Below are 120,387 nucleotides of genomic sequence, written 5' to 3'. Positions count from 1 at the left end.
ACCTATGTAGATATTGCATTAAAAACCAGACGTTTGCAGCTAGAATAGTCATTTACCACATTAACAATGTATAGAGTGGATTTCTGATTAGTTTAATGTTATCTTCATTGAAAAAAACTGCTTTTCTGTCAAAAATAAGGAAATTTCTAAGTGACCCTAAACTTTTGAACGGTAGTGTATATTGAAAATACAAAATACAACGGTATCTGGCAGAGGATTGGGGCCTGGGGTAGAGCTCGAATAGTTCGGCCATGTTCAAGATTTGATGGATTCCGCTGACATTTCGCATGCGATACAAGTGAATGAAGTGTTTTATACCCCGTTCGCGTACATTGGAAACATCCCGGGTAGAGGAATGATTACACTGCGCATTAATAACACGGATTCCGCATCCGAAAGCCGATGGTCAACGCTATTGAATTACATTAAGGCTGATCCGCAGCAGAATGTCGAGTGGAAGCATCCGGTTTCTGCTGCGGATTCTTAGAAAAATCAATGTCTGATTTGGATGTGGCAACGCCTTCCGCCACTTTCACACACCAGTATTTTTTTGTCTTTTTTTATAACATTTTCAACTTTTTCTGGAAGGGATACAGAAGGAAAAAGGGGAAGGGGGGGGGGGGGGATAAGACAGAAATATTTCGAAATGTCCATTTCTATAATAACATGTTCAGAATTATTATGTGGTACAATCGACTAATGACAGTCAATAAAAAATCTAGTCTGGTAAAACACAACTTGCCATGGACAATATAAATCGGCATATTATCAAAACAAGGGGGAGGGGGGGCAGCGACGGGGCATCCGGGCCCGTTCCTGGTCCAAAAAAAACAAAAACGTTGGGTCAGTACCCCCAAGTATATTGATTCCATCATAACCTAATCGGTGGGGAACCCAAGAGAGTCTGCTCTAAATACCAAGTAGTAGGGCCAAAGCAAGATTGTACTTTAAGCTTCATCCTATCAGGAAGAAGGGTTATAAATTTGTGCCAGACTTTGAAGAAGTGTTTTACTTTCTTCTCTTTAGACAAGGAGGCTTCTATCCAGTCCATACGAAAGAGGTGGGATAACTTCTCAAGAAAGAGTCTAATAGTAGGCGGGGAGGGTGAGATCCGGCAGTGGACGGGGAGGGTGAGATCCGGCAGTGGGCGGGGAGGGTGAGATTCGGCAGTGGGCGGGGAGGGTGAGATTCGGCAGTGGGCGGGGAGGGTGAGATTCGGCAGTGGGCGGGGAGGGTGAGATCCGGCAGTGGGCGGGGAGGGTGAGATCCAGCAGTGAGTATAGTGTCACGTGCTGCTGCTGCTGAAATAAATAGTAAGAGCTTTTTCTCATGTTGTAAGATTATATTATGTTCAGGTGGGACAATACCAAATAAGCTCCACACCTCTGCATCTGGACAAGAGTGTAGCAGGTTATTGGTGACAAAAGAATGAATTTGTGTCCAGAATATTCTTATTTGGGGACACAACCAAAGACAGTGGAGTAAATCTGCGTTGGGCGAGGAGCATTTGGGACAAGAGTGATCTGTGGTGTTGCCTATCCTAAAGCCTCTATGTGGGGAGATGTAAGCTCTGTGAGTTATTTTATATGCCATTTCCCAATACATTGCTGACGGAAGGTATTTATTTGCAGTTTGTAATGCAACTAAAATATCGTCCACCGCAATGTCAGATATTCGAGTGGTCCAACGGATCATTCCCGCTTTGGATTTAGAGTAATCCCATTTATGGGAAAGTAGTTGGTAATATGTGGTTATTAGTTTGGGGGAGTGTTGTCTGGCTGGTGTCAGTGCCAGGAGGGGATCATCCCAGTCGCTATCCGTCATGTGATGTAGTATCTTAGTGATGTAGCTGTCAGCTTGTAGGTAGTAGAACGGGTGCGGACCCACTACATCATATTGCAATCTTAGTTCATTAAAGGTATATATCTGTCTCCTGGACTTATCCACTAGGTTTCCAACGCTACTCAGGCCTCCCAAGTGCCAAAGTTTGAACATTGGGGGCGATTGACCATGTTGAAAAGTAGGATTTTTCAGGAATTGCAGAGACAGGGAGTATCTCGGATTAAGTGACAGTATAGGTCTACTCTTGGTCCAAGATTTCCATGTTGTGAACAACAAAGGGTTTTCAGTAATGCCCTCAGGAAGTTCTGTGTATGGGGTATGTAAGAGGTTAGTCAACGATATATGAGGAAAAAATTTACCCTCTAATATGGTGTTTGTGTATACAGAGGTTTGCTGTAACCAGTCCCCCACAATGCGCAGCTGGGCGGCCATGTTATAACGTTGTATGTCCGGGAAGTTTATACCGGCGTTTGTTTTGTGTTGTTACAGAATATGTAGTCCAATTCGTGGTCGTTTGTTGTTCCAAATGAAACGGCGAAATAACCCATTAATGACCCCTATGTCCCGTGGTTTTGTAAAAACTGGGAGAGATTGGAAAATGTATAATAGCTTGGGAAATATTACCATTTTTAGGAGATTTGCCCTACCCAGGAAGGAGAGTGTGAAGTCTCGCCATGTGGTAAGTTGGGACCCCAGATATGAGATGAAGGCTCCTATATTCTGCTTGTATAGAAGACTAGGGGATCTAGTGATTTGGATACCTAAGTAGGTAATAGCAGTGGTGTTCCAGTGGAAGTCATATCTGGGGGCCCAAGATGGGTTTGCAGGGCTTTTTAGGAGCAGTGCTTCAGACTTAGTTGTATTAATTTTAAAAAATGATATTGAGCCAAATTTTATAACATCAGACAGTAATGTATCGAGAAGTTCGTGGATTGGTGATATATAACAATATATCATCTGCAAAAGCTGAGAGCTTCAAGTCCGTGGGGCCAACATGTATCCCCTCAAACGGTGTCAGCGAGAGTAAGTGTCTAAGAAAGGGGTCTATGGAGAGGTTGAACAAAAGGGGTGATAATGGGCAACCCTGTCGTGTGTCTCTGTGAATCTCAATGGGCATTGTGTTACTTCCATTTATAGTGGAGGTAGTATGTGCCTGGTCTTGTGATCCTATGAGAAAGTTTAGGAAAATATTTCCAAACCCTCTGTATTGAAGATTGGCGTGCAAGAAAGGCCATGAGACAGAGTCAAAGGCCTTCTCCGCATCCAATCCCAGAAGCATTGTGGGTGCAGGGTGTGGGTGCAGGGTGTGGGTGCAGAGTGTGGGTGTAGGGCCTGTATCGTGGCCGCCACTGCCTGTCTAATCCCTTTGGTTGAGTGTCTATTTCTAAGAAAACCTAATTGATGCTGCGTAATTATCTTTCCCAGGATCAGTTGCATCCGATCTGACAAGATCTTCGTTAGCAATTTATAGTCCTGGTTTAACAGGGATATAGGTCTGTAGGAACCTATGTCTGTCGGGTCTTTATGTGGTTTCTGAATTAAAATAGTACGTGAGCTGAAAAATTCACGTGGCCCAGATCCCTTGGTATAGATGTCATTCAGAAATCTAGTTACGGGCGGTATTAAGTGGGGTGAGAGCATTTTGTAATATTCTGAGGATATGCCATCCGGGCCTGGTGCTTTATTATTTGGCAAGGCAGTGATGGCTCTTTGTACCTCCTCTTCTGTGAGTGCCCGGTCTAGGAGTTGCTGATCAGGCAGTGAGACTGTCAGGGATCATTACCATGTATATTGTTTGAAAAATATTATCCTTACATATATATATATATATATATATATATATATATATATATTACACAAAGAGATTGGATTCATGGAGCACAAAGAGCCTGCATAACTGCTTCTATGGAAGACACCGCCCCCTGGAATGCAAAGAGGAGTGTGCAGAAGAATGTACAGGAAAACTTACAGCTGAGGAGCCAATGGGACTTAAGCAAGTCCCACATCTCTAGGGAGGGGCATGTGTTTTCACTGTGTGTTTCTTTGTTCTGAATAAAGTTCAGTTCTCCTCTTTTCTGATTGAGGGAAAGTTGTGTACCAAACATCTCTGACTGGTTTACTTCTTTCCAGGCATGCCTTCAGCTTTCAATTTACAGAGGTGGTTATTCGGTGTGAAATGACAGGGAGAAAGTAGCTTCCCTGATATACGGACCTGACAAGAGTTTAGGCAATGTTAGAGAGGACAGGAAAGACCCTGTCATCTCCGAATCAAATTGTGCGGGTTTGTAAAAGTCCAAGAAAAACTCTCTAATAGCTTGTTGGATTTGGTCTGGGATCAACATGGTTTCTCTCGTGATGGGATGAATTAGTTTCGGTATATCATATGAACATCTACGAGGCTTGTGAATTTTCGCCAACAGCTGGCCTATACGGTTGCCCCAGCGGAAATATTTGTTATTTATAGCATCAATGTGCCATTTCGCTTGACCCTGCAAGTATGTGTCTAGAAGAGATTTAGCTTCTATGAAAAGGGATTTATTCTCCGCTGATCTGTCTGATAAATAGGATTTATGTGCCTCCATCACCCCAAGATTTAATTTATCAAATTGTTTCTGTAGGTTGCTAAGTCTGTGTTTCAGATATGAGATGACATGACCTCTCGTAACTGCTTTTGACGTCATCCAAAATAGGCTGGAATTCTCTATATGTTCCTTATTATCCGTGGCCTAGTGTGACCAGTGCGTGTTTAGATATTGTTTAAAATCCTCTGAGGTAAATAGATAAGAAGGAAATTTCCAATTACGGCTTTTACGTTTTGGTGGTCCTGCATCTATTGTGAGAGTTAGGCTGGGTTAACACGACCTATTTTCAGACGAAAACAAGGCGTATTATGCCTCGTTTTACGTCTGAAAATAGGGCTACAATACGTCGGCAAACATCTGCCCATTCATTTTAATGGGTTTGCCGACGTACTGTGCAGACGACCTGTAATTTACGAGTTGTCGTTTGACAGCTGTCAAACGACGACGTGTAAAAATACAGCCTCGTCAAAAGAAGTGCAGGACACTTCTTTGGACATTTTTGGAGCCGTTTTCTCATAGACTCCAATGAAAACAGCTCCAAAAACGGACGTGAAAAACGCGAGTTGCTTAAAAAACGTCTGAAAATCAGGGGCTGTTTTCCCCTTGAAAACAGCTCCGTATTTTCAGACGTTTTTGGTCACTACGTGTGCACATACCCTTATGGGAGCGTGGTCAGATATGGCCATTGTTAATATTTCCGCCGAGACAATCGCAGGGAAGGCCTGTAGTGACATCATGAAGAGATCAATTCTGGAGTGTGAGTGGTGAGCGTGTGAATAGTGGCTATAGTCTCGTTCAGTCGTATGGAGTAATGACCAGGGGTCACACAAAGATAGTTGAGTCAAGAATAACCGAGGCTGCCGTGTCATCCTGCGTAGACGAGCTGGTACGGTCTATGTCATTATGTAGGGTGGTGTTAAAGTCTCCCCCAATTATCAGGGAATTAAGTGATTGTTGTAGTAGAAAATTTAGCAAGTGGGTGAAAAAATGTGCATTCGGGTAATTCGGAGCGTATACATTGAGGAGGCTGTATCTAGTGTCCTGGATCGTTACGTCTAGATATAAAAATCTCCCTTCTGGATCTGCATAAGATTCATGAATGGCGTATGATAATGATTTGTGTATGATGATCGCTACTCTAGTCTTTGATGTGTGAGACGCCGTCAGGCAATCGCCTATCCAGTTCGCTTTTAGGGTCCCTACTGCCTCTTTGTTCCAGTGCGTTTCTTGCAGGAAAACTATGTCTGGCTTCAATCGTTTTAGGTGAGTTACGATTTTTTTCCGTTTAACAACTGTGTTCAGTCCTGCTACATTCCAGGATACAAAATGTAGTGTTTGGGGTTGTGGATATGTGTGTGTCAATGTGTCTGTGTCAGGAGTACTCATCCTATTCCTGTGCGTGGATGATAGTGTACGTTGGATCTGTCGTTTCGGGAAGACTCCACGTCCAAGCTAGCGTAGAGCCTCCTCCGTTCCCGGAGCCCGGATGTCCAGAAAGGGGGGGGGTAGGGAGACCATGGGTCATAGGAATGAAAAAACAAAGGTTAACATGTAAACCCAAAACTTTTGACATTATGCTAAGGTAAAAGGGAAAGAAAAGCATAACATTGAAGTTATTAAACATTTAGAAATGGAGAAGATGGGAAGTCTCCTCCCTGGGATTATATTAGTATAGATCAGTCCGGTGCCTCTCTGATCAGGCGTCGTCTAGCTTCGGCCGGATCTTCATAGAACGTCGGTCTGCCGTCCTCCAGAACCTTCAGGCGGGCAAGAAACAGCAGTTGAAATCGGATCTTCTGTTTGAAGAGATATTTGCAGATCGGAGTAAAGGCCTTTCGCTTCAGTGCCACTGCAGCCAAAAAGTCCTGGAATATCAGGATGTTATGACCTTGTATTTGGATAGGAGATTGCTTCCGATACACTCGAAGAATCGTCTCCTTGACAGTCCAGTTTAGAAATTTGGCGATAACCAGTCTTGGTCTGTTCTCTCTCTCTCCCCTCGGTGGCCCAATTCGGTGAGCCCTTTCGATGGTCAAGGGATCAAATGGTGGGTTAAGGTTGAGAACCAGCGGAACTTCTTTGGTGAGATAGGGAATAATCGTAAATCGTAAATTATTTCTCCTATCCCTATTCTCCAAGTCCTCTATTTTGTCACGGAATATAATTTCAGCATTTTGTCGTTGCGACATAGCTTGGTCCAAATTTGACATGGTGTCCTCGTACAACAATAATTTTGTTTCAAGATCAATTATCTTTTGAGAGTTGGTTGTTATTTGAGTCAAGGCTGAGTTTATAGAGGCGTGCAAAATGTCAAAGCGTTTATCCAGTATTGGGAGGAGCTGTCGTGTGACTTCTTGCGCCATATCAAAGGCTGGCCCCTGCATAGAAACGGGGGAAAATTCAGGAGAGTGTGCTGGAGAAAGATTGGGAGGAGTGATAACCCCTTCTGAGAGTAGATCCTGTGATGGCGAGGGTGTCTCTTCCACCAGTGGAGCACAAGATTTTTGTTGTGCTTTTGTATTGTCTTTCGGTTGTTTCCCTTTAGACATCGTCAGTGTAGGTGGTCGTGACGATTGAGATTGTCTAGTCTGTCGTAGGTTCGTGGCCGAGGAGGACTTGTGAAGGTATTTGTCCATCTCTATATGGGTAGAGTGGGAGAGAGAGATCAGTTTCCCCAGGGAGGGTATCCAATTAATCTAGTTCATGTGGAGGCCCGGTGGACCCAGATAGGTCATCAGTACGAAAAAAGTCAGGGCCAAGTGTTCGGGGAAATATGGACCCGTAGCTTAGGGCGTCCCTAGGAATTATTTGTGCCGGCCGTGTTCCCCTGCCAAGCAAATATTAACTTTCAAAGCAACGTCTCTAGAATATCCGTAGAGAGGTTAAAACCTCAGGGCCAAATAGGTCGTATTGTCCGAGAATAAACAGTTTGTGAACCAGATGGATTGCCACACGAGGTCCTATTATGTATTATAAGAGCACTTTCAAAATGCCAGGCCCGTAGACAGGTTCAGGTCCAAACACCCCCTCTCAAGAACTCCAGGGAGCGTGGGGCAGGGATTGTACACCTGCAGCAGTGTGTATGTATCTGTGCAGCCTGGGATAACAGTCAAGAAGTCAGGCAGGCAGGGGGGCTCAGGCCTAAACCAAGGGCCACACACCAGGGTCTCAAGGGAGCAAAGATCACTTCCCTGTGGCAGTTTATATCTATGCTGTCTGGGGTGGCAATTTAGAAGCCCACAGAATCCCCTCCCATGGGAGCCCTCTGTCGTCTGTAGTTATTCAGGCAGGTAGGGAGGGAGGTGCAGGCCTAGACTCAGGGTCAGGCACCCCTTCCTAGGTACACCAGGGAGTGTGGGGCCAGGAGTGCTCACCTGTGGCAACTGGAGTTTGTGCTGTCCGGGAAGGCAGGTCCGCGATAGCGCTGGATCCCCTCTCTGCACACCAGCGCTCCCAGAGCAAAGTCCGTGATGGCGGTCGGACGCGATCCAAGATGGCGGGCCATGTAATGCGGTGCCGTGCACCAGGCAGTATTGCCCGACTTTCGGGCCAGTTCCGGCAGAACTTTTGGGGCTCCGAGATCCGCGTCCCCTGCAGGGTGCTACCAGATACCCGCCAGTGCCAGATGAGGTGCGGATGGCGCCGATATCCCCCAGCTAGCACCCGGTCTCCCGGAGTCTCTGTAAAATGCGGCCACTCGCGATGCCCCGCCCACCGGAAGTCCCACACACCAGTATTTTGTGACCGTGCTTGTAAGCCAAATCACGAAAGAGGTGCGAATCTATTCAACTTTTTTCTCTCTGTTTTAAATTACAAATACTGAAGCAAAATCCTGACCAAAATGCTGCCGTATGAATGAGGCCTTAGCGTGCCGAGCGCTGTCCGCAAATACTGTTTCCCATGATCCACGTGAATGTAGGTGACCAAGTTGGAAATGTCCTTATGTGGATATATATATATATATATATACACAACTGATTAAATAAAAGCAATGCAACCACAGAATTAGTGCAAGATTATTATTGCTGTGGTATTAAACAGAACAAAAGTGACATGAAACGTGGTGGGGAGGGGGGAGGGGGGGTCCCAGGAGAAAAAACCTCACCATGTTTGGTGCAAAACTACAGACATGGGTCGTGCCAGTCACTGAGGAGATGGAAGGTCGGCTGTATAAACAGATGGAGCACAGGCGGGTACTGTAGTGATGATGGGAGTTATAATCCTCCAGACAATAATTGGTGTCATGGTTCGGCTTCTACTGCAAAGGGGAGACATTGCCTCAATCTGTTGCAGGAAAACACTTCATTTTAAGAAAGCCAATTTCCCCAGGATGAGGGCGGCAATTCAGGATATGGACTGGGAAGAACTAATGTCATATAATGGGACAAATGATAAATGGGAGATTTTCAAATCTACTTTGGGTAATTATAGTGCAAAATGTATTCCTACAGGTAACAAGTATAAACGACTCAAATTAAACCCCACATGGCTTACACCTTCTGTGAAAGGGGCAATACATGACAAAAAAAGCGCATCTGAAAAATACAAATCTGAGGGTACAGCTGTAGCCTCTGTAAAATATAAAGAGCTTAATAAAACCTGTAAAAAGATAATAAAATCAGCAATGGTACATGTAGGACCCTTAACGAGTAGCTACATAGAGACATCAAAAGTTTGGATCGGTAGGGGTTCGGGTGCGGAGACCCCCACAGTTGCTGAAATAAAGGTGCAGAAGCGCCCTCGCTGAATGCCCTGCCCCCGTAGCTGTGATCGGCGCTCCCTGATGTACGTAGATGTGACCCGTCTTCAGCCTGACGAGGCGCGATGATCAACGCTGTCCTGTTTCCACATCTGTAGGGCCTAACTGTTGCCTGGTCAATGATATCTACAATATATTAGGCAGGGGTACACTTAATTTCCTACAACTACTGGCGTGTCATAGTACCAAGTACTGATGGGTGGGGGATTAAGGAGATGAGACCCACAACAAGTCTGTAAGACCAATGTCCAGAAGTTTTCAGCTACGCGCTTTGCCCTTTCAGTTGGTTCTCCTTGTAGAGTAGGTTTAGTGGTGACAGGAATTATAAAGCTTCTTCGCACGTGCACCAGTACACCCACCTCCCCGAAGAGAGCCAATCACAGATTAGCACATAGATATATATATATATATATATATATATATATATACTTACAAAATTACATTAGAATGGAAGCACGGATTAGTTTCAACGGTTCTGCTGCATGGGGACGTGGATATGAGGAACTGTAAGCTCATTGGACAATGGCAAACATGTGATCCCGAGGAAGCCACACTACACTGTGGGAGGTAAGGACACTCCACCGGGGAAAAGTGAGGACAAGCATCGGGAAAGAGCAGAAATGTTGCAGCGGATGATGGACAGGACTGAAGTTTTAAAACGCAAAACAACGGAAAAAATCGATACAATCCGTGTTTCCCTGTATAAATATGAACACTTCGACCGGGTGGGGAAAGGCGCAACAGTCCACAAGTACAATAATGATTGTCCCTCCGATAACAATTGTGCTGAACTTCAGGGATCGGGGGTGGTGGGGCAGAGTTTAAAACCCATGGCTTAGGCACCCACAGAGTGTGACCCGACTCTCGGACTCCAACTTGATGTTTTGGCAAAGACTCCAAAAAAAAAAAAGGATGGTAACTAGTCTGAAAAGGTCTTTATACGGACCTGAATGGGCTGACAGATCCACAAAAACTGACAGGAATAGGACCTGCCCTGAACTTTGCGGATCGGGAACTGCTAGAAAAACGGATGTATGCGTGGCCCTATAGAAATGAATGGCCCAGTGAACTATCCGCTACATAAATGGATTGCACCCCGAAGAAATGGACTGGTGTGTGCGTGAGATTTTACTCTGTCTCTAAATCCAAAATGTATGGCGCAAGATGTTAAATCGTAACAGAAATGATACCACCGACGGAGGTCGTCCGTCACCCACAGCCCGCAATGTTAGAAGGGTGTAGGGTTGTGAGCAAAGACCGTTCATAGCTCAAAAGAACAAATCCTGGAGACAAACGGACTCGACCAGGATGCCAGAATGTGAGGACATTATTTAGGTACATCCACACTGAGCAGATAGGACAGGGAACGGGTCAATATGACACATCTTGGGATCAGGGAGCCGAAACCATTCAAACAGTGCGACTACATGTAGAATTAGGAAGGGGGCACATTTTTTATTAAACCAACCAGTAAAAATTTGTTAGGGAGTTTTTTTTCTTCTCCTTAATATCTTGCTCTCGTTTTGCTTTTATCCTATTCTGATTCATATTGCAAACCCTCAATGTGTCCCAAGAGAACAGCCGCCGCTCCTCACAATCCTGTAGTTGGTTGCAGGACAACTTGCAATGGTGGCAGACGGCGGCCTACCCTTACCTGCTGACAGCCGCAACCGCAGACCTCTCTCCTGTGGCAGACATCTCCTTCCCCGGATCCGGCTGCTCTTCCCTGTAGTGTACGCTAGGGGGCATGCGCGTGCTCGTTCCCGGCCTTAAAAGGCTAGTGTGCGCATATCTAATCAATTATTCCCATATCACCCTGGATTTGAAAAATTGCCCTGCCCTTTCATTCCTTGCCTGAGCGTTCTTGTTGTTTTCCCATGTTCGTATTGCAAATAGTCCCCTAGTTGTATCCTGCTCCCAGTGTTCCCGTGCCCTGCTACCTGTATCCCGTGCCCTGCTACCTGTATCCCGTGCCCTGCTACCTGTATCCCGTGCTCTGCTACCTGTATCCCGTGCCCTGCTCCCAGTGTTCCCGTGCCCTGCTACCTGTATCCCGTCCCCTGCTACCTGTATCTCTTGCCCTGCTACCTGTATCCCGTGCCCTGCTCCCAGTGTTCCTGTGCCCTGCTACCTGTATCCTGTGCCCTGCTACCTGTATCCTGTGCTGTTTGTTCCTGACTCTTTCTAGTGTTGGAGTCGTGTTCTGTCATCTGCCACGCCTGCTGTTATACACCACGTCTGGTGTCATCTGCTACTCCTGGTATCATCCGCAACGTCTGGCGCTACCTGCCACGTCAAGTCCCATCCGTGCCAAAGCCTCTGCTACTGTCTGGACTATCTCAGGTAACCTTGTGCTATGAACTTTGTATAGACTTTGCATAGACTGCGACTTGGTCAGCTGCCCCTACGCTTTGGCGGAGCGGCCTAGTGGGTCCACACCCCTAGATTGTGACACAACAGGCTGCGATAGGAACTTCCCCCACTGATGTCTGCAATAGGACACAATGCTATGCCCTACGCCCTCAACCATTTGCCAGGATCAGGTGGAAAGTAAAGGGGCTGTACAGGATCAGACAAAAATGGCAGTTTCCTTCCAGAAACAGTGCCCCACATGCCCATGGTTGTGTCTGGTATTGCAGCTCCGCTCCATTTAAGTAAATAGGGCTGAGATGCCATACCACACGCAACCAATGGACAGGTGTGGCGCTGCTTTTGGAAGACCCCAGCCCCAGATAAAATACTTTACAATGCGATTGCTGGAATCTGTGGCTCATCCGCGGCTCATCTTGTTACCTATGTGTTAGGCAGGTAGTCCACTCGTGATAGCTTTCGGTACCTAATTTGGATCTCCAGAGACAGAGTGAAAGGTCAGAGCTCCTCTAAAAGACGTCCATACGCTCCGGCCGCTCATACACGACTCCTGACAAAAGGAGAACCAACCCGAATAACACAAGTTGGATAAGGAGTACTGGCGGTCCCCTAAGATTTGCCTTCTAGCTTTTACATAAGTGTCAACATCTACCGTACTTTGTCACGCAGAGCCAAACTCATCCCCACATCTGCTCTCCCTATGTGTCAGTTTGTATTGTAATACTTGCATTCTATTGAACAACCAGAAAAAAATGATAAAGTGTTTGAAATTGCTGCATTGCACGGGATTACGGTGGGAGAGACCCCCCAAAAATCTGCCGGACGATTTCACAAATATCAAGCGTGTCGTTTTTATGAATGAGCATAAATAACACACTGGTTTGGGCTGGGCCTCTGACAGAATCGGCTAGGATTTTTATTTATATATTAATATTGTATATGACGTGGCCCCCAAAAGGACAGAAATAACCTTTGGGGGGGGGGGCTGGATTATTTAATTTTACTAGATATTCCCCCTATAACAGGAAATGCTCTAGTATTGTCGTTATTATGGAACACCGAAAAACAAGTCACTCCAGAAGAAGGCCCCATAAAGTGTATTAACTGTCACTTAGACCTTATTCAGACGGCCGTGTTCGGTCCGTGATATATATGTACCGTATGTCGGCCGTATTTCCCAGACCGAGCTCCGTTCAGAGAGCCGGCTCCTAGCATCATCGTCATCTATGATTCCAGGAGTTACTGCTTCCTCGCGGGAATACGGTCCCGTACTGAAAACATGTTCTCAGCTGTCGATCCGGGAAATAAGGCAACGCACGGTCCGTATATATCACAGACCGAACATGGCCGTCTTGATAAGGCCGAATGGGTTTAAATAGATAAAATGTAGCATAAAAGAACAAATAATCCAGAAGCTAAGCGTAATAATGTGGGATCAGGATCAAACCTTTTGCTTGTAAAAATCGCTAAATATTTTCCACTATAGTTTATGAGTCTTCTCATGCCGTCGAAGATTCCGTTTCTGTGCGTAAGATTTTCCACATTCGGAACATGAAAACTGATTTTCACCTGTGTGAAATTTCTGATGCGCGACAAGTTCCGCTTTCCATGTAAAACGTTTTCCACAAATCAAACATGAGAAATGCTTTCCAGACGAATGGATTCTCAGATGCTTTCTAAAGTCAGATTTGTCAGCAAAAGATTTCCCACATTCAATACAGGAAAATATGGTCTCCCCCTTGTGAATTTTGCGATGTTTGAGGAGACCAGAGTTTTCCCTAAACTGTTTCCCGCACTCACAACAAGAATATGGTTTCTCCCCAGTGTGAATTCTCTGGTGTATTACAAGAAGAGACTTGCTGGAAAAACTTTTCCCACATTCATTACACAAAAAAGGCTTCTCCCCCGTGTGAGTTCTTTCATGGCGCACAACTTCAGATTTGGTTGCAAACGGCTTTCCACAGAAGAGACATGAAAATGGCTTCTCCCCCGTGTGAATTCTCTGGTGTTGTACAAGAGCTGACGAGTTGGTAAAACATCTTCCACACTCAGAACAAGAAAACGGCTTCTCCCCCGTGTGAATTCTTTGATGGAGTACAAGATGGGTTTTGCGCGCAAAGCACTTCCCGCAATCTGAGCAAGCATATGGTTTCTCCCCCGTGTGAACCCTCTCATGTTGAACCAATTTCGATTTGTGTGAAAACCCCTTTCCGCACTCAGAGCATGAAAATGGCTTCTCTTTGGTGTGACTTCTCATATGTTCGATGAGGCTAGACCTCATCACAAAATGTTTCCCGCATTCAGAACAAGAAAAGAGATTGACGCCTGTGTGAATCCTCTGATGTAGAACTAGACTAGACTTCTCTGCGTAACATTTTCCACACTCGGAACAAGAAAAAGGCTTCTCTCCCGTGTGATTCCGTTCGTGTCTTACAAGGTGATGTTTGTTTGTGAAGGATTTCCCACATGCAGAACAAGGAAATGGTTTCTCGCCCGTGTGCAGTCTCAGGTGCGTCGCAAGATGACGTTTGTGGGCAAAACATTTTCCACAAACAGAACAGGGGAACGGTTTCTCCCCTGTGTGACTTCTCTCATGTTCTACAAGGTTCGATCGGTATGGAAAACATTTGCCACACTCGGGGCATGAAAATCTCTTTTTGATTGTGTGATTTTTCTCATGTTCATCAAGACTGGCCTTGTCCTCCAAACAAATTTCACACTCCGAACACCGAAACTGCTCCGCCGTCTGAATTCTCTGATCCGTAATATCCTTAATGCTGGGACGACCTGTTGAATCCACACAAAAACAGACAGATTTTTGGTCCATCTCCCACTGACCTCAATGATAAAAAAACAAAATAGCCGATCGAGATGTCACCTACAATTAAAAAGCTATCCACCTGGGATACTTTTCTTAGGCTGGATTTACAGAGGATTTATTCGCCCAAAGACACAGCGACCAGATGTTGCTTTGAAGACTATGTAAACCTTTTTTTAATAAAACAACTTATTATACTATTTTAAGTAACTTTTCACTTTTGGTTTTTATTAAACAAAAATGTTTTACTTTTTGAGATAGAAGCCGTATCTTACGCTCAGAGCCGAATCCGTCAAGTCACTGGGGCTGATGGCTCGGATGACAGGCGGTCCTGCGTGTCTCTGACACCCCGGATCCACCGGTTATCGATCACATCTGAGTTCAGAGACACGCAGGATCCGCTGTCACCGGCAGCTAAACATGGATGAGGGAACTCCCTAACCGCTTAGCAAAAGTTCCCTCCAGACTGCCAGGACAGCAGAGGGAGAATATTTGCAGAAAACCATGTTCTTGCCGCAAAAAAAACATCCCCCGTCAGATGAATGGAACTGATCTTCAGCCACAGAAATTTCTGCAACAACTGCCGTGTGTAAATCCACCCTAAAAATAAGAGACTACTTTCATCCTTCGTACTCACCTGGGCTGACCGCTATAGGAGGTTTCTCCTCCTCATATTGTTGACCACCCCCCACAAACGTCAATTCTTCTTCTTCTGTATCTTCAACTTTAATAATGATCAGGTCTTCATACTAAAATCCGTAAAACACAGTTGATCATGATGCGATTAAATGTAGAACTATATAGATATGGGCGAGTTTCATCTACCTGGTTCTCTGGGGAACTGGAGTCTTCTTCTGGACAGTCCTGGGAACATGGAGGACGGGGACATCTCTCTGGTGGATTTCTACTACTGGATCCATCTGTAGGACGCACAGTGACTGAATACATAGTTATATGAGATGATTGGAGGATCTGGGTGACCCTCAAAACTAATATCTCATTTCTCATCAATGAACCCCTTGGCCACATCTATACAGCACAGCCATCAAGAAATTATTGCATCCCACCGTACATTTACCACATTTAGAAGCTGAGCCCGTGCCGTCACTTGCGTCATAACTGCCAAAACTGGCTGCAGCACCAAGGGATTAAAGTCTCCTCTTACCAGGTGGTGTGCGGTTCTGGTGGTCCTCCATCATTATGTCCTTGTATAGATCCCTCTTATCCGGTGATGTGCTGTTCTGGTGGTCCTCCATCATGGCCTCCTTGTACAGATCCCTCTTACCCGGTGGTGTGCGGTTCTGGGGGTCCTCCATCATGACCTCCTTGTGTTCTTCTATATACTCCCACTCCTCCATGGAGAAATAGACGGCGACATCCTGACATCTTATAGAAACCTGACACACAATGATACAGTCATCACCCAGACACATTATACCGTGTTATTATATAATGTCCCAGCATTCCTGGCAGTGTCACCTCTCCAGTCAGCAGCTCGATGATCTTGTGGGTGAGGTCCAGGATCTTCTCGTTGTTCCTCTCATGGATCAGTGAGTGAGGTGGAGGCTCTGAGGTTTTCTTCACTAAAGTGTAATCCTGTATATGGAGAGGGACCGAGATAAACATCATAATACTGTATATATACTCCCAGTCATGTCCCTGTTATTAATAGAGAAGAGTGATGTCATGTGACATATTCCCCAGAATCCTCACCTCTCTGGTCATGTCGCTGTGCTATTAATAGAGAAGAGTGATGTCATGTGACATATTTCCCAGAATCCTCTCCTCTCCAGTCATGTCCCTGTGTTATTAAGAGAGGAGTGATGTCATGTGACATATTTCCCAGAATCCTCACCTCTCCAGTCATGTCCTGTGTTATTAATAGAGAAGAGTGATGTCATGTGACATCATTCCCAGAATCCTCTCCAGTCATGTCCCTGTGTTATTAATAGAGAAGAGTGATGTCATGTGACGTATTTCCCAGAATCCTCTCCTCCGGTCATGTCCCTGTGTTATTAATAGAGAAGTGATGTCATGTGACATCATTCCCAGAATCCTCTCCGGTCATGTCCCTGTGTTATTACTAGAGAAGAGTGATGTCATGTGACATCATTCCCAGAATCCTCTCCTCTCCAGTCATGTCCCTGTGTTATTAATAGAGAAGAGTGATGTCATGTGACATATTCCCCAGAATCCTCACCTCTCCGGCCATGTCTCTGTGTTATTAATAGAGAAGAGTGATGTCATGTGACATCTTTCCCAGAATCCTCCCCTCTCCGGTCATGTCCTGTGTTATTAATAGAGAAGAGTGATGTCATGTGACATATTTCCCAGAATCCTCACCTCTCCGGTCATGTCCCTGTGTTAGTAATAGAGAAGAGTGATGTCATGTGACATATTCCCCAGAATCCTCACCTCTCCGGCCATGTCTGTGTTATTAATAGAGAAGAGTGATGTCATGTGACATCTTTCCCAGAATCCTCACCTCTCCGGTCATGTCCCTGTGTTAGTAATAGAGAAGAGTGATGTCATGTGACATATTTCCCAGAATCCTCACCTCTCCAGTCATGTCCCTGTGTTATTAATAGAGAAGAGTGATGTCATGTGACATATTTCCCAGAATCCTCACCTCTCCAGTCATGTCCTGTGTTATTAATAGAGAAGAGTGATGTCATGTGACATCATTCCCAGAATCCTCACCTCTCCGGTCATGTCCTGTGATATTAATAGAGAAGAGTGATGTCATGTGACATTATTCCCAGAATCCTCACCCGGTGTTATTAATAGAGAAGAGTGATGTCATGTGACATATTTCCCAGAATCCTCACCTCTCCAGTCATGTCCTGTGTTATTAATAGAGAAGAGTGATGTCATGTGACATCATTCCCAGAATCCTCACCTCTCCGGTCATGTCCTGTGATATTAATAGAGAAGAGTGATGTCATGTGACATCATTCCCAGAATCCTCACCTCTCCAGTCATGTCCTGTGTTATTACTAGAGAAGAGTGATGTCATGTGACATCATTCCCAGAATCCTCTCCTCTCCAGTCATGTCCCTGTGTTATTAATAGAGAAGAGTGATGTCATGTGACATATTCCCCAGAATCCTCACCTCTCCGGCCATGTCTCTGTGTTATTAATAGAGAAGAGTGATGTCATGTGACATCTTTCCCAGAATCCTCCCCTCTCCGGTCATGTCCTGTGTTATTAATAGAGAAGAGTGATGTCATGTGACATATTTCCCAGAATCCTCACCTCTCCGGTCATGTCCCTGTGTTATTAATAGAGAAGAGCGATGTCATGTGACATATTTCCCAGAATCCTCACCTCTCCAGTCATGTCCCTGTGTTATTAATAGAGAAGAGTGATGTCATGTGACATCATTCCCAGAATCCTCACCTCTCCAGTCCTGTCCTGTGTTATTAATAGAGAAGAGTGATGTCATGTGACATATTTCCCAGAATCCTCACCTCTCCAGTCATGTCCTGTGTTATTAATAGAGACGAGTGATGTCATGTGACATATTTCCCAGAATCCTCACCTCTCCAGTCATGTCCCTGTGTTATTAATAGAGAAGAGTGATGTCATGTGACATATTTCCCAGAATCCTCACCTCTCCGGTCATGTCCTGTGTTATTAATAGAGAAGAGTGATGTCATGTGACATATTCCCAGAATCCTCACCTCTCCGGTCATGTCCCTGTGTTATTAATAGGGAAGAGTGATGTCATGTGACATATTTCCCAGAATCCTCTCCTCTCCAGTCATGTCCTGTGTTATTAATAGAGAAGAGTGATGTCATGTGACGTATTTCCCAGAATCCTCCCCTCTCCAGTCATGTCCTGTGTTATTAATAGAGAAGAGTGATGTCATGTGACATATTTCCCAGAATCCTCTCCTCTCCGGTCATGTCCTGTGTTATTAATAGAGAAGAGTGATGTCATGTGACATCATTCCCAGAATCCTCTCCTCTCCAGTCATGTCCCTGTGTTATTAAGAGAAGAGTGATGTCATGTGACATATTTCCCAGAATCCTCCCCTCTCCCGTCATGTCCTGTGTTATTAATAGAGAAGAGTGATGTCATGTGACATATTTCCCAGAATCCTCACCTCTCCGGTCATGTCCTGTGTTATTAATAGAGAAGAGTGATGTCATGTGACATATTTCCCAGAATCCTCACCTCTCCGGTCATGTCCCTGTGTTATTAATAGAGAAGAGTGATGTCATGTGACGTATTTCCCAGAATCCTCCCCTCTCCAGTCATGTCCCTGTGTTATTAATAGAGAAGAGTGATGTCATGTGACGTATTTCCCAGAATCCTCACCTCTCCAGACAGCCGGTTGAGGATCTCCAGGGTCCGGTTTATTATCTTCGCGGTCAGTAGATCCGGTTTGTGTTTTAGTGAATGACTCCAAAATGACGTCTGTAAATAAAGTAGCAGAACAGCTCGTTAGTCCTGATATATTGGGGATTGATCCTGAGACTAAATAACATTCGTTATTGGGGTGTCCAGAGCAGAAACCGCACATTCAATGTCTAAGAATTAAATTATTTATTAACCCCTCAAGGACCGGGCTAATTTCTTGGTTTTTCCTCGTTGCATCCTGGTGCTCATCTTTTTCTATGTAGTTGTATGAGACATTTTTGGTACATTTTACACTAATTTATGATATTCACGGAGATCTCCGCTCCATGTACCTGATGATCCTGAGGGACAGTCTCCTGTGGACAGTCCTGGGAATACGGAGGACGGGGACATCTCTGTGGTGAATTTCTCTCCCTGGATCCATCTGTAGGACACACAGTGACTGAATATATTGTTATATGTGATGATCAGATGATGGGAGGATCTGGGTGACCCTCAAACTGCTCTCCTGAACTCTACTCTTACCCGGTGATATGCGGTCCTGGTGGTCCTTCATCATGACGTCCTTGTTCAGATCCCTGGTACCCGATGGTGTACGGTTCCGGTGGTCCTTCATCATGACGTCCTTGGCTAGATCCCTCTTACCCGGTGGTGTGAGGGGCCGGTGGTCCTCCATCATTACGTCCTTGTTCAGATCCCTCTTACCCGGGGATGTGACGGGCCGGTGGTCCTCCATCATGACCTCCTTGTACAGATCCCTCTTACCCGGTGGTGTGCGGTTCCGTGGGCCTCCATCATGACCTTCTTGTACTGATCCTTCTTACCCGGTGGTGTTCGGTTCCTGTGGTCCTCCATCATGACCTCCTTGTACAGATCCCTCTTACTCGGAGGTGTGCAGTTCCGGTGGTCCTCCATCATAATGTCCTTGTACAGATCCCTCTTATCTGGTGATGTGCGGTCCCGGTGGTCCTCCATCATGATGTCCTTGTATAGATCCCTCTTACCCGGAGGTGTGCGCTTTTTGGTGGTCCTCCATCATGACATCCTTGTACAGATCCCTCTTACTCGGAGGTATGCGGTCCCGGTGGTCCTCCATCATGACGTCCTTGTACAGATCCCTCTTACCCGGTGGTGTGCGGTTCCGGTGGTCCTCCATCATGACGTCCTTGTACAGGTCCCTCTTACCCGGTGATGTGCGGTCCTGGTGATCCTCCATCATGACGTCCTTGTACAGATCCTTCTTACCCGGTGATGTGCGGTTCCAGTGGTCCTCCATCATGACGTTCTTGTACAGATCCCTCTTACCCGATGGTGTGCGGTTCCGGTTGTCCTCCATGACGTCCTTGTAGAGATCCCTCTTAACGGGTGGTGTGAGGCGCCGGTGGTCCTCCATCATGACGTCCTTGTACAGATCCTTCTTACCCGGTGATGTGCTGTTCCTGTGGTCCTCCATCATGACGTCCTTGTACAGGTCCCTCTTACCCGATGGTGTGCGGTTCCGGTGGTCCTCCATCATGGCCTCCTTGTACAGATCCCTCTTACCCGGAGGTGTGCGGTCCCGGTGGTCCTCCATCATGACCTCCTTGTACAGATCCCTCTTACCCGGTGGTGTGTGGTTCTGGTGGTCCTCCATCATGACGTCCTTGTACAGTTCCCTCTTACCCGATGTGCGGTTCCGGTGGTCCTCCATCATGACCTCCTTGTAGAGATCCCTCTTACCCGATGATGTGAGGGGCCGGTGATCCTCCATCATGACCTCCTTGTACAGATCCCTCTTACCCGGAGGTGTGTGGTTCCGGTGGTCCTCCATCATGACCTCCTTGTAGAGATCCTTGTGTTCTTCTATATACTCCCACTCCTCCATGGAGAAATAGACGGCGACATCCTGACATCTTATAGGAACCTGACACACAATGATACAGTCATCACCCAGACACATTATACCGTGTTATTATATAATGTCCCAGCATTCCCGGCAGTGTCACCTCTCCAGTCAGCAGCTCAATGATCTTGTGGGTGAGGTCCAGGATCTTTTGGTTGTTCCTCTCATGGATCAGTGAGTGAGGTGGAGGCTCCGTGGTGGGGCTCTGGGTCCTGCTCCGTCCTTATGGAGACGGCTGCTGGGGGTCACACTCTCTCCAGACGTCGTCTTCTCCTCTATGGTGAAGACCCCGATAACTATGATCTCACCCCTCTCTTCCAGAGACCCTCATGATAATTCCTCAGGTCCCTCACCTGTCCGGTCAGCAGGTACATCATCTCCTGGGTGAGGTTGGATATCCTCTCGGTCATGTCCGTGCTATGAGGAGTTCACACAGAAGATCCAGTTCTGGAGGAACATGAATGGAGATGACATTATGCAGCAGATAGACCTCCGTCCTGGGTCACGTAGTTCAGCTCAGGTAATTGTCTGTACAGGCCACATCAATACTGCAGGACAGGAAGGTTTGTCATGGGATGGACATCTAACTGAATGAGGAGCTCACACAACGCCGGCACGGAGCTATAAGCGTAAAGTGATTGATTCCGGTCTCGTGTCAAACCGAGGAGGAAAAAACTGAAAAAATGACAACGTTCAGGGACGTCCGACCCAAAGGGAACATGAAAAACCCTACAGGATAAGAGCGGACGCTGCAATCCACACAACTGGCGCCAAATCTCGTGCAGTTCTTCTATTTTCACCAGTTGGGATCGTCACGCGCCTAAATTTAGACACAATTCTGAACGTGTGAACAGGACCGCTGCTCCGACCTAGATGTCCGCTCCTCCCTCAAGTGACACGACGCGTTTCAGGTCCTGAGAGTGGGACTATACACCGGTCTACAGCGGGGGTTGTGAACGTTTGGCGTCAATCACTAACGATTATAATTTCACCTGTTCTTGTATAAATCGCCATAAACCGTAGTTTTGACCCGTGCTCGATACCCTCCAGGCATTGTATGGTTGCTCCGGCAACTATCGGCCAGCGCGCAGGAGCGTCTCCATGCCAGTTCGGATGGAGGCTACTATATACAGTATATATATATTTATGGGGTCTCAATATATGTAGCCACGCCCTCTTGTATAAGCCACGCCCACTGCTCAGGTCTCCCTGGTCATTACCTCTAGCAGACACCGGCTCTGAGGAGGAACAGTAGAGGTAAGAATCCCCAAATCACTCCATGGAATGAAGCAGTCTATAATGGCCACAACAAAATGGCCGCCGCAGTTCTGCGCGTTACCTCCGCTATCTAGCAGCTGTTACCAGTCTGCTCATCCCTCTATAATCCAGGACCAGCGAGCGCCTTCTCCAGGTCCCTGCATTTTCTGATAGGTAATATACATGTTATCCATTCCTAGCAGGTGATGTCAGATATTCCGTATATAACGATCCGTATACGTCGCTGCCGCTCCACTGCTGCTCCAGCCGTATTGTTATTTGATAAACATATAGACTACAACTCCCGGTATGCATTGCAGCGCTGGAGCGCCGCGTCCAAAATAGGCCACGGTGATGACGTCAGAGACCTACAGGCAGCTTCTCCATTGGTAGTAAAGACATGGTCATGTGACTATTCGTCCTATCCATAATGGGAGCTAGCCACGCCCCATTGCAGAACTCTTCCCCCTGAATGATCACATGCTCGTGACGTCATCAAGGTCCTGGAGCCGTTGCCCCCATTTCCGGGTTGAGTTCCGGGACTCCCGGTGGAGAGGTGAGTGAGGGCTCGCGGTACGTTATTGTCGTGTTTGTGGCGCTGTTCGGAGCCTGTGGTCTCTCACACTCGTCCCTGGCGCTGTGTGGGGGGCAGGGTGGGTGCATTGCTGTACATTGGGGGTGTATGGGGCAATGTGGAGACATAAAGTGGCGTACATCACCCGTAAGCGCCAGCAGTAAACCGTACACCATGCGCTGCGCCAGTTATGTACCGGAGGCCTCCGTACGCCGTTCTCTCCCGGACGCCGTAACGTCTTGTTTTATTGTCGGTATCGCGGTATGACGGCTCGCTGTGTGCGGGACGCGTTGTGGTTATTGCGGCGCCGTCTATTATACCATATAATGTACGGGGAAAATAACTCGTGGGGTGAAATGGGCAATAAACCGCGGTTCCTCCATTGTGTTTTGGGTTCACCGTGCGGTAATAACATGGCGTTCCCTCGTTCTGCGGTCTCCGGTGACGGACGATCTCTCGCTCTCTTTTATGTTTTGCTTCTTTTACGAAGAAAAAAAATGAATTGTTAAAAACCAAATGAGTTTTGTGTCCGTTTTCTCTCCGGAACGTTCTTCTCTTTCTGAGCGTTCGTGTTTTCCGGATGAGCTGCGCTTCTTATTGGCGCCGTTTTGGGCCACATGAGGCTCTTTTTTTTTTTTAACTTCTTAGTTTTTTTTATTAAATTTGTTTTGTGGGACAGGAATTGTGCCCGTTTTCCTTGTTGCGACGTTGGCCGTGCGGTTTTCTGACCCCGTTAGTTCAGAGTCTTCCGGGCGCGCTGACACCAGCGCTGGTTCATCTTCTACTTCTGAGGAAAATGTCTTTTTCTTTGAATATTCCTGGGTGAATCTCCGGCCGTTTCTCGCTCGCGCTGCCATATTAATCAGAAATAATCGACCCTATAAATAGCCAGAGATCTATAAATCTAACCTGTGACTACCGACCATGCGGTGTTGTGGACGTTACTGGATAGAGAGACTGACCGCAGACCAAATACATTCCAGACCGCAGCCGGTTGTACTCCGATAGACCCCGATATCCCATCCACATCATAGACTAGTAGAGGCCGAGGGGGGTATCAATATCTGGAAACAGCAGAAGAGAAAGCCGTGCGGGCTCCGCCACAAAGACCCGGACACGCGTTTCGCTGTGAGTGCTTCCTCAGGGGTCTGTGCTCAGTCCACGACATGTCCGGTCCTTATGTAGTGCAGTGATAGGTGTATCCAGGTGTACAGCGTCGCCATGATGGAGCGCACATCCGGATCCCTGACGGGAGTTCTGGACATGCGCAGTGCGTGAGGGGGCCGTGCATCGCCGCCAGCGACAAAAACCGGCGGGCACGGCTGGAGACGGGTCTAATAGAGATGGCAGTATCAGATGTTCTAGTGCGGACAGAGCTGTTTTGTCCACCATTCGTAGTAATCATGAGAATAGAAAGAAGGTGGAGTAGAAACAAGTGTGACGTAATATTAGAAAATCTATAAACACGTGAAAGAATAAATGAACATCTATCAAACGCATAAACATGACATCGCGACACAAAGCAGTGGACAAACCAAATCTAAATGTGGGGTTAAAAATAACCCGTACAAAGTGCATTATCCCAAAGAGAATGTATAGAATAAAAAATATAGGGAGAGGGTGTGATAGGAGTGTGATAGGGGTGTGATAGGAGAGTGATAGGGGTGTGATAGGAGAGTGATAGGAGAGTGATAGGAGTGTGATAGGAGTGTGATAGGAGAGTGATAGGAGAGTGATAGGAGAGTGATAGGAGAGTGATAGGGGAGTGATAGGAGAGTGATAGGAGAGTGATAGGAGAGTGATAGGAGAGTGATAGGAGAGTGATAGGGGAGTGATAGGGGTGTGATAGGGGTGTGATAGGAGAGTGATAGGAGAGTGATAGGAGAGTGATAGGAGAGTGATAGGGGTGTGATAGGAGTGTGATATGGGTGTGATAGGAGAGTGATAGGAGAGTGATAGGGGTGTGATAGGAGAGTGATAGGAGAGTGATAGGAGAGTGATAGGAGAGTGATAGGAGAGTGATAGGAGAGTGATAGGAGAGTGATAGGAGAGTGATAGGAGAGTGATAGGGGAGTGATAGGGGTGTGATAGGGGTGTGATAGGAGAGTGATAGGAGAGTGATAGGAGAGTGATAGGAGAGTGATAGGGGTGTGATAGGAGTGTGATATGGGTGTGATAGGAGAGTGATAGGGGTGTGATAGGAGAGTGATAGGAGAGTGATAGGAGAGTGATAGGGGTGTGATAGGAGAGTGATAGGAGAGTGATAGGGGTGTGATAGGAGAGTGATAGGGGTGTGATAGGAGTGTGATAGGAGAGTGATAGGGGTGTGATAGTGGAGTGATAGGGGAGTGATAGGAGTGTGATAGGAGTGTGATAGGGGTGTGATAGGAGAGTGATAGGGGAGTGATAGGAGAGTGATAGGAGAGTGATAGGGGTGTGATAGGAGAGTGATAGGGGTGTGATAGGAGAGTGATAGGGGTGTGATAGTGGAGTGATAGGGGAGTGATAGGAGTGTGATAGGAGTGTGATAGGAGTGTGATAGGAGTGTGATAGGAGAGTGATAGGGGTGTGATAGGAGAGTGATAGGGGTGTGATAGGGGTGTGATAGGAGAGTGATAGGAGAGTGATAGGGGTGTGATAGGAGAGTGATAGGGGTGTGATAGGGGTGTGATAGGAGAGTGATAGGAGAGTGATAGGAGAGTGATAGGGGTGTGATAGGAGAGTGATAGGGGTGTGATAGGGGTGTGATAGGGGAGTGATAGGGGTGTGATAGGAGAGTGATAGGGGTGTGATAGGGGTGTGATAGGGGTGTGATAGGGGTGTGATATGAGTGTGATAGGAGAGTGATAGGGGTGTGATAGGAGAGTGATAGGGGTGTGATAGGAGTGTGATAGGGGTGTGATAGGGGTGTGATAGGAGAGTGATAGGAGTGTGATAGGAGTGTGATAGGAGTGTGATAGGAGTGTGATAGGAGAGTGATAGGGGTGTGATATGAGTGTGATAGGAGAGTGATAGGGGTGTGATAGGAGAGTGATAGGGGTGTGATAGGAGTGTGATAGGGGTGTGATAGGGGTGTGATAGGAGAGTGATAGGAGTGTGATAGGGGTGTGATAGGAGAGTGATAGGAGAGTGATAGGAGAGTGATAGGAGAGTGATAGGGGAGTGATAGGAGAGTGATAGGGGTGTGATAGGAGTGTGATAGGAGTGTGATAGGGGAGTGATAGGAGAGTGATAGGGGAGTGATAGGAGAGTGATAGGAGAGTGATAGGAGAGTGATAGGAGAGTGATAGGGGAGTGATAGGAGAGTGATAGGAGAGTGATAGGAGAGTGATAGGGGTGTGATAGGAGAGTGATAGGGGTGTGATAGGAGTGTGATAGGGGTGTGATAGGGGTGTGATAGGAGAGTGATAGGAGAGTGATAGGAGTGTGATAGGAGTGTGATAGGAGAGTGATAGGAGAGTGATAGGGGTGTGATAGGGGTGTGATAGGAGAGTGATAGGGGAGTGATAGGGGAGTGATAGGGGAGTGATAGGAGTGTGATAGGAGTGTGATAGGAGAGTGATAGGAGAGTGATAGGGGTGTGATAGGGGAGTGATAGGAGAGTGATAGGGGTGTGATAGGAGTGTGATAGGGGTGTGATAGGAGAGTGATAGGAGAGTGATAGGAGAGTGATAGGGGTGTGATAGGAGAGTGATAGGGGTGTGATAGGAGTGTGATAGGGGTGTGATAGGAGAGTGATAGGGGTGTGATAGGAGAGTGATAGGAGAGTGATAGGAGAGTGATAGGAGAGTGATAGGGGAGTGATAGGGGTGTGATAGGGGTGTGATAGGAGAGTGATAGGAGAGTGATAGGAGAGTGATAGGGGTGTGATAGGAGAGTGATAGGGGTGTGATAGGAGTGTGATAGGGGTGTGATAGGAGAGTGATAGGGGTGTGATAGGAGAGTGATAGGAGAGTGATAGGGGTGTGATAGGAGAGTGATAGGGGTGTGATAGGAGTGTGATAGGGGTGTGATAGGAGAGTGATAGGGGTGTGATAGGAGAGTGATAGGAGAGTGATAGGAGAGTGATAGGAGAGTGATAGGGGAGTGATAGGGGTGTGATAGGGGTGTGATAGGAGAGTGATAGGGGTGTGATAGGAGAGTGATAGGGGTGTGATAGGGGTGTGATAGGGGTGTGATAGGAGAGTGATAGGGGTGTGATAGGAGAGTGATATGGGTGTGATAGGAGAGTGATAGGGGTGTGATAGGAGAGTGATAGGAGAGTGATAGGGGTGTGATAGGGGTGTGATAGGAGAGTGATAGGGGTGTGATAGTGGAGTGATAGGGGAGTGATAGGGGAGTGATAGGGGTGTGATAGGGGTGTGATAGGAGAGTGATAGGGGTGTGATAGGGGAGTGATAGGGGAGTGATAGGGGTGTGATAGGAGAGTGATAGGAGAGTGATAGGGGAGTGATAGGGGTGTGATAGGAGTGTGATAGGAGTGTGATAGGAGTGTGATAGGAGAGTGATAGGGGAGTGATAGGGGAGTGATAGGGGAGTGATAGGGGAGTGATAGGAGAGTGATAGGAGAGTGATAGGGGTGTGATAGGAGAGTGATAGGAGAGTGATAGGGGTGTGATAGGGGTGTGATAGGGGTGTGATAGGAGAGTGATAGGGGTGTGATAGGGGAGTGATAGGAGTGTGATAGGGGTGTGATAGGAGTGTGATAGGGGTGTGATAGGAGAGTGATAGGGGTGTGATAGGGGTGTGATAGGGGTGTGATAGGGGTGTGATAGGAGAGTGATAGGGGTGTGATAGGAGAGTGATATGGGTGTGATAGGAGAGTGATAGGGGTGTGATAGGAGAGTGATAGGAGAGTGATAGGGGTGTGATAGGGGTGTGATAGGAGAGTGATAGGGGTGTGATAGTGGAGTGATAGGGGAGTGATAGGGGAGTGATAGGGGTGTGATAGGGGTGTGATAGGAGAGTGATAGGGGTGTGATAGGGGAGTGATAGGGGAGTGATAGGGGTGTGATAGGAGAGTGATAGGAGAGTGATAGGGGAGTGATAGGGGTGTGATAGGAGTGTGATAGGAGTGTGATAGGAGAGTGATAGGGGAGTGATAGGGGAGTGATAGGGGAGTGATAGGGGAGTGATAGGAGAGTGATAGGAGAGTGATAGGGGTGTGATAGGAGAGTGATAGGAGAGTGATAGGGGTGTGATAGGGGTGTGATAGGGGTGTGATAGGGGTGTGATAGGAGAGTGATAGGAGAGTGATAGGGGAGTGATAGGGGTGTGATAGGGGTGTGATAGGAGAGTGATAGGGGTGTGATAGGGGTGTGATAGGGGAGTGATAGGAGAGTGATAGGGGAGTGATAGGGGAGTGATAGGAGAGTGATAGGGGTGTGATAGGGGTGTGATAGGGGTGTGATAGGAGAGTGATAGGAGAGTGATAGGGGTGTGATAGGGGTGTGATAGGGGTGTGATAGGAGAGTGATAGGAGCTTAGTTCAGTTATTTCTGTCCCCCTTTTCATAATATTCAGAGAATCTCTAGTGACTGGTATAGTGCCAAGGGACTGGCGCAGGGCAAATGTGGTGCCTATTTTCAAAAAGGGCTCTAGGTCTTCCCCGGGTAATTATAGACCAGTAAGCTTAACATCCATCGTGGGGAAAATGTTTGAGGGGCTATTGAGGGACTATATACAGGATTATGTGACAATAAATAGCATTATAAGTGACAGCCAGCACGGTTTTACAAAGGACAGAAGCTGTCAAACTAACCTAATCTGTTTTTATGAAGAGGTGAGCAGAAGTCTAGACAGAGGGGCCGCTGTGGATTTAGTGTTTTTAGACTTTGCAAAGGCATTTGACACTGTCCCCCATAGACGCCTAATGGGTAAATTAAGGACTATAGGTTTAGAAAATATAGTTTGTAATTGGATTGAGAATTGGCTCAAGGACCGTATCCAGAGAGTTGTGGTCAATGATTCCTACTCTGAATGGTCCCCGGTTATAAGTGGTGTACCCCAGGGTTCAGTGCTGGGACCACTATTATTCAACTTATTTATTAATGATATAGAGGATGGGATTAATAGCACTATTTCTATTTTTGCAGATGACACCAAGCTATGTAATATAGTTCAGACTATGGAAGATGTTCATGAATTACAGGCAGATTTAAACAAACTAAGTGTTTGGGCGTCCACTTGGCAAATGAAGTTTAATGTAGATAAATGTAAAGTTATGCATCTTGGTACCAACAACCTGCATGCATCATATGTCCTAGGGGGCGCTACACTGGCGGATTCACTTGTTGAGAAGGATCTGGGTGTAATAATCTGCAGCATCATATGTCCTAGGGGGCGCTACACTGGCGGATTCACTTGTTGAGAAGGATCTGGGTGTACTTGTAAATCATAAACTCAATAACAGCATGCAGTGTCAATCAGCTGCTTCAAAGGCCAGCAGGATATTGTCGTGTATTAAAAGAGGCATGGACTCGCGGGACAGGGATGTAATAATGCCACTTTACAAAGCATTAGTGAGGCCTCATCTAGAATATGCAGTTCAGTTCTGGGCTCCAGTTCATAGAAAGGATGCCCTGGAGTTGGAAAAAATACAAAGAAGAGCAACGAAGCTAATAAGGGGCATGGAGAATTTAAGTTATGAGGAAAGATTGAAAGAATTAAACCTATTTAGCCTTGAAAAAAGAAGACTAAGGGGGGACATGATTAACTTATATAAATATATTAATGGCACATACAAAAAATATGGTGAAATCCCGTTCCTTGTAAAACCCCCTCAAAAAACAAGGGGGCACTCCCTCCGTCTGGAGAAAAAAAGGTTCAAGCTGCAGAGGCGACAAGGCTTCTTTACAGTGAGAACTGTGAATTTATGGAATAGCCTACCGCAGGAGCTGGTCACAGCAGGGACAGTAGACACCGCAGGAGCCGTCACAGCAGGGACAGGAGACACCGCAGGAGCCGTCACAGAAGGGACAGGAGACACCGCAGGAGCCGTCACAGCAGGGACAGTAGACACCGCAGGAGCTGGTCACAGCAGGGACAGTAGATGGCTTTAAAAAAGGGTTAGATAATTTCCTAGAACAAAAAAAATATTAGCTCCTATGTGTAGAAATTTTTCCTTCCCTTTTCCCTTCCCTTGGTTGAACTTGATGAACATGTGTCTTTTTTCAGCCGTACTAACTATGTAACTATGTAAGTGATAGGGGTGTGATAGGAGTGTGATAGGGGTGTGATAGGAGAGTGATATGGGTGTGATAGGAGAGTGATATGGGTGTGATAGGAGAGTGATAGGGGTGTGATAAGAGAGTGATAGGGGAGTGATAGGGGTGTGATAGGAGTGTGATAGGAGAGTGATAGGAGAGTGATAGGGGAGTGATAGGGGAGTGATAGGGGAGTGATAGGAGAGTGATAGGGGAGTGATAGGGGTGTGATAGGAGAGTGATAGGGGTGTGATAGGAGAGTGATAGGAGAGTGATAGGAGAGTGATAGGGGTGTGATAGGAGAGTGATAGGGGTGTGATAGGAGAGTGATAGGAGAGTGATAGGGGAGTGATAGGGGTGTGATAGGGGTGTGATAGGGGAGTGATAGGGGTGTGATAGGAGATTGATAGGGGTGTGATAGGAGAGTGATATGGGTGTGATAGGAGAGTGATAGGGGTGTGATAGGAGAGTGATAGGAGAGTGATAGGAGAGTGATAGGGGAGTGATAGGGGAGTGATAGGAGAGTGATAGGAGAGTGATAGGAGAGTGATAGGGGTGTGATAGGGGAGTGATAGGAGAGTGATAGGAGAGTGATAGGGGTGTGATAGGGGTGTGATAGGAGAGTGATAGGAGAGTGATAGGAGAGTGATAGGAGAGTGATAGGAGAGTGATAGGGGTGTGATAGGAGAGTGATATGGGTGTGATAGGAGAGTGATAGGGGTGTGATAAGAGAGTGATAGGGGTGTGATAGGAGAGTGATAGGAGAGTGATAGGGGTGTGATAGGAGAGTGATAGGGGAGTGATAGGGGTGTGATAGGAGAGTGATAGGGGTGTGATAGGAGTGTGATAGGGGTGTGATAGGGGTGTGATAGGGGTGTGATAGGGGTGTGATAGGAGTGTGATAGGGGTGTGATAGGAGAGTGATATGGGTGTGATAGGAGAGTGATAGGGGTGTGATAGGAGAGTGATAGGGGTGTGATAGGAGAGTGATAGGGGTGTGATAGGGGTGTGATAGGGGTGTGATAGGGGTGTGATAAGAGAGTGATAGGGGTGTGATAGGAGAGTGATAGGGGAGTGATAGGAGTGTGATAGGAGAGTGATAGGGGTGTGATAGGAGAGTGATAGGGGTGTGATAGGAGTGTGATAGGAGTGTGATAGGGGTGTGATAGGAGAGTGATATGGGTGTGATAGGAGAGTGATAGGGGTGTGATAGGGGTGTGATAGGAGTGTGATAGGGGTGTGATAGGAGAGTGATATGGGTGTGATAGGAGAGTGATATGGGTGTGATAGGAGAGTGATAGGGGTGTGATAGGAGTGTGATAGGAGTGTGATAGGAGAGTGATAGGAGAGTGATAGGAGAGTGATAGGGGAGTGATAGGAGTGTGATAGGAGAGTGATAGGGGTGTGATAGGAGAGTGATAGGGGTGTGATAGGAGAGTGATAGGAGAGTGATAGGAGAGTGATAGGGGAGTGATAGGAGAGTGATAGGGGAGTGATAGGGGTGTGATAGGAGAGTGATAGGGGTGTGATAGGAGAGTGATAGGGGTGTGATAGGAGAGTGATAGGGGAGTGATAGGGGAGTGATAGGAGAGTGATAGGGGAGTGATAGGAGTGTGATAGGAGAGTGATAGGGGAGTGATAGGAGTGTGATAGGAGTGTGATAGGAGTGTGATAGGAGTGTGATAGGGGTGTGATAGGAGTGTGATAGGAGTGTGATAGGGGTGTGATAGGAGTGTGATAGGAGTGTGATAGGGGTGTGATAGGAGAGTGATAGGGGTGTGATAGGGGTGTGATAGGGGTGTGATAGGGGTGTGATAGGAGTGTGATAGGGGTGTGATAGGAGAGTAATAGGGGTGTGGTAGGGGTGTGACATATTTTCTAAAATAAACAACTTAAAAGTACGATATTAAATAAACAAAAGAAGCCCCCGCACCGTCAAGTAAATAATGGCATAGCAAGGAGATCGGCAGATTTTCACTCCCACGTTCTATCGCTTTACAGAATATGCAAATGACTTGGATCCAATCTCCACTATTGAGGCGATCGGACATGAGGAAAGACTAGACGAAGACCTAAACATGACATTCCAATACAAATAGTACAACAAGCCAGAAAGTGGATCATAAAAAGGGAGCAAAACTCCATGTGTCATGAAGTCCATCCGTTTCATTGATCCCAACAGGACAATCCACGTGCACTCTTTCTGTGCCAAAACCCTCTTCCCATTGCCGCCCCTGATGCCACAATGTATTTTTATCAATCCCCCGTACCGATAAAGTTCTCTCTTCCGGACGCGGCGATACCAGTGGTGTTTAATTATCTACTTATTAGCAAAATGTTTTTTTATTTTAATATATATATTTGCGTGAATCTCCATGCGGGACGTGAACCGCCCATTTCTTGCTCATGCTACGATATTAATGTTTGATTTTTTGACGGCTGAATAGGAGTACAAAGATGGCGGACCTGAGGGCCTTCATCAGGCTAACAATGACCACCATCTGCACCCCCGGGCACTGGGGAGTGATGGGCTATTGGAGGGGGCTGCGCTCTTGGATGCTGTGATCACTATTGACCACGGATCTGAGTGGAGTTCTCTTCGATCCCCGCCATTGGTGAGGTGTATGTGACCCCTCTCTGTACCCCCCTTGGCGGCTGTAACGTACAGTGCCGGATCGTGTCGTCTCACCAGCCACTTACAGAAGGGCTCTCCATTCTGGCTCATGAAGGGGGGGGGTGCCCTCTGACGCCCGTCCGCCCTTTGACGCCTGCCCTCTGCCGCTCGCCCCCGCCCTTTGACGCCTGCCCTCTGCCGCTCGCCCGCCCTTTGACGCCTGCCCTCTGCCGCTCGCCCGCCCTTTGACGCCTGCCCTCTGCCGCTCGCCCACCCTCTGCCGCTCGCCTGCCGCTCGCCCGCCCTCTGCTGCTCGCCCACTCTCTGCCGCTCGCCCGCCCTCTGCTGCTCGCCTGCCGCTCGCCCGCCCTCTGCCGCTCGCTTTCCCTCTGCCGCTCGCCTGCCCTCTGACGCCCCGCCCACCCTCTGACGCCCGCCCACCCTCTGACGCCCGCCCACCCTCTGACGCCCGCCCACCCTCTGACGCCCGCCCTCCCTCTGACGCCCGCCCTCCCTCTGACGTCCGCCCACCCTCTGACGCCCGCCCTCCCTCTGCCGCTCGCCTACCCTTTGCCGCCGGTTCAAGTTATAACGTCTTACGTTGCGAGAAGACGGCGCTCGGCAGCCCCATAGGAATGAATGGAATGAGTGGCCGATCATGCCCAGTACCGCTCCATTCATATCGGGCTCACAGGATCGATAAGCTCGTGTTCGGTGGGGGTCCCAGCGGTCAGGCCCCACTGATTAGATATTAATCACCTGTCATGTGGACAGGTCATAAATATTGATTATGTCCCCTGTTTTGCTGGAGGGCGGGGCCTTGGCGCTGGAGGGCGGGGCCTTGGCGCTGGAGGGCGGGGTCCTTCAGAGGGTGAGTGGATTATTTTACACCTTCTCCTGACCTGCTGCCGATAAATCTCTTGGATAACCATTTTAACCCCTGAAGGTCTGGGCCATTTTTTGATCGTTTTTCACTTCCCGCTTTCCATGAGCGACAACCTTTCCGTCTATAGAGCGGTGCGGGGGATTAGGCCACATGCACACGACGGTATTTTTTATCATTCTGTAAATACGGATCCGTAAATCATCCGCATATACAGAACGGTGTCCGTAGTTCATCCGTATTTACAGATCCACAAAAAAAACGGGGAGGAATCTTGGGTAATCCCCTGGCGTCGCCTAGCAACGCTTCTGTAACTACAGGTGCACATTCGCAGCCGTCCGTAATTACGGAAGCGCCATAGACTATAAATGTTGCATCATTTCTACGGCACGGACACTATAAATATTCTGTAAAGCGATAGAACGTGGGAGTGAAAATCTGCCGATGTTGATTCCGACATTTTTGGGTTTCGTTTTTACGTCTTTTACCGCGTCATAAAAGCAACAACGTCTCTCTCTTCTGCGGCTCGTTACCATTACGGGGTTAATTTATATCCATTTTCATTTTACTTCTTTAAAAACACAAAAACTTTTAGTTAAGAAAAAAATATTTTCGTTTCAGCGCGTCCCGAGAGGCAGAACTTTTTCCGTGCATTGGGCGCAGTGAGGGCGCGTTTTTGCGGGACGAGCTGTGGCTTTTATCCGCCCCACTTGTTGGTACATCCGTTTTTTTTGATCGCTTCTTATTTATATTATTTGTGAGACCTGATGTGACCAAAAAACAGCGATTTTGTCGTTTTGAATCGGAGATCGCCGCAGGACTTCATCTTCAGGGGGTCATTGCTGCCCCGACTCCTGGAGCGGACACGTGGAGAGCGGCCGGCCCCCCGGACTCCCCCTCTGCCCGCTCATCCTGAAGGAAGTTTCACATGGGGATTTTTGTTGTTTCCTGGTCTATATTAACCCCTTCCCGCCGCAGCCCTTTTTCAGATTTTCATTTTCGTTTTTTCCTCCCCACCTTCCAAAGGCCATAACACCTTTATTTTTCCGTCGATATTGTCCTATGAGGGCTTGATTTTTGCGGGACGAGTTGTAGTTTTTCGTAGCCCCATTTATTGTACCGCATAATGTACTTGGAAACGGGAAAAAAATTATTTGTGGCGTAGAAAATGAAAAAAACAGCAATTCCGCCATGGTTTTTTGCGCGCCATTTTTACGCAATTCACTGTACAATTAAAACATGTTAATTTTATTCTATGGGTCAATACGATTACGCTGATACCAAATATGTGTCGTTATTTCTATATTTCTATATCGCCAAATTCCGAGAGCCGTAACTTTTTTATTTTTGCGTCGATGAAGTGGTATAAGGGCTTATTTTTTGCGGGATAAGCTGTCGTTTTTACTAATACCATTTTGGGTTACATGCGACGGTTTGATCACTTTTTACTTCATTTTTTGTGGGAGATGCGGTGACCAAAAAATAGAGATTCTGGCGTTTACATTTTTTTTTTTACGGCGTTCACCGTGCGGGTTAAATAATGATATATTGTGATAGTTCAGACTTTTACGGATGCGGCGATACTAATTATGTTTATTTAATTTTTGAACTTTTAATTTATTTTTATTTATTTTTTACACAAAAAAAACAACTTTATTTAACTCATTAAAGCGCGATCCCACTCGTAACCCGGAAGTGTTGGCTGTAACACACAGCCGACACGCTCGCTCTATGGAGCCCGTGAGCCCGCTCCATATTCCCCTACCCGGCGTGCGCCGTATATATACGGCGGATGTCGGGAAGGGGTTAACCCCTTAATGACAAGCCATTTTTTAAAAATTTATCCATCGTTGCATTCTAAGAGCGATAGCTTTTTATTTTTGCGTGGACATCGCAGTATAAGGTCTTGTGTTTTGCGGGACAATTTGTAATTTTTAAAGAGTCTCTGTCACCACATTATAAGTGGCCTATATTGTACATGATGTGATCGGAGCTGTAATGTAGATAACAGTGGTCCTAGTAATAAAGAGGCTGTCACCACATTATAAGTGGCCTATCTTGTTACATGATGTGATCGGAGCTGTAATGTAGATAACAGTGGTCCTAGTAATAAAGAGGCTGTCACCACATTATAAGTGGCCTATCTTGTACATGATGTGATCGGCGCTGTAATGTAGATAACAGTGGTCCTAGTAATAAAGAGGCTGTCACCACATTATAAGTGGCCTATCTTGTTACATGATGTGATCGGAGCTGTAATGTAGATAACAGTGGTCCTAGTAATAAAGAGGCTGTCACCAGATTATAAGTGTCCTCTATCCTACATAATGTGATCATTGCTGTAATGTAGATAACAGTGGTCCTAGTAATAAAGAGGCTGTCACCAGATTATAAGTGTCCGGTCTCCTACATAATGTGATCAGCGCTGTAATGTAGATAACAGTGGTCCTAGTAATAAAGAGGCTCTGTCACCACATTATAAGTGGCCTATATTGTACATAATGTGACTAGCGCTGTAATGTAGATAACAGTGGTCCTAGTAATAAAGAGGCTGTCACCAGATTATAAGTGTCCTCTCTCCTACATAATGTGATCATTGCTGTAATGTAGATAACAGTGGTCCTAGTAATAAAGAGGCTGTCACCAGATTACAAGTGTCCTGTCTCCTACATAATGTGATCAGCGCTGTAATGTAGATAACAGTGGTCCTAGTAATAAAGAGGCTTTCACCAGATTATAAGTGGCCTGTCTCCTACATAATGTGATCAGCGCTGTAATGTAGATAACAGCAGTGGTTTTTATTTTGAAAAACGATCATTTTTGAGCAAGTTATGAGCTAGTTTAGATTTATGCTAATGAGTATCTCAATGAACAACTGGGCGTGTTTTTACTTTTTACCAACTGGGTGTTGTGGAGAGAAGTGTATGAGGCCGACCAATCAGTGACCAATCAGCGTCCTGCACTTCCCAGTGTGATTGTGCAGTGAAAGAAGTAAACACGCCCAGTTACAAACACAAGACACGCCCAGTTACAAACACAAGACACGCCCAGTTACAAACACAAGACACGCCCAGTTACAAACACAAGACACGCCCAGTTACAAACACAAGACACGCCCAGTTACAAACACAAGACACGCCCAGTTACATACACAAGACACGCCCAGTTACCAACACAAGACACGCCCAGATACCAACGCAAGGCACTCCCAGATACCAACGCAAGACACGCCCAGATACCAACGCAAGACACGCCCAGATACCAACGCAAGACACGCCCAGATACCAACGCAAGACACGCCCAGATACCAACGCAAGACACGCCCAGATACCAACGCAAGACACGCCCAGATACCAACGCAAGACACGCCCAGATACCAACGCAAGACACGCCCAGATACCAACGCAAGACACGCCCAGATACCAACGCAAGGCACGCCCAGATACCAACGCAAGGCACGCCCAGATACCAACGCAAGGCACGCCCAGATACCAACGCAAGGCACGCCCAGATACCAACGCAAGGCACGCCCAGATACCAACGCAAGGCACGCCCAGATACCAACGCAAGGCACGCCCAGATACCAACGCAAGGCACGCCCAGATACCAACGCAAGGCACGCCCAGATACCAACGCAAGGCACGCCCAGATACCAACGCAAGGCACGCCCAGATACCAACGCAAGGCACGCCCAGATAGCAAAGCAAGGCACGCCCTGATACCAACGCAAGGCACGCCCAGATACCAACGCAAGGCACGCCCAGATACCAACGCAAGGCACGCCCAGATACCAACGCAAGGCACGCCCAGATACCAACGCAAGGCACGCCCAGATACCAACGCAAGGCACGCCCAGTTACCAACGCAAGGCACGCCCAGTTACCAACGCAAGGCACGCCCAGTTACCAACGCAAGGCACGCCCAGTTACCAACGCAAGGCACGCCCAGTTACCAACGCAAGGCACGCCCAGTTACCAACGCAAGGCACGCCCAGTTACCAACGCAAGGCACGCCCAGTTACCAACGCAAGGCACGCCCAGTTACCAACGCAAGGCACGCCCAGTTACCAACGCCAGGCACGCCCAGTTACCAACGCAAGGCACGCCCAGTTACCAACGCCAGGCACGCCCAGTTACCAACGCCAGGCACGCCCAGTTACCAACGCCAGGCACGCCCAGTTACCAACGCCAGGCACGCCCAGTTACCAACGCCAGGCACGCCCAGTTACCAACGCCAGGCACGCCCAGTTACCAACGCCAGGCACGCCCAGTTACCAACGCCAGGCACGCCCAGTTACCAACGCCAGGCACGCCCAGTTACCAACGCCAGGCACGCCCAGTTACCAACGCCAGGCACGCCCAGTTACCAACGCCAGGCACGCCCAGTTACCAACGCCAGGCACGCCCAGTTACCAACGCCAGGCACGCCCAGTTACCAACGCCAGGCACGCCCAGTTACCAACGCCAGGCACGCCCAGTTACCAACGCCAGGCACGCCCAGTTACCAACGCCAGGCACGCCCAGTTACCAACGCCAGGCACGCCCAGTTACCAACGCCAGGCACGCCCAGTTACCAACGCCAGGCAGGCCCAGTTACCAACGCCAGGCAGGCCCAGTTACCAACGCCAGGCAGGCCCAGTTACCAACGCCAGGCAGGCCCAGTTACCAACGCCAGGCAGGCCCAGTTACCAACGCCAGGCAGGCCCAGTTACCAACGCCAGGCAGGCCCAGTTACCAACGCCAGGCAGGCCCAGTTACCAACGCCAGGCAGGCCCAGTTACCAACGCCAGGCAGGCCCAGTTACCAACGCCAGGCAGGCCCAGTTACCAACGCCAGGCAGGCCCAGTTACCAACGCCAGGCAGGCCCAGTTACCAACGCCAGGCAGGCCCAGTTACCAACGCCAGGCAGGCCCAGTTACCAACGCCAGGCAGGCCCAGTTACCAACGCCAGGCAGGCCCAGTTACCAACGCCAGGCAGGCCCAGTTACCAACGCCAGGCAGGCCCAGTTACCAACGCCAGGCAGGCCCAGTTACCAACGCCAGGCAGGCCCAGTTACCAACGCCAGGCAGGCCCAGTTACCAACGCCAGGCAGGCCCAGTTACCAACGCCAGGCAGGCCCAGTTACCAACGCCAGACAGGCCCAGTTACCAACGCCAGACAGGCCCAGTTACCAACGCCAGACAGGCCCAGTTACCAACGCCAGACAGGCCCAGTTACCAACGCCAGACAGGCCCAGTTACCAACGCCAGACAGGCCCAGTTACCAACGCCAGACAGGCCCAGTTACCAACGCCAGACAGGCCCAGTTACCAACGCCAGACAGGCCCAGTTACCAACGCCAGACAGGCCCAGTTACCAACGCCAGACAGGCCCAGTTACCAACGCCAGACAGGCCCAGTTACCAACGCCAGACAGGCCCAGTTACCAACGCCAGACAGGCCCAGTTACCAACGCCAGACAGGCCCAGTTACCAACGCCAGACAGGCCCAGTTACCAACGCCTGACAGGCCCAGTCACCAACACCAGACAGGCCCAGTCACCAACACCAGACAGGCCCAGTCACCAACACCAGACAGGCCCAGTCACAAACACCAGACACGCCCAGTTGGAAATAAGAGAAAACACGCCCAGTCGTCCATTAGAAAGGCTCATTTGCATAAATATAAAATTGCTCATAACTTGGCCAAAAATGATCGTTTTAAAAAAAAAAACAAACCCCCGTTCCTGTTCTCCACATTGCAGCGCCGATCACAGGCAGTAGGAGATTGGGGTTTGATCATCTTGTGACGGCCTCTTTAATATTACATTTTGGGGTACATAGAATTTATTGGTTGACTTTTATTAACTTTTTTGGTGGGTGATGGGAAAATAAGCCACACATTTTGCCACCCTTTTTTGTGTCTTATGTTTACGCCGTTTACCGTGTGATATAAATAACAATGACTTTACTCAGCGGGTGCTTGTGATTGATCTAGATTTTCCGCTCATACACAGTAAAAACACTTTTTTTTAAAATGATTTGTTTTTGTGTCTCGTGGTGGTTTTATTGTTCCGCCGATGCCGTCGTATGAGCGCGTGTGTTTTGCGGGACGACGTGTAGTCTTTATTGGTACCAGTATGGAATAGTTGCGACGGTTTGATCACTTTTTATCCAAAAAGTTTGAAGACGGGATGAGCAGAAAACAGCAATTCCAGCGTTGTTTTTTATTTCTTTTTTGACAGCGTTCTCCGTGCGGGTGAAATATCGCTTTATAGTCGGGGTCGTTACGGACGTGGCGATACCAAAGATGTGTAATGTTTTAAATGTTTTTTTTTTTTTTTTTTATTATTAAAGAATTTTCTAAGGGAAAAAGTGGGTTTATCATTTTTTTTTTATTTGGGATTTTTATTTATTATAAACTTTATTAAACTTTTTGATGAGTTTATTTTTAGTCCCACTGGGGGACGTCGCTCTGCGATCTTCTGATCGCTCTTATAATACACTGCAATATTTCTGTGGCAGCGTATTATTGCCTGTCAGTGTAAAACTGCCGGGCAGCATGCAAGGCCTAGCAGGCATCCACTACAGGCAGACCTGGGGGCCTTTGCTAAGCTCCCGGCTGCTGTATAAGTCATCGGCAATTGCAACCCCCTCCCTCCAAACGCACTTGGATACGACGCTCGCTATTGAGCGCCGCATCTAAGGGTCTAAACGGGTTAGTGCAGGTGTCCGGTCGTCTTTAGCTGGGCTTATGTCAGAACGCCGTGAAAAGCCGTATTGGCGGTAGTTAAGGGGTTAAAATGTGGCGTTTGATTTTTTTTAAATGTTTTTTTGGGGGCGGGGCACACGGGGCTTTATTACAATTAAAAATTGGAGACAATATCCATTTATTTTGTAGGGTTTTTTTGTGGAAAACGTGTCCAACTATTTTTCGTGCTGTTTTATTCCCGTAACGCATTCTCACGTACATGATGATCGTTATGGGGAAGTATGGAGCGCGCGGGAAGTATGGGGGGGCTCGTCGGCAACCCCATAACGTGATCAGGGGCGCCGGTGGTGGTCATTGCAGCCCATGTAGGACCGCCTTTACTCTGCTATAAATATGACAATATACTGCGACATTAGTATTGCAGTATATTGTTCTAGCGGGCGCTGGTTCAAGTCCTCTAGAGGGACAAATAAAATGTGTAAAAAAAAAAGGAAAAAACGTTCATCTATATATATTAACCCCTTCCCGCACCTTGACGTGCAGTTACGTCTGTACTTTAAAAGTTGACCGCCGCGCAACGGTTAACTGTGTAGTCTGTCTGCCCTAGTGTCCAGGCAGAGTACAAGGGACCAATCGAAGCGGTCCCTTGTTAGAGAGGCTCCCATTGGTTAGTCTGTACAGACTTATCAATTGGAGCTGAGCAGGTTAGCGTCAGATCCGCCCGTTAGCGTCAGATCACCCGTTGGTCAGCGTCAGTCTCACTCAGTTGGCGTCCGTCCGTGTGTGATAGTCATCGTCTTTTTGCAAGTGTAGTTTAGTGTTAGTCAGTTATAGTGTCATAAAATAAAAATATATTGGTGTACGTTCGTGTTAGTATTTAGCGTTTTATGTAAAAATTTACTGTACACAAAAATATATAATGGCGCTAAACATGAGATGCCGGCATCGGACACTGATACGGCGAGTGATGCTGTGTCCGCTTTTGTGCTGTCGTCCTCCTCAAGTGACTCAGAGGAACCTCCTCGCAGGAGGGTTAGTGCTCAGGTTACACCTGCACCTGAACCTAATTGTTTGCCCCCAACCTCCTCCACCCCCCCAAGCACCGGACTTTGCTGCTTCTGCCGGGGTCCAAGCCCAGACTGCAGGACTGTCCCAAATGGAGTTTTTCCAGCTCTTTTTTTGGACAGCCTTGTGGACAAAATTGTTGAGCAAGCGAATCTTTGTGCTCAACAATTTTTTGCTGTCAACCCCGGTAGTTTTTATGGCCGGCCATACAGGTGGCATCCCACCGACAAAGCAGAAAGGCTGCAGGACTGGGGATTGGGCCTAATGAAGAAGCCATCGCTGAGGGACTATTGGTCCATGGATACTCTTTACCACTGCCCCTTATACCGCACCTCAATGCCCGGGGGCTCGTTTAGGGCAATACAGACGTTTTTGCATTTCAATGATAATTCCCAGTGCCCCCCCAGGATGAGCCCAATTTCGATCGACTCTATAAAATTAGACCCCTTATTTCTCATTTGGCCCAAAAGTTTTCCATGTCATATACCCCTGGAAGAGAAATTGCCATTGACGAGTACCTGGTGCATTTCAAGGGAAGGGTGAAGTTCAGGCAGTTTTTGCCCAACGAACGTGCCCAGTATGGCATCAAGATCTACAAGTTGTCGGAGTCGGGCTACACACTTACTTTTAGAATATACAAGGGAAGAGACAGTCAGATTGAACCCCCAAACTGTTCACCTGTCCTGACCACAACTGGGAGGATTGTCTGGGACCTCCTGCACCCACTGTTTAATCAGGGGCACCACTTGTATATAGACAACTGGTAGACAAGTGTACCCCTGTTCAAATGCCTGGCGGAACAAAAACGGTGGCGTGTGGGACGGTCCGCAAAAACCAGAGGCAGCTCCCAAAAACCCTTCTCAGCCAACCCCTGCAGCGTGGGGAGAGCGGGGCGCTCCAAAGCGAAGGGGTCCTATTTTTGAAATTCAGGGACAAGAAGGATGTCCTAATTCTGACATCCATTCACGACGCTACCTGCTCCCTTGTCCCTGTGCGTGGTGCATCACCCACCACCACATCACGGCCCGTCTGCATCCAGTCCCATAACAAATACATGGGGGGAGTGGACCTTTCTGACCAGGTGCTCAAGCCGTACAATGCCATGCGGAAATCAAAAATGTGGTATAAAAAACTTGCGGTGCACTTTATCCAAATGGCATTGTACAACTCCTTTATAATTTACAGGAGCCCTGGTCAGGAGGGGACAGACCTGGAGTACCAGGAGAAGGTGATCTAATCCCTTCTCTTTGGGAATGTGGCAGAGGTAGGGGAAAGTACTGCCTCTGCAAGTAGTGATGTCCCCAGGATAATTCCTGGTGAAGTGCCGCCCACCGCTAAAAAAATCCACCCCAGAAGAGGTGTCGTGGCTGTGCCCAAAGAGGGAAAAGAAGAGACACGACATACCAGTGTAACGCCCGTTCCACCCACGCTGGACTGTATATGAAGGAGCGCTGCCGGATATACCTCACCTCTCTGGAGTTCTACATTATATTTTCTTCTGTCCCTTTCATTTATAATTTTCGGCCCTTTCATTTACAATTACCGTCCCTCCCATTTACCATAACCATTTAAAATTTGAACATCCCCATAACAAAACTAAAAATTCCCATTATCCCCCTAGATGAATATCTAGGATTTGTAATATCGTGAAGTATCTGCACAATTTTTTAGGCCTTTACAAACACGACATGTGCCCAAAAATCATCCGAATAAAATAAGGCCTCAAAATCCTTGTGATGTTCCAATACTTTCTGGCCCTGCCCTATGTCCAGCAGCAGAGAATTAGGGCCAATTTGGGGGTATTTCTAAGCTCAGAAGAAATATCCTGATAAATGTTGAGGCGCTTTTCTTCACTTGCATTATCTGTGTCTGAAAAATCTGTCCCAGAAATGAGGCATTTGTCATATGTTCTTTTTCACGCCAGATATCCACAAGATTCTGAAAAAAAACTATGGGGTTAAAAAAGTGATCACACCCCTAGAAAAAATTCCTTGAGGGGTGTAGTTTCCAAAATGGGGGTCACTTTTGGGGGGTTTCCACTGTTTTCATCCCCCCCTGTGCATTGCAAACCCAACACCGCACTGAAAACTATTCCAGCAAAATCTGCGCTCCAATATCCAAATGGCGCTCCTTCTATTCTGAGTCCTGCCGTGGGTCCAAACAGCAGTTTATTACCACATATGGGATATTGCTGTAATCGGGAGAAATTGCTTTACAAATGTCGTGGTGCTTTTTCTCCTTGTAAAAATTTAAATTTCTATGTTTTTTCAGAAAAAAAAGTAGATTTTCATCTTCACACACAAATTTCAAATAAATTTCCAAAAACAACTGTGGGGTCAAAATGCTAACTATACCGCTAGAAAGATTCCTTGAGGGCTGCAGTTTCCAAAATGGGGTCACTTTTTCTCTGTTTTTACTGTATCGGCAGCACAAGACCTCTTCAAACCGGACATGGGGCCTAAAATATATTCTAAAAGAAGGAGGCCCCAAAATCCTCTAGGTGCTCCTCCCTGAGGCCGGTGCTTCAGTCCATTATCACACTAGGGCCACATGTGGGATATTTCTAAAATCTGCAGAATCTGGGCAATACATATTGAGTTGTGTTTCTCGGGTAAAACCTTCCGTGTTACAGAAAAAAATGGATTACAAATGAATTTTGGCAAAAAAAAATTCATTAGTAAATTTCACCTCTACTTTGCTTTAATTCCTCTGAAATGACTAAAGGGTTAATACACTTTCTGAATGCTGTTTTGAATACTTTGAGGGGTGCAGTTTTCAAAATGGGGTGATTTATGGGGTCTATCTAGTACATAAGGCCCTCAAAGCCGCTTCAGAACTGAACTGGTCCCTGAAAAAATAGGCTTTTGAAATTTTCTTGAAAATGTGAGAAATTGCTGCTAAAGTTCTAAGTCTTGTGACGTCCTAGAAAAATAAAAGAATGTTCAGAAAACGCTGCAAACATAAAGTAGACGTGTGGGGGATGTTAACTAGGAAGTATTTTGTGTGGTATTACTATCTGTTTTACAATTTACAAATTTTAATTTTTGCTAATTTTCTCAAAATTTTGATGTTTTTCACAAATAAATATTGAATTTATCGACCAAATTTTTTCACTAACATAAAGTACAATGTGTCACGAGAAAACAAATAATAAAAGCATTCCCAAGTTATTAACACATAAAGTGACACGTCAGATTTGAAAAATCCGCTTCGTCCTGAAGGCCAAAACAGGCTCAGTCCTGAAGGGGTTAAAAGTAAAAAAAAAAAAAACTAACACCTTTTCCCATTCTTCCTCTAAAGTAATGTAAAAAAAAAAAAAAAAAGTAAACCACATTTTTTTCTCGCTGCGTCCGTAAACCCCTGAACTATTACAGTACAGCGTTATAACTCGCACGGCGAGCAGCGGAAAAAACATGTAGACGGACGCTCGCTGGGTTTTGGTCTATTTAGCGCTCAAAAAAAATTGAAATAAATCGGGATTAAAAAGTTGTGTGTCCCAAAAAATACCGATGAAAACTACAGGTGAAGAATAAGCCCCCGCACCGCTCAATCCACGGGGAAATAAAGCGATGGCTCCTGGGACGCGGGGAGTGAAAAACGTCTTGGCCTTTAGATTGTTCCATTATTATTTTCTGTTTGGCGTAACGTGCGCAGTTCTGAACCGGAACGTACTGAGGCCCGAGCACCCAAACCTGGTCACGCCACGCACAATGTCCTGGTGGTTCCATTTTACTGTATTTATGTATTTTTTCTACTATAGGGGCACAGGGAGTACATTATCTGGCCCGTTAACCCACGGGATCGGCGGTCCGATAACGACCACGTTCATGTACAATTCTGAATTTGTATTTACAATTCCCTCCAGTGGCCGAACCTCCACGATGAAGACTCCTCATAGTTTCCTTCAGAAGACGGCCGCCCACTCCTGGATGGATAAGGCCAGAAACCTGATGACCGAGCGTATATTTAACCTAACCCTTGAGATTATATACCTGCTGCTCGGAGAGGTGAGGGATCCAGGGAATTGACACTTCATCCCTCTTATTTCTAATCTTGGGGTCGTTCAAGATTAGAAGAACATGGCTTCTTTCTATCCGAAACAGCGCCACAGCTGTCCACTGGTTGTGTGTGGTATTGCAACTCAGCCCCATTCACTACAATAAAGCTAAACTGCAATACCAGACACAACCACTGGATAGTTGTGGCGCTGTTTGTAGGAAAAAAACAAAATACATGTTTTCTAATCCTACACAGGGACGTGACTGGGGAGAGAAGGGGTTCAAGGAATGTATATGGTGATATTTATCAGGGTTTCTCTATATACAGGATTACACAGTAGTGAAGAAGACATCTGATAAGTATGTGACCCCCAGCAAACATCCCTGTGAGTCAGAAGGATATAACCGGACCCAGACCCCCATCACGGAGCCTCCACCTCACTCACTGATCCATGAGAGAAACAACGATGAGAAGATCCTGGACCTCACCCACAAGATCATTGAGCTGCTGACTGGAGAGGTGACACTGCCGGGAATGCTGGGACATTATATAATAACACAAGGTATAATGTGTCTGGGTGATGACTGTATCATTGTGTGTCAGGTTCCTATAAGATGTCAGGATGTCGCCGTCTATTTCTCCATGGAGGAGTGGGAGTATATAGAAGACCACAAGGATCTGTACAAGGACGTCATGATGGAGGACCACCGGCCCCTCACATCACCGGGTAAGAGGGATCCGTACAAGGACGTCATGGAGGACCACCGGCGCCTCACACCACCCGTTAAGAGGGATCTCTACAAGGACGTCATGGAGGACAACCGGAACCGCACATCACCCGGTAATAAGAATCTGTACAAGGACTTCATGATGGAGGACCACCGGACCGTCACATCCCCGGGTAAGAGGAGAGTGTAATTGGTTGTATATATTAGGGTTGTCACGATGCCAGAATTTGGACTTCGATGCCGATACTTCATGTAGTATTGCGATTCTCGATACCAAAACGATACTTTCCAAGAATAAAAACCCACAGAAATATAAATTCCTTCCGTTTTCCGATGTGAGGCACACGGTGTGATGAATTGTGAACCTCCGTGTTGTATGATTATGTAATAAATATGTTGTAAAATAATCATTAATTAAAGAAAATAAAAATACATGAATTCACGTCGTTATTGAGCCATTTGCGGCTGCACAGTATGGAAATAGAATCAATATTTTGAGGCAACCCTAGAGGCAGCAAGTTTAATGGTTACATAGATCCTCCCATCATCCAGTCACTGTCTCCTACAGATGGATCCAGTGATAAAAATCCACCAGAGAGATGTCCCCGTCCTCCGTGTTCCCAGGACGGTCCACAGGAGACTGTCCCTCAGGATCATCAGGTAGATAAGCTCTCCCCAACTATGGAGGTTCTCATGACCTAATCTACCTGTTCATTATTGTAATGTTCTGATCTCTAAAAACCTTTCCCTGAACTTCATTCATCCGTGTAAGAATCCGGGAGAAGGTTTGGTTGAGAAGTCTGAGGCCATAGCGGGAGAAGAGGAGAACCATGTTACCGCTGATCTCCTATGTAGGGAAGAGGAAACTCCTGAAGACATCAGCCCAGGTAAGAGTCCTCTGTTCTCCATGGTCAGTCTATCTCTCCTCCTCGACCAACCAGAAGAGCCCGCAGCCCCTCCTCCTCCGCACATCATGCCATTGTTTGCTATCAGATGATTGGACGTGGGCACAAGTTGTTCTTCTTGCAGTCATATTGCCCATTTTGGGGGCTGTTTTTTATACTGATGACCTATCCACAGGATAAAACATCAGTATATGATGAGTGGGGGTCCGACACCCGGGTTCCGGCTGCCTCCGGGCACTGGATGTTATGCAGGGGTCCGTCCTGGGAGCAGTAAGCTCCGTCCGCCGTATAACGGCCGCGCTGGGTTACTGCGGCTCTGCTCTGATTCACATGAGCACGTTTCCTCTCTCATTTCTAAAGAGGGCTAATAACATGAAGAAGGGTTCAGTATCCCCCTCTCTGGGGTCACTGGAAGGCTGTACAGGTGGAGCAATGACCGTATCAGGATGGGATCTTCCTGCTCTCACTTGCAGCTTCACCTCCCTCTTCCCTTACACAGACACAGCACCAGGAAGTAAAGCGTCGTTCTCCTGCTCCCCGTATATTCTGGGCTGTGGCAAGCATTGAACCTCTGCCCGTTGCAGCCGTTTTCAATGTCTTATTTTATTTTCCATCCTCCCCCACTTTTAAAGAACCATACTTCTTTTTTTTTTTTTTTTTCCGTTGACGTAGCGGTGTATGGGGGGGGGTGTTTAGTTTTTGACGGGAAGAGTTGTAGTTTTTATTGACACAATTTATTGTACCGAGTAATTTGTAAAAATTGTTATGGGGGGGGGGGGGACCGGGAATTCTGCCATAGTTTTTTGGGTATTATTTTTACAGCGTTCACCCTGTGGTAAAAACGTAATTTTAACTTCGGTGGGTCAATACGATTAGGGCGATACCAAATTTATATTTTACCACTTTTATAAAATTAAAACAAGTTGTTAAAATAAAATAAACTAGTTTTGTGTTTCCTTGTTCCGAGAGTAATAACTTTATTATTTTTCCGTTGCTGGGGCGGTGTGAGGGCTTGTTTTTTTGGGGGAGGGGCTGTAGTTTATATTAATACCATTTTGGGGTACTTTATTTATTACCTTCCATTATTTGAGAAGTGATAAAACAATGTAGCTGTGGCTTTTTTCCCCGCTGGGGTTCATTGGGTCTGATCAATAGTTTAGACTTTTACGTTCGTGGCGTCACCGTGCGTCTTATTGTTTACATATCTTTAGGGGGAAATGGAGACGTTTGGGTATTTTATATTTTACATTTTACTTCCACCCGGGGACTTGAACAAGTGACTGGTCGATCATATTAATGGTTAGTTTTTTGTTCTCCGGTTGGCCCGATCTCTGGCAGGACTTAATAGGAGGAGAAAAATGGCAGAACCGGGAGCCTTCATTAGACCCTCCGGCTGCCATGACAACCATCGGCACCTCGCAGGGGTGATGTAACAGAGGGGGCTGTAAAACACCCGGGATCTGAGTGTTCTCTGATCCCAGGGTGTTCCCTGTAATACACGACTGATGCCGTCACCTATAGAGCTCCCTCCATAATGTAGTCTCTTATTCTACAAATAATCATGGTCCATCTCGCCCGGCCTATTCTATCGGCTGCGTCCTCCAGGACTTAGACATTCATCTCCAATCCAAAGACAGACCATTAATGTTTGGTGTGGATCCGGAGGTTGGATTCTCGTCCCATGTCGGAGGTGGGACCTGCACTGGTTAAACATTGATGTGCTGTCTTGAGGGGTAACTAAACTTTTAAAAAACTTTTTACATGTCATAGTGACATTTTAGAAGTTTTTATCATTGGGGGTCCGAGCACGGAGCTAAAACAAAGTGTCATAAACGCGCGGGTGAGCGCTGTGCCGCTTCATTTCTGATGGGCTTTTTAAGAAAAGCTGAGCGAGCGGAGTGCGGGCTCAATAGAAGGTCTATGGGTCCGTACACTGCCTCCAGGAAAGCCGAGCAAAAACAGAGCGGCACTTGCTCAATCGAGCGCTTCTACCTCTTCGTTTTAGTGATCGGTGAGGGTCTCCTTGCTCGGACCCCCACTGATCCAAACTTTTGACATGTCACTATGACATGTCAAAAGGTTTTTAAAAGTTGTGCTACACTTTTAAGGATAGGTCACTAATGTTAAAGTCCTGGAGAGCCCCTTTAACTATGACTTAACATGTATTTTATAATCCCAGTTAGTAGGATCTTCTGCTCTGCGTAATATTTACTCTGCTGTTTTCTGATCAGGTTCCCGGAGTTCCGGATCCTCCCAACTGAAACCTGGACATGGTCTTCTCCATGGGACAATAGACCTTCTGAGAGACCCCCTCAAGAAGGACAAGCACAAGAACATGCCTTCTGAGAGCATCTTACACCTCACCCTGGAGATCATCTACCTCCTTACTGGAGAGGTGAGGATTCTGGGAATGATGTCACATGACATCACTCTTCTCTATTAATAACACAGGACATGACTGGAGAGGAGAGGATTCTGGGAAATATGTCACATGACATCACTCTTCTCTATTAATAACACAGGGACATGACTGGAGAGGAGAGGATTCTGGGAATGATGTCACATGACATCACTCTTCTCTATTAATAACACACGGACATGACTGGAGAGGAGAGGATTCTGGGAATGATGTCACATGACATCACTCTTCTCGATTAATAACACAGGGACATGACTGGAGAGGAGAGGATTCTGGGAAATATGTCACATGACATCACTCTTCTCTATTAATAACACAGGGACATGACTGGAGAGGAGAGGATTCTGGGAATGATGTCACATGACATCACTCTTCTCTATTAATAACACAGGGACATGACTGGAGAGGGGAGGATTCTGGGAAATATGTCACATGACATCACTCCTATTAATAGCACAGGGACATGACTGGAGAGGGGAGGATTCTGGGAATGATGTCACATGACATCACTCTTCTCTATTAATAACACACGGACATGACTGGAGAGGAGAGGATTCTGGGAATGATGTCACATGACATCACTCTTCTCTAATAATAACACGGACATGACTGGAGAGGAGAGGATTCTGGGAATGATGTCACATGACATCACTCTTCTCTATTAATAACACAGGGACATGACCGGAGAGGAGAGGATTCTGGGAATGATGTCACATGACATCACTCTTCTGTATTAATAACACAGGGACATGACAGGAGAGGTGAGGATTCTGGGACATATGTCACATGACATCACTCTTCTCTATTAATAACACAGGGACATGACTGGAGAGGTGAGGATTCTGGGAAATATGTCACATGACATCACTCCTATTAATAGCACAGGGACATGACTGGAGAGGGGAGGATTCTGGGAATGATGTCACATGACATCACTCTTCTCTATTAATAACACACGGACATGACTGGAGAGGAGAGGATTCTGGGAATGATGTCACATGACATCACTCTTCTCTAATAATAACACGGACATGACTGGAGAGGAGAGGATTCTGGGAATGATGTCACATGACATCACTCTTCTCTATTAATAACACAGGGACATGACCGGAGAGGATTCTGGGAATGATGTCACATGACATCACTCTTCTGTATTAATAACACAGGGACATGACTGGAGAGGTGAGGATTCTGGGAATATATATAATGATATTACTAGGGGCTTTCTCCATACACAGGATTACACAGTAGTGAAGAAGACATCTGATAAGAGTGTGACCCCCAGCAATCGTCCCCATGGGTCGGGAGGACGGAGCGAGACCCAGACCTCCATCACGGAGCCTCCACCTCACTCACTGATCCATGAGAGGAACAACGAGAAGATCCTGGACCTCACCCACAAGATCATCGAGCTGCTGACTGGAGAGGTGACACTGCCGGGAATGCTGGGACATTATATAATAACACAAGGTATAATGTGTCTGGGTGATGACTGTATCATTGTGTGTCAGGTTCCTATAAGGTGTCAGGATGTCGCCGTCTATTTCTCCATGGAGGAGTGGGAGTATCTAGAAGACCACAAGGATCTGTACAAGGACGTCATGATGGAGGACCACCGGGACCGCACACCACCGGGTAAGGGGGATCTGTACAAGGACGCCATGATGGAGGACCACCGGAACCGCACATCACTCGGTAAGAGAGTTTCATTGATGGGAACTGAGAGAATAGTTTTGAGGGTCACCCAGATCCTCCCATCATCTGATCATCACATATAACAATGTATTCAGTCACTGTGTGTCCTACAGATGGATCCAGGGAGAGAAATCCACCAGAGAGATGTCCCCGTCCTCCGTGTTCCCAGGACTGTCCACAGGAGACTGTCCCTCAGGATCATCAGGTACATGGAGCTGAGGTCTCATCAAATACTTTTATATATAACCTACGTATGTTGTTTTGCAATATGTATTTTTTTATTTTTATCTTGTCTGTTTAGGTTGAAGATCTTCTTGATATTAAAGTTGAAGTTATAGATGAAGAGGAGGAGGAGATGTATATGATGGCTGATCAGCAGTGTAAGGGGGGGTTCACTGCCTGTAAAGAAGAGATCACACATAAACCATATATTAAGTCACTGTGTCTCCTACAGGCGGATCCAGTAAGAAAAATCCACCAGAGAGATGTCCCAGTCCCCCGTATTCCCAGGATGGTCCTGAAGAAGACCATGTCGTCTCACAAGATCAGGTATTTCATGTTGAGGCCTCTCGAAAACCAAAGTAGATCTTCTCTTCATGACCTGTGTGCTCCTCCAGTTTAAAGGGGTTATGTGGGGACTAAAACTTATCAGTGTAGTCCCTGCTGTATGTGATCCACTCACTAATATACATACCGGTCCCCGTCACGCTGATTGTGAGGTTTTCATAGATTTGTTAGTGCTGCCCGTACAAGCAGGGGCAGTGGTACAGCGATGACATGGAGTACAGCGGGGACGGTCACTTGATGAGGAGTCGTATCCTCATGACCTCCGCTCCCCCGGCAGCGCAATGAAAATCTCACAATCGGGACCGGAACATATATTAGCGAGTGTACCACATACTGCAGGGACTGCACTGATACTCTTTGGTCCCCGGGTAACCCCTTTAAAGTCGTGATGTTTTACATTTTGTGAGGTGGAATGAAAAAAACCCCAACAATTCCTCCATTGGGTTTATACGGCGTTCACTGAGCAGGGTGAACGACGTGGGAACGGGTCGGCGCGATTACTGCGATACCGAATTTCCATAGATATTTTTTATCTTAATACTTTTACGAAGTTTGTGTCGCCGTATTCTGAGATTCACAACTGTTCGGTTTTTCCATCGTGGATCGAGCGGTGCGAGGGTATGAGGCTGTCGTTTACATTGGCGCAGTTCTGGGCTACATACGACTTTTTCATCACTTTGTATTCTATTTTTTTGGGAAGCGACGCGCCCAAATAACAGCAATTCTGACACTGGGCATTCTTTGTTCTTACGGTGTTTACACTGGCGGATAAATAACTTCATATTTTAATCGTTACGACTTTTACGGGTGCGACAATGCCGATTATGTTTGACTTATTGTAAGCAATACATCCGGATACAGTAGTCAGCGACCGTAAACTAGAGGACTACATCTGTGCGGTTCTTTTATTGCTTCCAGCTTAGATGATGATTAGTTACAGATATAATGACCCCTGTGTGTGATCTCCACATCTGTCTACTCAGTCACTCAATCGTCTGGATCGCCAATACTTCTGGTCTCTTCAGTTGCGGTTATTTTGTGCACGTAGACATTGGCGTAAAGGACGTGTACGGACTCTGCGCGCCCTGAACACTTCTTTATAGGAGGTGTTCTGCTTCTCCGGCTCTGCTCAGGCCAAACACGACTTTTTATGCCTTTTTTACACAATTTTACCCTTTGATACAAAGTCGCATGAAGGTGCCGGGAGTATGAAGCGCCGGGTGACGTTTTTTACAGCGTGTACGTTTTCTACTTCATGAAGTATTTGGATGTGGGGTGTCAGATGACCGCGGTGGAAGGTTTCAGGTCTCCCGTCTGTTGCATTAGTCGTTATTTGTTCCACGTGTTGATCCAGGGTGAAGATTTGATTGATATTAAAGTGGAAGTTATAGATGAAGATGAGCTGCACGTGATGGACGGTCAGTGTAAAGAGGAGGAGGTGCCAGTAGATATCAGCCGAGGTGAGTATACAGGTACAGATGTTCTCCTGCTTCATCATTGTCCTACACTGGTAGAACAGGGGAGTCTGGGGCCACTGGGGGGGGGGGGGTACCTGTGGCCCTCCGTTCCAGCACCACTTATATTCATGTTTCTGGATATGATATTTGGGGGATATGTTGGTAAAGAATTGCACTTTGTCCCGTCTTGGAATGTACCGGATAACTGATCACTTATCCACAGGATAGGTCATCAGTATACAAGAGGTGGGAGGTAGGACACCCGGACCCTGCACCGATCAGCTGCTCTGGTGGCCTCGGCACCGCGTGGTTATGACGGAAGCAGGAGGCTCCGGTCACGGAAGAGCAGCCGAGCTTCAGTACTTCAAGTGAATAGGATCAGAGATGCCGTTCTACAGCACGGCTGCCACGCATTGCACGAGGCCACCTGCTTCCAGCTCCAACCTGCATAACATCTGGCAGCCGACCAGTGCGTGGTCCGGGGATGGGATCTCCACCGATCATGTACTGATGACCTATCCTGTGGATTTGTCATCCGTTGTCTGGTCGTGGACAACCCCTTTAAGAGACTACGTCGTTCTGATGGAAAGTATGACCATATGAATGCATCTCAGCCGTGTTCTGGCCACGTAGCTTCACCCATTGAGGGTCGGGAAGGTTTCCGTTCTTTAGCCAGGTATGAACCTGCTCTTACTCAGAGGAGGGTCACACTTATAAGAATCCCCTATAGGAATAAAAAATGGAAAAAGAAACAAGTATTGTTTAAAAATAATAATAATGGAAATCTAAGTTTGATCACATAATATACACATATTTGATGTCCTCCCGATCAGAATAACCCGTACAATGGATTTATGATGTCATTTAGGACGATGGGTTTATGGCGTAATGAATACTGCAGCGGTACTTGCCAAAATGAATACAAATTATACGTTTCTGCATCTGTACCAAAAAAAGGCACCTAGAGTGAAACCCGTCCCACAAATACAAAGCCCTACAGCAAACAAAAACTAAAAGGTGTGACTGTTGTAATACAGAGAGGCCAAATAAAAAAATGTTTATGTACTCGAGGATGAAATTGTGCCGATCCTCAATGCGTTAGAGGACTAGTCAGCTCTCCACCATTGTGCTGTTCCTCTGTTATTCCTCCTGGAAATTTATAAATAACTCGACGTTAGCATTTCCCCTTGTCAAAAAGATGTATCCTTATACAGTCTGACCCGGTTAGCACTGACTGGCAAAAATGAAAGGTTTTCATGGTTGAGGAATATTTAAGAATTCGTAATGGGAATAATGACCTATAAATCCCTTCTAACGTTATAAATTCTGTTTATATGTTTAGGAAACAACAGATAATAAAAATTCCTTCAATTCCCATCAGGTTTCCATAGCGAGAGATTGGGTGAACGTCCTCTTTTACCTCCAGATTCCGAAATGGAAGAGAACATCACGCAACATCGTCCATATGTAGGTCCCTCAATACTGGGCATACACCAAGGACATCACATTTCCCGTCCGTTCTCTGAGGAACCGTCTGAGAAATCACATCATTTTGCACACAATACGGGTCACAGAGCGTATAAAATATTTCCATGCTCTGAATGCGGGAGACATTTTGCAAAGAAGGCAAATCTTTTCAGACATAAGAGAAGTCACACAAGGCCGTTTTTTTGCGCCGATTGTGGTAAATCTTTCACATTTAAATTCCGTCTTGTAGAACATCAGAGATTTCACACGGGGGAGAAGCCATTTTCTTGTTCTGAATGTGGAAAGTGTTTCATGCACAGGGAGAATCTTTTTAAACATCAGAAAATTCACAATAGAGAGAGACCATTTTCATGTGGAGAGTGCAGCAAATCGTTTTCTCAGAAATCCTATCTTGTAGAACATCTAAAATTTCACATGGGGGAGAAACCATACTCGTGTTCCGAATGTGGGAAACCTTTTAGCAAGAAATCTGTTCTAGTTAAACATCTGAGAATCCACACAGAAGAGAAGAAGCCGTTGCTCTGCTTAGAATGTGGCAAATGTTTTACCAAGAAATCAATGCTGGCGAAACATCAGAGACTTCACGCGGGACGAAGTCCGTATATATGTTCAGAATGTGGCAAGTGTTTTAAGAAGAAATCCGTTCTGGTCGACCATCAGAGAACTCACACAGGAGAGAGGCCATTTCCGTGTTTGGAATGTGGGAAAAGTTTTACGAAGAAGTCGGTTCTTGTTGCACACCAGAGAATTCACACCGGGGAGAAACCATATTCGTGTTCGGAATGTGAAAAATGTTTTACCCAGAAATCAGGCCTCCTTGCACATCAGAAAGTTCATGAAGGAAAGAGAAAAAGGTTTTCGTGTCTGGAATGTGGGGAATGTAAATGTACATGTACGGATTATGTTGACCTACAACCGAAAACTGAAAAAGAAGAGAAACCATTTTTATGCGTACAATGTGGCAAATGCTTTACCCAGAAAGCAGGCCTTCTAAAGCATCAGAGGATTCACACCGGGGACCGGCCGTACTCATGTCCTGAATGTGGCAAATGCTTTACTCTTAAGGATCGTCTCGAAAGACATCAGAGAAGTCACTCAGGCGAAAAGCCGTTTTCTTGCCCGGAATGTGGCAAAAGTTTTACGCATAAATCGAGTCTTGTCGACCACCAGAGGACTCACACTGGGGAGAGGCCTTTTCCGTGCTTGGAGTGCGGGAAATGTTTTATCCAGAAGTCCGATCTTGTAAGACATCAGAGAATTCATTCCGGGGAGAAGCCCTTTTCATGTTCCGAATGTGGAAAACGTTTTATCCATAGATCAGATCTGGTCGTACATCAGAGAATCCACACCGGAGAGAAGCTGTATTCCTGCCCAGAATGTGGGAGAGGTTTTACGCGGAAAAGTCAGTATGAGATTCATCAGAGAAGTCACACGGGAGAGCGGCCGTTTACATGTCCAGTGTGCGGGAAATGTTTTAACCAGAAATCGAATCTTGTTCGGCATCAAGGAACGCACTTCATATCGAAAGGCACCAAAGTTCATGAAATGTCACTTCTGGATGGAATCACCATTGATGTCCCACACCCTCAAGTTATTGTTACCTAAAGTCAAAGTGCCTGGAACTATCGGTGATCAAGAAGTACAGGATCAAGTCCAATAGTCCTCTTAAGTATCTGAGAGGAGTTGAATCATATTCACAAAGAATTCCAGTAGTCTGATGAGACCTGTGGCTAAAGCTAACCTATAATTTTGTGGCTGGAGCTACTTGTCCCCCTGCCTGGGCTGAACTGAATATTACTGGTCCATCTGGGTTCTTGGACCCTACAGACTCCATAAATGTACATTTTTTTTAACACTAATGTAAATATACAGAACTTCCTATAAACGGGTGGGTGCTTGAGTGTAACTGCACCCATATATGTTCAGTTTAAACTTTTAGAACATCTATTATTATCTATAAAATAGGTGTTTAAATAAATGGGATGTTTACACCTCGGTACTGATATCACCTGGTTTCTCCCTTTTTATTTCTCACCTATATTACATTGTTTCGATGTATTTTTTTTTTTTATTAGTGTGATTTTTCTGATGTCTGATAATATATTTGTGACGGTGTATATGGTTTTGTTTGCTTTTCTACTATGTATAATAAATTAAGTCTAAACATTTCCATACTGTAAGATTGTCCGGCATTCAATACTGGAATATTTCTGAATGCCTCCTCTTTTTCTAATGTATGAATATATGATGTTAAGATGAGGGTTGGGAGCTACTTAAGCTGGTATTAAACGACTTATTCCAGCTCCCCCTTATTCTCGGGGTGTGGGGGGGTCTCCGCTGCCAGATCAGAAATGACATTGATCGTCATGTTTTATTAATGTTTATAAGGTTTCCTGGGAAAATCTATTTAAAGAGCATCTATTAATAAGTTCCCATTAATGTTGGTTTATAATACGATCACGTGGGGAATTCATCGTAAATGACTATATAGAGTAGAGCGGATTAGTGGGGGTTTTGGCTTCTCGTTCACACTTGATGAATATGAGGTCAGTCAAAATGTAGATAGAGCTGCTAAATTACGCTATATGGCCAAAAGTATTTGGACACCTGACCATCACTCGTTTACGATCTGGTTGGACATCCCCCTCTGAAACCATGAATGTTAATGGGGAGTGTGGCCTGTTTTGCAGCTAGAAGTGTCCACTCTTCTTCGAACGAGATTTTGGAGTGTCTGTTGGAATCTATGCCCATTCAGCACAAAAAGAAAAACCATTGGTTAGGTTAGGTACTGTTGTCGGTCGAGAAGTTTTGGCTTCGAATTCCCAAAGGTGTTGGATAGGGTTGAGGTCAGGGCTCTTACAGTTGTCCTGGGCAGATCAGACGTTTTGCAATCTGACTTGTGGCATAAATGAACAGTAAAGTGAAAATCTGCAGCACAAGCACAATAGTCCATTCAATCGGTGGCTGCGAAGAAGCCAAAGTCCTGGGTAATGGACATTCCCAACAGCAAAAAAGGACTAAAAAGCTGCAGCAGGTCAGAACCTCTAGAAAATGAAGGTTTTATTCTCCGGGGCACATACAATGATGCACATTCCTTGGTTAATCATCTCCTTATTTTCCCTTATCGCGTGGAGCGCTGCAGCTTTCTATTCATTATCCTGTGACCATTCACCGAGCTTCTCATTCATACTCACGTCTTTGGCGGATTCCATAGAGAGGGATCGGGTAGCCTGTTACTGGTGATCACTGCTGGAATCCAAGGCTGAAAGAACGAGCAGAACGTCCTCAGAAGTGCAGCGTGAAGCGGAGATAGAGTAGAAATCCGACCAGGAGTGAGAAGTGTCGACTAGAGATGGTTCTCCGCGGCACAATACACAAGCAGCGATTGGGCCGAATCCAGTCCATGTGGGTTATCCTTCCCATTCCACACAATGACCATCTTGATTAAGGGCAAGTAGAAGGGGAAAAATAGCAGCCCCCGGTGGTAAGTGAAAGTGCAGCACCGTTCCTTAAAGGGTAAAACAGCAGCCACTAGTGGTCAAATTGTAGAAAACCGTAAAGATGTGATGATAAATAGTGGCCATTGTGACATCCCAACTTAGATCATCATACAACACTATGGCTCAGTGAAATTACAACAGATGTATCTCCTCCTCCTCCCTCCCCCCCCCCATAGAATTGCATCATTTCCCATGATGCATTACCTTGAGCTCTCCTTAGGTTAACTCCTTAGTGACTGGCCTATTTTAGACCACCTTGACCGAGCTATTTTTTACGTTTTCCCATCGTCTCATTCCAAGAGCTATAACTTTTTTTAATTTTGCGTCGTATAGCTGTATAAATTAAAGGAAAGAAAATGAATAGAAATCTGCAGCGCTCCATGCAATCTGGTCTTGTTTTTTGCGGGACAAGTTGTATTTTTTTAAGGCACCATTTTGGGGTGCGTATAATTTGATTAACTCTATTGGGGAGGGGGGGGGGTGTAATGGAAAAAAAACATATTTCGCCACTTTTTTTGCGTCTTAGATTTACGCCGATTAATAACATAACTTTATTCAGCGAGTCGTTACGATTGCGGCGATACCAAATCTATATATTTTGTGTGTTTTACCTCTTTTACAGTGAAAACACTTTTTTTTTTTTTTCAAAATGATTTGTTTTGTGTCTCCGTGTGTTAAGAGCCGTAGTTGTTTTATTTTTACTCTCGTGCAGCTGTGTGGTCTTGTTTTTTGCGGGTCGACTTCTTGTTTTTACCATTTGAGTAGATGCAACATTTTGATCACTTTTTATCACATTTTTTTGAAGGCAGGATGAACAGAAAGCAGCAATTTTTCCATTGTTTTTTATTTTAAGGTGTTCACCGTGCACGTTAAATAATGTAATAACTTTATAGTCGAGGTCGTTACAAACGCGGCGATATCAAATATGTGTAATGTCAGAAAATACTTTTTACGTTTTTTTTTTTCATATTAAAGGGGAAAATTGTTTTTTGAGGGGATATTTATTATAAACTTTTTGACAACTTTATTTTTAGTCCCACTGGGGGCTTCACTGTGCGATCTGATCGTTTTTATAATACTCTGCAATATTTCTGTATTGCAGTGTATTATTTCCTGTCCGTGTGAAACTGACAGGCACCTGCTAGGTCAGGCATCCACTACAGGCAGACCTGGGGGCCCTTGTTTAGCCCCTGGCTGCCATAGAAGCCACTGACACCCTGCGATGGCAATTGCAGGGTGCCGGTGGGGTAAGAGAGAGAGGCAGGATCCTCCCTCCGAAACTACTTGGATGCGGCGCTCGATGATGATTGATTGTCAATAAAGCTTTTTCAATCAACATCATACAAACATTACTGCGACGCAGCGCAAGCCAAGAAGCAGTAAATAATAAAGAACAGTCGCCAAACATAACATGACAGTATAATACACAGTACAGGCTAACCTATGCTATACATCACACCACATGCTACGCTAACATTCTTGCTTTCACTAAAGCCAAACAACAAAGCATTACAGACAAGTGATGGGGTGGGGTGAGGGGGATCACATGCCCGAAGCTTTATTGAAAGACAACACACAAGAAGGGAGAGTGGGGGGAAGGGGAGTATCAGTCCTCTTCCTCATCGACGTCCGGGCTGTCCCAGGTGGAATAGTCTCTGAGCAGGCTGTGGATCAGCCTGCGGCAGTCCTGGACGGACACACTCTCTCCGCAAAATTAGACGATTCCTGGCAAACCATATAGCGTCTTTAAAACAGTTCATAAGGCGCCAGGCCTCCTGGATTGCTCCATCCGTGTTACTCCCAGGAAATAGTCCATAAAGTACCGAGCGGTACGACAGTCGGTTCCTGGGAACTGAGTCCTTGAGTTCGTGTTCCAAGGCTTTCAACAGACCCTGTGCAAAGGGGCACTGCCAGAAAGTGTGCAAAGATGTTTCCTCCGTGAAGGGGCACCTGGGGCAGTACCGGGTCTTGCACAGGTTGCGGGCATGCATGAATGACCTAAGAGGCAGTCCTCCCTGGATGGCCATCCATGAAATGTCCTTGTGCCCATTGGTCAACCTGCCAGATGACACGTTAGTCCAAACAGTCTTCAACGTGTCGGCATGAAGCCCTGGAACAGACTCCAGCGAGTCCTTTGCTCTGATGTGCTTGTGGATCATCTTCGGTTTCCACAAGTCAGGCTTAAGACCCTCCAGTTGATGCTCCCTCACAAACCGGATAACATCTCCGTAGAACCAGGGAGCGTGCCAGTTGTAAGGGAAGGAGTTGTCCCAGCCAAAACCTCGCCAGAGGGGAAGGAGGAAGTAGCGGGACATGGCCTTGCCCGCAGAGCCGTTTGTTGTCCTTAGAGTCCTACGAACACAGTCGCATACAAAAGCGATCCGCAGCAGAGTGGGGATGTCGGGTATACCTTTCCCACCTTTGCGGGGCTCCTTGTACATAACAGTTCGCTTTACTCTGTCCATTTTCGAGCCCCAGATGAAGCGAAACACAGTCCTGGTAATGGCCCTCGAGACGGTGGCAAGAGGGGGCCTTGCCTGTGCAGTGTATTGTAGCACAGGCAAGACTTCGTTACGCAGGACCATTGCTTTGCCCTCAATAGTGAGTTGTCTGAGGCTCCACAGTCCGTTCCTTTGGTTGACTTTGGCCAAGCGTTCTTCCCACGACTTTAGGGCTGCGCCTTCCTTACCGAACCAGACTCCCAGAATTTTGATGAAGTTTGGCTTGATAGTAAATGGGAAGGAGGCAGGAGAAGGCAGGTACCATTTTCCAAAGAGCATAGCTTCTGACTTCCCGCAGGTTGACTTTTGCCCCTGAAGCGCGTCCGAACTCCTCGCAGGTCTGGACGAGTGCAGTCACCGAACTCTGGTCAGCACAGAAGACGGTCACATCATCCATGTACAGCGAGCATTTGACCTCGAAGTGTCCTGGACCTGGTGTGGTGATCGCTCTGATCTCTCAATTCTGCCGGATATCCTCTGCGAGGGTGCTATAACACAAACAAAAAGGAGAGGTGAAAGAGGACAGCCTTGTCTAACCCCCGACAATACAGGAAAGGGGTCAGTCTTCCAGCCGTTCACCAGCACCGTGCTGTAAATGTCACAATACATCAGGTTAACATACAAACAGAACAACCTGCCAAGCCGCAGCCTACGCAGATCCTTACCCATGAATTCGTGAGAGACCCGGTCAAAAGCCTTCTCCTGATCAAGACTGACCAGGGCCACGTGTGTGCGGCGGCTTTGCATGTAATGCACCGTGTCCCTCACCAGGGCAAGACTGTCGGCCACCCTGCGGCCAGGAATGCCGCAGGTTTGTTCTGACTAAATGATCCGTCCGATGACAACCTTCAGTCTGTTGGCTAATACTTTGGCGAGAGTCTTGTAGTCCACGTTCAGGAGGGAGATGGGATGCCCATTTTTCAGGTCACATCTCTCCCCCTTCCACAAGATCGTGATCATGCCTTCTCTCAAGGACGGTGGCATTCTGCCCTCCACCACCATCTCCTCATAGAGCTCCAGCGGGTCCGAACAGATCAAGTCCCCGCAGCGCTACATAGAGCTCTGCTGGGAGACCGTCACTGCCCGTGGTCCTGCCGGGTCTGAAGGATTTAGCGGCAGAGAGCAGTTCCTCCACCGTCAGGGGTACATCCATAGCCGCCGTACCTGCAGGATCAAGATGATTAGTGATACCTGATAGGAATTTATCGGCGGCTTCGGGGTCAGTGGTTTTCGGGGAGTAGAGGCTTTGGTAGTAGTCTGTGACGACTCCCATCACCTCCTTCTTCCCAAAATGCATGTTTCCAGTCTCATGTCGGAGTTCCTTCAGGGGCGTGTGGCCGGCATGGAGTTTCCTGAAAAAGAACGAGTTACATTTCTCACCCTTCTCCAGGTTCTTCACCTTGGAACGAAAGCCAATTCGCTTGGATTCCTCCACAAAGTGCCTTTTCAGGCCCTTTTTGGCTTCCTCCAGCTCCTTCCTGACGTCCCAGCCACATTGAAGGAGGTCTTGCAGGGATCGCAGCTGACGCTGCATCTCTCTGAAGTCTCTCTTCCTCTCACACGCCTGTTGACGACTTTTTGCCTGAAAGAATCAACGAAATTCAACTTTGACAAAACCTGTGACTGGTGGGAATATGTTAAAGAAAACGTTATCATTCCTCCAAACAATATAGGCGTCTCTAAGTTCCCGCCAGTACCCCCTCTCTTTCCAGCAGGGCACAATTCAGGAGCCAGGGCCGGGAGGAAAACCGTGGCCGATGGCACCCTGGAAGAGAATGGCCCTGTGGTCAGAGAAGAAGCAGGGGACCATGGAGTGCCCATGCTGCTTGACTGCCCGGGAGGTGAACACAAAGTCAATCCGAGAACGAAGTGAGCCATCGGGTCGGCTCCGTGAATAGTTCACAGAGCCGTTCCCCATGGAGCCCACAACGTCCTGCAAGGATGCTTGGGTTACCATCTCGATAAGCAGTTTGGAACTGACATCCAGCTTTCTTGAAGTGCCGGAACTTCGTCCATCCTTTTTCGATGGGGCACTTGAAGTCCCCGGCCATCACCACTGCCCTTGTGGTGGCGAGCTGGGTCCGCAGGGTCTGGAAAAGTTCCAGGCGCTCAGCCTTCATAGGGGGAGCGTATACGTTGATGAGCCTAATCGGCTCTCCTGCCCAGGAACAGTCTACGACCAAGAAGCGGCCGCAGACGAGCTCCTGGACAGAGTTAACAGTAGTTCATGCAGAGTTCCTTCTGACTGAGGTCTGTGATGGCCAAGGAATGGACCAGTCCAGTCATCTGACCTGTCCTGTCACGTGACCTTACGTCAGTGACATGGGGTCAGAGGATTCAGGCCAGGTGACTGGACTGGTCCATTCCCGGGCTGTCACCGACCCTAGTCAGAAAGAACTCCGCCGCTGCCTGCGCCGCATGACCTCAGCTCCTCCGGTGAGTCACGTCAGGCAGGGTGGAGAGAGGTAGCGATAGGCTGCCGCTCTGCTGTTTACCATGTGGTGCTATAGTACAAGAGGGGCAGCGAGCTGTGTGCGGTAATATATACAGGGAGCAGCGTGTGCGGTAATATATACAGGGAGCAGTGTGTGTGGTAATATATACAGGGAGCAGTGTGTGTGGTAATATATACAGGGAGCAGTGTGTGTGGTAATATATACAGGGAGCAGCGTGTGTGCGGTAATATATACAGGGGGCAGCGTGTGTGCGGTAATATATACAGGGGGCAGCGTGTGTGGTAATATCTACAGGGGGCAGCGTGTGTGGTAATATCTACAGGGGGCTGCGTGTGGAGCTATCTACAGGGGGCAGCGTGTGTGGTAATATCTACAGGGGGCTGCGTGTGGAGCTATCTACAGGGGGCTGCGTGTGGAGCTATCTACAATGGGCTGTGTGTGGCCTCTTTAATTTATTATCTTGTAATTTATTATTATGGTATGTCCCTTATATAACTATATCGCTTGTAAAACGTAGAAATGGTTTTAGGCTTGAGTTACATTAAAAAAATTGTGAAAAATAAATGACACCTCGTTGATTGGTAGAGAAAGCAAACACGGCGAGGGGGAAGATGTCGGGAAATAAGTTGGGGGGGGGGGCACCAATCTGAATCTTTGCCCCGGGTGCAGGAGAACCAAGCTACGCCTCTGACCACATAAGTGGAGGGAGGGGCGGGTGGGAGCGCGGTCAGGGTGCTACTTGCCGCAAATGGAGCCTGAGGAAGACGCCAGCGTAACGACTGCCGTTATGACGTCAACAGACGTCGCTAGTCGCACATGACCTTATCCGCAAACCAATGTTATGGGAGGAGCCAGGGAACACCGACACTAGGATCAGCCAATCATAAACCATGGGGGCATAAATTAAACCACAAAGCAGCAGAGCATGAGAAAAATAATGTACCACATATATATATATATATCTACACACACATGTGCAAAAAGTTAATGGTAGACCCCCAATAGACAATGAAAATATATAAAATATGGCCTATACATATGATAGGGAGTCATAGGAATGAGTGTAACACATAAAATACATCTAATAAACAATCAGTGGTATATAAAACACAGACAGCATCCTCTACATGGCACAGTCCGTGGAAGAAATCGATCAGTATTCATGTTAATTCTGTGTGTAAAAGAAAAGGAAATGCACGTGAAGAGAAATAGTGACATCATCAGAAGTCCATATAAAACCGGTACCTATAAAATGAAACAATCTGGAAAAACAAAGAAAAAGAACCACGTGCTGGAGAGTGGATCCAGCGACGCACAAGGTGAGCGATGAGGCGAAAATATCATCGAAATACAAGTCTCAAAATCAGAAATATCCGACAGCCACGACCGAGCCAAATATTCAAAAACCTCCGTATAAAACAATGACTGTATTTCATAAAGCAGAACCTACAGACTTAGGCCTCACGTACACGGCCGTGCCCGTAATCACAGTCCGCAATTAAGGGTGGGGCCGGCCGCGGACAGCCACCCACATTTTCAGCCCGTGCTGCCATAAAAAAGTGTCTGGGAGTGCGGTCCGTAAAAATCAAAGACAGGACATGTTCTATCTTCTGCCAAGGCTTCCTACGGCCCGGACAACTTCCCGCAAATATACAGAAAGGTGTTTGTGGTCAATATAAATGAAACGGTCCGCAATTATGGACGAAATCTACGGTTGTGTGCGTGGAGCTTTCAAAAAATGTTTTCATAAAAAAAATAGTGTATATATTGTGCGGTAGAGGGTATCCTGTGCGTCAGGCTCATCCACCACTCACATTCTCTATGTCGATGTGGTCCCTTCACTCCGATTCTTAGGACATAAATGGAACAAAATGCAAAAGACGCAAATTGAAAAAAAAGGAATAAGATTAAAACCAACTTAAAAACGCCATTCCAAATCCCTTGGCAATGGCGACGACGGAGCAACGGCAATGAAGACAGAAGCCATATTAGAATTGTAAATTACTCTGAAAAACCATAAATAGACGCAGCGCCGACAGAAACTTGGGGGTAATACGTTATGACGGACTATCGGGTTAGAATAGTCTTTCTTAGAGGAAGATGCATTTTCTCGTTCAGTCCTTTTGGGGAGACGGCTTTTTGCTCTCGACACGTCTGGCTTCTTTTTGAGCCACGATCCGTTTCCAATGGCCTCCCCTTCCGTCAATCAACACACGATCAGTCGGTCTTACGTGGAGCGGTTTACTGCTGCAGTCATGATCTTCAACTTTGATCGGTCCGTTTCACCTTCTGCTGCTTGAATATCCGGAACGTGTTCCCTCACACGACGGCTCAATTCATGTGATGCGAGTCCGACGTGGACAAGTCGCATAATATGCTACACCGACTGGGCTACATCCAGGGGAACGGGATATTTTATACTTTTTATTCCTGCATGAATTAAAGAAGCTATCAGACACATGGAACTGCCCATCAAGTTAGTCCATCTTAGTTCTTCCAGCCGTGTATGGTCATTTAATATTCATCAAATTGGTATTCAAAGTTTCCATGAATGAATTTCATTCTTAAAAATGACGTTGTCAATGTAACGCCCCCATAGATGAACCTTCTCAATCAAAGGGGTTGGCTCAATAAGGAATATGTGGCATTTTCTTTTGAAAGCTCGAGTCGTGCTCTCGATCACTCAAAGTGCAAAAAAAAGTGCAGAGGTACCACACAAAAAAGTACACAAAGCTTGGTCACGTATCTAAGGGACAAACTACAGGTGTGGAAGGGCCTGCCTTTATCAGTAGCAGGGCGCGTTAATTTAATAAAAATGATAGTGATGCCAAAGTTCTTGTATGTGTTGGAGCACATGGATGTGTTGGTGCCTAAAAAGCTCTTTAAACTAATAAATTCAATGTTCGCGCCGTTTGTGTGGGGGGGGGGGAGATCTAAGCTCAAGCTGTCGATTTTACAAAGACCTAAAGACGAGGCTGGGGCTGCGTTACCGGATGTTTTTCTATATTATTTGGCGGGGCAGCTCAGATACTTGATTTCATGGGTCTCCCCCCCCCTAGAGACTAATGCGGAGAATCATCTCGCTCGGGTACTGGGTTTGAAAAATCTGTGGCCGATACTGGAGCCGCATGATTTTAGACACCGCTCCCTGTTACCCTTACATAAGCTGGCGAGACGAGTCTGGCAACAGGCTAAAGATATACTGGGATATGTGGGGGTGGTGGCGGAGAGCCCGCTATGGGATAATCCGAGCTTTCCCCATTTGCACGGATTGGTAGGGAAGAGTTACTGGTCAGCTAGAGAGGTAGTCGCTCTATCACAATTGCTAACGGAAGAAGGGGTGGTAATGACGGTGAGTGAGATTCGGGCGGCATTTAATATACCGCCAGGGGATGAATTATACTGCATACAGCTGTACCATGCTCTATTAGCACAATTCCCAGTGAACTCCGTGACTCATTCCAGTTGTGACCTAGTGGTGAGGCTGAGCACGCCGTTTACAAGGGGCGTTGTCTCCCAAATTTATTCTTATCTAATGGAGGCTAAGATGCGAATGGAGCCCCTGGGGGTGGAGGATAAGTGGCGTGCGTTAATTCCACAACTCACAGCAGAGGAATGGAGGGAAGCGCAGGGCTCCCATCTGCTGGTTTCACCAGCTGCAAATAATAAACTAGTGCAACTGTACATCATACACCAATGTTATTTAACACCTGTAAAGCTGCATCGTATGGGAAGAATGGAGTCCTCACAATGTCATAGGTGTGGAGAGATGAGGGCAGACTTTATACACTTAATGTGGGGTTGTCATCGGATTCGTTGCTTTTGGGAGGAGGTGGTTACATTATTAATGGCAGTGATGGGGAGGACGATACCTTGCAGGCCTGAGATATGTTTACTGGGACTGTTAAATGAGGAGCAATGGTCATTATATGAGAAGATTTTCCTCAGAGAAACACTGTTTATGGCAAGAAAGGCGGTGGCCATGAGATGGATGGCGGATAGATCCCCGACAGTAGCGCAATGGCGCAAAATGGTTAATGACATACTTCCATTTGAGAAAATAGTGTACAAACATCGGGGCAAGGCGGCCAAATTTAATTTGATCTGGGATGGTTGGTGCTCATCGAGTCTCACTCACTGCACAGTCCAAGGGCTGACAGCTGATCTGGCACAAGCGGGGGGTGGGAGAGGGTAAAAGACTAGGAAGAATGACATGTCCAGGTGCTCCAGGGTAGGAAATATAAGAAGATTGGAGCGAGGTGATAGAATATTGAAGTGTGGGAGTATTTCTATTCTCATGATGTAATGTAATAAAAGCCGGGTTGGTTGGAATTGAGAATCCTGTAGTATGTGTGAGTGGTCTGCGAACCATGGGTTATTATGATGAATACCTGCGAGTATTCCCTTTGTATAAATTGATTCTTCTGACATATGTACTATTGAATGTGTAATGTTCTACTGATGTATGTGATGGTTTGACTCTGACAGTTACTTTTAATAAAACGAGTTTAAAAAAAAAAAGTACACAAAGGATGCGGCCTATCGCCGCCCTACTCCTAAAGGAGAGAGGCCCCTGCATAACCATTCTCCGAACCATAGGCCCAAAGGATCGATGGTCCCCCCTTGCGGAAGCTCAGAAAGACCCAACAGCACTCCCAGGCTTCTACCTGGGATGCCACCCCAGTGTCCACCTAGGGGCGTTCCCACAGCCCCAGGAACAGATTGGCATATGAGGGCACACGTGGCGCCCCCATAGCAGTACACTGGAGCTGTAGGCACACAGAAAAAAGTTATGAACCAAGAAGAACTCAAGTAGCTATAAAAAGAGCTTTGCTAAGTCAAGATCGACCTCAGGCATCAGCAGAAAATGTCTCGTTGCCATCAGCGTGAGGTTTACAGGGGACAATAGTCATATCGGGTTCCAAACAAATCCCATTCATCTTGCGTAAAATATCTGTGGTGTCCTTCAGGTAAAATGGAAGAGTTTCATCTAGAGGACGCAGGACATATCCCATTCATGCCGGAAACAATTGGACGTCCGTAGCGGCACGCTTATGGATTTTCCATCTTAGCTTCCGTCGGATCATTGACAATCATATTGTCCTCATATTGGCTTTTATGTGTAACGCCTCTAGCAAAATGTATTCAAGTTCCCTCCGGAATTTCCTGAGTGGATTAAATGTGAGCTTACGATAACACGCAGGACCACGGAGCTGCCTCCCTTTCGCAAATCAGCTTGGGCCAGAGGACGGTTTGATATTTATAATTCTCTGCGCACAGTTGTCATGTTTGATGGTTCCTTGGATGCGTTTGAATTCCTCAGCGACAACAAACAAATCAACGATAGAGCAGGGAATTTTTTGGGATTTGGGAAGAACCGTACAAGGAAACTTACCGCTGGACTTATCCCTCTGCTCATCCAGAAGACCCTGGAGTGCTCTTAAAGCTTCGTGCTCCTCACGTGTGGAAAAAACAGTGGGTAATGTGTCCCGATGGAAAATCTGTTTGAAAATAAATGGTACTTTCAGGGTAAGGCCACACGGAGCGGCCCTGACACGGTCGCAACGCGGCCAACATTCGAACCGGCACCATGTCCGGTGTGGCTGTCAAATAGCCTGTTAGTGGCCGCACGTTAATGTGGATAAAAGGTCCCTTTATCTACAAAATCGTGCGCCCGTGAATTAATACACCCTTTATGGCCGCACGATTTTGCAGGTTACAAGTTACCCCCTATCCGTAGAGTAAGGGGTAACTTGCTGATCGGTATGTGTCACACAGCTCAGACCCCCACTGTTAACGAGAACGGGGAGCCCGAATTTGCCCGAACCCAAAGTTTGAACTGAGCGGTAGGTCACTCATGCGTACTGCCACTCCATTCATTCTCTATGGCAGCGCCTGAAAAAGCCGAACACTGCACTCGGCTATATCCGGCGCTCCCGTGGGGTAAGTTACCCCTTACCCTACGGATAGGGGGTAACTTGTATCCAGAATACCCCAAGGTGTTTGACCGTGTCAGGGCCGTTCCATGTGGCCTTACCCTCACACTGGCCAAGTTTGGCTGGTGCAACGAGCGACGTTTATCGAGACAGAATTGTTAGGATTAGTAGCAGGACCGCGGCTAATCAATGATTCTGTTATCTCTGCGTTTGGGCGTTGCTAGGCAATGCCTGTCTGAATCTGGTCATCATTTAGCTTTGCCTGGTTATTTAGGGCGGAGTACTTTTTTTGAGCCTGTATATACTTCAGGCCTGGATTACTCCGGTACTGGTTATATGCGCTAACTCTTTCCAGATTCTTGTTTGTGACTTTGTTTCTACTGTGGAACCTGTTGGTCCTCTGAGAGATCCAGTTTTTGTATAGTGGTTTAATGTGTATCCTGGGATCAGTAATTCCACTGGTTTGTTTGCCTTTCCTGTGCGTTTGGTCTGCTGCCAAGCTGTTGTCTTACCCTGCTATGGCATAGTATTCAGATAGGGTCAGCGAGTGCTGTCTATTGTCTATTCATCTGCCATCCTCTCCCTTTATGCATCGTCTCGATCGTCTACTATCTTTGGTGTTCTGTTCCGCTTGTCCACTGGTGCCTTTTTGTTTTCGGTCAGTATTGATGTGTGCTTCACCCACGTGATAGCGATTGTCTGGTGTTGCAGTCTTGAGCACCACCAGTAGCGTAACTCTTTTCCTTATGTTAGGCTGCTTCTACCCAATCCATCTTCATCAGATGTGCTTATTTGTCCAGAAATATTTAGAGTAGGGGTTCCTGGGATTGGTTCCATACTTTTCAGATTACTTTTTTGCTAGCCGTTGTGATTAGATGAAGCATGCGCATATCTTGTTTATGGCTGGTATTAATGACGAAATAGCTAAATATTCCCCAGGTGGAGGTAAAGGGCCAGTTCACACTGAGTATTTTGTTGCTGATTTTAATGTGGAAACCGCGCCAAAAAGTACCCAAATCGTGGGAGGAGTGGTTTTCAAAGAAGTGACATGCCCTTTGTTCGGGCGTTTCAGTCTCTGCCTCCCATTGATGTCAATGGGAGGTCGGAGATCGTGTTTTTCATGGCTGTTTATGCCCGGGGTGCTCATTGGCCGCAGGTGGAAAAAACGCAGTGAAAAACGTGGCAAATTTTCTGCCCGAAGGTCAAAATCAGGAATTTTGAGGCAGATTTTTCTACCTGCAAAAAAAATCAGTGTGAACAGGGCCAAAAGGAAATTCGTTAATTGTTTGGCTGTGAAAGTTCTGACCTTGTTCCAAAATATTTGTATTTGCGGCATTGCCGCAGGAAGTGTTGCAGGTTAGCTTACGGTTTTTCTACCTTTGGTGGGAGATATATTAGGAGTGACTGGAGCAGATATGAAAGATTCGGGAACTTTTATGATGTTAGCGTTTTCCACAAATAGAAGGGTAAAAATGTCGCCAGGTTTGTCAGGTCTGTTCTAGTGAGTTTGTATTTAGAGGGTTCACGCTAAACATTTTTCCGTCAATACATGAAATCAACATTTAAATATGCAAAAATAATAGAAATTGGGGAGGGGCAAGAAACGTTGTTACAGCACTGTAGAAAGAAGACCGGGCCAAAGTTCCACCTATGAAATGTCTCCGTCGAGATGTGCCAGGAGACCTTGGTCCGGGCAGAGCAGCATAGACGGAAGTTGGCCGGGTCATTGGCTGATATTGTTGCTGCAATTGTGGTGCGAATATATAAACAGAGTAGCGATTGGTGATAAATCCCTGTTGTGAGGGGTCGGCTATTGAAGGGAGAATATCTTGAATTTGATTGGTTAGCATCTTTAATAGGAATTTATATACCAGATGCCCCACCTTCGGACTCTGTGTGCTTTATTGTATCTACCGGTTTGCAAAGGGCACGGCTGACACCCCTAAACCCAATAGTTAGGAGGGCTGTCCACATAATTATGGCTCTTGCACCAAAAAGAAGAACCAAGGAGTCTCTAAGTCAAAAATTACATAATCTTTTTATTTGACAATATTACACTGTTTACAAAAAACAAGTTTCTAAAAATGAATCACAAATAAAAGCATGGCCGCCACATGGGTCAATATACATCAGATATGGTCATATATGTAAAGACACATTACAGTATACCTCAAAGACAACAATGTAGGTAGTGTGATGTAAATAGGATGAGGTATACAGGCTACAGGTAATATGTTAAACTGCTTCAGGAAAACGGTAAGAGGGATGAGACTCCCATGTATGGAAAATGCAAAAGAGAACAGGACTGAGAAACAACGTGTTATAATGTCCAAAAAGAAAAGCTCAAATATGTGTAAATATCGGGGAGTTGTTCATGCATATATAAGAGAGCCCAAATACCATGAACCAGCAAACACTGAACCAAGGAGCACTATCAAAGTACTAACCCATGTAGCTGAGACTCCAAGAATGGCGGCCGGCCCCAACGCGTTTCGGCTTCCGCCTTCGTCTGACGAAGGCGGAAGCCGAAACGCGTTGGGGCCGGCCGCCATTCTTGGAGTCTCAGCTACATGGGTTAGTACTTTGATAGTGCTCCTTGGTTCAGTGTTTGCTGGTTCATGGTATTTGGGCTCTCTTATATATGCATGAACAACTCCCCGATATTTACACATATTTGAGCTTTTCTTTTTGGACATTATAACACGTTGTTTCTCAGTCCTGTTCTCTTTTGCATTTTCCATACATGGGAGTCTCATCCCTCTTACCGTTTTCCTGAAGCAGTTTAACATATTACCTGTAGCCTGTATACCTCATCCTATTTACATCACACTACCTACATTGTTGTCTTTGAGGTATACTGTAATGTGTCTTTACATATATGACCATATCTGATGTATATTGACCCATGTGGCGGCCATGCTTTTATTTGTGATTCATTTTTAGAAACTTGTTTTTTGTAAACAGTGTAATATTGTCAAATAAAAAGATTATGTAATTTTTGACTTAGAGACTCCTTGGTTCTTCTTTTTGGTGCAATATATTTTGGGAGTACAGTCGTAAGTTATAAGGGATGATATACATAATTTGTGCCAGATGATGCAGCATGTATGCCCTGTATATAGGATTTATTATAATTATGGCTCTGTAGTGTATGTACTCAAAGAGCTAGAACAGGGGAGTGGGACCCATAATGAATCTGCATTGTTGGATCGCTTGCACAGTATACTGCACTACTTATGTTCGTACCGGCTCTTTAAGGGCTTCATAGGAGCACAAACATGGCAGACATGGGGGCCTGCATTGACAACCATCGCAACCATCTCTTTCTAACGGCTTAGATACCGTGGTCGCTATTGACCCCAGAATAGTTGTTAAAGGTCCGGAATAAGGGGTGATCTTCGATTCTGGCCGTTACAGTGGTGAGGGGTTGACTGTAAAATATAGTCGACACTTGCCGAATATGGAGCGGGCTCAGTCCGTGAACATGCTCCATACTTCCCATTGCTGGGTACGACGTGACTGTACCTCAAATGTCGGGAAAGGGTTAATACTATTTGAGCACTTACTGAATGTCACAGCCTACCCGGATATTGTCTTAGTCCATGCGCATCCAGCAGGATAATCCATGTCGTGAAGAAAACTCCATCTCAAGCTGGTTCTGCAAACACGACTGCGACCTCCACGAGCACGACAAGGACCTCCACGAGCACGACAGTGACCTCCACAAACACTACAGTGACCTCCACAAACACGAGTGACCTCCACAAACACGAGTGACCTCCACAAACACGAGTGACCTCCACAAACACGACAATGGTTGCACAGTTACGAATCTTAAACCAATAGATCACGTCTGGGATGTGTAGATAGAGAAATTCACACCATGAAAACACGGCTGAAATATTGTCATGATGGACCAGAATCCCACATTGTTCAATCAAGAAGTCCACACCGATTTTAAGCTTTTCACCAACATTGACTGGAAAGCTACTCTGAGCCCCCCACAGGTCAGTATAAAATAAAGAAATTAAGACAAAAAGTGCCCACCTCTCCGAATCCACAACTATTATAGACTTTCTGCGTGATGCGAATGCGTTATGCATGGACGTTATAACTGTTCTCACCAGTTTGTTCGTGGATCCTCGGTGTCGTCTGGGAGATGGTGCTTGGAACCCAGGCAACGCTTGGCACAGCGGGTAGAGGCGGTCGGATGGAAAGGCAGAAGTCAGGACAGGCGGCAGGCGTCGTAATGGGTATGGAAGAAATAGGTCAAGGCATGCGGCAGACGTCGTAACTGGTATGGATAGCAATGGGTAAAGGCAGGCGGCAGACGTCGTAACGGGTATGGATAGCAATGGGTTAATGCAGGCGGCAGGCAAGGATAGTCAAGTACAGGCAGGAGGTCAGTAACGGGAAATCCAGACAAATGCAGAAGGGAAGGAAACAGAGAACCAGGGCACTGGGGAACTTGGTTGAACAAGCACAGAAGGAGGGACCTTAAATAGGAAGTCTATAGAATTAAGGCGTGCGCTGGCCCTTTAAGACAGAATGAGTCCGCGTGCGCGCCCTCTAGTGACTGCAGCCGCACATCAAGGATGACGGCCGCGGAGGGTGGTAAGGGATGCACTCACCTGTCGCCGCCCAGGGCCAGCAGAGCGTCCGGACCGGGTAAGTGGAGCTCGGGATGAGCATATGGTAATGGAGGGCACAGGAACCGGAGCAGAGGCCGTGGGGAAGGCGGGGAACGGCGCGGCAGCCATTACAGGCGTCAGGGGTTTAAGCATTAAAGAGGTTGTCCCATAAAACATATGTATCCTCTATTCACAGTGATCACTGGGGGTCTGACCGCTGGGACCCCCAGCGATAAGGAGAACAGGGGACCAAAATTCCCCTGAAGTGCTCCATGATAAGCATTAGACTTGGGACTGTGTCCGGCAGCTTCATAGAAATGAATGGAGCGCCGGTCGCGCTTGTGTGCATGAGTGATCGGCGCGCCATTCATTTCTATGGAGCTGCCGGACACAGACCTCAAAAGTCCCAAGCAACTCATGGAGCACTTCGGGGGACTTTAGGTTCTCAGTTCTCCTTATCGCTGGGGGTCCCAGTGGTCGGACCCCCAGCGATCACACATGTATCCCCTACATGTGTTTTATGGGACAACCCCTTTAAGTACGTTTCCGGTCAGTCAGAATGTACTTTACGCCAAACATGAAATAATTACCCACAGGCATCATTTAGTCTGTTCTACTCGGCCCGATCTACTTTTGTGATTTTACTAAATACGTCCGCAAGTAAGCAGCACACAACATATAAAGGGTTACACCCGAAACAGGAAATGACAAATGGCTGAAAAACACGCAGCTACATCCAGAACAGGGGTCGCTCTTCCCCGCGTTGCCTGGTGAGGCGGCCGCTGAGAGCAGATTCCAGGCTGGGACTAAGTGAAGTGAAGAGAGCCCCGCGCAGGTATCTGCAGCCAGCGGCCACTTTACCAGGTCAAACAGGGCCGGGTGGTCACGTTCTCGATATAGGTGCAAGTCCCGGCATCTATCGGATATTTATGGGATTTCCAGTTGGGAATAATCCTTTAAGCTCATGACTGGACTTTAGTAAGCACTCCTTACTGATCAGTACATAAGCGCAGTGGGCCGCAAACTTGCGTTTTCGGAAGCCCAAATACAAGAAGTTTTTAAAAAGATTCCTGCCTCTTCGAGCATGTATCAGAGGAGATGCGCGCTAGGGTCAGGCAGTTTCTATGGGCCAGACGAGACTGCTTTATAGAGTATCCTGCCTAGTGCGATCACAACTCTTATGAAACAATGTTCTCATCACAGCCCTTGGCACAAATAACTGACTCCCGGAACGCACGGTTATTCACGGAAACCTGCTAACCCGGAACTGTTGGTTAAAGGTTCTCTGGGACTTCGCCATAGATGGCCTGTTCTTAGTATAATCAATGTTTGATTGATGGGGGTCTGACCTACAGGACCCCTGCCCATCAGCAACATTAAAGGGGCACTTAGATGGAAAGAGCAGCAGTAGCAGACACAAGCCCCCATATGGACGAGCTCACTGCGCCTGCGTCAACTATGAAGCGCCCCTTCACTGTGCTTATGAGCGAGGTCCCGGAGGTTGGACCCCCACCAATCAGGTTGGACCCCCACCTTTTTGTTTAAACCCACAGTATTTATACCATTTTGTTCTTAAAAATAAAACACGTATGCATTTTTCGCCACCTACTAGTATTTTCTTCCACTTTTAGAACAATGACACGGATACATATACAAAACGGTGCAATATATACAGGATTTCCATACCAATATTAAAAGCCTACTTCATTTTTTTCTATAACTCTAAGTGTATGTAAAGGTGATAAACTTTGTAACATATCGATTTACAGAAGAACGCCTCTTTTCACCGATATGTGGCTATTGCCGTGTCGATCTGTTCAGAATCTCTGCACTCGCTAAAAAAAAAAAAAACGAGGCATGAAAATTGTGACGGCTCATATTACAGAGAAGAGAGAATCTCTCACCAGTGATTGATTTAATAAATTGCGGTCAGAAATATTGTTACTCCAGTTCACACACTTACGGCTTATTCTACAAGTTCCCCTGGAATCGTAGGTACGCTTTAAAAGTCGATAACGTGATGGACGGCATTCAATCTTTGAAGACCGATAGCCATTAGGAATAAATAAAATAAAAATGTAAAAAAATATCACTTCGGGTATTGTCCTCTTTACATTTAGCATTGGGACGGTGTATTGGAAAATATGACCACTTATGATTAGTGCGCTCCCGTTTTTTTGTAGATTTATAGTTCATGAATCAATTAAAAATAAGGTTAGAGTTTTAAGCCATTAAGGATATTCACAGAAGCTTTAGTGTTTCAAAGAACGTGAGCCGGTGTATTGTAATTATCCACAGCACCCCCTTCACTCTAGTAACATTTTTGGAGAAAAACTACAATGGCTTCTCACAAGCCCTCTGATGTTCCACAAGGTTAGCTTTCCTTGTATAACATTTCCCACACTGAGAGCAGGAAAATGGCTTCTCCCCAGTGTGAATTCGTTGGTGCGTGACAAGGTTCGATTTCGACGTAAAGCATTTCCCACAATTGGAACAGGAATATGGCTTCTCCCCAGCATGAATTTTCTGATGCTCATCGAGGTTACACTTCTTGGTAAAGCATTTGCCGCACTCAGGACACGGGAACGGCTTTTCTCCCGTATGAACTCTCTGATGTTTAACAAGGTTATACTTCCATGTAAAACATTTCCCACATTCAGAACATGAATACCACTTCTGTGCCGTGTGAAGGCTCTGGTGCCGCATTAAATCCGATTTCTGAGTGAAACGTTTCCCACACACCGTGCATGAAAACAGCCTCTTGCCGGTGTGATGACTCCTCTCATGCCTAAAAAGTTCAGATTTCCTTGCAAAACATTTTTCACACTCGAAACATGAAAATGGCTTCTCCCCTGTGTGAATTCTCTGATGCTCAACAAGATTGGACTTTTTGGTGAATGATTTTCCACACTCAGAACATGAAAACGGCTTCTCACCCGTATGAATTCTTTGGTGTTGAATGAAATCACATTTCTGGGTAAAGCACTTTCCACACTCAGAACACGGAAATGGTTTCTCCCCCGTGTGAATTCTCTGATGTCGAATAAGATTTGCCTTCTTCTTAAAGTACTTTCCACATTCAGAACATGGATATAAGTTTCCACCAATGTGGTCTGCATTTGTATCAAGAGAGTGTTCCTCATCATTTGAGGGATCAAACGGTGGATCCCTACTGTGAGGAGCTCGGGGCACATTTGTGCCGATATCCACTGGAATTTCCTCCTCCTTAAACTGCCGGTCGCTCGCCATATCGGTCTCCTCCTCTTCATCCTCAATAACTTTAATATTAAGCAGATCTTCATCCTGAACATACAATTATTTAGAAAAAAAAATTGGATTTCATGAAACAAATTTGCTTTGGTTGTTTTTGAGACTTTAGCTAATTGTACCTGTGGACTCTGTGGGACATCGAGATCTTCCTCCTCCTCATCTGGGGAATAAAGAGGACTTGGACAGATCTCTTGACGCTCTTTTTTTCTCTTCACGGATCCATCTATAGAAAATACTGTGCCTGAATACATTGTTTACATGTGATTATGAAATTAAAAGTGTGTCTAGGTAACCCTCAAAAACAGCCTCGGTTTTCTGCTCCTGAACTAGACGAAAAGGTGGGCGAGGGTGAAGTCTAGGAGTGGTTTCTACTCGGATGCTCTAGTCTTCGTCATCAATCAATTAGATCGGTTCTATATAAACGCTCCTGACTCTGGGCTCCTTACCAGTTATTACTTTACTACCTGGTTCTTTGCCTTGTGCTTTGTGAGTATTCCTCGTTACCCCTCTTTACATTCTTCCTTATTACTACTGTTTGACCTGCATTGCCCTAACATTTTTGCCTTCTGATTTGGTACCGCTGTGTAAATATACTATGTATGACCTGGACGGTGTCTATTTCTCTTTTGCCTGCGGATTTTGTATTGCGTTACCGCTCTGTTGTTGACCTTGGCTAGTCTTACTTGTCTACCTGTACGCAGCTGCTTGGTGAAAGCAAGATGAACTTTTCCACCAACAGGGTTCACTCAGTCTGCTAGCTAGGTTCCTGATAGTGGGTTCACCCTTATCAAAGTGGTTCTTCTGCTTTAGGCAGGGCCCAAGTTCCCTCAGGGGCATCGCAGGGCTAGATCGCCACCTCTTGCCGAATCGGCCAGCTAGCGCCAAGTCTGGTAGTGGGGGCGCTTTTGCTGGACTGGTTACTTTTTGTCAGAGACATTACATTCTCCAAGTGGAATGATGTAAGCTGATGTAGGATGCAAACATATCAACAGACACGTCACAGGTTAAACTCTTTCGACCATAGATTTGGCCAAAGTATAAAAATTACAACATCATCTAAAGATGAAAGTAAGCAAATAAAATGCAGAAAACGAATCTTCCAGACCAACGTCTTCCAACGTCGGGAGTCTGAATTCCTTGGTGAGGAAGTAACTATATATTATGATGTTCCCAATATGTGACGGTTGTCTATATAGCAGTTCTAAGTCACCTGGGCTGGTGTCCACAGGACTTTCCTCCCCCTTATACGGCTGATCACCCATCATATATGTTTCTTCTTCTTCTTCCTCTTCTTCCTCCTCCATAACTTCTACTTTAATATCGATCAGATCTTCATCCTAAACAAATGAAAAGTCGTTAGAAATAACTTTATACCTTGACTTTCGTGGCATTTTAGAATGTGATGAACTCCATGTTATTCACCTGATGATCCTGTGGAACATGGAGATTGTCCGCGGGACAATCCTGGGAAGAAAGAAGCGTCTGACTGCTCTTCATAGACCGACCTATAGGAGATACAGAATTATAGTCTGAATACATTGAATAGACAAAATGTGATTACTGGAAGTCGGATATTCTTAGGCGACCCAAAAACGGCTCCACCCTTTTACAAGCTCTCAGCTTACCCATTGATGTGTGATTCCGGTGGTCCACCATCATGACGTCCTTGTACAGATCCCTCTTTCCCGGTGATGTGTGGTCACGGTGGTCCTCCATCATGACCTCCTTGTACGGATCCTTCTTACCCGGTGATGTGCGGTTCCGGTGGTCCTCCATCATGGCCTCCTTGTACAGATCCCGCTTTCCCAGTGATATGGGGTCCCGGTGGTCCTCCATCATGACGTCCCGGTGGTCCTCCATGATGTTCTTGTACAGATCCCTCTTACTCGGAGGTGTGCGGTCCCGGTGGTCCTCCATCATGGCGTCCTTGTACAGATCCTTGTGTTCTTCTATATACTCCCACTCCTCCATGGAGAAATAGACGGCGACATCCTGACATCTTATAGGAACCTGACACACAATGATACAGTCATCACCCAGACAGATTATACCTTGTGTTATTATATAATGTCCCAGCATTCCCGGCAGTGTCACCTCTCCAGTCAGCAGCTCGATGATCTTGTGGGTGAGGTCCAGGATCTTCTCATCGTTGTATTTCTCGGATGATGACGCGGATGTACGGAGGTGGGGCTATTGGTGAGACACTCTCCCGATGTCTTCTTCACTAATATATAACCCTGTGTATGGAGAAAGATCATTTATAATGAAAGCTAATCTATAAATGATTAGAAGTGCAGGTGGTAGGACACGTACAGACGTCGCCCGTGTTTCCCACTTTACACACAATACAGCTTGTCGATCGGCGCTCGCTGATCACTTTAGACGGAGCAATGATCGTTTAGTATAGGGACAAACTATCCTTACGATGGTCGCTCATCCCGATGCATTTACATCATGTCGGCAGGACATCTGTTTACATGGGGAGACAATTTTATATGCTGCATAAACGATCCGATGAATGAGCGTTTCCCGTTCATCGGCTGATCGTTGCCCTATTTACACAGGGCAATGATCGATAACGACCGCTAGTTTGCCCGATCATTGACCCATGTATGGCCCCCGATCACGTTTGTTCAGCTGAGAGAACTACCGCGTGCTAAAATGATAAATGCCTTTTGTAGCTGTAAGTGATGTCATCGGACATATATCCCGGAGTCAGCAGGTAGATCATCTCCAGGGTGAGGGTCAACGTCCTCTCGTCATCTTATTCCTGCTGGCGGTGCAGTTGGCCTCAGGTCTTGTGGAGCTGATCGTCTATGACCACTGTAATGCAGGAAGATAAATGGACATAAGACTATAGATTATATTATGGAGGGGTCAGGGAGATGTCAGAACATTCACCATATGAAAGAACTTGCTTTACATGCAGCTGCCGGAGGTTGGGCTTGTTAGACTCTCTGGCCCAGATTTACGAAGACTTGCGTTTCATACGGCGTTTATAGATTGGAGGCCGCTAGAGTGAGAGGTGACAAATTTATTTGGAGGTGCACGACCCTTATTGAGTTTATTGCTTCTTGGGCTGTCCGTGCGCCACAATGGGAAATCTATGCCAGCTTCGAGCGGTCTTTTATATATTGGTTATATTAAGAAATGTATATGTCTAATCCTGGCCAGTTACATCTGGTCATCCGATATTTGCCCCACTGATACATTTCCCCAGTGTTCCGTCACGAGTGGGCGCTAGTTTCTGCTCTATGATGTATATATACATGGCACCGGGATCTCGTGGGTACGGCTACTGTAACCTCGAGTTATACACAGCCGGGAGATAACTCAGATTCCAGCCATTGAACCCCTTAGATGATGCGGTTAAAGGGTAACCAAACGTTTGACGAACTTCTAACACGTCATAGTGACAGAGCAGCAAGGTCAGAGCACTTAGTCCCCACCAATCGCTACATCGAAGCGACAGAAGGTCTCGTGTGGGCGCTCAACAGGTCCATGTCTGTTCGGCTTTTTCCAGAAATCAATGTCCAATACATCGGCTTTCTGTAAAAAGCTGAACGGAAACTAAGTGGGCGAGCGCTTCTGGTCTCCGTGCTCGGACCCCCACCAATCCAGACTTCTGACATGTCACTATGACCTCAGAGGCTTGTCAAACGTTTGGTTACCCTTTTAACAGCGACCGCAACATCTGAGCTGCTTGACAGAGAGAGGGGGGGGGGGGCTCAATCTTTCTTAACATCGGTGCCCCACGACCCCACCACAGGGTGCCGCGGGTGAAACACTAATAGTACGGCAGTAATATATGAAGTATTCCAAAGTATTATACAAATGATTAAAATATCGCGGCTTCTGGTCCCCGAGTAGGAAAGAACAACATTAAGATCATTACAATTTTATAAAATAAAAAAAATGTCTCCCCAAAAAGCATGGATTTCTGGAAAATAGTAAAAAAAAAAAATAAATTTTATGGTAACGACCAGGCATTATTTACACCGTATCACGTATGGCGTGAAAAATAACCTAACAAGAATGGAGATCACAACAGATTCACTAATTCACCCCGAACCTCAAATACATAGTAATTGTCCAAACCCTTCACAGCGGGCAATCACAGGATGGAGCCCCCCTCCCCCCCCTCCATCTGTTCCCATAAAGTCTTCTAATATTCTGAATATACCAACAACTTAATGGGCATAAACCCCACCGGTCCACCGATACCAACCGGGACATCACCCAACCAATCGACCGATCCCAACCGGGACATCACCCAACCGGGACATCACCCAACCAATCGACCGATCCCAACCGGGACATCACCCAACCGGGACATCACCCAACCAATCCACCGATACCCACCGGGACATCACCCAACCAATCCACCGATACCCACCGGGACATCACCCAACCGGGACATCACCCAACCAATCCACCAATCCCAACCGGGACATCACCCAACCAATCCACCGATACATCACCCAACCGGGACATCACCCAACCAATCGACCGATCCCAACCGGGACATCACCCAACCGGGACATCACCCAACCAATCCACCGATACCCACCGGGACATCACCCAACCGGGACATCACCCAACCAATCCACCGATACCCACCGGGACATCACCCAACCGGGACATCACCCAACCAATCCACCGATACCCACCGGGACATCACCCAACCGGGACATCACCCAACCAATCCACCAATCCCAACCGGGACATCACCCAACCAATCCCCACCAGGACATCACCCAACCGGGACATCACCCAACCAATCCACCAATCCCAACCGGGACATCACCCAACCAATCGGGACACTATTCACCGAAGATGACCCAGTGCTGTGCCCGGATCTGAGGAGCACCCAACTAAAGGGCAAGGACGGAAAGTATATAAATACTGTCTGCTGGGGCCCTGTATCTAATCCTATCATGTGTGATACTATCTGCTGAGCTGTGTATCTAAGCCGATCATGTGTGATATTGTCTGCTGAGCTGTGTATCTAATCCTATCATGTGTGATACTGTCTGCTGGGGCCCTGTATCTAATCCTATTCATGTGTGATACTGTCTGCTGTGCATCTAATCCTATCCTGTGTGATACTGTCTGCTGAGCTGTGTATCTAATCCTATCCTGTGTGATACTGTCTGCGGAGCTGTGTATCTAATCCTATCATGTGTGATACTGTCTGCTGAGTGTGTATCTAATCCTATCATGTGTGATACTGTCTGCTGACCCACTGTATCTAATCCCATCATGTGTGATACTGTCTGCTGAGCTGTGTATCTAATCCTATCATGTGTGATACTGTCTGCTGAGCCATGTATCTAATCCTATCATGTGTGATACTGTCTGCTGAGCTGTGTATCTAATCCAATCATGTGTGGTACTGTCTGCTGAGCTGTGTATCTAATCCTATCATGTGTTTTACTGTCTGCTGAGCGGTGTATCTAATCCTATCCTGTGTGATACTGTCTGCTGAGCTGTGTATCTAATCCTATCATGTGTGATACTGTCTGCTGAGCTGTGTATCTAATCCTATCATGTGTGATACTGTCTGCTGAGCCGTGTATCTAATCCAATCGTGTGATACTGTCTGCCGAGCCGTGTATCTAATCCTATCCTGTGTGATACGGTCTGCTGAGCTGTGTATCTAATCCTATCCCCAGTGTGATACTGTCTGCTGACCCACTGTATCTAATCCTATCATGTGTGATACTGTCTGCTGAGGCCCTGTATCTAATCCTATCATGTGTGATACTGTCTGCTGAGCTGTGTATCTAATCCTATCATGTGTGATACTCTCTGCTGAGCTGTGTATCTAATCCCATCATGTGTGATACTGTCTGCTGAGCTGTGTATCTAATCCTATCATGTGTGATACGGTCTGCTGAGTTGTGTATCTAATCCTATCATGTGTGATACTGTCTGCTGAGCTGTGTATCTAATCCTATCATGTGTGATACTGTCTGCTGAGCTGTGTATCTAATCCTATCATGTGTGATACTGTCTGCTGAGCTGTGTATCTAATCCTATCATGTGTGATACTGTCTGCTGAGCTGTGTATCTAATCCTATCATGTGTGATACTGTCTGCTGAGCCCCGGTATCTAATCCTATCATGTGCGATACGGTCTGCTGAGCGGTGTATCTAATCCTATCATGTGTGATACTGTCTGCTGAGCTGTGTATCTAATCCTATCATGTGTGATACTGTCTGCTGAGATGTGTATCTAATCCTATCATGTGTGATACTGTATGCTGAGCTGTGTGTCTAATCCTATCATGTGTGATACTGTCTGCTGAGCTGTGTATCTAATCCTATCATGTGTGATACTGTCTGCTGAGCTGTGTATCTAATCCTATCCTGTGTGATACTGTCTGCTGAGCTGTGTATCTAATCCTATCCTGTGTGATACTGTCTGCGGAGCTGTGTATCTAATCCTATCATGTGTGATACTGTCTGCTGAGTGTGTATCTAATCCTATCATGTGTGATACTGTCTGCTGAGCTGTGTATCTAATCCAATCATGTGTGGTACTGTCTGCTGAGCTGTGTATCTAATCCTATCATGTGTGATACTCTCTGCTGAGCTGTGTATCTAATCCCATCATGTGTGATACTGTCTGCTGAGCTGTGTATCTAATCCTATCATGTGTGATACGGTCTGCTGAGTTTGTGTATCTAATCCAATCATGTGTGATACTGACTGCTGAGCTGTATCTAATCCTATCATGTGTGATACTGACTGTTGAGCAGTGTATCTAATCCTATCATGTGTGATACTGTCTGCTGAGCTGTGTATCTAATCCTATCATGTGTGATACTGTCTGCTGAGCTGTGTATCTAATCCTATCATGTGTGATACTGTCTGCTGAGCTGTGTATCTAATCCCATCATGTGTGATACTGTCTGCTGAGCTGTGTATCTAATCCTATCATGTGTGATACTGACTGCTGAGCTGTGTATCTAATCCTATGATGTGTGATACTGTCTGCTGAGCTGTGTATCTAATCCTATCATGTGTGATACTGTCTGCTGAGCTCCTGTATCTAATCCTATCATGTGTGATACTGTCTGCTGAGCTGTGTATCTAATCCTATCATGTGTGATACTGTCTGCTGAGCTGTGTATCTAATCCTATCATGTGTGATACTGTCTGCTGAGCTGTGTATCTAATCCTATCATGTGTGATACTGTCTGCTGAGCTGTGTATCTAATCCTATCATGTGTGATACTGCCTGCTGAGACCCTGTATCTAATCCTATCATGTGCGATACTGCCTGCTGAGACCCTGTATCTAATCCTATCATGTGTGATACTGTCTGCTGAGCTGTGTATCTAATCCTATCATGTGTGATACGGTCTGCTGAGCGGTGTATCTAATCCTATCATGTGTGATACTGTCTGCTGAGCTGTGTGTCTAATCCTATCATGTGTGATACTGTCTGCTGAGCTGTGTATCTAATCCTATCATGTGTGATACTGTCTGCTGAGCCCTGTATCTAATCCTATCATGTGTGATACTGTCTGCTGAGCCCTGTATCTAATCCTATCATGTGTGATACTGCCTGCTGAGCTGTGTATCTAATCCTATCATGTGTGATACTGTCTGCTGAGCTGTGTAACTAATCCTATCATGTGTGATACTGTCTGCTGAGCTGTGTAACTAATCCTATTATGTGTGATACTGTCTGCTGAGCTGTGTATCTAATCCTATCCTGTGTGATACTGTCTGCTGAGCTGTGTATCTAATCCTATCCTGTGTGATACTGTCTGCGGAGCTGTGTATCTAATCCTATCATGTGTGATACTGTCTGCTGAGTGTGTATCTAATCCTATCATGTGTGATATTGTCTGCTGAGCTGTGTATCTAATCCTATCATGTGTGATACTGTCTGCTGAGCTGTGTATCTAATCCCATCATGTGTGATACTGTCTGCTGAGCTGTGTATCTAATCCTATCATGTGTGATACTGTCTGCTGAGCTGTGTATCTAATCCTATCCTGTGTGATACTGTCTGCTGAGCTGTGTATCTAATCCTATCATGTGTGATGCTGTCTACTGAGCTGTGTATCTAATCCTATCATGTGTGATACTGTCTGCTGACCCACTGTATCTAATCCCATCATGTGTGATACTGTCTGCTGAGCCATGTATCTAATCCTATCATGTGTGATACTGTCTGCTGAGCCATGTATCTAATCCTATCATGTGTGATACTGTCTGCTGAGCTGTGTATCTAATACTATCATGTGTTTTACTGTCTGCTGAGCGGTGTATCTAATCCTATCCTGTGTGATACTGTCTGCTGAGCTGTGTATCTAATCCTATCATGTGTGATACTGTCTGCTGAGCTGTGTATCTAATCCTATCATGTGTGATACTGTCTGCTGAGCCGTGTATCTAATCGTGTGATACTGTCTGCCGAGCCGTGTATCTAATCCTATCCTGTGTGATACCGTCTACTGAGCTGTGTATCTAATCCTATCCTGTGTGATACTGTCTGCTGGGGCCCTGTATCTAATCCAATCCTGTGTGATACTGTCTGCTGAGCTGTATATCTAATCCTATCCTGTGTGATACGGTCTGCTGAGCTGTGTATCTAATCCTATCCCCAGTGTGATACTGTCTGCTGACCCACTGTATCTAATCCTATCATGTGTGATACTGTCTGCTGAGGCCCTGTATCTAATCCTATCATGTGTGATACTGTCTGCTGAGCTGTGTATCTAATCCTATCATGTGTGATACTCTCTGCTGAGCTGTGTATCTAATCCCATCATGTGTGATACTGTCTGCTGAGCTGTGTATCTAATCCTATCATGTGTGATACGGTCTGCTGAGTTGTGTATCTAATCCTATCATGTGTGATACTGTCTGCTGAGCTGTGTATCTAATCCTATCATGTGTGATACGGTCTGCTGAACTGTATATCTAATCCTATCCTGTGTGATACTGTCTACTGAGGCCCTGTATCTAATCCTATCATGTGTGATACTGTCTGCTGAGCTGTGTATCTAATCCTATCATGTGTGATACTGTCTGCTGAGCTGTGTATCTAATCCTATCATGTGTGATACTGTCTGCTGAGCTGTGTATCTAATCCTATCATGTGTGATACTGCCTGCTGAGACCCTGTATCTAATCCTATCATGTGCAATACTGTCTGCTGAGCCCCGGTATCTAATCCTATCATGTGTGATACGGTCTGCTGAGCGGTGTATCGAATCCTATCGTGCGATACTGCCTGCTGAGACCCTGTATCTAATCCTATCATGTGCGATACTGCCTGCTGAGACCCTGTATCTAATCCTATCATGTGTGATACTGTCTGCTGAGCTGTGTATCTAATCCTATCATGTGTGATACGGTCTGCTGAGCGGTGTATCTAATCCTATCATGTGTGATACTGTCTGCTGAGCTGTATCTAATCCTATCATGTGTGATACTGTCTGATGAGCTGTGTATCTAATCCTATCATGTGTGATACCGTCTGCTGAGCTGTGTATCTAATCCTATCATGTGTGATACCGTCTGCTGAGCTGTGTATCTAATCCTATCATGTGTGATACCGTCTGCTGAGCTGTGTATCTAATCCTATCATGTGTGATACTGTCTGCTGAGCTGTGTATCTAATCCTATCATGTGTGATACTGTCTGCTGAGCCCCTGTATCTAGTCCTATCATGTGTGATACTGTCTGCTGAGCTGTGTATCTAATCCTATCCTGTGTGATACTGTCTGCTGAACTGTATCTAATCCTATCGTGTGATACTGTCTGCTGAGCTGTGTATCTAATCCTATCATGTGTGATACTGTCTGCTGAGCTGTGTATCTAATCCTATCATGTGTGATACTGTCTGCTGAGCTGTGTATCTAATCCTATCATGTGTGATACTGTCTGCTGAGCCCTGTATCTAATCCTATCATGTGTGATCTGCTGAGCCCTGTATCTAATCCTATTATGTGTGATTCTGTCTGCTGAGCTATGTATCTAATCCTATCCTGTGTGATACTGTCTACTGAGGCCCTGTATCTAATCCTATCATGTGTGATACCGTCTGCTGAGCTGTGTATCTAATCTTGTGTGATACTGTCTGCTGAGCTGTGTATCTAATCCTATCATGTGTGATATTGTCTGCTGAGCCGCTGTATCTAATCCTATCATGTGTGATACCGTCTGCTGAGCTGTGTATCTAATCCTATCATGTGTGATACTGTCTGCTGAGCTGTGTATCTAATCCCATCATGTGTGATACTGTCTGCTGAGCCCCTGTATCTAATCCCATCATGTGTGATACTGTCTGCTGAGCTGTGTATCTAATCCTATCATGTGTGATACTGTCTGCTGAGCTGTGTAACTAATCCTATCATGTGTGATACTGTCTGCTGAGCTGTGTATCTAATCCTATTATGTGTGATACTGTCTGCTGAGCTGTGTATCTAATCCTATCATGTGTGATACTGTCTGCTGAGCTGTGTATCTAATCCTATCATGTGTGATACTGTCTGCTGAGCTGTGTATCTAATCCTATCATGTGTGATACTGTCTGCTGAGCTGTGTATCTAATCCTATCATGTGTGATACTGTCTGCTGAGCTGTGTATCTAATCCTATCATGTGTGATACTGTCTGCTGAGCTGTGTATCTAATCCTATCATGTGTGATACTGTCTGCTGAGCAGTGTATCTAATCCTATCATGTGTGATACTGTCTGCTGAGCTGTGTATCTAATCCTATCATGTGTGATACTGTCTGCTGAGCTGTGTATCTAATCCTATCATGTGTGATACTGTCTGCTGAGCCCTGTATCTAATCCTATCATGTGTGATCTGCTGAGCCCTGTATCTAATCCTATCATGTGTGATACTGTCTGCTGAGCTGTGTATCTAATCCTATCATGTGTGATACTGTCTGCTGAGCTGTGTATCTAATCCTATCATGTGTGATACTGTCTGCTGTGCGGAGTTATGAGTAATTTTAGATTTATGCTAATGAGTTTCTTAATAGACAACTGGGCGTGTTTTACTTTAGACCAACTGGGCGTTGTGGAGAGAAGTGTATGACGCTGACCAAAGTAAAACACGCCCAGTTGTCTATTAAGAAACTCATTAGCATAAATCTAAAATTGCTCATAACTCCGTCAAAAATGATCGTTTTTTCTAAATAAAAACACTGCTGTCATCTACATTACAGCGCTGATCACATCATGTACAATATAGGCCACTTATAATGTGGTGACAGAGACTCTTTATTACTAGGACCACTGTTATCTACATTACAGCGCTGATCACATCATGTACAAGATAGGCCACTTATAATGTGGTGACAGCCTCTTTATTACTAGGACCACTGTTATCTACATTACAGCGCTGATCACATCATGTACAATATAGGACACTTATAATCTGGTGACAGCCTCTTTATTACTAGGACCACTGTTCTCTACATTACAGCGCTGATCACATCATGTACAATATAGGGCACTTATAATCTGGTGACAGCCTCTTTATTACTAGGACCACTGTTATCTACATTACAGCGCCGATCACATCATGTACAATATAGGCCACTTATAATCTGGTGACAGCCTCTTTATTACTAGGACCACTGTTATCTACATTACAGCGCTGATCACATCATGTACAATATAGGCCACTTATAATCTGGTGACAGCCTCTTTATTACTAGGACCACTGTTATCTACATTACAGCGCTGATCACATCATGTACAATATAGGCCACTTATAATCTGGTGACAGCCTCTTTATTACTAGGACCACTGTTATCTACATTACAGCGCCGATCACATCATGTACAATATAGGCCACTTATAATCTGGTGACAGCCTCTTTATTACTAGGACCACTGTTATCTACATTACAGCGCTGATCACATCATGTACAATATAGGCCACTTATAATCTGGTGACAGCCTCTTTATTACTAGGACCACTGTTATCTACATTACAGCGCTGATCACATTATGTAGGAGACAGGACACTTATAATGTGGTGACAGAGCCTCTTTAAGCTCTGCCATGTATACCGGTCTCCAGCAGGTAGTGTCCTGTAGAGGTAGCAGTATACAGTGCAGTGTGTGGTAGTGTCTCCTGTATACCGGTCTCCAGCAGGTAGTGTCCTGTAGAGGTAGCAGTATACAGTGTAGTGTGTGGTAGTGTCTCCTGTATACCGGTCTCCAGCAGGTAGTGTCCTGTAGAGGTAGCAGTATACAGTGCAGTGTGTGGTAGTGTCCTGTAGAGGTAGCAGTATACAGTGCAGTGTGTGGTAGTGTCTCCTGTATACCGGTCTCCAGCAGGTAGTGTCCTGTAGAGGTAGCAGTATACAGTGTAGTGTGTGGTAGTGTCTCCTGTATACCGGTCTCCAGCAGGTAGTGTTCTGTAGAGGCAGCAGTATACAGTGCAGTGTGTGGTAGTGTCTCCTGTATATCGGTCTCCAGCAGGTAGTGTCCTGTAGAGGCAGCAGTATACAGTGCAGTGTGTGGTAGTGTCTCCTGTATACCGGTCTCCAGCAGGTAGTATCCTGTAGAGGCAGCAGTATACAGTGCAGTGTGTGGTAGTGTCTCCTGTATACCGGTCTCCAGCAGGTAGTGTCCTGTAGAGGTAGCAGTATACAGTGTAGTGTGTGGTAGTGTCTCCTGTATACCGGTCTCCAGCAGGTAGTGTCCTGTAGAGGTAGCAGTATACAGTGCAGTGTGTGGTAGTGTCTCCTGTATACCGGTCTCCAGCAGGTAGTGTCCTGTAGAGGCAGCAGTATACAGTGCAGTGTGTGGTAGTGTCTCCTGTATACCGGTCTCCAGCAGGTAGTGTCCTGTAGAGGCAGCAGTATACAGTGCAGTGTGTGGTAGTGTCTCCTGTATACCGGTCTCCAGCAGGTAGTGTCCTGTAGAGGTAGCAGTATACAGTGTAGTGTGTGGTAGTGTCTCCTGTATACCGGTCTCCAGCAGGTAGTGTCCTGTAGAGGTAGCAGTATACAGTGTAGTGTGTGGTAGTGTCCTGTAGAGGCAGCAGTATACAGTGTAGTGTGTGGTAGTGTCTCCTGTATACCGGTCTCCAGCAGGTAGTGTCCTGTAGAGGCAGCAGTATACAGTGCAGTGTGTGGTAGTGTCTCCTGTATACCGGTCTCCAGCAGGTAGTGTCCTGTAGAGGTAGCAGTATACAGTGTAGTGTGTGGTAGTGTCTCCTGTATACCGGTCTCCAGCAGGTAGTGTCCTGTAGAGGTAGCAGTATACAGTGTAGTGTGTGGTAGTGTCTCCTGTATACCGGTCTCCAGCAGGTAGTGTCCTGTAGAGGCAGCAGTATACAGTGCAGTGTGTGGTAGTGTCTCCTGTATACCGGTCTCCAGCAGGTAGTGTCCTGTAGAGGCAGCAGTATACAGTGTAGTGTGTGGTAGTGTCTCCTGTATACCGGTCTCCAGCAGGTAGTGTCCTGTAGAGGTAGCAGTATACAGTGTAGTGTGTGGTAGTGTCTCCTGTATACCGGTCTCCAGCAGGTAGTGTCCTGTAGAGGCAGCAGTATACAGTGCAGTGTGTGGTAGTGTCTCCTGTATACCGGTCTCCAGCAGGTAGTGTGCTGTAGAGGCAGCAGTATACAGTGTAGTGTGTGGTAGTCTCCTGTATACCGGTCTCCAGCAGGTAGTGTCCTGTAGCGGTAGCAGTATACAGTGCAGTGTGTGGTAGTGTCCTGTAGAGGTAGCAGTATACAGTGCAGTGTGTGGTAGTGTCCTGTAGAGGCAGCAGTATACAGTGCAGTGTGTGGTAGTGTCTCCTGTATACCGGTCTCCAGCAGGTAGTGTCCTGTAGAGGCAGCAGTATACAGTGTAGTGTGTGGTAGTGTCTCCTGTATACCGGTCTCCAGCAGGTAGTGTCCTGTAGAGGCAGCAGTATACAGCGTAGTGTGTGGTAGTGTCTCCTGTATACCGGTCTCCAGCAGGTAGTGTCCTGTAGAGGTAGCAGTATACAGTGCAGTGTGTGGTAGTGTCTCCTGTATACCGGTCTCCAGCAGGTAGTGTCCTGTAGAGGTAGCAGTATACAGTGCAGTGTGTGGTAGTGTCTCCTGTATACCGGTCTCCAGCAGGTAGTGTCCTGTAGAGGCAGCAGTATACAGTGTAGTGTGTGGTAGTGTCTACTGTATACCGGTCTCCAGCAGGTAGTGTCCTGTAGAGGCAGCAGTATACAGTGCAGTGTGTGGTAGTGTCTCCTGTATACCGGTCTCCAGCAGGTAGTGTCCTGTAGAGGTAGCAGTATACAGTGTAGTGTGTGGTAGTGTCTCCTGTATACCGGTCTCCAGCAGGTAGTGTCCTGTAGAGGCAGCAGTATACAGTGCAGTGTGTGGTAGTGTCTCCTGTATACCGGTCTCCAGCAGGTAGTGTCCTGTAGAGGCAGCAGTATACAGTGTAGTGTGTGGTAGTGTCTCCTGTATACCGGTCTCCAGCAGGTAGTGTCCTGTAGAGGTAGCAGTATACAGTGCAGTGTGTGGTAGTGTCTCCTGTATACCGGTCTCCAGCAGGTAGTGTCCTGTAGAGGTAGCAGTATACAGTGCAGTGTGTGGTAGTGTCTCCTGTATACCGGTCTCCAGCAGGTAGTGTCCTGTAGAGGCAGCAGTATACAGTGCAGTGTGTGGTAGTGTCTCCTGTATACCGGTCTCCAGCAGGTAGTGTCCTGTAGAGGCAGCAGTATACAGTGTAGTGTGTGGTAGTGTCTCCTGTATACCGGTCTCCAGCAGGTAGTGTCCTGTAGAGGTAGCAGTATACAGTGCAGTGTGTGGTAGTGTCTCCTGTATACCGGTCTCCAGCAGGTAGTGTCCTGTAGAGGTAGCAGTATACAGTGTAGTGTGTGGTAGTGTCCTGTATACCGGTCTCCAGCAGGTAGTGTCCTGTAGAGGTAGCAGTATACAGTGCAGTGTGTGGTAGTGTCTCCTGTATACCGGTCTCCAGCAGGTAGTGTCCTGTAGAGGTAGCAGTATACAGTGCAGTGTGTGGTAGTGTCTCCTGTATACCGGTCTCCAGCAGGTAGTGTCCTGTAGAGGTAGCAGTATACAGTGTAGTGTGTGGTAGTGTCTCCTGTATACCGGTCTCCAGCAGGTAGTGTCCTGTAGAGGCAGCAGTATACAGTGCAGTGTGTGGTAGTGTCTCCTGTATACCGGTCTCCAGCAGGTAGTGTCCTGTAGAGGCAGCAGTATACAGTGTAGTGTGTGGTAGTGTCTCCTGTATACCGGTCTCCAGCAGGTAGTGTCCTGTAGAGGTAGCAGTATACAGTGTAGTGTGTGGTAGTGTCTCCTGTATACCGGTCTCCAGCAGGTAGTGTCCTGTAGAGGCAGCAGTATACAGTGCAGTGTGTGGTAGTGTCTCCTGTATACCGGTCTCCAGCAGGTAGTGTGCTGTAGAGGCAGCAGTATACAGTGTAGTGTGTGGTAGTCTCCTGTATACCGGTCTCCAGCAGGTAGTGTCCTGTAGAGGTAGCAGTATACAGTGCAGTGTGTGGTAGTGTCCTGTAGAGGTAGCAGTATACAGTGCAGTGTGTGGTAGTGTCCTGTAGAGGCAGCAGTATACAGTGCAGTGTGTGGTAGTGTCTCCTGTATACCGGTCTCCAGCAGGTAGTGTCCTGTAGAGGCAGCAGTATACAGCGTAGTGTGTGGTAGTGTCTCCTGTATACCGGTCTCCAGCAGGTAGTGTCCTGTAGAGGCAGCAGTATACAGTGTAGTGTGTGGTAGTGTCCTGTAGAGGCAGCAGTATACAGTGTAGTGTGTGGTAGTGTCCTGTAGAGGCAGCAGTATACAGTGTAGTGTGTGGTAGTGTCTCCTGTATACCGGTCTCCAGCAGGTAGTGTCCTGTAGAGGTAGCAGTATACAGTGCAGTGTGGTGTAGTGTCTCCTGTATACCGGTCTCCAGCAGGTAGTGTCCTGTAGAGGTAGCAGTATACAGTGTAGTGTGTGGTAGTGTCTCCTGTATACCGGTCTCCAGCAGGTAGTGTCCTGTAGAGGTAGCAGTATACAGTGCAGTGTGTGGTAGTGTCTCCTGTATACCGGTCTCCAGCAGGTAGTGTCCTGTAGAGGCAGCAGTATACAGTGCAGTGTGTGGTAGTGTCTCCTGTATACCGGTCTCCAGCAGGTAGTGTCCTGTAGAGGCAGCAGTATACAGTGTAGTGTGTGGTAGTGTCTCCTGTATACCGGTCTCCAGCAGGTAGTGTCCTGTAGAGGCAGCAGTATACAGTGCAGTGTGTGGTAGTGTCTCCTGTATACCGGTCTCCAGCAGGTAGTGTCCTGTAGAGGCAGCAGTATACAGTGTAGTGTGTGGTAGTGTCCTGTATACCGGTCTCCAGCAGGTAGTGTCCTGTAGAGGCAGCAGTATACAGTGTAGTGTGTGGTAGTGTCCTGTATACCGGTCTCCAGCAGGTAGTGTCCTGTAGAGGCAGCAGTATACAGTGTAGTGTGTGGTAGTGTCTCCTGTATACCGGTCTCCAGCAGGTAGTGTCCTGTAGAGGCAGCAGTATACAGTGCAGTGTGTGGTAGTGTCTCCTGTATACCGGTCTCCAGCAGGTAGTGTCCTGTAGAGGTAGCAGTATACAGTGCAGTGTGTGGTAGTGTCTCCTGTATACCGGTCTCCAGCAGGTAGTGTCCTGTAGAGGTAGCAGTATACAGTGTAGTGTGTGGTAGTGTCTCCTGTATACCGGTCTCCAGCAGGTAGTGTCCTGTAGAGGTAGCAGTATACAGTGCAGTGTGTGGTAGTGTCTCCTGTATACCGGTCTCCAGCAGGTAGTGTCCTGTAGAGGCAGCAGTATACAGTGTAGTGTGTGGTAGTGTCTCCTGTATACCGGTCTCCAGCAGGTAGTGTCCTGTAGAGGCAGCAGTATACAGTGCAGTGTGTGGTAGTGTCTCCTGTATACCGGTCTCCAGCAGGTAGTGTCCTGTAGAGGTAGCAGTATACAGTGTAGTGTGTGGTAGTGTCTCCTGTATACCGGTCTCCAGCAGGTAGTGTCCTGTAGAGGCAGCAGTATACAGTGCAGTGTGTGGTAGTGTCTCCTGTATACCGGTCTCCAGCAGGTAGTGTCCTGTAGAGGCAGCAGTATACAGTGCAGTGTGTGGTAGTGTCTCCTGTATACCGGTCTCCAGCAGGTAGTGTCCTGTAGAGGTAGCAGTATACAGTGTAGTGTGTGGTAGTGTCTCCTGTATACCGGTCTCCAGCAGGTAGTGTCCTGTAGAGGCAGCAGTATACAGTGCAGTGTGTGGTAGTGTCTCCTGTATACCGGTCTCCCAGCAGGTAGTGTCCTGTAGAGGTAGCAGTATACAGTGCAGTGTGTGGTAGTGTCTCCTGTATACCGGTCTCCAGCAGGTAGTGTCCTGTAGAGGCAGCAGTATACAGTGCAGTGTGTGGTAGTGTCTCCTGTATACCGGTCTCCAGCAGGTAGTGTCCTGTAGAGGCAGCAGTATACAGTGCAGTGTGTGGTAGTGTCTCCTGTATACCGGTCTCCAGCAGGTAGTGTCCTGTAGAGGTAGCAGTATACAGTGCAGTGTGTGGTAGTGTCCTGTATACCGGTCTCCAGCAGGTAGTGTCCTGTAGAGGCAGCAGTATACAGTGTAGTGTGTGGTAGTGTCTCCTGTATACCGGTCTCCAGCAGGTAGTGTCCTGTAGAGGTAGCAGTATACAGTGTAGTGTGTGGTAGTGTCTCCTGTATACCGGTCTCCAGCAGGTAGTGTCCTGTAGAGGTAGCAGTATACAGTGCAGTGTGTGGTAGTGTCTCCTGTATACCGGTCTCCAGCAGGTAGTGTCCTGTAGAGGTAGCAGTATACAGTGTAGTGTGTGGTAGTGTCTCCTGTATACCGGTCTCCAGCAGGTAGTGTCCTGTAGAGGCAGCAGTATACAGTGTAGTGTGTGGTAGTGTCTCCTGTATACCGGTCTCCAGCAGGTAGTGTCCTGTAGAGGCAGCAGTATACAGTGTAGTGTGTGGTAGTGTCTACTGTATACCGGTCTCCAGCAGGTAGTGTCCTGTAGAGGCAGCAGTATACAGTGCAGTGTGTGGTAGTGTCTCCTGTATACCGGTCTCCAGCAGGTAGTGTCCTGTAGAGGTAGCAGTATACAGTGTAGTGTGTGGTAGTGTCTCCTGTATACCGGTCTCCAGCAGGTAGTGTCCTGTAGAGGCAGCAGTATACAGTGCAGTGTGTGGTAGTGTCTCCTGTATACCGGTCTCCAGCAGGTAGTGTCCTGTAGAGGTAGCAGTATACAGTGCAGTGTGTGGTAGTGTCTCCTGTATACCGGTCTCCAGCAGGTAGTGTCCTGTAGAGGTAGCAGTATACAGTGCAGTGTGTGGTAGTGTCTCCTGTATACCGGTCTCCAGCAGGTAGTGTCCTGTAGAGGCAGCAGTATACAGTGCAGTGTGTGGTAGTGTCTCCTGTATACCGGTCTCCAGCAGGTAGTGTCCTGTAGAGGCAGCAGTATACAGTGCAGTGTGTGGTAGTGTCTCCTGTATACCGGTCTCCAGCAGGTAGTGTCCTGTAGAGGTAGCAGTATACAGTGTAGTGTGTGGTAGTGTCTCCTGTATACCGGTCTCCAGCAGGTAGTGTCCTGTAGAGGCAGCAGTATACAGTGTAGTGTGTGGTAGTGTCTCCTGTATACCGGTCTCCAGCAGGTAGTGTCCTGTAGAGGTAGCAGTATACAGTGCAGTGTGTGGTAGTGTCTCCTGTATACCGGTCTCCAGCAGGTAGTGTCCTGTAGAGGCAGCAGTATACAGTGCAGTGTGTGGTAGTGTCTCCTGTATACCGGTCTCCAGCAGGTAGTGTCCTGTAGAGGCAGCAGTATACAGTGCAGTGTGTGGTAGTGTCTCCTGTATACCGGTCTCCAGCAGGTAGTGTCCTGTAGAGGCAGCAGTATACAGTGCAGTGTGTGGTAGTGTCTCCTGTATACCGGTCTCCAGCAGGTAGTGTCCTGTAGAGGTAGCAGTATACAGTGCAGTGTGTGGTAGTGTCTCCTGTATACCGGTCTCCAGCAGGTAGTGTCCTGTAGAGGCAGCAGTATACAGTGCAGTGTGTGGTAGTGTCTCCTGTATACCGGTCTCCAGCAGGTAGTGTCCTGTAGAGGCAGCAGTATACAGTGTAGTGTGTGGTAGTGTCTCCTGTATACCGGTCTCCAGCAGGTAGTGTCCTGTAGAGGTAGCAGTATACAGTGTAGTGTGTGGTAGTGTCTCCTGTATACCGGTCTCCAGCAGGTAGTGTCCTGTAGAGGCAGCAGTATACAGTGCAGTGTGTGGTAGTGTCTCCTGTATACCGGTCTCCAGCAGGTAGTGTCCTGTAGAGGTAGCAGTATACAGTGTAGTGTGTGGTAGTGTCCCTGTATACCGGTCTCCAGCAGGTAGTGTCCTGTAGAGGTAGCAGTATACAGTGCAGTGTGTGGTAGTGTCTCCTGTATACCGGTATCCAGCAGGTAGTGTCCTGTAGAGGTAGCAGTATACAGTGCAGTGTGTGGTAGTGTCTCCTGTATACCGGTCTCCAGCAGGTAGTGTCCTGTAGAGGCAGCAGTATACAGTGTAGTGTGTGGTAGTGTCTCCTGTATACCGGTCTCCAGCAGGTAGTGTCCTGTAGAGGCAGCAGTATACAGTGCAGTGTGTGGTAGTGTCTCCTGTATACCGGTCTCCAGCAGGTAGTGTCCTGTAGAGGTAGCAGTATACAGTACAGTGTGTGGTAGTGTCCTGTAGAGGTAGCAGTATACAGTGTAGTGTGTGGTAGTGTCTCCTGTATACCGGTCTCCAGCAGGTAGTGTCCTGTAGAGGTAGCAGTATACAGTGCAGTGTGTGGTAGTGTCTCCTGTATACCGGTCTCCAGCAGGTAGTGTCCTGTAGAGGTAGCAGTATACAGTGTAGTGTGTGGTAGTGTCCTGTATACCGGTCTCCAGCAGGTAGTGTCCTGTAGAGGTAGCAGTATACAGTGCAGTGTGTGGTAGTGTCTCCTGTATACCGGTCTCCAGCAGGTAGTGTCCTGTAGAGGCAGCAGTATACAGTGTAGTGTGTGGTAGTGTCTCCTGTACACCGGTCTCCAGCAGGTAGTGTCCTGTAGAGGTAGCAGTATACAGTGTAGTGTGTGGTAGTGTCTCCTGTATACCGGTCTCCAGCAGGTAGTGTCCTGTAGAGGCAGCAGTATACAGTGTAGTGTGTGGTAGTGTCTCCTGTATACCGGTCTCCAGCAGGTAGTGTCCTGTAGAGGCAGCAGTATACAGTGCAGTGTGTGGTAGTGTCTCCTGTATACCGGTCTCCAGCAGGTAGTGTCCTGTAGAGGCAGCAGTATACAGTGCAGTGTGTGGTAGTGTCTCCTGTATACCGGTCTCCAGCAGGTAGTGTCCTGTAGAGGCAGCAGTATACAGTGTAGTGTGTGGTAGTGTCTCCTGTATACCGGTCTCCAGCAGGTAGTGTCCTGTAGAGGCAGCAGTATACAGTGCAGTGTGTGGTAGTCTCCTGTATACCGGTCTCCAGCAGGTAGTGTCCTGTAGAGGTAGCAGTATACAGTGTAGTGTGTGGTAGTGTCTCCTGTATACCGGTCTCCAGCAGGTAGTGTCCTGTAGAGGCAGCAGTATACAGTGCAGTGTGTGATAGTGTCTCCTGTATACCGGTCTCCAGCAGGTAGTGTCCTGTAGAGGTAGCAGTATACAGTGTAGTGTGTGGTAGTGTCTCCTGTATACCGGTCTCCAGCAGGTAGTGTCCTGTAGAGGCAGCAGTATACAGTGCAGTGTGTGGTAGTGTCTCCTGTATACCGGTCTCCAGCAGGTAGTGTCCTGTAGAGGTAGCAGTATACAGTGTAGTGTGTGGTAGTGTCTCCTGTATACCGGTCTCCAGCAGGTAGTGTCCTGTAGAGGCAGCAGTATACAGTGCAGTGTGTGGTAGTGTCTCCTGTATACCGGTCTCCAGCAGGTAGTGTCCTGTAGAGGTAGCAGTATACAGTGCAGTGTGTGGTAGTGTCCTGTAGAGGTAGCAGTATACAGTGCAGTGTGTGGTAGTGTCTCCTGTATACCCGTCTCCAGCAGGTAGTGTCCTGTAGAGGTAGCAGTATACAGTGCAGTGTGTGGTAGTGTCTCCTGTATACCGGTCTCCAGCAGGTAGTGTCCTGTAGAGGTAGCAGTATACAGTGCAGTGTGTGGTAGTGTCTCCTGTATACCGGTCTCCAGCAGGTAGTGTTCTGTAGAGGTAGCAGTATACAGTGTAGTGTGTGGTAGTGTCTCCTGTATACCGGTCTCCAGCAGGTAGTGTCCTGTAGAGGCAGCAGTATACAGTGTAGTGTGTGGTAGTGTCTCCTGTATACCGGTCTCCAGCAGGTAGTGTCCTGTAGAGGTAGCAGTATACAGTGCAGTGTGTGGTAGTGTCTCCTGTATACCGGTCTCCAGCAGGTAGTGTCCTGTAGAGGCAGCAGTATACAGTGTAGTGTGTGGTAGTGTCTCCTGTATACCGGTCTCCAGCAGGTAGTGTCCTGTAGAGGCAGCAGTATACAGTGCAGTGTGTGGTAGTGTCTCCTGTATACCGGTCTCCAGCAGGTAGTGTCCTGTAGAGGCAGCAGTATACAGTGTAGTGTGTGGTAGTGTCTCCTGTATACCGGTCTCCAGCAGGTAGTGTCCTGTAGAGGTAGCAGTATACAGTGCAGTGTGTGGTAGTGTCTCCTGTATACCGGTCTCCAGCAGGTCAAGTGTCCTGTAGAGGTAGCAGTATACAGTGCAGTGTGTGGTAGTGTCTCCTGTATACCGGTCTCCAGCAGGTAGTGTCCTGTAGAGGCAGCAGTATACAGTGCAGTGTGTGGTAGTGTCTCCTGTATACCGGTCTCCAGCAGGTAGTGTCCTGTAGAGGTAGCAGTATACAGTGTAGTGTGTGGTAGTGTCTCCTGTATACCGGTCTCCAGCAGGTAGTGTCCTGTAGAGGTAGCAGTATACAGTGTAGTGTGTGGTAGTGTCTCCTGTATACCGGTCTCCAGCAGGTAGTGTCCAGTAGAGGTAGCAGTATACAGTGCAGTGTGTGGTAGTGTCTCCTGTATACCGGTCTCCAGCAGGTAGTGTCCTGTAGAGGCAGCAGTATACAGGGCAGTGTGTGGTAGTGTCTCCTGTATACCGGTCTCCAGCAGGTAGTGTCCTGTAGAGGTAGCAGTATACAGTGTAGTGTGTGGTAGTGTCTCCTGTATACCGGTCTCCAGCAGGTAGTGTCCTGTAGAGGTAGCAGTATACAGTGCAGTGTGTGGTAGTGTCTCCTGTATACCGGTCTCCAGCAGGTAGTGTCCTGTAGAGGCAGCAGTATACAGTGTAGTGTGTGGTAGTGTCTCCTGTATACCGGTCTCCAGCAGGTAGTGTCCTGTAGAGGCAGCAGTATACAGTGTAGTGTGTGGTAGTGTCCTGTAGAGGCAGCAGTATACAGTGTAGTGTGTGGTAGTGTCTCCTGTACACCGGTCTCCAGCAGGTAGTGTCCTGTAGAGGTAGCAGTATACAGTGCAGTGTATGGTAGTGTCTCCTGTATACCGGTCTCCAGCAGGTAGTGTCCTGTAGAGGTAGCAGTATACAGTGCAGTGTGTGGTAGTGTCTCCTGTATACCGGTCTCCAGCAGGTAGTGTCCTGTAGAGGCAGCAGTATACAGTGCAGTGTGTGGTAGTGTCTCCTGTATACCGGTCTCCAGCAGGTAGTGTCCTGTAGAGGCAGCAGTATACAGTGCAGTGTGTGGTAGTGTCCTGTATACCGGTCTCCAGCAGGTAGTGTCCTGTAGAGGTAGCAGTATACAGTGTAGTGTGTGGTAGTGTCTCCTGTATACCGGTCTCCAGCAGGTAGTGTCCTGTAGAGGCAGCAGTATACAGTGTAGTGTGTGGTAGTGTCTCCTGTACACCGGTCTCCAGCAGGTAGTGTCCTGTAGAGGCAGCAGTATACAGTGCAGTGTGTGGTAGTGTCTCCTGTATACCGGTCTCCAGCAGGTAGTGTCCTGTAGAGGCAGCAGTATACAGTGCAGTGTGTGGTAGTGTCCTGTATACCGGTCTCCAGCAGGTAGTGTCCTGTAGAGGTAGCAGTATACAGTGTAGTGTGTGGTAGTGTCTCCTGTATACCGGTCTCCAGCAGGTAGTGTCCTGTAGAGGCAGCAGTATACAGTGCAGTGTGTGGTAGTGTCTCCTGTATACCGGTCTCCAGCAGGTAGTGTCCTGTAGAGGCAGCAGTATACAGTGCAGTGTGTGGTAGTGTCTCCTGTATACCGGTCTCCAGCAGGTAGTGTCCTGTAGAGGCAGCAGTATACAGTGTAGTGTGTGGTAGTGTCTCCTGTATACCGGTCTCCAGCAGGTAGTGTCCTGTAGAGGTAGCAGTATACAGTGTAGTGTGTGGTAGTGTCTCCTGTATACCGGTCTCCAGCAGGTAGTGTCCTGTAGAGGCAGCAGTATACAGTGCAGTGTGTGGTAGTCTCCTGTATACCGGTCTCCAGCAGGTAGTGTCCTGTAGAGGTAGCAGTATACAGTGCAGTGTGTGGTAGTGTCTCCTGTATACCGGTCTCCAGCAGGTAGTGTCCTGTAGAGGTAGCAGTATACAGTGTAGTGTGTGGTAGTGTCCTGTATACCGGTCTCCAGCAGGTAGTGTCCTGTAGAGGCAGCAGTATACAGTGCAGTGTGTGGTAGTGTCTCCTGTATACCGGTCTCCAGCAGGTAGTGTCCTGTAGAGGTAGCAGTATACAGTGTAGTGTGTGGTAGTGTCTCCTGTATACCGGTCTCCAGCAGGTAGTGTCCTGTAGAGGCAGCAGTATACAGTGCAGTGTGTGGTAGTGTCTCCTGTACACCGGTCTCCAGCAGGTAGTGTCCTGTAGAGGCAGCAGTATACAGTGTAGTGTGTGGTAGTGTCTCCTGTATACCGGTCTCCAGCAGGTAGTGTCCTGTAGAGGCAGCAGTATACAGTGTAGTGTGTGGTAGTGTCTCCTGTATACCGGTCTCCAGCAGGTAGTGTCCTGTAGAGGCAGCAGTATACAGTGTAGTGTGTGGTAGTGTCTCCTGTATACCGGTCTCCAGCAGGTAGTGTCCTGTAGAGGTAGCAGTATACAGTGTAGTGTGTGGTAGTGTCTCCTGTACACCGGTCTCCAGCAGGTAGTGTCCTGTAGAGGCAGCAGTATACAGTGTAGTGTGTGGTAGTGTCTCCTGTATACCGGTCTCCAGCAGGTAGTGTCCTGTAGAGGCAGCAGTATACAGTGTAGTGTGTGGTAGTGTCTCCTGTATACCGGTCTCCAGCAGGTAGTGTCCTGTAGAGGTAGCAGTATACAGTGCAGTGTATGGTAGTGTCTCCTGTATACCGGTCTCCAGCAGGTAGTGTCCTGTAGAGGCAGCAGTATACAGTGTAGTGTGTGGTAGTGTCTCCTGTATACCGGTCTCCAGCAGGTAGTGTCCTGTAGAGGCAGCAGTATACAGTGTAGTGTGTGGTAGTGTCTCCTGTATACCGGTCTCCAGCAGGTAGTGTCCTGTAGAGGTAGCAGTATACAGTGTAGTGTGTGGTAGTGTCTCCTGTATACCGGTCTCCAGCAGGTAGTGTCCTGTAGAGGTAGCAGTATACAGTGTAGTGTGTGGTAGTGTCTCCTGTATACCGGTCTCCAGCAGGTAGTGTCCTGTAGAGGCAGCAGTATACAGTGCAGTGTGTGATAGTGTCTCCTGTATACCGGTCTCCAGCAGGTAGTGTCCTGTAGAGGTAGCAGTATACAGTGTAGTGTGTGGTAGTGTCTCCTGTATACCGGTCTCCAGCAGGTAGTGTCCTGTAGAGGCAGCAGTATACAGTGCAGTGTGTGGTAGTGTCTCCTGTATACCGGTCTCCAGCAGGTAGTGTCCTGTAGAGGCAGCAGTATACAGTGTAGTGTGTGGTAGTGTCTCCTGTATACCGGTCTCCAGCAGGTAGTGTCCTGTAGAGGCAGCAGTATACAGTGTAGTGTGTGGTAGTGTCTCCTGTATACCGGTCTCCAGCAGGTAGTGTCCTGTAGAGGTAGCAGTATACAGTGCAGTGTATGGTAGTGTCTCCTGTATACCGGTCTCCAGCAGGTAGTGTCCTGTAGAGGTAGCAGTATACAGTGCAGTGTGTGGTAGTGTCTCCTGTATACCGGTCTCCAGCAGGTAGTGTCCTGTAGAGGTAGCAGTATACAGTGTAGTGTGTGGTAGTGTCTCCTGTATACCGGTCTCCAGCAGGTAGTGTCCTGTAGAGGCAGCAGTATACAGTGCAGTGTGTGGTAGTGTCTCCTGTATACCGGTCTCCAGCAGGTAGTGTCCTGTAGAGGTAGCAGTATACAGTGTAGTGTGTGGTAGTGTCCTGTATACCGGTCTCCAGCAGGTAGTGTCCTGTAGAGGTAGCAGTATACAGTGTAGTGTGTGGTAGTGTCCTGTATACCGGTCTCCAGCAGGTAGTGTCCTGTAGAGGCAGCAGTATACAGTGCAGTGTGTGGTAGTGTCTCCTGTATACCGGTCTCCAGCAGGTAGTGTCCTGTAGAGGTAGCAGTATACAGTGTAGTGTGTGGTAGTGTCTCCTGTATACCGGTCTCCAGCAGGTAGTGTCCTGTAGAGGCAGCAGTATACAGTGCAGTGTGTGGTAGTGTCTCCTGTACACCGGTCTCCAGCAGGTAGTGTCCTGTAGAGGCAGCAGTATACAGTGTAGTGTGTGGTAGTGTCTCCTGTATACCGGTCTCCAGCAGGTAGTGTCCTGTAGAGGCAGCAGTATACAGTGTAGTGTGTGGTAGTGTCTCCTGTATACCGGTCTCCAGCAGGTAGTGTCCTGTAGAGGTAGCAGTATACAGTGCAGTGTATGGTAGTGTCTCCTGTATACCGGTCTCCAGCAGGTAGTGTCCTGTAGAGGTAGCAGTATACAGTGTAGTGTGTGGTAGTGTCTCCTGTATACCGGTCTCCAGCAGGTAGTGTCCTGTAGAGGCAGCAGTATACAGTGCAGTGTGTGATAGTGTCTCCTGTATACCGGTCTCCAGCAGGTAGTGTCCTGTAGAGGTAGCAGTATACAGTGTAGTGTGTGGTAGTGTCTCCTGTATACCGGTCTCCAGCAGGTAGTGTCCTGTAGAGGCAGCAGTATACAGTGCAGTGTGTGGTAGTGTCTCCTGTATACCGGTCTCCAGCAGGTAGTGTCCTGTAGAGGCAGCAGTATACAGTGCAGTGTGTGGTAGTGTCTCCTGTATACCGGTCTCCAGCAGGTAGTGTCCTGTAGAGGTAGCAGTATACAGTGTAGTGTGTGGTAGTGTCTCCTGTATACCGGTCTCCAGCAGGTAGTGTCCTGTAGAGGTAGCAGTATACAGTGCAGTGTGTGGTAGTGTCCTGTATACCGGTCTCCAGCAGGTAGTGTCCTGTAGAGGCAGCAGTATACAGTGCAGTGTGTGGTAGTGTCTCCTGTATACCGGTCTCCAGCAGGTAGTGTCCTGTAGAGGTAGCAGTATACAGTGCAGTGTGTGATAGTGTCTCCTGTATACCGGTCTCCAGCAGGTAGTGTCCTGTAGAGGTAGCAGTATACAGTGTAGTGTGTGGTAGTGTCTCCTGTATACCGGTCTCCAGCAGGTAGTGTCCTGTAGAGGTAGCAGTATACAGTGCAGTGTGTGGTAGTGTCTCCTGTATACCGGTCTCCAGCAGGTAGTGTCCTGTAGAGGTAGCAGTATACAGTGCAGTGTGTGGTAGTGTCTCCTGTATACCGGTCTCCAGCAGGGAGTGTCCTGTAGAGGCAGCAGTATACAGTGTAGTGTGTGGTAGTGTCTCCTGTATACCGGTCTCCAGCAGGTAGTGTCCTGTAGAGGCAGCAGTATACAGTGTAGTGTGTGGTAGTGTCTCCTGTATACCGGTCTCCAGCAGGTAGTGTCCTGTAGAGGTAGCAGTATACAGTGCAGTGTGTGGTAGTGTCTCCTGTATACCGGTCTCCAGCAGGTAGTGTCCTGTAGAGGCAGCAGTATACAGTGTAGTGTGTGGTAGTGTCTCCTGTATACCGGTCTCCAGCAGGTAGTGTCCTGTAGAGGTAGCAGTATACAGTGCAGTGTGTGGTAGTGTCTCCTGTATACCGGTCTCCAGCAGGTAGTGTCCTGTAGAGGTAGCAGTATACAGTGCAGTGTGTGGTAGTGTCTCCTGTATACCGGTCTCCAGCAGGTAGTGTCCTGTAGAGGTAGCAGTATACAGTGTAGTGTGTGGTAGTGTCTCCTGTATACCGGTCTCCAGCAGGTAGTGTCCTGTAGAGATAGCAGTATACAGTGCAGTGTGTGGTAGTGTCTCCTGTATACCGGTCTCCAGCAGGTAGTGTCCTGTAGAGGTAGCAGTATACAGTGCAGTGTGTGGTAGTGTCTCCTGTATACCGGTCTCCAGCAGGTAGTGTCCTGTAGAGGCAGCAGTATACAGTGTAGTGTGTGGTAGTGTCTCCTGTATACCGGTCTCCAGCAGGTAGTGTCCTGTAGAGGCAGCAGTATACAGTGCAGTGTGTGGTAGTGTCTCCTGTATACCGGTCTCCAGCAGGTAGTGTCCTGTAGAGGTAGCAGTATACAGTGTAGTGTGTGGTAGTGTCTCCTGTATACCGGTCTCCAGCAGGTAGTGTCCTGTAGAGGCAGCAGTATACAGTGCAGTGTGTGGTAGTGTCTCCTGTATACCGGTCTCCAGCAGGTAGTGTCCTGTAGAGGTAGCAGTATACAGTGCAGTGTGTGGTAGTGTCTCCTGTATACCGGTCTCCAGCAGGTAGTGTCCTGTAGAGGTAGCAGTATACAGTGCAGTGTGTGGTAGTGTCTCCTGTATACCGGTCTCCAGCAGGTAGTGTCCTGTAGAGGCAGCAGTATACAGTGTAGTGTGTGGTAGTGTCTCCTGTATACCGGTCTCCAGCAGGTAGTGTCCTGTAGAGGCAGCAGTATACAGTGCAGTGTGTGGTAGTGTCCTGTATACCGGTCTCCAGCAGGTAGTGTCCTGTAGAGGCAGCAGTATACAGTGCAGTGTGTGGTAGTGTCCTGTATACAGTGCAGTGTGTGGTAGTGTCCTGTAGAGGTAGCAGTATACAGTGTAGTGTGTGGTAGTGTTTCCTGTATACCGGTCTCCAGCAGGTAGTGTCCTGTAGAGGCAGCAGTATACAGTGCAGTGTGTGGTAGTGTCTCCTGTATACCGGTCTCCAGCAGGTAGTGTCCTGTAGAGGCAGCAGTATACAGTGCAGTGTGTGGTAGTGTCTCCTGTATACCGGTCTCCAGCAGGTAGTGTCCTGTAGAGGCAGCAGTATACAGTGCAGTGTGTGGTAGTGTCTCCTGTATACCGGTCTCCAGCAGGTAGTGTCCTGTAGAGGTAGCAGTATACAGTGCAGTGTGTGGTAGTGTCTCCTGTATACCGGTCTCCAGCAGGTAGTGTCCTGTAGAGGTAGCAGTATACAGTGCAGTGTGTGGTAGTGTCTCCTGTATACCGGTCTCCAGCAGGTAGTGTCCTGTAGAGGCAGCAGTATACAGTGTAGTGTGTGGTAGTGTCTCCTGTATACCGGTCTCCAGCAGGTAGTGTCCTGTAGAGGCAGCAGTATACAGTGCAGTGTGTGGTAGTGTCTCCTGTATACCGGTCTCCAGCAGGTAGTGTCCTGTAGAGGTAGCAGTATACAGTACAGTGTGTGGTAGTGTCTCCTGTATACCGGTCTCCAGCAGGTAGTGTCCTGTAGAGGTAGCAGTATACAGTGCAGTGTGTGGTAGTGTCCTGTATACCGGTCTCCAGCAGGTAGTGTCCTGTAGAGGTAGCAGTATACAGTGTAGTGTGTGGTAGTGTCTCCTGTATACCGGTCTCCAGCAGGTAGTGTCCTGTAGAGGTAGCAGTATACAGTGTAGTGTGTGGTAGTCTCCTGTATACCGGTCTCCAGCAGGTAGTGTCCTGTAGAGGTAGCAGTATACAGTGCAGTGTGTGGTAGTGTCCTGTATACCGGTCTCCAGCAGGTAGTGTCCTGTAGAGGCAGCAGTATACAGTGTAGTGTGTGGTAGTGTCTCCTGTATACCGGTCTCCAGCAGGTAGTGTCCTGTAGAGGTAGCAGTATACAGTGTAGTGTGTGGTAGTGTCTCCTGTATACCGGTCTCCAGCAGGTAGTGTCCTGTAGAGGTAGCAGTATACAGTGCAGTGTGTGGTAGTGTCTCCTGTATACCGGTCTCCAGCAGGTAGTGTCCTGTAGAGGCAGCAGTATACAGTGTAGTGTGTGGTAGTGTCTCCTGTACACCGGTCTCCAGCAGGTAGTGTCCTGTAGAGGTAGCAGTATACAGTGTAGTGTGTGGTAGTGTCTCCTGTATACCGGTCTCCAGCAGGTAGTGTCCTGTAGAGGAAGCAGTATACAGTGCAGTGTGTGGTAGTGTCTCCTGTATACCGGTCTCCAGCAGGTAGTGTCCTGTAGAGGCAGCAGTATACAGTGCAGTGTGTGGTAGTGTCTCCTGTATACCGGTCTCCAGCAGGTAGTGTCCTGTAGAGGCAGCAGTATACAGTGTAGTGTGTGGTAGTGTCTCCTGTATACCGGTCTCCAGCAGGTAGTGTCCTGTAGAGGTAGCAGTATACAGTGTAGTGTGTGGTAGTGTCTCCTGTATACCGGTCTCCAGCAGGTAGTGTCCTGTAGAGGCAGCAGTATACAGTGCAGTGTGTGGTAGTCTCCTGTATACCGGTCTCCAGCAGGTAGTGTCCTGTAGAGGTAGCAGTATACAGTGCAGTGTGTGGTAGTGTCTCCTGTATACCGGTCTCCAGCAGGTAGTGTCCTGTAGAGGTAGCAGTATACAGTGTAGTGTGTGGTAGTGTCCTGTATACCGGTCTCCAGCAGGTAGTGTCCTGTAGAGGCAGCAGTATACAGTGTAGTGTGTGGTAGTGTCTCCTGTATACCGGTCTCCAGCAGGTAGTGTCCTGTAGAGGTAGCAGTATACAGTGCAGTGTATGGTAGTGTCTCCTGTATACCGGTCTCCAGCAGGTAGTGTCCTGTAGAGGTAGCAGTATACAGTGTAGTGTGTGGTAGTGTCTCCTGTATACCGGTCTCCAGCAGGTAGTGTCCTGTAGAGGCAGCAGTATACAGTGTAGTGTGTGGTAGTGTCTCCTGTATACCGGTCTCCAGCAGGTAGTGTCCTGTAGAGGTAGCAGTATACAGTGCAGTGTGTGGTAGTGTCTCCTGTATACCGGTCTCCAGCAGGTAGTGTCCTGTAGAGGCAGCAGTATACAGTGCAGTGTGTGGTAGTGTCCTGTAGAGGTAGCAGTATACAGTGCAGTGTGTGGTAGTGTCTCCTGTATACCGGTCTCCAGCAGGTAGTGTCCTGTAGAGGCAGCAGTATACAGTGCAGTGTGTGGTAGTGTCTCCTGTATACCGGTCTCCAGCAGGTAGTGTCCTGTAGAGGCAGCAGTATACAGTGCAGTGTGTGGTAGTGTCTCCTGTATACCGGTCTCCAGCAGGTAGTGTCCTGTAGAGGTAGCAGTATACAGTGCAGTGTGTGGTAGTGTCTCCTGTATACCGGTCTCCAGCAGGTAGTGTCCTGTAGAGGCAGCAGTATACAGTGCAGTGTGTGGTAGTGTCTCCTGTATACCGGTCTCCAGCAGGTAGTGTCCTGTAGAGGTAGCAGTATACAGTGCAGTGTGTGGTAGTGTCTCCTGTATACCGGTCTCCAGCAGGTAGTGTCCTGTAGAGGCAGCAGTATACAGTGCAGTGTGTGGTAGTGTCTCCTGTATACCGGTCTCCAGCAGGTAGTGTCCTGTAGAGGCAGCAGTATACAGTGCAGTGTGTGGTAGTGTCTCCTGTATACCGGTCTCCAGCAGGTAATGTCCTGTAGAGGCAGCAGTATACAGTGCAGTGTGTGGTAGTGTCTCCTGTATACCGGTCTCCAGCAGGTAGTGTCCTGTAGAGGTAGCAGTATACAGTGCAGTGTGTGGTAGTGTCCTGTAGAGGTAGCAGTATACAGTACAGTGTGTGGTAGTGTCCTGTAGAGGTAGCAGTATACAGTGTAGTGTGTGGTAGTGTCTCCTGTATACCGGTCTCCAGCAGGTAGTGTCCTGTAGAGGTAGCAGTATACAGTGCAGTGTGTGGTAGTGTCTCCTGTATACCGGTCTCCAGCAGGTAGTGTCCTGTAGAGGCAGCAGTATACAGTGTAGTGTGTGGTAGTGTCTCCTGTATACCGGTCTCCAGCAGGTAGTGTCCTGTAGAGGCAGCAGTATACAGTGTAGTGTGTGGTAGTGTCTCCTGTATACCGGTCTCCAGCAGGTAGTGTCCTGTAGAGGTAGCAGTATACAGTGCAGTGTGTGGTAGTGTCTCCTGTATACCGGTCTCCAGCAGGTAGTGTCCTGTAGAGGCAGCAGTATACAGTGCAGTGTGTGGTAGTGTCCTGTATACCGGTCTCCAGCAGGTAGTGTCCTGTAGAGGTAGCAGTATACAGTGCAGTGTGTGGTAGTGTCTCCTGTATACCGGTCTCCAGCAGGTAGTGTCCTGTAGAGGTAGCAGTATACAGTGCAGTGTGTGGTAGTGTCTCCTGTATACCGGTCTCCAGCAGGTAGTGTCCTGTAGAGGTAGCAGTATACAGTGCAGTGTGTGGTAGTGTCTCCTGTACACCGGTCTCCAGCAGGTAGTGTCCTGTAGAGGCAGCAGTATACAGTGTAGTGTGTGGTAGTGTCCTGTATACCGGTCTCCAGCAGGTAGTGTCCTGTAGAGGCAGCAGTATACAGTGTAGTGTGTGGTAGTCTCTCCTGTATACCGGTCTCCAGCAGGTAGTGTCCTGTAGAGGTAGCAGTATACAGTGCAGTGTGTGGTAGTGTCTCCTGTATACCGGTCTCCAGCAGGTAGTGTCCTGTAGAGGCAGCAGTATACAGTACAGTGTGTGGTAGTGTCTCCTGTATACCGGTCTCCAGCAGGTAGTGTCCTGTAGAGGTAGCAGTATACAGTGCAGTGTGTGGTAGTGTCTCCTGTATACCGGTCTCCAGCAGGTAGTGTCCTGTAGAGGTAGCAGTATACAGTGCAGTGTGTGGTAGTCTCCTGTATACCGGTCTCCAGCAGGTAGTGTCCTGTAGAGGCAGCAGTATACAGTGCAGTGTGTGGTAGTCTCCTGTATACCGGTCTCCAGCAGGTAGTGTCCTGTAGAGGTAGCAGTATACAGTGCAGTGTGTGGTAGTGTCTCCTGTATACCGGTCTCCAGCAGGTAGTGTCCTGTAGAGGTAGCAGTATACAGTGTAGTGTGTGGTAGTGTCTCCTGTATACCGGTCTCCAGCAGGTAGTGTCCTGTAGAGGCAGCAGTATACAGTGTAGTGTGTGGTAGTGTCTCCTGTATACCGGTCTCCAGCAGGTAGTGTCCTGTAGAGGCAGCAGTATACAGTGCAGTGTGTGGTAGTGTCTCCTGTATACCGGTCTCCAGCAGGTAGTGTCCTGTAGAGGCAGCAGTATACAGTGCAGTGTGTGGTAGTGTCTCCTGTATACCGGTCTCCAGCAGGTAGTGTCCTGTGGAGGTAGCAGTATACAGTGTAGTGTGTGGTAGTGTCTCCTGTATACCGGTCTCCAGCAGGTAGTGTCCTGTAGAGGTAGCAGTATACAGTGCAGTGTGTGGTAGTGTCTCCTGTATACCGGTCTCCAGCAGGTAGTGTCCTGTAGAGGCAGCAGTATACAGTGTAGTGTGTGGTAGTGTCTCCTGTATACCGGTCTCCAGCAGGTAGTGTCCTGTAGAGGCAGCAGTATACAGTGCAGTGTGTGGTAGTGTCTCCTGTATACCGGTCTCCAGCAGGTAGTGTCCTGTAGAGGTAGCAGTATACAGTGTAGTGTGTGGTAGTGTCCTGTAGAGGCAGCAGTATACAGTGCAGTGTGTGGTAGTGTCTCCTGTATACCGGTCTCCAGCAGGTTGTGTCCTGTAGAGGCAGCAGTATACAGTGCAGTGTGTGGTAGTGTCTCCTGTATACCGGTCTCCAGCAGGTAGTGTCCTGTAGAGGCAGCAGTATACAGTGTAGTGTGTGGTAGTGTCTCCTGTATACCGGTCTCCAGCAGGTAGTGTCCTGTAGAGGTAGCAGTATACAGTGTAGTGTGTGGTAGTGTCTCCTGTATACCGGTCTCCAGCAGGTAGTGTCCTGTAGAGGTAGCAGTATACAGTGCAGTGTGTGGTAGTCTCCTGTATACCGGTCTCCAGCAGGTAGTGTCCTGTAGAGGCAGCAGTATACAGTGCAGTGTGTGGTAGTGTCTCCTGTATACCGGTCTCCAGCAGGTAGTGTCCTGTAGAGGTAGCAGTATACAGTGCAGTGTGTGGTAGTGTCTCCTGTATACCGGTCTCCAGCAGGTAGTGTCCTGTAGAGGCAGCAGTATACAGTGTAGTGTGTGGTAGTGTCTCCTGTATACCGGTCTCCAGCAGGTAGTGTCCTGTAGAGGCAGCAGTATACAGTGCAGTGTGTGGTAGTGTCTCCTGTATACCGGTCTCCAGCAGGTAGTGTCCTGTAGAGGTAGCAGTATACAGTGCAGTGTGTGGTAGTGTCTCCTGTATACCGGTCTCCAGCAGGTAGTGTCCTGTAGAGGTAGCAGTATACAGTGCAGTGTGTGGTAGTGTCTCCTGTATACCGGTCTCCAGCAGGTAGTGTCCTGTAGAGGTAGCAGTATACAGTGCAGTGTGTGGTAGTGTCTCCTGTATTCCGGTCTCCAGCAGGTAGTGTCCTGTAGAGGTAGCAGTATACAGTGTAGTGTGTGGTAGTGTCCTGTAGAGGTAGCAGTATACAGTGTAGTGTGTGGTAGTGTCTCCTGTATACCGGTCTCCAGCAGGTAGTGTCCTGTAGAGGTAGCAGTATACAGTGCAGTGTGTGGTAGTGTCTCCTGTATACCGGTCTCCAGCAGGTAGTGTCCTGTAGAGGCAGCAGTATACAGTGCAGTGTGTGGTAGTGTCTCCTGTATACCGGTCTCCAGCAGGTAGTGTCCTGTAGAGGTAGCAGTATACAGTGTAGTGTGTGGTAGTCTCCTGTATACCGGTCTCCAGCAGGTAATGTCCTGTAGAGGCAGCAGTATACAGTGTAGTGTGTGGTAGTGTCTCCTGTATACCGGTCTCCAGCAGGTAGTGTCCTGTAGAGGCAGCAGTATACAGTGTAGTGTGTGGTAGTGTCTCCTGTATACCGGTCTCCAGCAGGTAGTGTCCTGTAGAGGTAGCAGTATACAGTGCAGTGTGTGGTAGTGTCTCCTGTATACCGGTCTCCAGCAGGTAGTGTCCTGTAGAGGTAGCAGTATACAGTGCAGTGTGTGGTAGTGTCTCCTGTATACCGGTCTCCAGCAGGTAGTGTCCTGTAGAGGTAGCAGTATACAGTGTAGTGTGTGGTAGTCTCCTGTATACCGGTCTCCAGCAGGTAATGTCCTGTAGAGGCAGCAGTATACAGTGCAGTGTGTGGTAGTGTCTCCTGTATACCGGTCTCCAGCAGGTAGTGTCCTGTAGAGGCAGCAGTATACAGTGCAGTGTGTGGTAGTGTCCTGTATACCGGTCTCCAGCAGGTAGTGTCCTGTAGAGGCAGCAGTATACAGTGCAGTGTGTGGTAGTCTCTCCTGTATACCGGTCTCCAGCAGGTAGTGTCCTGTAGAGGCAGCAGTATACAGTGTAGTGTGTGGTAGTGTCTCCTGTATACCGGTCTCCAGCAGGTAGTGTCCTGTAGAGGTAGCAGTATACAGTGCAGTGTGTGGTAGTGTCTCCTGTATACCGGTCTCCAGCAGGTAGTGTCCTGTAGAGGCAGCAGTATACAGTGTAGTGTGTGGTAGTGTCTCCTGTATACCGGTCTCCAGCAGGTAGTGTCCTGTAGAGGCAGCAGTATACAGTGTAGTGTGTGGTAGTGTCTCCTGTATACCGGTCTCCAGCAGGTAGTGTCCTGTAGAGGCAGCAGTATACAGTGCAGTGTGTGGTAGTGTCTCCTGTATACCGGTCTCCAGCAGGTAGTGTCCTGTAGAGGTAGCAGTATACAGTGCAGTGTGTGGTAGTGTCTCCTGTATACCGGTCTCCAGCAGGTAGTGTCCTGTAGAGGTAGCAGTATACAGTGCAGTGTGTGGTAGTGTCTCCTGTATACCGGTCTCCAGCAGGTAGTGTCCTGTAGAGGTAGCAGTATACAGTGCAGTGTGTGGTAGTGTCTCCTGTATTCCGGTCTCCAGCAGGTAGTGTCCTGTAGAGGTAGCAGTATACAGTGTAGTGTGTGGTAGTGTCCTGTAGAGGTAGCAGTATACAGTGTAGTGTGTGGTAGTGTCTCCTGTATACCGGTCTCCAGCAGGTAGTGTCCTGTAGAGGTAGCAGTATACAGTGCAGTGTGTGGTAGTGTCTCCTGTATACCGGTCTCCAGCAGGTAGTGTCCTGTAGAGGCAGCAGTATACAGTGCAGTGTGTGGTAGTGTCTCCTGTATACCGGTCTCCAGCAGGTAGTGTCCTGTAGAGGTAGCAGTATACAGTGTAGTGTGTGGTAGTCTCCTGTATACCGGTCTCCAGCAGGTAATGTCCTGTAGAGGCAGCAGTATACAGTGTAGTGTGTGGTAGTGTCTCCTGTATACCGGTCTCCAGCAGGTAGTGTCCTGTAGAGGCAGCAGTATACAGTGTAGTGTGTGGTAGTGTCTCCTGTATACCGGTCTCCAGCAGGTAGTGTCCTGTAGAGGTAGCAGTATACAGTGCAGTGTGTGGTAGTGTCTCCTGTATACCGGTCTCCAGCAGGTAGTGTCCTGTAGAGGCAGCAGTATACAGTGTAGTGTGTGGTAGTGTCTCCTGTATACCGGTCTCCAGCAGGTAGTGTCCTGTAGAGGCAGCAGTATACAGTGTAGTGTGTGGTAGTGTCTCCTGTATACCGGTCTCCAGCAGGTAGTGTCCTGTAGAGGAAGCAGTATACAGTGTAGTGTGTGGTAGTGTCTCCTGTATACCGGTCTCCAGCAGGTAGTGTCCTGTAGAGGTAGCAGTATACAGTGCAGTGTGTGGTAGTGTCTCCTGTATACCGGTCTCCAGCAGGTAGTGTCCTGTAGAGGTAGCAGTATACAGTGTAGTGTGTGGTAGTCTCCTGTATACCGGTCTCCAGCAGGTAATGTCCTGTAGAGGCAGCAGTATACAGTGCAGTGTGTGGTAGTGTCTCCTGTATACCGGTCTCCAGCAGGTAGTGTCCTGTAGAGGCAGCAGTATACAGTGCAGTGTGTGGTAGTGTCCTGTATACCGGTCTCCAGCAGGTAGTGTCCTGTAGAGGCAGCAGTATACAGTGCAGTGTGTGGTAGTCTCTCCTGTATACCGGTCTCCAGCAGGTAGTGTCCTGTAGAGGTAGCAGTATACAGTGCAGTGTGTGGTAGTGTCTCCTGTATACCGGTCTCCAGCAGGTAGTGTCCTGTAGAGGCAGCAGTATACAGTGTAGTGTGTGGTAGTGTCTCCTGTATACCGGTCTCCAGCAGGTAGTGTCCTGTAGAGGCAGCAGTATACAGTGTAGTGTGTGGTAGTGTCTCCTGTATACCGGTCTCCAGCAGGTAGTGTCCTGTAGAGGCAGCAGTATACAGTGCAGTGTGTGGTAGTCTCCTGTATACCGGTCTCCAGCAGGTAGTGTCCTGTAGAGGCAGCAGTATACAGTGTAGTGTGTGGTAGTGTCTCCTGTATACCGGTCTCCAGCAGGTAGTGTCCTGTAGAGGTAGCAGTATACAGTGTAGTGTGTGGTAGTGTCCTGTATACCGGTCTCCAGCAGGTAGTGTCCTGTAGAGGCAGCAGTATACAGTGCAGTGTGTGGTAGTGTCTCCTGTATACAGGTCTCCAGCAGGTAGTGTCCTGTAGAGGCAGCAGTATACAGTGCAGTGTGTGGTAGTGTCTCCTGTATACCGGTCTCCAGCAGGTAGTGTCCTGTAGAGGCAGCAGTATACAGTGTAGTGTGTGGTAGTGTCTCCTGTATACCGGTCTCCAGCAGGTAGTGTCCTGTAGAGGCAGCAGTATACAGTGTAGTGTGTGGTAGTGTCTCCTGTATACCGGTCTCCAGCAGGTAGTGTCCTGTAGAGGCAGCAGTATACAGTGCAGTGTGTGGTAGTGTCCTGTATACCGGTCTCCAGCAGGTAGTGTCCTGTAGAGGCAGCAGTATACAGTGCAGTGTGTGGTAGTGTCTCCTGTATACCGGTCTCCAGCAGGTAGTGTCCTGTAGAGGTAGCAGTATACAGTGTAGTGTGTGGTAGTGTCCTGTATACAGTGCAGTGTGTGGTAGTGTCCTGTAGAGGTAGCAGTATACAGTGCAGTGTGTGGTAGTGTCCTGTATACAGTGCAGTGTGTGGTAGTGTCCTGTAGAGGTAGCAGTATACAGTGTAGTGTGTGGTAGTGTTTCCTGTATTCCGGTCTCCAGCAGGTAGTGTCCTGTAGAGGTAGCAGTATACAGTGTAGTGTGTGGTAGTGTCCTGTAGAGGTAGCAGTATACAGTGTAGTGTGTGGTAGTGTCTCCTGTATACCGGTCTCCAGCAGGTAGTGTCCTGTAGAGGCAGCAGTATACAGTGCAGTGTGTGGTAGTGTCTCCTGTATACCGGTCTCCAGCAGGTAGTGTCCTGTAGAGGTAGCAGTATACAGTGTAGTGTGTGCTAGTGTCTCCTGTATACCGGTCTCCAGCAGGTAATGTCCTGTAGAGGTAGCAGTATACAGTGCAGTGTGTGGTAGTGTCCTGTATACCGGTCTCCAGCAGGTAGTGTCCTGTAGAGGCAGCAGTATACAGTGTAGTGTGTGGTAGTGTCTCCTGTATACCGGTCTCCAGCAGGTAGTGTCCTGTAGAGGTAGCAGTATACAGTGCAGTGTGTGGTAGTGTCTCCTGTATACCGGTCTCCAGCAGGTAGTGTCCTGTAGAGGTAGCAGTATACAGTGTAGTGTGTGGTAGTGTCTCCTGTATACCGGTCTCCAGCAGGTAGTGTCCTGTAGAGGTAGCAGTATACAGTGCAGTGTGTGGTAGTGTCCTGTATACCGGTCTCCAGCAGGTAGTGTCCTGTAGAGGTAGCAGTATACAGTGCAGTGTGTGGTAGTGTCCTGTATACCGGTCTCCAGCAGGTAGTGTCCTGTAGAGGCAGCAGTATACAGTGCAGTGTGTGGTAGTGTCCTGTATACCGGTCTCCAGCAGGTAGTGTCCTGTAGAGGTAGCAGTATACAGTGTAGTGTGTGGTAGTGTCTCCTGTATACCGGTCTCCAGCAGGTAGTGTCCTGTAGAGGCAGCAGTATACAGTGTAGTGTGTGGTAGTGTCTCCTGTATACCGGTCTCCAGCAGGTAGTGTCCTGTAGAGGCAGCAGTATACAGTGCAGTGTGTGGTAGTGTCTCCTGTATACCGGTCTCCAGCAGGTAGTGTCCTGTAGAGGCAGCAGTATACAGTGTAGTGTGTGGTAGTGTCTCCTGTATACCGGTCTCCAGCAGGTAGTGTCCTGTAGAGGTAGCAGTATACAGTGCAGTGTGTGGTAGTGTCTCCTGTATACCGGTCTCCAGCAGGTAGTGTCCTGTAGAGGTAGCAGTATACAGTGCAGTGTGTGGTAGTGTCTCCTGTATACCGGTCTCCAGCAGGTAGTGTCCTGTAGAGGTAGCAGTATACAGTGCAGTGTGTGGTAGTGTCTCCTGTATACCGGTCTCCAGCAGGTAGTGTCCTGTAGAGGCAGCAGTATACAGTGTAGTGTGTGGTAGTGTCTCCTGTATACCGGTCTCCAGCAGGTAGTGTCCTGTAGAGGTAGCAGTATACAGTGTAGTGTGTGGTAGTGTCCTGTATACCGGTCTCCAGCAGGTAGTGTCCTGTAGAGGTAGCAGTATACAGTGTAGTGTGTGGTAGTGTCTCATGTATACCGGTCTCCAGCAGGTAGTGTCCTGTAGAGGTAGCAGTATACAGTGTAGTGTGTGGTAGTGTCTCCTGTATACCGGTCTCCAGCAGGTAGTGTCCTGTAGAGGCAGCAGTATACAGTGTAGTGTGTGGTAGTCTCCTGTATACCGGTCTCCAGCAGGTAGTGTCCTGTAGAGGCAGCAGTATACAGTGCAGTGTGTGGTAGTGTCTCCTGTATACCGGTCTCCAGCAGGTAGTGTCCTGTAGAGGCAGCAGTATACAGTGTAGTGTGTGGTAGTGTCTCCTGTATACCGGTCTCCAGCAGGTAGTGTCCTGTAGAGGTAGCAGTATACAGTGTAGTGTGTGGTAGTGTCTCCTGTATACCGGTCTCCAGCAGGTAGTGTCCTGTAGAGGTAGCAGTATACAGTGCAGTGTGTGGTAGTGTCTCCTGTATACCGGTCTCCAGCAGGTAGTGTCCTGTAGAGGTAGCAGTATACAGTGTAGTGTGTGGTAGTGTCTCCTGTATACCGGTCTCCAGCAGGTAGTGTCCTGTAGAGGCAGCAGTATACAGTGCAGTGTGTGGTAGTGTCCTGTATACCGGTCTCCAGCAGGTAGTGTCCTGTAGAGGTAGCAGTATACAGTGCAGTGTGTGGTAGTGTCTCCTGTATACCGGTCTCCAGCAGGTAGTGTCCTGTAGAGGTAGCAGTATACAGTGCAGTGTGTGGTAGTGTCTCCTGTATACCGGTCTCCAGCAGGTAGTGTCCTGTAGAGGCAGCAGTATACAGTGCAGTGTGTGGTAGTGTCTCCTGTATACCGGTCTCCAGCAGGTAGTGTCCTGTAGAGGCAGCAGTATACAGTGCAGTGTGTGGTAGTGTCTCCTGTATACCGGTCTCCAGCAGGTAGTGTCCTGTAGAGGTAGCAGTATACAGTGTAGTGTGTGGTAGTGTCTCCTGTATACCGGTCTCCAGCAGGTAGTGTCCTGTAGAGGCAGCAGTATACAGTGCAGTGTGTGGTAGTGTCTCCTGTATACCGGTCTCCAGCAGGTAGTGTCCTGTAGAGGTAGCAGTATACAGTGTAGTGTGTGGTAGTGTCTCCTGTATACCGGTCTCCAGCAGGTAGTGTCCTGTAGAGGCAGCAGTATACAGTGCAGGGTGTGGTAGTCTCCTGTATACCGGTCTCCAGCAGGTAGTGTCCTGTAGAGGCAGCAGTATACAGTGCAGTGTGTGGTAGTGTCTCCTGTATACCGGTCTCCAGCAGGTAGTGTCCTGTAGAGGTAGCAGTATACAGTGCAGTGTGTGGTAGTGTCTCCTGTATACCGGTCTCCAGCAGGTAGTGTCCTGTAGAGGTAGCAGTATACAGTGTAGTGTGTGGTGGTGTGTCCTGTATACCGGTCTCCAGCAGGTAGTGTCCTGTAGAGGTAGCAGTATACAGTGCAGTGTGTGGTAGTGTCTCCTGTATACCGGTCTCCAGCAGGTAGTGTCCTGTAGAGGTAGCAGTATACAGTGTAGTGTGTGGTAGTGTCTCCTGTATACCGGTCTCCAGCAGGTAGTGTCCTGTAGAGGCAGCAGTATACAGTGCAGTGTGTGGTAGTGTCTCCTGTATACCGGTCTCCAGCAGGTAGTGTCCTGTAGAGGCAGCAGTATACATTGTAGTGTGTGGTAGTGTCTCCTGTATACCGGTCTCCAGCAGGTAGTGTCCTGTAGAGGCAGCAGTATACAGTGCAGTGTGTGGTAGTGTCTCCTGTATACCGGTCTCCAGCAGGTAGTGTCCTGTAGAGGTAGCAGTATACAGTGCAGTGTGTGGTAGTGTCCTGTATACCGGTCTCCAGCAGGTAGTGTCCTGTAGAGGCAGCAGTATACAGTGTAGTGTGTGGTAGTGTCTCCTGTATACCGGTCTCCAGCAGGTAGTGTCCTGTAGAGGCAGCAGTATACAGTGTAGTGTGTGGTAGTGTCTCCTGTATACCGGTCTCCAGCAGGTAGTGTCCTGTAGAGGTAGCAGTATACAGTGCAGTGTGTGGTAGTGTCTCCTGTATACCGGTCTCCAGCAGGTAGTGTCCTGTAGAGGTAGCAGTATACAGTGCAGTGTGTGGTAGTGTCTCCTGTATACCGGTCTCCAGCAGGTAGTGTCCTGTAGAGGCAGCAGTATACAGTGCAGTGTGTGGTAGTGTCTCCTGTATACCGGTCTCCAGCAGGTAGTGTCCTGTAGAGGCAGCAGTATACAGTGTAGTGTGTGGTAGTGTCTCCTGTATACCGGTCTCCAGCAGGTAGTGTCCTGTAGAGGCAGCAGTATACAGTGCAGTGTGTGGTAGTGTCCTGTATACCGGTCTCCAGCAGGTAGTGTCCTGTAGAGGCAGCAGTATACAGTGCAGTGTGTGGTAGTGTCTCCTGTATACCGGTCTCCAGCAGGTAGTGTCCTGTAGAGGTAGCAGTATACAGTGCAGTGTGTGGTAGTGTCTCCTGTATACCGGTCTCCAGCAGGTAGTGTCCTGTAGAGGTAGCAGTATACAGTGCAGTGTGTGGTAGTGTCTCCTGTATACCGGTCTCCAGCAGGTAGTGTCCTGTAGAGGTAGCAGTATACAGTGCAGTGTGTGGTAGTGTCTCCTGTATACCGGTCTCCAGCAGGTAGTGTCCTGTAGAGGCAGCAGTATACAGTGTAGTGTGTGGTAGTGTCTCCTGTATACCGGTCTCCAGCAGGTAGTGTCCTGTAGAGGCAGCAGTATACAGTGTAGTGTGTGGTAGTGTCTACTGTATACCGGTCTCCAGCAGGTAGTGTCCTGTAGAGGCAGCAGTATACAGTGCAGTGTGTGGTAGTGTCTCCTGTATACCGGTCTCCAGCAGGTAGTGTCCTGTAGAGGCAGCAGTATACAGTGTAGTGTGTGGTAGTGTCTCCTGTATACCGGTCTCCAGCAGGTAGTGTCCTGTAGAGGCAGCAGTATACAGTGCAGTGTGTGGTAGTGTCTCCTGTATACCGGTCTCCAGCAGGTAGTGTCCTGTAGAGGTAGCAGTATACAGTGTAGTGTGTGGTAGTGTCTCCTGTATACCGGTCTCCAGCAGGTAGTGTCCTGTAGAGGTAGCAGTATACAGTGCAGTGTGTGGTAGTGTCTCCTGTATACCGGTCTCCAGCAGGTAGTGTCCTGTAGAGGCAGCAGTATACAGTGTAGTGTGTGGTAGTGTCTCCTGTATACCGGTCTCCAGCAGGTAGTGTCCTGTAGAGGCAGCAGTATACAGTGTAGTGTGTGGTAGTGTCTCCTGTATACCGGTCTCCAGCAGGTAGTGTCCTGTAGAGGCAGCAGTATACAGTGCAGTGTGTGGTAGTGTCTCCTGTATACCGGTCTCCAGCAGGTAGTGTCCTGTAGAGGCAGCAGTATACAGTGTAGTGTGTGGTAGTGTCTCCTGTATACCGGTCTCCAGCAGGTAGTGTCCTGTAGAGGCAGCAGTATACAGTGTAGTGTGTGGTAGTGTCTCCTGTACACCGGTCTCCAGCAGGTAGTGTCCTGTAGAGGTAGCAGTATACAGTGTAGTGTGTGGTAGTGTCCTGTAGAGGCAGCAGTATACAGTGTAGTGTGTGGTAGTGTCTCCTGTATACCGGTCTCCAGCAGGTAGTGTCCTGTAGAGGTAGCAGTATACAGTGTAGTGTGTGGTAGTCTCCTGTATACCGGTCTCCAGCAGGTAGTGTCCTGTAGAGGCAGCAGTATACAGTGCAGTGTGTGGTAGTGTCTCCTGTATACCGGTCTCCAGCAGGTAGTGTCCTGTAGAGGCAGCAGTATACAGTGCAGTGTGTGGTAGTGTCTCCTGTATACCGGTCTCCAGCAGGTAGTGTCCTGTAGAGGCAGCAGTATACAGTGTAGTGTGTGGTAGTGTCTCCTGTATACCGGTCTCCAGCAGGTAGTGTCCTGTAGAGGTAGCAGTATACAGTGCAGTGTGTGGTAGTGTCTCCTGTATACCGGTCTCCAGCAGGTAGTGTCCTGTAGAGGTAGCAGTATACAGTGCAGTGTATGGTAGTGTCTCCTGTATACCGGTCTCCAGCAGGTAGTGTCCTGTAGAGGTAGCAGTATACAGTGCAGTGTGTGGTAGTGTCTCCTGTATACCGGTCTCCAGCAGGTAGTGTCCTGTAGAGGTAGCAGTATACAGTGTAGTGTGTGGTAGTGTCCTGTATACCGGTCTCCAGCAGGTAGTGTCCTGTAGAGGTAGCAGTATACAGTGTAGTGTGTGGTAGTGTCCTGTAGAGGTAGCAGTATACAGTGTAGTGTGTGGTAGTGTCTCCTGTATACCGGTCTCCAGCAGGTAGTGTCCTGTAGAGGTAGCAGTATACAGTGCAGTGTGTGGTAGTGTCTCCTGTATACCGGTCTCCAGCAGGTAGTGTCCTGTAGAGGTAGCAGTATACAGTGCAGTGTGTGGTAGTGTCTCCTGTATACCGGTCTCCAGCAGGTAGTGTCCTGTAGAGGCAGCAGTATACAGTGCAGTGTGTGGTAGTGTCTCCTGTATACCGGTCTCCAGCAGGTAGTGTCCTGTAGAGGCAGCAGTATACAGTGCAGTGTGTGGTAGTCTCTCCTGTATACCGGTCTCCAGCAGGTAGTGTCCTGTAGAGGTAGCAGTATACAGTGTAGTGTGTGGTAGTGTCTCCTGTATACCGGTCTCCAGCAGGTAGTGTCCTGTAGAGGTAGCAGTATACAGTGCAGTGTGTGGTAGTGTCTCCTGTATACCGGTCTCCAGCAGGTAGTGTCCTGTAGAGGTAGCAGTATACAGTGCAGTGTGTGGTAGTGTCTCCTGTATACCGGTCTCCAGCAGGTAGTGTCCTGTAGAGGCAGCAGTATACAGTGCAGTGTGTGGTAGTGTCTCCTGTATACCGGTCTCCAGCAGGTAGTGTCCTGTAGAGGTAGCAGTATACAGTGCAGTGTGTGGTAGTCTCCTGTATACCGGTCTCCAGCAGGTAGTGTCCTGTAGAGGTAGCAGTATACAGTGTAGTGTGTGGTAGTGTCTCCTGTATACCGGTCTCCAGCAGGTAGTGTCCTGTAGAGGTAGCAGTATACAGTGTAGTGTGTGGTAGTGTCTCCTGTATACCGGTCTCCAGCAGGTAGTGTCCTGTAGAGGCAGCAGTATACAGTGCAGTGTGTGGTAGTGTCTCCTGTATACCGGTCTCCAGCAGGTAGTGTCCTGTAGAGGTAGCAGTATACAGTGCAGTGTATGGTAGTGTCTCCTGTATACCGGTCTCCAGCAGGTAGTGTCCTGTAGAGGTAGCAATATACAGTGCAGTG

General features: G+C 47.6%; 3 protein-coding genes and 1 pseudogene across 9 annotated transcripts; 1 reads left to right on the top strand and 3 right to left on the bottom strand.

Moving 5' to 3' along the window:
• Positions 1–12,379: 12,379 nt before the first annotated feature.
• Positions 12,380–19,615, bottom strand: LOC142663490 (uncharacterized). 5 transcript variants are annotated; one of them, XM_075842173.1, is made up of 8 exons: positions 19,264–19,615; positions 19,071–19,162; positions 18,697–18,795; positions 15,851–15,967; positions 15,537–15,768; positions 15,197–15,309; positions 15,009–15,120; positions 12,380–14,340 (listed from the first exon to the last, which is right to left on the bottom strand). In XM_075842173.1, the coding sequence occupies exons 1-8, from the start codon at positions 19,475–19,477 to the stop codon at positions 13,034–13,036; spliced, it is 2,286 nt and encodes a 761-aa protein (XP_075698288.1). In that variant the 5' UTR covers positions 19,478–19,615; the 3' UTR covers positions 12,380–13,033. The 5 variants fall into 5 exon arrangements, with proteins under 5 accessions (XP_075698288.1, XP_075698289.1, XP_075698290.1 ...); XM_075842174.1 differs by having other exon boundaries at positions 15,197–15,291; positions 19,264–19,612; XM_075842175.1 differs by lacking the exons at positions 18,697–18,795; positions 19,071–19,162; positions 19,264–19,615 and adding an exon at positions 16,787–16,868.
• Positions 19,616–19,738: 123 nt separating this feature from the next.
• Positions 19,739–21,268, bottom strand: LOC142663530 (uncharacterized). Its single transcript, XM_075842253.1, has 2 exons — positions 20,724–21,268; positions 19,739–20,641 (listed from the first exon to the last, which is right to left on the bottom strand). The coding sequence occupies exon 2, from the start codon at positions 20,600–20,602 to the stop codon at positions 19,739–19,741; it is 864 nt and encodes a 287-aa protein (XP_075698368.1). The 5' UTR covers positions 20,603–20,641; positions 20,724–21,268.
• A 1,076-nt stretch (positions 21,269–22,344) lies between these two features.
• Positions 22,345–56,344, top strand: LOC142663482 (uncharacterized). Of its 3 annotated transcripts, none has more exons than XM_075842152.1 (14): positions 22,345–22,433; positions 44,772–44,913; positions 45,233–45,424; positions 45,509–45,806; positions 46,202–46,293; positions 46,406–46,520; positions 48,770–48,933; positions 50,196–50,384; positions 50,469–50,652; positions 50,766–50,857; positions 50,954–51,032; positions 51,107–51,201; positions 52,574–52,691; positions 54,058–56,344. In XM_075842152.1, the coding sequence occupies exons 2-14, from the start codon at positions 44,788–44,790 to the stop codon at positions 55,767–55,769; spliced, it is 3,456 nt and encodes a 1,151-aa protein (XP_075698267.1). In that variant the 5' UTR covers positions 22,345–22,433; positions 44,772–44,787; the 3' UTR covers positions 55,770–56,344. The 3 variants fall into 3 exon arrangements, with proteins under 3 accessions (XP_075698267.1, XP_075698266.1, XP_075698265.1); XM_075842151.1 differs by having other exon boundaries at positions 50,748–50,857; positions 52,574–52,679; XM_075842150.1 differs by having other exon boundaries at positions 50,748–50,857.
• Positions 56,345–74,772: 18,428 nt separating this feature from the next.
• LOC142663104 (uncharacterized) lies at positions 74,773–80,862 on the bottom strand (annotated as a pseudogene).
• Between the last annotated feature and the right edge of the window lie 39,525 nt (positions 80,863–120,387).

The sequence above is a fragment of the Rhinoderma darwinii genome, chromosome 11, assembly GCF_050947455.1.
Source record: "Rhinoderma darwinii isolate aRhiDar2 chromosome 11, aRhiDar2.hap1, whole genome shotgun sequence".
NCBI classification, from domain to species: domain Eukaryota; kingdom Metazoa; phylum Chordata; class Amphibia; order Anura; family Rhinodermatidae; genus Rhinoderma; species Rhinoderma darwinii.
The sequence above is the reverse complement of the archived record's forward strand: the minus strand, read 5'-3'. Positions and strand labels throughout refer to the sequence as shown.

Coding starts and splice junctions, on each gene's coding strand:
- LOC142663490 (XM_075842173.1), bottom strand. CDS start 19,477: ATGATGGAGGACCACCGGCCCGTCACATCCCCGGGTAAGAGGGATCTG. Junction 15,968..18,696: donor TCAACCGGCTGTCTGGAGAG/GTGAGGATTCTG, acceptor CTCCATATACAG/GATTACACTTTAGTGAAGAA. Junction 14,341..15,008: donor TCCTATAGCGGTCAGCCCAG/GTGAGTACGAAG, acceptor TGGATTCAACAG/GTCGTCCCAGCATTAAGGAT.
- LOC142663530 (XM_075842253.1), bottom strand. CDS start 20,602: ATGGAGGAGTGGGAGTATATAGAAGAACACAAGGATCTCTACAAGGAG.
- LOC142663482 (XM_075842150.1), top strand. CDS start 44,788: ATGAAGACTCCTCATAGTTTCCTTCAGAAGACGGCCGCCCACTCCTGG. Junction 46,521..48,769: donor TCCTGAAGACATCAGCCCAG/GTAAGAGTCCTC, acceptor TTTTCTGATCAG/GTTCCCGGAGTTCCGGATCC. Junction 51,033..51,106: donor TATGATGGCTGATCAGCAGT/GTAAGGGGGGGT, acceptor TGTCTCCTACAG/GCGGATCCAGTAAGAAAAAT.